The sequence below is a fragment of the Neoarius graeffei genome, chromosome 20 (genome assembly GCF_027579695.1).
Source record: "Neoarius graeffei isolate fNeoGra1 chromosome 20, fNeoGra1.pri, whole genome shotgun sequence".
In the NCBI taxonomy this organism is placed as follows: domain Eukaryota; kingdom Metazoa; phylum Chordata; class Actinopteri; order Siluriformes; family Ariidae; genus Neoarius; species Neoarius graeffei.
In genome coordinates this window covers 46766375-46910553 of record NC_083588.1, presented here as the reverse complement: position 1 = coordinate 46910553, position 144179 = coordinate 46766375, and the positions used below count along the sequence as shown (strand labels likewise).

General features: G+C 41.0%; 1 protein-coding gene across 1 annotated transcript; it reads right to left on the bottom strand.

Annotated features, from left to right (window-relative positions):
- Nucleotides 1-39397: 39397 nt before the first annotated feature.
- On the bottom strand, nucleotides 39398-141488 carry ngfra (nerve growth factor receptor a (TNFR superfamily, member 16)). The gene is made up of 6 exons (XM_060901836.1): nucleotides 141242-141488; nucleotides 125505-125664; nucleotides 105115-105483; nucleotides 83685-83898; nucleotides 79940-80148; nucleotides 39398-43822 (listed from the first exon to the last, which is right to left on the bottom strand). Exons 1-6 carry the CDS (start codon nucleotides 141275-141277, stop codon nucleotides 43770-43772), a joined length of 1041 nt encoding a protein of 346 aa, XP_060757819.1. The 5' UTR covers nucleotides 141278-141488; the 3' UTR covers nucleotides 39398-43769.
- Nucleotides 141489-144179: the final 2691 nt, after the last annotated feature.

Here is a 144179-nt window from a genome sequence, read left to right as displayed (position 1 = left end):
GGACCTTTCATTATTGCAGCTAATTAATGCTATGCTACTTCTAAATCTAAGCCAAACCTTAGGATCAGTGACAAAAAGGAAACTTTTCAGTCTTCTTTTAAAAGTTAAATAAATAAAATTGTAAAAAAAAAAAAAAAAGTACTTTTGACTGTTCTGACTTCGTGATGACATGTGGCTGGTCTCCATAAAATCAGAACTGTTATATATTCCAGTATATCCCTACTCTTTTCCCTATTCCATCTCCACCATATAAAAGCTTGCCCCACCCCTAACATAACCACACACACACACCAATTTTGTTAACCTTAACCACAAAGATTCAGCTCATTTTAAATAGAAAATTATAGTGAAATTCTGGCTCATTAAAAGTAAACGATAATAAAAGTTTGTCTTAAAGATGGTGGAATGTTCATTTAGCTTTAAAAACAGATACAATTTTAGGTCTGCAGAAAATGTCTTGAATGTTATGGTTCTATGGAACACGACGGTTTCAGTCCTTGGACAGTGAATTTGTTTTTCATTCAATTCATCGATCAAATTTTCTGGGTGTTTTAGGGGTTTTTTAACATAACATCTATAGAAATTTTTCATTACTTCGAGCAGATTGTCGGAACTGCAAAAATATTTCCATGATATTGTCCAACTTTTCAAGAGCATAAAGTGATGCAGTATTTTATAACTTGTTTTCAGAACATTGATGGACAGTTTTTGGTGTATTTGAAAGGAAGTAAGGAATTTGTATTTTCTGCACATAAAGGCAAAATGGTTAAAGAGAGTGTATGGTAGCTAATAACTCAGACTAACAATATATCGAGTGGAAAATAAATGCATATTGACATTTCTGTCAGATGTGTTGATATATTACGAAGAGAAGATCCAGTATAATTAAAATTATACTGTGATTACTCTGAGCGTCAAATGAGCCTCCATGGGTTCCTCCACATTTTGACTTCTGAATTAATAAATAATAGAAAGTTGCTCATGCAATGCATGCAATATTACCCTTTGAACACAGAAACAGTAGAAATTGTCGAGTATATTGTTGAATCGTCTCATAATCCATCTGGTTAATTATTCAGTAAACCAGTGTTGGAAACTCATCTCATCTCATCTCATTATCTCTAGTCGCTTTATCCTGTTCTACAGGGTCGCAGGCAAGCTGGAGCCTATCCCAGCTGACTACGGGCGAAAGGCGGGGTACACCCTGGACAAGTCTCCAGGTCATCACAGGGCTGACACATAGACACAGACAACCATTCACACTCATATTCACACCTACGGTCAATTTAGAGTCACCAGTTAACCTAACCTGCATGTCTTTGGACTGGGGGAAACCGCAGCACCCGGAGGAAACCCACATGGACACGGGGAGAACATGCAAACTCCGCACAGAAAGGCCCTCACCGGCCACAGGGCTCGAACCCGGACCTTCTTGCTGTGAGGTGACAGTGCTAACCACTACACCACCGTGCCACCGTGTTGGAAACTCTTCAGGAGAAAATAGCTGAAGCATGCTCAAAAAGTCGCTAGAAGTCACCAAGTGATGCTGTAGACTAATTTGCATATTCTTTGGATTGTGGTGATCATTTGCACATTAAAATGTGTTAGATGAAGAAGAATGATTTTCTGAAGACACCTGAAAATAGAATGGAACAGAATATCACAGAATGATATCAGATATTTTATATGTATAATGTGGGTTGTTTTTTTTTTATTGAATGACGAAGTTTTTGGTCTTGGCAACACAAACCAACTATATATATATATATATATATATATATATATATATATATATATATATATATATTTATTTATTTTTATTTATTTATTTTTTTTTTAAATGCTATAGTTTCTATCAAGAATGCAGACAGAAAGAAGCAATGGTAATAATTAGTAGAATAGACAAGCAGGAAATGCTTACAGCTGGACTCAATCAGTGATTGGTCATTGGGAACAGTTCTGATCAGGAATTGATCATTAGGAATGATGATGATGAAAATGCTCTCTCAAGTCATATAACCAGCAGCTGGTATGTGATCTGGAGAGTTATATCAAGGACAGGGCAATTGCTAATGTCTGCCGAAAATGTCACTAGATTTGTCACTTGGCTCTTTTTTTTTTTAAATGGTCTCGTGAAAAAATCTTTAAGTCAGCAATACGTATGTAAACACAACAGGCTAGTTTAGATAAAAGCAAAATAGTGGCGGCGGCTACAATTATTGACACCTTAATGATATTTTGGCCATTGCAAAAGTAGAAAAGACTTTTAATACATAAATTGTGCATGAACAATTACTCAAACTTCCACTGGAAAAAAAAATTAGTTGATTCTCGATGACTTAGCATATCAGATCACATGACACTGTTCCACAATTATCAACATCCAGATGATTATTTATTAAATAATAATAATAATAATAATAATAATAAATCGGTATGTGGTATTAACAAAACAGTTTTTATTTAAAATTTGTTTTACATAGACTTATATTTCATACAATATATCATTTATATAAATATATCAATGTTGGTGCTTACGTAAATGAGGAAGTATCTAATGTTTGTCAACAAATGAACTGATAATGTTTAACCTGTGTCAAATCTTTTTGTTCCACGTTCTAAGTATTTTCCTAGATCTCATTTTGTTACTCATTCATTGTTGTTTGTATTAATTTCTAGCTTTGTAGTTTACCAATAAATGTCAACAGGCAATTGACATTGTAACCACATGACAATCCAGGTCAAAGGTTGCATGTCATTCCTTGAACCAAAACTTTATATTTTTAAATTTAAAAATATTAAATGTCTACTGATATTGTTACTCGTGAAGATCAATCAGATAACTTTTATAGGGATGTTCTCTCACTCTCACTGTTTTGGATGAAGTATTCAGCAAAAATTTTTGTCTGCTAGTTTTGATGTTGGGCTTCACGGGAAACTTTGAAGTGAGTTTTCATAGCTTTACCTACTTATTTTTTTCAAATCAAACTGATTCATGTAAATAAATAACTATTTTAGAATATAACTGGAGTTGTTTTGATGAAAAATATTGAGATCTTAGTGGTCAGAATGATATTTTAAAAAAACAGAAGTCAGAAACATGAGTGTCAATTTCAATTCAATTAACTGGAATTGTTTATTGGATGTGGATCTCACAGTTTTTTCGAGGTTCGCCTTGAAAGTTGTGAATATTAATCAAAATAATCATTTACATTCATATAAAGCACTAGTTGGCCCGACTCAGAAACACAAAGGCCTACAGAGCAGACAGAGGGTATTAGAAATATTGTTTTATTATGTTTTTATTTTGATAGAGAATGGTAGATGTGAATGACATTCAATGCTTATTGATGCATATTTTATAATTACCACTGATTTCTCTTTCTTTGTGATGTATAAAGGAGAGTTAAGATCAGCTTTATATTGCACAAATAAAGCCATTTGGTGAAACTTTGAAGAAGAACGTGTACTGATTTAATGTTTTACCTAATTAGCATAATTAATACTAATTAAATACTATTTTGCATAATTTGTTTTTGCAAATTTTTTAAACTTTGTATTCTGTATACAACCATCTATGTGCCTGCCAATTTCCATGTAAATATATTGAAAAATAGAAATGTTATTAAGAAAAAAATCATTTGATCTCATTCATTACTGAAGCCCGTTTTGGACCATGTGATCCAAATACATAATATTACGGCATTTTTCTAAAAAATTAAGCTGTTTTCGCAATCTTTGATCTGTAATATCTCAAGAATGGATAAACATAATTTAATTCTGCAAAAAGTATGTTGTTCTGCATTCAATTCTGAATTCAATAAGAGCAGTTTCAAGTAATTTGGACTGAATTTGAATTTTCACATGATATGCCTAATATTAATAACATTATGAAGATCACTGGTATGCAAGTGTGTGCATTACCATGGTTAATGGCCCATATTTTGACAGTAATATTAAACTGCATTTTCAGAGAATCTGACACCTCTTGTAACAGTATGGGGTACGAAGGAATTCCACCTTTAGGCTGCCAGTCATGGCTTGTTAAGCCATTAACAGCTCTTTAGCTCCTACAACTCGTTAGTCCAGGCTCTGAGAGTGATCAGTGCTGCTGTTGGGTTAACACCTCAGAGGCTGAGATTGATGTAACATCCACCCAGAAGTCTTTGGTTTCACAGGACAGATTTGTATTTTTTTTTTCACACCGGCAGTATAGGGGCATCTGAGAGGGCCCAGAGGCTTGGCCGCTAAGATCCTGTAACACACTAGCAAAACATCAGCTGGAAATAGATGGGAAGAATAACACCCCCAGACAGCTGTGAAGACAAGCAGATGAGAGGAGAGGGAAAAGAGAGAGGGGGGAGGAAAGGGTGTGAATAATGATTCGTACGAAAGAGACATAAGATGCAAAGATATGAGAGAGGGAGAGAAAGAGAAAGAGAGAGAGAGAGCAATGACAGAAACCAGGTGAAGAAATGAAAACCAGAGAGAGGTGTGAATACTATGACAGACATGATTCTATGTCTATCACTCTTACACACACCTGAACTCAAATATGTGATATTTAAAAGGTTGACATTTATCGGGTACCTGATATCTATTACTCAAGTATTTGGGTCAAATTTGTTATCACAGTGCCAAATTCACATTTTTTTTCCATTTAAAATAGCAAAGCAGAGTCCAGGGTCAGTCATGGGTACAGGACCCCTGGAGCAAGGAGGGCAAAGGTTGGCAGCATGGTGGTGCTGGGAATTGAACTCCCAGCCTTCCAATTAGTAACCTTCAGTCCATACCACTACACAGTCACTGCCATGAGCTAGTTAATGTTGCTGATGAACTAAGCCGGAATTGTGATTGTTATATAGTAAGAGCTTTGGCTCGCATCACTAAGAATCTGACAGTGCAAATCCAGATACTGAAATCCCACTCATGCCCTTGCTACCTCTGACAAATTTAAGCAAATTTATTAATTGACCCATAGTTTATTTTCTTTTTTAAATTTCCATGTGCTTTTCATTACATCTGACAAAAGTGCAATAGACCGACAGACTCCCATCATTCCTGAGGGCATTTCAAGGGTAAACCTGATTTGTTAGGTCCTTATTTTTTATGTGTAAACAGAATTTTTTTACTTTTAGGTCAGTAAAAAGGATTGCATCTTTCACTTGAGCAAAATACCGTAGCAAGTGTTATCTCTTTTGCCCTAATGAATGTACAATTCAGGACATATCTACCTTAAGGTGCAAAAGTGTCAGAGCAAATGCACCTGCGGTGTGATTTATTAAGCCTGAAAATCACTTTGGGAATGTTGATTGTGAGCACAAATTAGTACGAGTGAAAGGCATGTATTACTTTTTTTGGAAGATAAATTATACCATTTATTTGGTCTCAGTTTTCCCAAAATTATTTATTATGGCCACAGTTGCATATTAGATATTCACTGCATATTTGCAGATCCAATGCAGACACCATTTTAACAGAAAAGGTTGATTCACAGTTAACTTTAATGCAATGCACACTAATTTCATATTTTTATTTTATGTTTATATTATATTTTTTAGCAGTTGTTTGATGCATCGCATCACTTTTAATGGCTGTTTTTGTTCAAGCTTCATTTTGACCCTTCTAGGAGTCTCTTTGAGGTCTGAACTTCCCTCGATTTTTGAGAACAAATTGAATATACAAAAACCTCATTTACATACTGTTTTTTCCCTCCAACTTTGCACATGATGCCATTCACACAATTGTCAGTTTTGTTTTGTTTTAGTTTTTTTAATTAAAAAAACACTGGTCTACAGCCAAAATGCTTCCAAAATAAATATAGTCAAACTTTACTAATTCTGGGTCGCTGAGAATAAAAATGAAACTTAAAATTGTTCATTAGCTCTAGTTTTCAAGATTGGCTCTATGAATAAATCTATGATTGGGTTTGGATAGTACTTACTTTTTTTGGCAAAACAATGAATGATGCAATCTGAAGCCTGTATTGCATTATACATGATATGTTATTCCTGGAAGTCACTGATGATGCAATCATAAGTCAACTTATATCACTCTGCTGAGCAAATTGCCCTAGATCAGCTCAAAAAAAAAAAAAAACCCACACAGTGCTCTGCACTCGAGATTACGTCTTTGCTTGACAAGCTTGACAAGAGATGCTCCATTTCATGAATACAAGAGACAAGCTGCCAAAAAAGCACTGAGTACACAGTGAATGAGGACTAAACCTATTCAGTACTTATACATCATTGTGGTTTTTTTGCCATTTAGTTCATAATACATTTTATTTATCTAAACTTTTTGCTGATTTTCTAGTGTTACATAAAGAGAACAGGTGAAATATCATGTAAACCAACCATAAATACAGGAAGAGACCCAAGTTTACAATTTATACTTAAAACGTTACTATCTACTCAATGTACATAAGTATAAAATGTAAAATCTTAAATGTCTTGGAAGCCAAAGCCAATCAGCTGTTTTAATTGTCGTGTTTGAATTCGACACACCAAATTTCATAACAAACAGCCAATTTCATCTCTGAAGCAGACAACTTATGAAAAATTGTTGACCAGTGTAATTGGCATGTACTCAATAACTACCTACAAAATGGATCAAATTGGCCGCAAATAAATAAATACATTAATTAAAACAATTGCAGCTGTTATTTGGAATCCTTCATAAATCAGCATCTGAGTGTTCACATTACAATTTTTTTTCAGATATTTCCTCCCATTTTCCATTAGGTTGTTAAAGTAATGAAGCAGGTGTGCCTACACAAAGTAATTCAAGGTTCGTCAAAATTATATTAACACTTAAATGGTAGAAGCCAATCAGATTTGTAGTGGAAGTTAATCAATGGCGTACTGCTGCACCATCTGTAAGTAAATGTCTGGCGTCACTGTTGGGGTGTCAAAAAAGTAGGGCCCAATTATGCCAGCAGTGGTGGTCATGGCGCATCACGCATTCAGGAGAAAAATAATCCATTAGTGTTAACATAATTTTGACTAATCCTGTATAGAGTGGAATTAAGTTAGCTAGCTAGCTACCAACATAGAGATGTCACTGTGGTGTTTGGTTTTACATGAAGACAATGTCCAGCCATGGTTTTGAATCGATTCATTGCAGAGAAAAATGCTAAATAAATAAATAACCCTAAGAGGCTGGTGTTGGGTTTTGTCAATGTTGATGTTCTTGTTGCAATTTTTTAGCTCAAGAAGCACCACACAGTGAGCATGTGAACACATGAAATCTGATTTAACTAGTCAAACAAAGCTGCATGTGAGTGAGATTTGACTAATCGGATTTGGAATCCTAAATGTGGCGAATCTGATTGAAAAAAAAAACCCTTTAAACTTTAGAAAATCTTTGTTGCTCGAATTGGATATGCCAACAAATCAGATTTGAGCTGCCTATATGAACAAAGTTGTCATTTTTCTTTCACACACACACACACCCTTCTAGTAAGTCTTTCTTGTAGTTGTCAGACTCCTTCCCCAAATGGCGCTGATTGATGACTTCATAGGGGAATTAACATGACACCTGTGTGGACTTTACCCAAATGCTACTTGTGTGAAGCCCTGTCCTCCCTACAAACCTCCCAGTACCAATATCCGTTTCTTGTCTTCCCTTGCTCTCATTTATTATCTTCACTCCTTTAACTCCACAGTTTTTCCATTTAACTTTTCCGTTTTCTCTTATGTCTCTACTGATCAAGAACTAGTTTCCCCATGTCTTTCTCCAGTATACTTGTTCTGTCTGTCTGAATATCTGCACTTTATCATTCTTTTTTTAGGCCACATTCCATGTATTGTCTATTTTCAGCTCCATGTGTCCCTAGTTTTCCTATCACATACACACATGGTGAACAGATTGTGTGTGCAGTGTTCTCACAATTCTCACAAGAAGGCAGAACCACAGTGCTATAGTCCAGCTTGGAGAGAAAAGTATTGGCACTCAGAGTTCTCAGCCTTTCATCTGCACAGTCTAGATTTTGACTGGTTATCGACTTGGAGCTTTTTGTTTACCTCAGAAATTTTAGAGCTCTGATCTTCTGAAGTAGACCAAATTTTCAGCCAATGCTCTCAAAGTAGTCACTGGTTCGACTGAACCCCCAGTCATACACTGTCTATTTATGCTTAGGATGCTCATAATTGGACATCAAGGCTGATTATTTCTGTGAAACATCACAGTGCTTCTTATGCAGTTCAAATGCCTTGGGGGGAATGTGATCTGCTCTGGTCTCCAAATCAGATTTGAGCATTTTTTTTTACCACCAGTTTAAATTATTCCAAAGAGCTTTGGGTCAGAGCACTGATACATACGCACAAAGCCTAAAGGTGTTTTTCAACTATCAGCTCTATTACTATTAGAGTAAATTAAAATGCTAATGATATGAGATGGATTTAGAGGCATTTCTAATTGTTGAAACAGTTCTGCCCCCCAGATTTCTGTTTGTTATCAGAGCTGTACAGTTTTGTTCCAGATTGCACATTGAGTTTCCCACATATCTCTGGTGTATTCAGATAAACAGGCCATCTCATCTGGTCACTTTGATGTTTTCCTCGCTGTGTTTGTAGTGTTTAGGTTCGCAGATGCACAATCAGCAAGAATACTGCTTGCTTGCTTGACTTTTTTGATAGCGTGGCAGTGCACATGAAGTTTGTTTAAGATCAACGTTGGAGGCCATGTTTTTAAAACATTTGCAGAAGTCAGATGCTCACAAGTACACAGAGCAGCTGAACATAAAAGAGAGTGACTTCACTTGCTTTCCATTCCTGATCAGACCGAAAGCCATGTCCTTCATTAAAGCTATATGGCCTTTTGGTTTCATAAAACTTGTGAAATTTAGTTCCCTCTGAAATTTGATCATTGTGGTATATGTTTATGTCTGCAATATCTCAAAAAAAAAAAAAACAGGTCATTCTGTGGCTGGGAAGTTATTTAATTTGAGGGGATTCCCGAGCAAATAATGTAGATGAAATCACTCACTTCATGCAGTCAAGCAGACAGAGGAAGTCTATGTGGCACAGGCTTACCACCTTCTTCTTCTTTTGGGGTTTTATGGCAGCTGGCATCCAGTGTTGCATTACTGCCATCTACAGGTTTACCTTTGACCATGCACTGATGGTTACATCATTCTGTCACTAAACGAACAGCTGATCACACCGAGGTGCTCGCTGACCGTCGATATTTATTAGTTTGGTCTTGCGTTTCCTTTCCTTCGCAACATAACGTCTTTTCTTCTCACTTTACATTACTGTAGTCAGTTTTTCATGTTTCATTCGTATCCTCCATTTTTCTCTCCTGTTTCAAATTTGTATCCTACAATGCCTTGCATGAATGGGGAAAGCCCACAACATGATGCATGATGTAGTATCTTGAATTGGGTCATGGTGAAGCAGAAAAAAATAGCAGCGAATTTAGGGCCATGTGGCCCTAATTCATTAATTTGTTCTATTACAAAAATAATAATAATTAAAGCTGCTAGCAGCCTTGACGGGCCCTTGCACGTGTGGTTCCACAACCCAGGACATTCCGCCACCCAACAAAACAGTCACATATATAACACATAACAGTCATATATTCATCAAATGTTCAAAGGTGATGTGCATGTTGCAAATGCCATGACTGCTTGACGGATAAGAGATAGACAGACAAAGACTGTGTGTGTGTGTGTTTCTGTGGTGTGAAAATGTACATTTATATATGTACAAAACTATACATGTGTCTCCTCCTTCTCTCTATCTCACACTGTAATCTTAAGTCATCTTGGCTTTCCTGTGTCTGCAGTGTGTGTGTGTGTGTGTGTGTGTGTGTGTGTGTGTGTGTACATGCAGAGTTTTCATATGTCAGCAACAAAATGCACAATGATGGCAGGTCACTAATATATAGATTTAGGCACTGCCTAAAAGTGGAGCTCCCATCTGTTTCTGGGTTGTAGAATTTTCTTATATCATAGCCAGTCTCTTTTGTTTTATTTCTTTACTGGCTAGCACTGGCCACTAGGCGGTGTATATGAGTGGTAATTACTAGCACTGGCCACTAGGCGGTGTGTATGAGTGGTAATTACTAACACTGGCCACTAGGCGGTGTGTATGACTGGTAATTACTAGCACTGGCCACAAGGCGGTGTGTATGACTGGTAATTATTAACACTGGCCACTAGACGGTGTGTATGACTGGTAATTACTAACACTGGCCACTAGGCGGTGTGTATGACTGGTGGTACACGGACAAATCACAAAAAAATCGACTCGATGGGTCTACCATTTTTTCTTAGGCAGCTGGGCCATAGAAGGTTCACGCTGCACGCTGCATGCTGCACACTACACGCTACACGTTCACGTGAAGAACCGGACCCTGGGCCATTAAACTTCAACTTTTCTCGGTAGTCATCCATTTTATCTCCCTAGACCCGTTCTGATTCGCTGGCACGGCGGTCGTGCATGCATTGACTGGAATTTCCATCTTCACGCCTAGAAAAAAGTGTGCATGTTCATTTCTCGCTTCACGCGTGAAGTGTGCAGCGTGCCGCGTGCAACGTGAACGCCGTTCTATGGCCCAGAGCAAGTCATGCTACGTTTGTCCACTTTTCTTTACACGTGTGTAGCGTGTAGCGTGCAGCATGCAGCGTGCAGCGTGAACCTTCTATGGCCCAGCTGCCTTAGGTATGGAGCTCCGCTATTATTTTGTGTGTGTGTGTGTGTGTGTGTGTTTGTCAGAGGGAGAGAAATTGTGTGTGAAAGAGTGTGCTCATAGATGTTGCGTGTGCATGTGAGTGCATACTTGAGTGTATGTGTGTATGCATAAATATGCATATGACTGTGTGTATGAGTGTGCACAGAATTGTATATGTTATATCATCAGAGTCACAATATCCAGTATTTTGTAAAGTTTCAGATCAATCCATAAATGAATTGAAAATTTTTCCCCATTTCCTGCTTGGCCAGATGGTGGCGCTGTGCTAGGCATCTGAATTACACATGTGAATATCATCACAATCATACTAAACAATATTTTGTAAAGTGTCAGATCAATCAGTTAAGGCATTGCCAATTTCTGGCACATTTCCTGCTTGGCCAGGTGGTGGCGCTATAACAGGCAGGCCCATTGGGCGTCAGGTTATCATCATAATCATAATATCTATTGAAGTAAGAAGTGTCCGATCATACAGTCAATGCACTGTGGCTTTCTGACACGTTTCCTGTTTATGCGGCAAGATATTAAAATCATAAGGCCATTTCAACATATTACAGGATATCAAAAATCCCTTCGCAATTTAATATCAGCGACATCTTGGCATCACGTATAACAAATTTCACATGAATCTCATGAACCGTCTAGGAGGAGTATGTTAAAATTCATCATGTGTCAAAACACACATATTCAAAACCCTATTCTTTCCTTGGCCAGTTGGTGGCTCTATACCAGACAGGCATATTGGGCATCTAGATGTCATAATAGTCACATTCTCTAATAACCTGAAAGGTTTCAGCCAAATCATTAAATGTATTTTGACTTCATGACACATTTCCTGTTTATGTGGCGAGTATTAAAATTCATAATATTGCCATTTCAACATATTACAACATATCAAAAAATCCCTTCATAATTCAACATCAGCAATATCTTGGCATCATATTTGCCAAGTTTGACATGAATCTGATGAACCGTCTAGGAGGAGTACGTTAAAAATGACAATGTGTCCAAACACATATAAGCCTAATTACCTCACCTCCTGTTGGGCATGGCTAATGCAATGTATACGAAAGTTGTTCGCCTTGGGACGAACTGCATACATACCGAATTTGGTATGCGTAGCTGAAGCTATATGCCAATCCAAGGACTCCATGACATTAGGGGGCGCTATGAAGTCCCTGGGCCACACTCGGGGCCAAACATCTGTGGCTGAGAAGCGGTTACAATGACTGATGTGTGTATCAAATTTCATGAGTTTTCGTGCATGGGAAATGCCTCAAAAAAAAGCCAAGCGCAACAGAAAAATAAGAATAATATGAATAATTAAAGCCGCTAGCGCCCTTGATGGGCCCTCGCACGTGTTGTTCTGCAACCCAGGACATTCCGCCACCCAACAAAACAGTCACATGTCATATATTCATCAAATGTTCAAAGGTGATGTGCAATGCCACGACTGCTTGACAGATGAGAGACATAGACTGTAAGTGTGTGTATGTGTGTGTGTGTGTGTGTGTGTGTTTCTGTGGTGTGAATGTACATTTATATATGGACAAAACTATATATGTGTCTCCTCCTTATCTCTATCTCACGCTGTAATCTTAAGTCATCTTAGCTTTCCTGTGTCTGCAGTGTGTGTGTGTGTGTGTACATGCAGAGTTTTCATATGTCTGCAACAAAATGCACAATGATGGCAGGTCACTATTATTTTGTGTGTGTGTGTGTGTGTGTGTGTGTGTGTGTGTGTGTGTGTGTGTGTGTCTGTTTGTCAGAGGGGGAGAGAAAGTGTGTGTGTGAAAGAGAGAGAGTGTGCTCATAGATGTTGTGTGTACATACTTGTGAGAGTGTGTGTGTGTATGCATAAATATGCATATGACTGTGTGTATGAGTGCACAGAATTGTATATGTTACCCATTCTCATGAGTATTCATGTATGTGTATATGATTGCAACTCTGTGTGTGTGTGTGTGTGTGTGTGTGTGTGTTGGTGGCGCTATGTCAGGCATGTCATAGATCAATCCGTCAAAGCACTGAAAATTTTTGGCACATTTCCTGCTTGGCCAGATGGTGATACTGTGCTAGGCATGTAAATTAGACGTGTCAATATCATCAGAATCACGATATCCAATATTTTGTAAAGTCTCAGATCAATCAGTTAAAGGAGTACGCCACCCCCAGGTGAAATTGAGTCAGTCCCTGCAGTCCCTAGAGTTGGATGAGTGAGCCAAAGCGTTTTGTAGCCGACCCAGCCATTGTCCTGATCTAGAAACGCCCCGGTTAGCTTTAGCTTAGCGTAGTCGCTGTAATCCGGCGTGTCCAGCTAGCATTGTCGTTGCAAAAGTGAATCAAATAACTCAAGATTTTTTATAATTATTTCTCATGACCTGTACATTCACATCGAGTACACATATCAATGCAAATTAACATGAAGGGATTTACTAGACCAATTTATATCTGGAACTATTTTCGGCCACAGCACAGGCAAAGCACCGCTGCAGGCGCAAAGACACCATGCAGCACCACAACTTCCGTCAATACACCAGTGTTACCAGCATGTAGTTGCGGTAAGAGGAGAAGAGAAGAAGTTGTAGTAAGGTTGTTACGTAAGTAGTTTGAAGTTAGTTTCACATCTACTGAGGAAAAATGGTTATTTGCTGTGTGAAGGGCTGCAATAACAAGCAGAGGACGTACACGAACATAATGTTTCACAGAATTCCAAAACCAGTGGAACGAAGAAATCTTTGGCTTGCAGCCCTCGGCATTCCTGCAACAACACCAGTGGATAAAATCAGTCAATATCGTGTTTGCGATGAGCATTTCAAACCGGAGGACTACGAAGAAAAAATGCAGTATGCTACGAGAAAGGTGTTGCTACATCTGAAGGATACGGCCGTTCCATCCATTTTCAGTACAGAGGCAGAACAGAGTTCATCATCCATGCCTGTAAGTATAATTTCTATCCCTCCTTCCTTGGGTTATACATTGCTAATGTTATAACTGAAACTTCCCGTTAGTCCGACTCACATTGTCGCTTCCAGTTTTATTGTATAACTTCATTACCGTTTCACCCTATTGACAATACGACGAGTTTACCTTTTACCGTTACCTGTGGCATGAAATAATTGTGGGGCTTGGTTACAGCATACAATCGTTCTGTTGACTCGCGTGTACTGCAAAGTTTGATAAGAAGGTTGCAAAGAAGTCACAAAATTAGCCTATGACCTTGTGGAGATATGTTGTACTTTGTAGCCACAGCAATACCAGTACTGATATGCAAGTAATGCAGGGGCAGCCGTGGCCTACTGGTTAGGGCTTCTCACTTGGAGCCAAAAGGTTGCTGATTCAATCCCCTTCCAGTGGACCACAGCTGGCACCTAATCTCTCACTGCTCCCTGGGCACTGCTGAAGCAGGCAGCCCACTGCCCTGGGTTGGTGTGTTCTTCACCCTCACTGTGTGTTTCACTAATTCATGAATGGGTCAAATGCAGAGACCAAATTCCTTGTGTGTGTGTGTGTGTGTGTGTGTGTGTGTGTGTGTGTGTGTGTGTGTGTGTGTAAATACTCTTGGCCAACAAGACCGATTCTAAATGCTAAAGTAATTGTATCTGTCCAAATTGATGTTTTACCCAGAAAAAGAAGTGCTGGATCTGTTATAAAAGGCCAATAATAATGGCTATCCACCTGATGAAATCACCAGAAATCATTCACTAATGTTCTAATTACAGGCCGCAAAAGACACAACATTGTCCATCAAAAACAATCAAAACAATGGATTGCCAAGCCTGTTTACGTGGACACCACCCAAAAGTTCAGAAATGAGCTTATGGAAGGAGTCATCCGAAGAAGGCTGGACCCCTCCATAAAATACAGAGACCCATCATCACACATTCAAGTTCCTCGCCTGGCAGCAAACATCGGTCTGCCAAAACCCAGCAAGGAGGACGTCATGAAAGGCCACACTTCACGCTTCAAAGTCTCATCCTAGTCTTCAACAATTTTTTCTTTTCCTACATGTGAAACTCACTTACATGCTTTGTTAGCATTATTGATAAGCATGTGTGTAGTCATTGGTCTAGCAGTTCTGCAGTAAAAGCAGTTTTATCACATGTTGTAGAGGCAATATTGGATTACACCAAAAGTAACCTTACATATTCAAAGAATAGAGGATGTATCAAGAAAAGATACACATATTTACAAAGACTTTCCATGAAGGCAAATGTTTATTTTGTATCTCAATGTTATATACATGTTCCCTTTTCTACATGTTTGTAGGAAAATAAATAATTGTCTGTGTTCTCTTCATGTTTTGTTTTATTGGTATGTGTAGAGACTCAGGTATAGTTTTGCAGTAAAAGCAGTTTTATCTACTTACAGATACAGATAGGGCCTACATTACTTGGTTACAACAAAACAGTATAGACAGTATAGTTATTATTTGTACAGATTTGTACAGTAAGATTTTACAAAGCCATAAAAGGCTAATAATTAGGCTATATCCATTGCCTCCTGCACCTCTTGAAATCCAACGTAAATACCAGACTCTGATGGAAAGTTCTGTCAGATTGATGCAATCACACATGATGGCAATGGCGTTCGATTCCCTTTGCCCAGTGTCTCTCCCTTTAGGGCCCACTCCAACACAACACGATAGGACACCAATCTGTATTGTCTGTGAAAACAGCAACTCTATAAGTAGCTATCGGTCTAATGCATGTTGAACTTCACCGTAAAATAATAATGCATTTTTTTTTACTTACTCTGTGGACAGTTGTCCATTGGGTCCACTCGGTGTGTTGTTTCTTTTCCAGTTCACTTTATCGCGCTGGAAAAAAAACTGAGGACTGCAGGATGGATCATTGCTGAGAAGTCGTCGGTAGCAGTGACACAAGTGCGGTCACGCTCCTCTTCGGGAGCGTTGCTCACCATCGACGGCAGTATTTTATCCCATTCTGCACAGCACAAACACTCCATTTCAGTCGGCATGGGTTGGCACACTCCACACTCACACCACCAGCTCGTGTTTGCTCTTGTTCTCTCATCCGACTCGCCTTGACTAGTCGCACCGTCCTCTTTTCCCCGATCCAAAGCACGCAACTCCTCTTCAGTGAACTCAGGTTCGAAAAGGTAGGGTCTTGGATGTTGGTAGTCGAAGTCATCATCTTCGTCTGTTGTGTAATCTTCCATATTCATCGCCATTACAACTCGAGAAAGCACACCTGTCAGTGTCAGCCTAGTAGCAGAGAACTTAGTAGTCACGCTGGTGTATTGACGGAAGTTGAGGGTTTTCAGGTGCTGCGTGGTGTCTTTGCGCCTGCAGCGGTGCTTTGCCTGTGCTGTGGCCGAAAATAGTTCCAGATATAAATTGGTCTAGTAAATTCCTTCGTGTTAATTTGCATTGATATGTGTACTCGATGTGAATGTACAGGTCATGAGAAATAATTATAAAAAAATCTTGAGTTATTTGATTCACTTTTGCAACGACATGCTAGCTGGACACGCCGGATTACAGCGACTACGCTAAGCTAAAGCTAACCGGAGCGTTTCTAGATCAGGGCAATGGCTGGGTCGGCTACAAAACGCTTTGGCTCACTCATCCAATTCTAGGGACTGCAGGGACTGACTCAATTTCACCTGGGGGTGGCGTACTCCTTTAAGGCATTGCCAATTTCTGGCACATTTCCTGCTTGGCCAGATGGTGGTGCTGTGCCAGGCATCTGAATTACACATGAATATCATCACAATCATAATACACAATATTTTGTAAAGCATTAGATCAATCAGTTAAGTCATTGCCAATTTCTGGCACATTTCCTGCTTGGCCAGGTGGTGGCGCTATAACAGGCAGGCCCATTGGGTGTCAGGTTATCATAATAACCATAATATCTATTGAAGTAAGAAGTGTCCGATCATACAGTCAATGCACTGTGGCTTTCTGACACGTTTCCTGTTGATGTGGCAAGATATTAAAATCATAAGGCCATTTCAACGTATTACAAGATATCAAAAATCAATTCGCAATTTAATATCAGTGACATCTTGGCATCATGTATAACAAATTTCACATGAATCTCATGAACCGTCTAGGAGGAGCATGTTAAAATTCATCATGTGTCAAAACACACATATTCAAAACCCTATTCTTTCCTTGGCCAGTTGGTGGCACTATAACAGACAGCCATATTGGGCGTCTATAAAAAAGGAAAGGTTTCAGCCAAATCATTAAATGTATTATGACTTCATGACACATTTCCTGTTCATGTGGCGAGTATTAAAATTCATAATATTGCAATTTCAACATATTACAACATATCAAAAATCCCTTCACAATTCAACATCAGCAATATCTTGGCATCATATTTGCCAAGTTTGACATGAACCTGATGAACCATCTATGAGGAGTACGTTAAAAATGACCATGTGTCCAAACGCATATAAGCCCAATTACCTCACTTCCTGTTGGGCGTGGCTAATGCAATGTACATATGAAAGTTGTTCGTCTTGGGACAAACTACATACGTACCGAATTTGGTATGCGTAGCTGAAACTATATGCCAATCCAAGGACTCCATGACATTAGGGGGCGCTATGAAGTCCCTGGGCCACAAGTCTGTGGCTGAGAAGCGTTTACAATGATTGATGTGTGTATCAAATTTCATGAGTTTTCGTGCATGGGAAATGCCTCAAATAAGGCCAAACGCGACAGAAAAATAATAATAAGAAGAAGAATCCTTCAGAAAACAATAGGGTCTTCGCACCGAACGGTGCTCGGGCCCTAATAATAATCCTTCGAAAAACAATAGGGTCCTCGCACTGAATGGTGCTCGGGCCCTAATAAACTGGAAGTCTGTGATTTGAATTCAGTAGCTTTCAGTCCACTAAACAAAAATAATTGGGTGGCAGGGAAAATTCTTTTTATGACCTACACTTGAAAAAGCTGAAAGGTAGTCTACCTTTATGTTGGGAACTGGCTTATATTTTCTCCACTCATAGAGTTATTCATGTCATGTCAAGAATCATTAGCTCCCTTAAAGAAAGAGCAAAAATTACCATGTAAGATTACCGTATTTTTGGGACTATAAGTTGCACTTAAAATCCTTAAAGTTTCTCAAAAATTGACAGTGCGCCTTATAATCCAGTGCGCCTTATGTATGATTACTTGTTGTGCTTACTGACCGATTTTATGTGGTACAATGCGCTCAAAAATTTGTCAAAATATGTAAGTACGACTTTGGTAAGCAACGAAGCCGCTCCGCTCAATGGATATTCGGAGCATTACGGTACACTGTGTCACTACCTGATCAGCCTCATAACAGGACCCCTGAGCAGTCCACAAGACTGCCTGACTGTAATGTCTAAACTAGAAATGCATTCATGTAAGGCAGCCCAGGCCCAGAGTACACGCTAGCAACAATAAACCAATCAGAGAACAGTATTTAGTATGCTTACCCCCACCACTTTTTATACGTAATACGTACTGTGCTTCAACATTATATTACAGTACATTTGTGTGTACGTAAAAGGACCCCCAAAATGGCACCTGTTAAGAGGCATGCTTACGAAGTGGGTTTCAAGCGGGTTGGAAGAGGAATGAATCAATAAGTGAGTGTATTTTTCTGTACCAGTATTTGTTGTTACAACTGAGTGGAATAAAGTTTGAGTTACCGGACTGTGTTGTTTTGCTTAATGCACCTTACAATCTGGTGCGCCTTGTGTGTGAACATAGACACGTTAATTCACAGTGCGCCATATAATCCGGTGCGCCTTATCGCCCGAAAAATACGGTACTACTAAGTACAATCAAATGTTAAGAATTGAAGAAACTGACCCTACTGACCCTACCGCACAGTGGTGAGGCAAAGAAAAATCATAGTTTCTAAATTGCATAGTTTAGCAAGGTCCTTTTAAACCCACTCCACTTGTTAGCTCATCCAACCACAGGCCAAGCCAGATGAGCTTATGCGATCATGCATCGTCCATCCGTCCGTCCGCCGTCATCGTCCATCCACAACTTACAAAAATTGCTACTCCTCTTACAGGATTGATTGGATTTCGATCAAACTCACATACAATGATCCCCAGGTGGGTGTGCATAAAAGTTGTCAAGATGGTGGTGCCACTTGACATATTTATGATTTTATGGGCATCTGAAATTTTTGGGTGACTCGTCACATTAAACACTACTCTTCGTAAACTGCTGGGACATTTTCACTGAAACTCACCAAGAAGACTTTCAAGACTGTCAGGGTGCAGGCACTTACAGATGCACGCGCAGGGGAGAGTGGGTGCGTCGCAAACTGTCAGCAAATCCAAATCAGGAAGCCAATGTTGTAGTCAGGGACAGGCAAGGGTCGGTCGATCAGTGAATGGGATATCAGAGGGCAGGTAAGGAAACATGTCAGGAAATAAATGTAAACGGAGTCTAAACATGAGTAGTCAGGCAGAAAGTCAGAAGGCTCGGTAAGGTCAGATACTGGGACACAGAACGATACTTCGCAATGTGTGTTTGTGATTGCTGAGCTGATATAGGAGAATGATTGCAGACTAACGAGAGACAGGTCTACTTGTTAATACTCTGGAGATGAGGGGCACTGTGGTGTTTGGGAATTGTAGTCTGGAGTGGCCATGTTTGGAGTCTGCTCCAAACTCAGATTTTCAGCGCTGTTACTGACAAAGATGTATACCAACAAGAGTTGTTCAACAGGTGGTGCCACCTACCATGGATGAGACTACAGAGGGGTCACATGCAATTTCATGAAAATCGCTCCTCCTCCTACAGGAGTGATCGGATTTTGATCAAACTCATATGGAATGTTCCCCAGGTTGGGATGTATAAAAGTTGTCAAGACGGTGACACCACCTGTCATATTTAACATTTTATGACTGTTTGAACATTTTGGGTGACTTGTCACATCAAACACTACTGTCTGTAAACTGCTTGGATGTTTTCACTGAAACTCACCCAGAAGACTCTAAAGACATATTCCAACAAGAATTGTTCACCAGGTGGCACCACCTGTCATGGATGCGGCTACACAGGGGTCATATGCAATTTCACAAAAATGGCTACTCCTCCCACAGGATTGATCGGATTTCAAACTCACACACAACAACAGTGGCTGGTATGAGCTACAGCCTCATTGAAGCTATTTTTTTTTCCATATGTGCTACTGGTGTAAGAGTGAGCATTTCTATCATGAAAACCAATGCCCATATGTATAACTGTGTTAATATAATATGGGAGATGAAGCTGGCCCACCAACAGTTACAACACAGCTATCTTAAAATTGTGCAGTGAGACAATGAAACAATAAAGAAACAGCATATGCCTATTTTTTCTCACCATCTCTGAGTATTATATCATAAAACACTACAGGTTGCATGATCATGACATCACTGTAGATTCTAATATGAAATAAAGTGCACAGAATATAAAGTAAAATGGTGCGATTTCCCTAGGCTTCACCGCTTGGACGCACAACTGAAAATAGAGAAGGCATGTAAAGCAAGCGCAGCAGAACACATGGGCTCACGTGAGCTAGTGTAAATTGAAACCCTTGTTAAATTAGAAAGGATATCTATTGCGTGTGAGAGAAAATACACTTCAAAACTGTGTCTAGTCTAAACTGACCTTTAGATCCCATCTCAAAACAGCTGCTGTTTGGGAAGAAGCCCTTTCAGGGAGAAACCCACTAAATCCAGCCTCTGTACTTCACCAAGCGTCATTGAAATTCACTGAAGTTGGGCTTTGTAGTCAGATGAGATCAAAATCGGATATTTTGGCAGTGCACACTATCAGCATGTTTAGAATAAATTGAAGACTGCACACAAGGAAAAGCCCCTAAACTCACCACAAAATATGGAAGTAGATCACTGATGCTTTGGGGCTGTTTCGTAGCAGGGCGTCCAGGTGGCATCATTAATTCTGAGTAATTCAGGGTATTTCAACCCAAAGCCTGGTTGTCTCTGTCAAGAGGTTCATACCTGACCGAGATCTTTTTGAAAAGATGCACATGAAAATCAGTGTTTTGCAGTGAACAAAATGCTCTCCAGATTTGACCGCTTCTGAAAACCCATGGTTTGAATCGAAATGGGAAGTCCACATGCACAATGTCAGAATATAAAAGAGTTTAAAATGTTCTGAATGGGGAAGTGGCCCGGTACAGGTGTCTCCTACCTTGGTTGACAATACAGAAGGAGACTCAATGCTGTCATTCTCATATCAAATCCTAAACAAATGTTATGTAAAGCTTCAGGGGCATTATTTTTGAGCAATTTATTTTTGAACCAATGAGGGGATTAAAACATAATTCCATCAAAACATCATTGGGGAGCCATGACCTATTGGTCTGAGAAGCAGCTTTGGGACCAAAAGGTCACTGGTTCAATTCCCTGGACCAGCAGGAATGACTGAAGTGCCCTTGAGCAAGGCACCTAACCCCCAACTGCTCCCCACGCTTCTCTGGGTATGTTGTACATCGCTCTGGATAAGAGTGTCTGCTAAATGCCATTAATGTAATGTAATGTTAATGTAATTACAAATCATGAAATAGTATTGGGGGTGGCACAGTGGTGTAGTGGTTAGCGCTGTCGCCTCACAGCAAGAAGGTCCTGGGTTCGAGCCCAGCGGCCGACGAGGGCCTTTCTGTGTGGAGTTTGCATGTTCTCACCGTGTCTGTGTGGGTTTCCTCCGGGTGCTCCAGTTTCCCCCACAGTCCAAAGGCATGTAGATTAGTTTAATTGGTGGCTCTAAATTGAGCGTAGGTGTGAATGTGAGTGTGAATGGTTGTTTGTCTCTGCATCAGCGATAACCTGGTGACTTGTCCAGGGTGTACGCCGCCTCTCACCCATAGTCAGCTGGGATAGGCTCCAGCTTGCCTGCGATCCTGTAGAACAGAATAAGTGGCTACAGACAATGGATGGAAGGATAGAAATAAAGCATTTACTGATATTGATGAATAAATGAATGAATGACACTGTTACCCTCATCAACAAATCCAGGATCTTCAATATGTAAAACGGAAATACGTTTGCATTTTGAAACATGATTGGCTCTTAGGGCGGCACGGTGGTGTAGTGGTTAGCGCTGTCGCCTCACAGCAAGAAGGTCCCATGTGACAGGCAAGGGTTATTGCATCATAAAATGTAAGAGCTCATCTCATCTCATTATCTCTAGCCGCTTTGTCCTTCTACAGGGTCGCAGGCAAGCTGGAGCCTATCCCAGCTGACTACGGGCGAAAGGCGGGGTACACCCTGGACAAGTCGCCAGGTCATCACAGGGCTGACACATAGACACAGACAACCATTCACACTCACATTCACACCTACGGTCAATTTAGAGTCACCAGTTAACCTAACTTGCATGTCTTTGGACTGTGGGGGAAACCGGAGCACCCGGAGGAAACCCACGCGGACACGGGGAGAACATGCAAACTCCGCACAGAAAGGCCCTCGCCGGCCACGGGGCTCGAATCTGGACCTTCTTGCTGTGAGGCGACAGCGCTAACCACTACACCACCGTGCCGCCCTCTTAATTAACATATTATTCAATTATATTTTCGGTTTTAGTAACCTTATATCATGACTCGTATTGGCAACTACAGGTAGTGGTCACTTGGAGCAACTCAGCTGTTTATATTCTCTGTTTAAAAAAGATTTTGCAGCTTGAAGTCTCATGTATGATCCAGTTTCTGTCAGTGACCCTCTGCCACAACTGAGTAAGCACATTTTGCATTTTCTCTACAGAAATGCAGTTTAGATCCAGCTTGTGCTTTCTTTTTTAGCATCATTGTGGCATTTACCGTATATGCTACACAATGAGGCACACTTATTTAAAAACTGATAAATTCGGTAAAATACTTGTAAAACTAGCAAAACTATGATGTAAACAGAGAATATAAATAGCTGAGTTGCTCCAAGCGATCGCTACCTGATGTCATCGCATACGTCACCACCGCAGGAAGCTCATCTGGCATTTTAAAGAAAATTCATTTTTCTCGAACACTATTTGGTCTCCGAAAATGAAAGTTTGATTTTTGAAATCTGCAACTACTTTTATTTCAAATAAGTTTAAGAATAAATCCACTGGAGGATCCCTTTAAGACATGAAAAGTCTTTTAATTAAGAAACAAAGAAAAACCATTGAATTAGAAGATGTGTAAACTTTCGACTGGTACTCCATGTGATATTTATGGAAAGAGTTTCACGTGTCAGTTAATTTCCTGACAGAGGCGTCTTCAGGACAGAGGAGTTTGCATTTTCCTCGTCTCCATTCTTGTTTTGTTGAAGTAACTTGTCTCACGGACACTCCATAACATTAAATGTAAACTAAAAAATGGTTAAAAAGTGTGATGTGCCATTTTTTAAATAAAAGAATATAATCCTTGGCAAATTGCTGTGTTGTAAGTGGAATAACACACTTCGGCCGATGCTCTTATTTAACAGTTATTCACCAAAGGCGAAGTGAATATTGGTAACCAAGACAAATTCAAGGTTATTATTCACTGATATTCATTGAGCCTGAGGTGGATGATTGTTTTAGTATAAATTCATGGGTGATTATTTAAAAAAATTAGTCATATTTTAAAAATTAATTTATTTCAGACTTCAAAAGCGGTATGCTTTTGAAGTAATAATGGCACGGTGCAGACTTGTATTACTTATCTTTGCGGACTCACAGCGCTAACCACTACACCACCGTGCCGCCCTAAGAGCCAATCATGTTTCAAAATGCAAACGTATTTCCGTTTTACATATTGAAGATCCTGGATTTGTTGATGAGGGTAACAGTGTCATTCATTCATTTATTCATCAATATCAGTAAATGCTTTATCCTGGATCTGAGGACTATTTCAGGAACACTGGGCACCAGGAAGGGAAATATGCAGAATGAGAGAACAGTCGATTGTAGGGCACTACACACACACACACACACACACACACACACACACACTCACTCTGAGCCAATCTATAGTACCAGTCAAAAGTTTGGACACCCCTACTCATTCATACTACTTTAGACTGAGAGTTGGCCTAGTGGTTAGCGTGTCCGCCTCTCAGTTGGGAGATCACGAGTTCTGGTTGGGGCATATCAAAGACCATCATAAAAATGGTACATACTACCATCTGGCAAGGCACGCTGCAATACAGATGCGAGTGGGGAGTCAAAACTCTCGTGGTTACCAGAGGACTAGCCCCCCACTGTAACCCTAGCTGTATAGGCGAGAGGCCCAGGGCTACGGAAACGGAAATCGGCTGTGTCCGAGGTGCGGGAAGGACTTTATACTTTTTTTTTAGACTCATTCATAGGTGTTTCTATATTTTGGAATGTTTTTTCAATTAACAGCTGTGCCTCGTTAAAAATTAATTAGTGCAATTTCTTCCCTTCTTAATGTGTTTGAGATCAAACAGTAAATAACTGTAGTAATCCTTATTATATCAAGAAGCACTCAACTAAGTAAAGGGAAACGACATCCATCATGAAGTGTCTTTTAATTAATCCAGATAAAGAAAAAAAACATTGAATTAGAAGGTGTATCCAAACTTTTGACTGGTACTGTACCTACTGGCATGTTTTTGGGATTTGGGAGGAAACCGGAGAACCTGCTGGAAACTCACGAGGAGAACATGCACCAAAACTCAGTATAGACAGTAACACAAGCTTGAACCTGGGACCCTGGAGCTGTGCAGTGGCAATGCTCACAAAAATGTTTAGGGTAAATCTTTGTCTTGTTTAAAAATGGGTTCGGGGCACAGTGTGAGACTTTTTAGTGACTCACACTCTCACACTCGATTGATATTCAGTGACTGTTCTCACAGCTAATCTACTTAGTTCTAAATGTAGCCCGTTTTGTCCCAGTACATGCTTGTGGATTTTTAATTTGTTTAATGACACTTGTAAATGTTGCCACTGCTTTTACCCTTGAGACACAGACACACACACACACACACACACACAGAGGAAGAGAAAAAGAGGTAGAGAAAGACAGACAGAGAGTGAGAGAAAGCAAATGGAGATGTTTTGTTTGAGAAGGAAGAATATTTCCCTTTTAAATATTTATACAACAATAAGCACAGAGGCCCGAGCAATTAGAAGACACTTAATAGACTTCAGAGGTACTTAGAGGGTCATGCTCTCCTCTCTCTAAGGACGCAAGCAGAGACACATCTTCCCTGTGATTATTGTTTATATTTGCTTATTAAAGCCTGAATGCTTTCAGCCTTAAATGTAATTTGCAATTTGAATGATTGTGCTTTGTAACACAGGAGGCACCATTATGGCTTTGATTTGTGGTTTATAACATTATTTTTTTCACTTATGCAATTGTGCATTAGCATGTGGTGGGATTTAACGTTCCGTTCCGGACAGGTTTCTTCTCATGTTTCTTTGAGAAGCACATGCTCAAAGTTATAAAGGGGCACATGGATCAAGATTTTCAAATAAATAACTGGCACGTGTTTCCTCTTAATCTATTTTTTTTTTTAAATTCAGCTTGTGAGCAGGTTGTAAAAGCTTGTTCTAATATGTTATTTCTTCTATAGTAGCAAATTACTCCACTTTTATGGTGGACATTCCACAAAAAAGCATCAGATATATGTGTAATTTCTGGTTTGTGTTACTGTTCGAAGCTTTGTGATGAAATATTTATTTAATGCAAAGGCCGTTTTTTTCCCCCTATTTTCCCCATCAATTTGTCCCCAATTTACCAAATCACACCCACCAGTCATCTTTCCCCCATCATACAACATCTACTAACCATGGAGGATGAAAGCTAACATGTGCTACATAAAAAAAACCTGGAGCCATCCAACTGCATGTTTTTGAACTGCCACTCATTCTGCGTCAAACTCTCTTCAGTTCCATCACTCTGGAACCCCTAAAGTTGTTTCTTTAAATTGTCTGTCACATGAAAGTCCTCAAGAAAGAAGACTATACCATAACAAGCTTAATTTCTCCATCCATCCATTATCCATAACCACTTATCCTGTGCAGGGTTGCAGGCAAGCTGGAGCCTATCCCAGCTGACTATGGGCGAGAGGCGGGGTACACCCTGGACAAGTCGCCAGGTCATCGCAGGGCTGACACATAGAGACAAACAACCATTCACACTCACATTCACACCTACGGTCAATTTAGAGCCACCATTTAGCCTAACCTGCATGTCTTTGAACTGTGGGGGAAACCGGAGCACCCAAAAGAAACCCACGCAGACACGGGGAGAACATGCAAACTCTACACAGAAAGGCCCCCATCGACTATTGGGCTTGAACCCAGAACCTTCTTGCTGTGAGGCAACAGTGCTAACCACTACACCACCCTGCCGCCCAGCTTCATTTCTTTTTGTCTTATTAAGTTCAAGAGAAAGAAAAGAGGCTGGTGAGGGAATGAGTTTATGAGGTTTGCAGCCGCTATATCGTAATTTGTAACAATAGGAAATAACTTGTTTTGTGGCTGTTCCATAAGAATAAATGTAATTATGTACAGTACAAACAGGTAAAATCTATGGCATGTAGTATAAAACTGTAAACTTTGGCAAATTCCTATCGTATAAGAGGAATAAAACACTGTGGGATGTTTCATTCCTTAAAAATTGAAAGAACTATTTAGGAATAAAGAACAAAGTATGTAATTGATATGCATTTCAAAAATCAAAGCTCTTTTCCTACACAGAGGTACTTGTGTCTCAATAAAGTAACATTAGGAAACCAAAAATAGTGCATCCGTCCATTAGCCGTAGCCGCTTATCTTGTGCAGGGTCACGGGCAAGCTGGAGTCTATCCCAGTTGACTATGCCGAGAGGCAGTGTACACCCTGGACAAGTCAACAGATCATTGCAGGGCTGACACAGAGACAAACAGCCATTCACACTCACATTCATACCTACGGTCAATTTAGAGTCACCAGTTAACCTAATCTGCATGTCTTTGGACTGTGGGGGAAACCGGAGCACCCGGAGGAAACCCGCGCAGACACGGGGAGAACATGCAAACTCCACACAGAAAGGCCCCTGTCAGCCGCTGGGCTCAAACACAGAACCTTCTTGCTGTGAGGCGACAGCGCTAACCACTACACCACCGTGCCACCCCAAAAGTGGAACATTTTATGGTTTTCTATTTTTAAATGTGAATATTATTGCCTTCAAAAACTAATTAAAGTTATGAGAACTTCAGTAGCCTTCAAAAATTCAAATTCATTCTGGTAGTTCTAGCATGCATGAAATAAGCACAGATTTATGAATGAAGTAGAGACTCCAGCTCCATCAGTTATTCCATTACTCACGCCACATCTGCCCTTCCAGCACTATTTAACATAATAGGATTGAGGAAAATGCATAAAGAGGTAAACAAACAGAGAACAAATGGATTGAAGGACTTGTTTCAAAGCCTCTCATTTTAATGGGCCTCAGCTCTGAATGCACATGCAGCGATGGGGTGAAATAATGAATGAATGGTTATTATAAATTTTCACATCTTATTATGCAGGAGCGAACATGCACAGATGAGCTGCCACAGGCCTGTTTATACACAGCGGCTCTGAGCAGTGTGCTCCATGTGGTGATATATATATACACACACACACACACACACACACACACGTAGTACATCTGCCACTAGCTACTTTTAAATGCAAATACATAATACAACTGTTCTAATGCACATTATAATATACAATATACAGTAGTCAAACAATTTTAAATTTATATGTCAACACCCAACATTCCATTTGTCCTCTAAATCTCACACACACACACACACACACACACACACACACACACACACACACACACAGGAAAGAAGTACGGTGACTCACTCTCTAGCTGATGGTGTTTGGTATTCGTGTGGCACTGAGCCACAGAGGAGCACTGCAGTAAAGCTAACTGAAAACACACACACACACACATACACACACACAATTATAAGTACTGTATAAATATAGCGTGAACAGAATTAATGAAAGAGACCCAACAGTTCAGCAGATCTGATAGAATTACAGTACATTTTAAGCCTGCAATGCGAGTCGTTAAAGCATATGGCTGTGTGTGTGTGTGTGTGTTTTGATGATGCTAGTTACAGATGAACAGATGGCCAGACAGTGTCATGGCAGTCTCTGTTTAACACAGTGCCAATGAAGTACTGTAACTGAGACAGTGACAGAGTTTAATGTAGTGTGTGTGTGTGTGTGTGTGTGTGTGTGTGTGTGTGTGTGTGTGTGTGTGTGAAAGGGAGAGGGGGGGTACACATACAGTACACATTCTAATTCAGTGTATTTTCTTTGTTTTTAGTCATGAAAGGAGACTTCATGACTTAAAGTAATGATGGACTGTCATTTCTACAGCAAAGCCAGCTGTCCCAGGAAATGGTCTGGGGCCTCTACATAGCCACCCAGGAGTTGTTGACCCTCTGGCAGCTGACATCAGCAGTTATGACTCCTCTCCCTGACCCCACTCGTGATGCCCATTGCCTCCTGAACAAGCTCACTGGGGAAGATGACATCGAGGCATTCTTGGGCACCTTCGAGCATGTGGTCCACAGGGAAGGCTGGCCAATAAGAGACTGGGCCTGCACCATCACTCCCCACCTCACCGGGATGCTCAGATAGCCTACCATGCCCTCCTGGATGATGAGGCAGCCAGTTACACCACCCTTTGTGAGGAGATCCTGGCCTGGTGTAACCTCTCCTCCAATTGAGCTATGTCCCAGTTTCAGCATTGGGTCTACCATCCTGATCAAGTGCCCTGGGGTCAAATGGATGCCCTGCTCCACATTGCCCATTGGTGGCTCCAACCAGACCTCTACACTTCCACTGAGATTCTGGAAAGAGTATCAGGCTGGTAACCAGCCTGGAGTGCACCCTGACAGCCCAGGAATTGGGGATGAACGACCTCAGCATTTCTCAGCATGAACAACCTCAGCATTTCACCACCAACACCCCAACCCAGACAGCCCCAGAGATGAGCACAACACAACCCTCACACCTCAACGAACCCATGCCCACCAAGTCCAACCATAGAGCTCCTCCCAGGCCAACAAGCTTTGTCTGAGCGGGTGCACTGCTCATTCACAGTCACCTGCAACCCCCCGTATGGTCACCATGAGGTTCAACAGTAACCCTGTGATGGCCCTGCTGGTCGCAGGTCACTGGGGTGAGTGTCCATTGCTGGTGGAGCTGTTTCCTGAGCTGCCAGTACTGCTGCTTTGCAGGAAAGACTGTCTGGGCTTTCCTGAACCATCTCCATCCAGAGAGGTGGGAGTTGGAGATCAGGTTGACGCTGATGCAGTTGACGACCACCACCATCTACCTGCCCCACCCTCCTGGCCTAAAACAAGGACAACACTTCTGTTGCTGAGGCAGAAAGTGAGCCTACCCCCCACCCCCCTCTCTGTTCTGTCTCAGCAGGCTACCAGGGAATGGACCATGTTCTGCTACAGTGGATATTCTGAGCCAAAAACACCAACAGCCAGGTAATTAGATGGTTCCTTTCCTTTCAAGACTTCTCGTTCCAAGTTGAACATGGAGCAGGGGTCCAGCATGGAAACATGGATGGCCTCTCCCAGAAGTTTGCACTCTGAGCCTGATCTCCCACCACTGTGTATGGGGATGTATGGGTGTGGGGGGAGTATTACAACTGAGAGGTTTTAAAGGCTATTCAGAGGATACAGACGGTAATAAATGCAAAAAAAATAGGTATACAATTTCATGAAGAATATTTATATCACCTTCAAAAAGTTGGTGCAAACTTCTGAACTGATATTTAGATTTTTTTTTAGTCTTAATATCTTACAAACATTAATATTAACACTATTTTGCTAGGGTGGCACAGTGGTGTAGTGGTTAGCACTGTCGCCTCACAGCAAGAAGGTCCAGGTTCGAGCCCGGTGGCCGGCGAGGGCCTTTCTGTGCGGAGTTTGCATGTTCTCCCCGTGTCCGCGTGGGTTTCCTCCGGGTGCTCCGGTTTCCCCCACAGTCCAAAGACATGCAGGTTAGGTTAACTGGTGACTCTAAATTGACTGTAGGTGTGAGTGTGAATGGTTGTCTGTGTCTATGTGTCAGCCCTGTGATGACCTGGCAACTTGTCCAGGGTGTACCCTGCCTTTCGCCCATTGTCAGCTGGGATAGGCTCCAGCTTGCCTGCGACCCTGTAGAACAGGATAAAGAGGCTACAGATAATGAGATGAGTTATATTTAAAAACTTTTGTCCCTTCACAAATTTGTGAAGTAAAATGCAATTTCAGCACTTCGTAGTGAAACAATAGCAGTGATGCTACAGTCATTAATCTGCAAACCTTAATAAAGAACATGGAACATCCTGCATTACTATACACTGGTAATAAAACTTGTCTTTTGTGAGGCTCTTAATGCGATTAATATCCATGATGATGTAATCCATGAAAAATCTACATGGCCATGGTTTTAAAGAATTTTTCCACATCATTTTGAAAGTTCCTTCCATTTTTTTTTCTTTAGTTATAGTATATTATTCAGTACTCTAATAGCATTGGCACTTCAGATCTGTCCCTGTATCCAGAACAGATGGTATGTGAACATTAACAATCAAGAGGTTATAATTTCATTCAAGAATATCAAGTATATCATGCATGTAGTAGGTATTCATTCCAGTAAAAACGTCTGCTAGGTCTTCACTTTATTCTTCATATGTGTTGTGGTCCAGTTTAATCAGCATGGTGGTAAAACCAGTGAGTCTGCTTAAAGACGTCTAAAACCTAAAAAGCTAAGTGCAATTTTGTCACACAGTGAATGTCACTTCTTTTTTTGTTGCATTGCTAGATGCCGTAGCAAACCAGACATAAGCCCAATCAACTCAGTTTGAAATTATATGCCAACTGTAAAAATGTTTGTGATGCTCCTGCATCATCATCATCATCATCATCAAAACAAAGAGCACTTACACATTCTGTACAGATGACAGCAGACAACATTTAAATGACCTAATGAATAAAAGGGAAATTTAACCAACAGAACAGAACTCACTGAATTAATAAGTGATAAATTCCCCATTATTGACATTTGAATTTTACCTCAGGTGATAAGACTAGAGAGAATGAGATGGATGATGCTGATGGTAAAGGTGATCACACAAATGTCTCAGTCACAAACTTGTAATTCTTTGATATACAGTAGCACTCATCTAAAATATTAAAATTTTTATGCCTTATTAATTGTACACTAAAGCAGGCTTGTAGTACTCAAGTCCAGGACTTGGACTCGAGTCTGACTCGTGCCCTAATTTTAAGGGCTTGTGACTTGACTTGGACTTGAGCACTGATGACTCGGACTCGGACTCGGACTTGCGCATTAACCGCATTCGGACTCATAAATTGGAGATGAGGACTTGGATTTTTTCTTTATTTTTTAACAACATAATAATTTGGCATAAGATAGTTATATCTACATTAATTTTTATGCTAATTTTGTGCAAGAAATTAGTTCATACATTCATATGTTCAGACTTCATGTTCAAGAATAAACTAATGTTCATGGCTCCAAAATGTCTGGAGAGAAGCCCCAAGGATTGTTCACTTTGCTCATACAGACTTCTTGTACATTGGGAAAAAATGCACTGCTGTGTGTTCCATATGTAGAAGAACTATCGAGGAGACGATGGGGACAACCTCGAACTTCAATCATCATTTGGTAAGACTACACCCAGAGAAGTAAGTGACATGCTATGTTCATTGCTCTGTTGATAGCAAGGCTTGCTTGCTGAGTGATGAACTAGCTAGTGTTAACCCTCTCTCATGTTATTTGCCCTGTTGATAGTGGGGCTTGTGTCTGACTCAACTCGGCTCAGTAGTGGACTCGACTCGGACTCAACTCAGATCAGTAATGGACTTGACTCTAAATTTTCTTTAATGACTTGGACTTGGGGTGGCACAGTGGTGTAGTGGTTAGCACTGTCGCCTCACAGCAAGAAGGTCTGGGTTCGAGCCCCGTGGCCGGCGAGGGCCTTTCTGTGCAGAGTTTGCATGTTCTCCCCGTGTCCACGTGGGTTTCCTCCGGGTGCTCCGGTTTCCCCCACAGTCCAAAGACATGCAGGTTAGGCTAACTGGTGACTCTAAATTGACCGTAGGTGTGAATGTGAATGGTTGTCTGTGTCTATGTGTCAGCCCTGTGATGACCTGGCGACTTGTCCAGGGTGTACCCCACCTCTCGCCCATAGTCAGCTGGGATAGGCTCCAGCTTGCCTGCGATCCTGTAGAACAGGATAAAGCGGCTAGAGATAATGAGATGAGATGAGACTTGGACTTGACTTGGACTTAAACACTGGGGACTCAAGCCTGGACTCGGACTCAAGGTTTAGTGACTCGACTACAACACTGCACTAAAGTAAATGCAAATAAATAGCTATCTGTTTTGGTGTCTTTCAGTGGAATTGAAATGGATTCTTCAAACATATTTTCAAATTTAAAGATTTAAAAATGCTTTAAATTTATTTGTGGTTGAGATATACACAAAAGAGAAGTGGGGTGTGTCACCACAAAATGAGTCCAGTGTAGCAAAAGTTTGTTCTAAGTTATAGCAATTTGAAACTAGAGTCCATCAAAACAACTACCCATTTATCTTTCCATCCATTATCTATACCACTTTCTCCATTAGGGTCACGGAGCCAATTCCAGCTGACTTAAGGAGAGACGTGGGGTACACCCTGGCAGGTCGCCAATCTATCACAGGGCTAACACAGAGACAAACAACCATTCACACCTTTAGGAAATTTAGAGTAGCCAGTTGAATTAATCTGCCTGTCTTTATACCTTGGGGGGAAACCCATGCAAGCTCAGGGAGAACATGCAAACTCCAAATAGAAAAGCCCCAGCTGGCCACAAGGTTGGAACCCAGAACCTTCTTGCTGTGAGGTGACAGTGCAAACCACTGTACCACCATGCCGTCCTACCCATAAATACATTCATAAATACATTCTTTAATCTACAGAATACATTATTCTTTAATGTATCCATCATCAAAATATTCTACTGTAAAACAACATAAATATGACTTTGTAGGCCAAATAAATGTGTCCTATGCATTCATTTCAATTCATATATCACAAAGATTACAGTTGATTCTTTCCAAACTTGGTTTTCAGTTAAAATGATGATGATGATGATGATGATGATAACTTAAACACTTCCACTAATTTCTCTGGATTGGCTGCACCAAATTTAACAAATGACCCCTTATTTTAAAGATAACTAACTGTAGATTTAGAATATCCACTAAATCAAGCTTTTATTTTTTGACCAACTGGACATATTTTGTGGTGACACATCCTAAATGTGTGTCAGCCCTGTGATGACCTGGTGACTTGTCCAGGGTGTACCCTGCCTCTCGCCCATAGTCAGCTGGGATAGGCTCCAGCTTGCCCACGACCCTGCACAGGATAAGCAGTTATGGATAATGGATGGATATCCCAAATATATTTCAGTTCAATAGTTTTCACAATACTTTCTTATTTATTCAGAGTTAGCAATGAGTTCATCACTGTAAAACCAAAAACTTTTGTATACCATTCTTAAGGGAACACTTCCGTGTTTTCAACCTAATCGCTATCCGTTGCATTTGTAGCGTAGGTGTGAATACCACAGAAAAAAAAAAAAAAACTTTTAAAGCATTTTCCCATACTGAGAAAAGGATGGAAAACCCATTTTCGACAAAATCACTTATAATGGAAGTCTAAGTGCAGTTGCTGAACTTTGTCAATTAATGTTTGAAATATAACATAGGGAATTCAAAGCTAACCGGTCCACTCTAACAATAAAGTTCGAACAGAAAGACTTACCAAAAGTGTTACTGTATATTTATTTATTTATTTATTGCATAACTAAGTTGAAACTGAGACACTTCCATACTTACTTTGAGCTATGCAGACTATGCAAGTAAACCTATGTTACAGGAGTCCCATTCCTAAAAATATGAATAATCCAGATTCATTCATTCATGTGCAGTAAGCACTTTATTCTGGTCAGGGTCAGAATACAGGGTGTTTAAAAAATTTGATATTATTTGAGATGTAAATATCCCAGAAACTACATAGTCGAGGCAAATGAAACTGAACAGGCTTAATGTTGAGCAATATAATATTTATTCCTCAAAATTTGAATGAGAAATTCAAAGGTATGTGGATTCCATGAACGATTTCACAAATTTTCAATATTCGCGAACCCGCTCGACCATCTCTTCCGATGCTGGTGGTTGTCCAGATCATTTTGCTCTGCACAGACAGCCTTCCTCTTTGAACTTTTTGTGCCATGTCCAAATCTGCATTGTAGTTGGTGCGTTTTTAAAGAATTCTCTCATAAATGCATGCTGCATAGTCTTGTTCGAATGTCTTCAAGCGTAATGTAACACACAAAACACCTTTTCTTTTCCAGTGAATGGCTTTTCTATACCTTCCATCCATCTATTATCTGTAGCTGCTTATCCTGTGTAGGGTTGCAGGCAAGCTGGCGCCTATCCCAGCTGACTATGGGAGAGAGGCAGGGTACACCCTGGACAAATCGCCAGGTCATCACAGGGCTGATGCATAGAGACAAACAACCATTCACACTCACATTCACACCTATAATCAATTTAGAGCCACCAATTAGCCTAACCTGCATGTCTTTGGACTGTGGGGGAAACCAGAGCACCCAGAGGAAACCCACGCAGACACGGGGAGAACATGCAAACTCCACACAGAAAGGCCCTCGTCAGCCACTGGGCTCGAACCCAGAACCTTCTTGCTGTGAGGTGACTGTGCTAACCACTATACCACTGTGCCACCCCCATTTCTATACCTAAAACAAAAAACATTAAACATAAATTTTTGATCTGTTTCCACACATGCTGTTAATATTTGAGGTCAATTGAACAAGAATTGGTGGCACGGTGGTGTAGTGGTTAGCGCTGTCGCCTCACAGCAAGAAGGTCCTGGTTCGAGCCCCGTGGCCGGCGAGGGCCTTACTGTGCGGAGTTTGCATGTTCTCCCCGTGTCCGCGTGGGTTTCCTCCGGGTGCTCCGGTTTCCCCCACAGTCCAAAGACATGCAGGTTAGGTTAACTGGTGACTCTAAATTGACCGTAGGTGTGAATGTGAGTGTGAATGGTTGTCTGTGTCTATGTGTCAGCCCTGTGATGACCTGGCGGCTTGTCCAGGGTGTACCCCGTCTTTCGCCCGTAGTCAGCTGGGATAGGCTCCAGCTTGCCTGCGACCCTGTAGGACAGGATAAAGCGGCTACAGATAATGAGATGAGAGATGAGATGAGATGAACAAGAATTGGCAAAGTTATTAGATTGTGAAATTATATCAAATTTTTTGAAATATCCAGAGCCAACCCCTGGAAGCCTGGGTATAAGGACCTTTGATCACAGGGCAATGTATAGACGTATTCACACATTCATTAATACATAGTAGCAATGCATCTACTCACATGTTTTTCAGAGAAGGGAGGAAGCCAGACATCCCAGAGGAAATCCACAAGAGGAAAGCATTCAGAACTTCAAACAGACAACAATCCAAGCTCAGGATTAACCCGGGAACCCTGGAGCTGTAAGGTGGCAGCACTACCCACTGACGTCAATTATCTAGATTTTAGAGCTTAATTTAAAAATACCTCTAATCATTTCTACAAAAATTCATGTTTCATATACAAGATTACTAGCAGAACTGAGCAATGCTCTCACATTTTCATTATAAGTGAGATTGGCCTAAGCAGGTTTTCCATTCTTGCATGTGGTAATTGCAGATGCATTATCAACATGGTAGATAGAGGTTAGGCTGTGAAACACACGGGTTTCCCCTCTCTGTTCTGTGCTTAAGTTTCACTCAGTGCGTTTGTGTCTTTTAGGTAATGCGCACAACTTCCACATTGGCATCATTTAGCCATTAAGATTCAGTTTTACACCAGGTATAACCATTTTAATTACTTTTTTTTATCTTCCCATCTCCCCACACCACCCACTGTTGCATTTTTTCGGCTGATTAAATTGATGAAGGGCTTATTATTTGATTAGCAGCTCCATTTTGCTGTGGTGTTTAGTTTGGCTGACTGATTTAATTGAAATCACTTACTGTAACAGCTTATCTTTTGTGCACCACCCGACTGATCCACATCTGGAGCTGAGTGAATTGTTCCTAAACTTTCAGGACAGCGCTTGCTTTAGGAATGTGTGTGTGTGTATGCTAGGTTAAAATTAAACACCTGGGAGATCGGCAGTCAATAATAGCCGCACTGGATGTGTGGAGTCTTCTTTGCCTTCTCACAGCCCTAAAATGAAGGCACTTGTGATGTTCTTTTCTTTTTCCCTGTTTTTTTTTTTTAAGCTCTTGGTGAAATAGGTAACCATTTTAAATGCATGTGTAATAAAAGTGCACTTTTATTGGGCAGATCTATGAGAAGCTAAGATTGCGCATGGATTGCAGTGGGTCAGGGGCCAAGCTTTAATGAAGCATATGGATGTGTTTTGCTATGTGGTTTGGCAAATACATTACCCAGCAGTACTCTGTGGTCTTTCTCTCTCTACCTACTCCGACGTTCTGAAAAAAAAAAATTAAAAACAGTTCTTATATCCCCTACAGACAAACTGAGGTTTGGCAATTAAGGGCTAATGACTAGTTGGCCAGTCATAGCCATAGTGATTTTCACTCATTCATGACACAGTGATTCAAGACAGACTATTCTTTTCCTGTTTTTCTTTTTCTTTAGTTGTGTCTTGGATTGACAATGGCTGAAGTAAATATTCACTTCCCACTTATCAACTGATGTCCTTTCAAGTCATTAAAACAGCTTCAAACTTGTAAAATCTATCACAGGCTCTTTCTGAACCTTTTCATGCTTGGTGGTTTTGAGAATAGCCAGGATTTTAAGGTGAGGAACTTGAAACTCAGCCCATATTGTTTTAAGAGGTAAAACTTACACCATATTTGCGTTAGTGTACAGAGGCTGAGAATTGGATTTGGAAGCTGATATTACAAGAATATTTTCACGCTAGTGCTCCTTTCTGTCAGAAAGCCCTTAGTCTCAGAGTGGGATGTTGGTCTTCATCCAGCCCCTGTTTCCCACGCTTCTCACACAATACAGCTATACCAAGTAGCAAATGAATTGCCAATAGCTTTCCTTCATGAACAATGTTTGTTTACTATAACGGTTAATGGTTTGTGGATAGTTGATGTCAGCAATACTGGTTACCACATATTGTATTGTGGATTTTATGTTGTGATGCTGTCTTGGAAAAGTGGTACTTTGTGCATGCTTAGAGAACAAAATATCTGTTTGTGTGTTCAAGCAATTTTTGTTGTAGCTTCTTTTCACTGTACTGTACAGTTCCTCAAGGGTTTGGGGGTAGTTAAGGGTTCTTAGTGTCTGCTTGGAACCAAAGGAAAATATGAATTCTTCACTCCTGCTGAGATATTTGGAAAGTTAGAGTTCTTATGTTTTACGTGGAACATCAAAGGTTCTTAGTTATTGCTTAGACTTTAGGATAGTTTCTACTTAGAACTTTGAATAGTTAAGGGTCTGTATTTTCTGTGTATAAATTGGGGTAATTGAGTTGTTATCTTCCACATGGCATTTTGGACAGATAAATGTTTTCGGTTTCTACTTGGAACGATAACTAAGGGTGCTTAGCTTTTACTTGAAAATTTATATGGCTGGGTTCTTAGTGTTTACTTGAAATATTGGCTAGTTCAGGGTTCTTAGCCTCTACATTCAACTTCGGATATTTAAGTGTTCTTAGATTCTATTTGAAATGGATAATTGAGGATTTTTAATTTCTACTTGGAACATTAGAAATTTAGGGATTCTTAGCTTCTGCTTGCAACATTGGATAGCTAAGAGTTCATAGGTTCTACCCGAAACTTTGGTGAGTTAAGTGTTCTTAGCTTCTACTTGAAACACTGGGTAGTTAAAGGTTCTTAGCTTCTAACTGAAACTTTGGTTAGTTAAGTGTCCTTAGCTTCTATTTGAAACATTGGATAGATAATGATTTTTAGTTTTGTATAGAAATGCAAGTAGAAAAGAGTTCTTAGTTTCTTTTGGTAACTTTGGATAGATAAGGGTTCTTAGTTTCTACCAGACACTTTCATTAGTTAAGGATTCTTGGCTTCTGCTTGGATCATTGGACAGCAAAAGCCTTTTAGGGTTTTTTGTTTGTTTGTTTTTTTGTTTGTTTTTAACAAATGAAGGTAAATCAGCATTCTTTGTTTATACCTGAAAATATGGACAGTTAATGGTTCTTAGTTTCTACATAAAACATTTGATAGTTATGGGATCTTAGTTTCTACTTTGGATAGTTTTGAAGTTTCGTAGCATCTACTTGAAATGTGGCATAATTGAGGGTGTTAGTTTCTTAATTCTGCATGTAATACCTCTGCTTTTAACTTTGGATAGTCAAGGGGTTTTAGCTTATACTTGTAACTTTGATATTATCAAATATATTTGATAGTTCTCTGTTGCAGGGTTCTATGTAGAACCTCTTAGGGACCTTCATAAAAATATTCATCATTCAAAGGGACAGTTCAACTGTAGGTTGTAAATGTCCTAACTGTTTCCTTCTCTCATTTCTTTGAATATTATAAGTATATATCAGCACTTTGAGAAGAAAAAAGATTTAATTGTCTTCATAATATACAGTACCATAAATGCAGTAATAATATACAGTAAATGTTTGCACACCCCTATTCATTCATAGGTTTTTCTGTTGTAGAACAATACCAAAGACATCTAAACTATGAAATAACATATGGAACATGTATGGAATTATGTTCAAAGTCCTTCCCGCACCATTCATGGCACGTTTGGTGGCACCGATCTCCGTTTCGTAGCCCTCGGCCTCTCGCCTATATTACATACGGTAGCTAGGGTTACAGTGGGGGGCTAGTCCTCTGGTAACCACAGGAGTTTGATTCCCCACTCGCATCTGTGTTGCAGTGTGCCTTGCCAGAAGGCACCATTTTTATGATGGTCTTTGGAATGACCCAACCGTAAGTACAACTCGCGATCTCCCGATTGAGAGGCGGACACACTGACCACTAGGCCACTCGCCGGTCACATGGAATTATGTGGTAAACAAAAAAGTGTTGAAAAAAAACTAAATAAGTTTCATATTTTAGATTCTTCAAAGTAGCCACTGTTTACCTTCATGACACTTTGCACACTATTGGCATTATCTTCACCAGCTTCATGAGGTAGTCACCTGGAATGCTTTTCAATTAACAAGTATGCCTCATCAAAAATTAATTAGTGCAACTTCTTGCCTTCTTAATGCATTTGAGATCAAACAGTAAATTAAAAAATACAGTAAATAGCCCTATTCCACAACTGTAGTAATCCATATTATGTCAAGAACTGAACAACTAAGTAAAAAGAAACAACATCCATCATTACTTTAAGACATGAAGTGTCTTTTAATTTACAGAAATAAATAAAAACAACTGAATTAGAAGGTGTGTCCAGACTTTTGACTGGTATGGTATTGGGCTTTCACTATATTTTCCTTTTACATAGGAAAATAATTAATGTGATGTGATATGTATTCTATATTAACAGTGAATTGTTTACCTTTATTTCCTTTCAGTAAACATGAAACATTATTGACTTATGTTGATACAGCATGTAGCAAAGCTTATCTATTCAGCCTAAATGCATGAACAAATATTTTTATAGTTTCATTACTGAGTAAAAAAAGAAGAAGAAAAATCAGATGAGACAGGAGCAATCATATTTGGTTTTATTCTATTAGATATGTAATTTGTTTCATTTGTCATTTACATAAGTGTACTGTCATACCAACTATATGAAATTTGTCACATTTACACAATGCATTGGAGAATATGGGCTAAGTACAATTAACATTCAGCCCCATGAGGGGAGCAGGGACTGATAGAATGAATTCCCGTTTGAGAATCACCCTTGACATCTTCATCTAAGCATATGGCCTCTTAAGAGTGTCTCAGTTTCCATCTAAAGCAGGGTTTTAAAGGATACGTCCATAGTTTTGGCTTGCCAAACGCAAACTCGTATCAAGTATTGTCACTTGCCACTGATTTAATACGCACTACCCATGATCAAGATTTCTTTGTTCGATCGTTGTTGTATTATCCTGTAAATGCATAGAATGGTATAATAATAAAACAGGAAAGTGACAGTAGATGATAATTTCTGCATCTTACTTCATGATACTAAGAATATATAGCATGTGTAGCTTGTGAATGTTCAAGCCCACTTCTATTCAACTTTACCCTGGATGTAGTTTATTTGGATAATGATGTAATGTCCTGTAACCTTCATGACCATCTTCTCTTGACTAAAGACCCAGTAAAATGTACAAAGCATACATACAACTTATATTTTATTCAGGTCAGACATAAAGGGAAAAAACAGAGCAAAGCGATGCAGAATTGAACTTTATGAATGTAACTCAAAGACACCTGACGTAGTCTACAGGCACTTTGTGGTGCTGGATACTCTTTGAGTGTACTAATTCAATCAGTTTAAGTGCTACAAAAGTAAACTGTTTTTTTTTTAAAATAAAATTCTGCTCTGAAAAGGTAATTCTATCAAGAAACAAAATAATGGTTTCTATAAAAGAACAGGACTGGATAAAAATAGAACTGAACACAAGATAGAACAAAGTTAGCTAGCGCAACACATTTTGCATATGAATATTAATCACTAGGCTTGTGTACATTCTATACTCATCCTTGGGTGATAAATGGAAGTAAAAGCTGGTTATTGAGTGAAGACTGTACACTGCGATGCTGAATATAGAAGTGCTTCATTGTGCCATTGGAGCAGTTCATAAAGGAAAATCCATGTTAGCTTCTGTCGCTTGTACTGTGATACGAGGGACACTTTCTTATCCACTTGCATTCCTTTTTATAAGTATGAAAATATCAGTACTCTGGAGGCTAAACTGAAGGAACAGCACGTCCTGCAAACTGAGAGTTTCTCTTTCATTTCTCTGTTCATGCAAAGATCACAGTTGTCCTCTGTTATCTTATGTGTTCACAGAGAAAGCAATCAAGATAATTAAAACAACAACAATAAAGCAACGTGTCTTTCGTCTTCACCTGTAAGTGCTTTCAGCAATACAGTGGTGTAGAGCTGCATGAGTGAGGCAATGGAGCCATAAAACGCATTAAACTCCAACACAGAGGCTAGCTGCAGAGGCCAATGATACGCTCCATAGAATGATTTAATGGAAGGCACCCAGCTGAGTGAGGAGGACGGCTCTGAACTATAATGCACAAGAACAGACTCTCTATTGCTCTGCCAGACAGGAGGTGAATACCGACTTCAGCTTATCATGCCAAGCTGAAACTCGTATTAGCCAAGTGAAGCGAAACAAAGGAGCAAAGCAATAAGGCAATGGTACACACCAGGTTCTGTCAAACTAACATCCGACCATGAGGGCATCTTTCAGCTGCTCCAAGCCCAATGCTACAGAAATAAGTAAAAGTACAGTCGTTTCAGTATGCAGTACTTTTAATGTCAGCTATTTACATTAGATAAGCCTGAGTAAAATAGAAAATGTGTCAATACTGTGCTCGTTTAAAACAAAGTTTGATCAATACTATAGTGGTTATTTATTGCAGTTTGAATCCCGCCGCCATTCCTCAGTTTGTGCCCAGTGACCTGAGAGTGATGTGCTAGATTACAAGCTCGCATTCTGGATTGTGGAGTAAACTATAAAGCCATGCATCAGACACAGTAAAACTATATATGTGTGTGTGTGGGTGTGTGTGTATGTGTGTTGGGCTGGGGTGGTGGTGGTTACTCAATACATTTCTATGCCGCTTCCGCTCATTAGGTTAATGAAGGAAGTAATCCTTGAGGAAATTGGTTGAAGAAATTGGTCGGTTTTGGTCGTTCTGTTGTGGTGTGTGGATGGTACGTGAGTGTTTGCTCACATTCACACTGCTCGTTCTCGATTTCTTTCCTGTAACTTCTTGATGAACTCCCGGGTCCCCTTGAAGTCTTGAAGTGATTTGATAGCATGTGTAGACATTCTATTCACTCACTCACTCACTCACTCACTCACTCACTCACTCACTCACTCACTCATTCACTCAGACTGCTAAGCTACTATTGAAATACACATGAAATTAAAATAGTTGTTTGGAACATCCACACCCAAGGTGACACTATACATCTAAAACATGGACCAGCAATTTATCAATACTCTTGAAGAAGAAGAAGAGTAAGCAAGGTACTCTGTTGCAATGTTACTATTTAAAAAAATATTTCTCACTTTCTTTGCTGTCATTGGCTAGTAGTTTTTACTCATACGGTAATCAGTTCACCAATTAGACAGTTAGTCTGACTGGAATTTGTCTGATAGGAAAACACTACATAGACAGGGTTCAACATAAAACCTAACGGCTTCTCCAGAGAAACTTTCTGTTGCAGGGTTCTACATGGAACATTTTAGGGAGCCCCAAAAGGGACAAACTGAAGAACGTTTAAGGGTGCTGGTTAGACCCATTTTTCTAACAGCAGCACAGTGATACAGCACTTACACTCAGTCATAACCACTCATAGTCCAAAGATGCTGAGCTGGCTATGGAGCACAACCGCATCAGAGCATCTAATGGACCTCAGTTTACCACATGTGGCTGACTCACCAACCACGGCATGAATTATCTACCCATGGTTCTGAAAGCTGGGTTAGTCAGCCTTGGGGTGGAACTGAGAGAGATAAATGGTGGACAGAAGTCTGAAGATGAATCACTGAATATTGAGTCTGGGAATTACACGTGATGTGTATGAAAGGAAAGAGTAACGTATTAAGCTGACTCCCTCTGCTGTACAGAATTGCATCCAGCTGACCTGCTATAGTTTGCTCTCAGTGAAACAAGACCCATATAACTCGGCACTGCAACATAAACCTGGGTGGAAGTGAGGTAATAGCGGAGGGAATACAATGCACTTACAGTATGTATGTGTGCAGGAAATGGAGATTGTACTGTATGTGGGTATATCAGAAAAAGAAACCTGCTTAGAGAGAGAGAGCGAGAGAGAGAGAGGACTTGCTAAGTATAGATGTGAGTCATTACAAACATAAAGGTCAGTAAATGTCACCTTTTCAAGATGTCGCCTACACACACTGGTACAGAATTAGCTTCACTTCACAAACCACCATTAGGGGTGAAAACAGCACCACTAACAGGCCTAGACTTAAAGGGCACCCTTTCAAATCTCTGTACACTACTTTGAAGGAAGGAATCTAACCAACACCTCAAAGACATGCGTTTAATCCTATTTTCTAGGCGGGGTAAGAATAAAGAATATTAAGAACAAAGACTCAAAAACCAAGCAAAGGAGATTAGTGCGATTGAGGCATTCTTGTGAAGTCCATATATGGCCTATGTGTGTTATAGGTCCCGATCTAGATCTTTTATTCATCTGAGAGGTTGGTGGGATCAGCTCATCAGGAGCAGGAGGCAATGGCTGGAGCCAGTCTGAAAAGAAAAGAAAAAAAAACAGGCCTGCTTTCTTAGCTCTAAGAGTGTCTTTAAAACATGAAGTGGCTTTGCTTGGGTTGGTGATCTTCAGTTGGTTTGAGTTGATTATGTTATGGATTAGTTTGTTAGGAAAACAAATGCATGGTTTACATACATATATTTTGGAATATACATCATTTATAATACATTGAGGAATGTGATAAGGCCATTTAGATTTGATTGGTGGTGTTAAATGAGCTGTTTTGTTAGATGTCAGTGCTATATATGAAGCCCAATTTAGATCAAAGTGTCATTACAGATGACAACTGCTGGTATGATCTGAACTGGGTTTCAGTCTGTAAGGTTTTGACGTTGGAGCATGTGGATAATATGATGCCATGTTTGTAGAAGTGAAGATTTGTGGCCCCAAACATCTGATTGCTGAAGTTCTCCAAGCCCACATAACCCAGTGCATCAGGGAAATGTCCATACTGGGTTTAATAGGAGCTGATGGTCACTGTTAGCTAATGACCACCAGAACAATATGCCACTTTTCTCCACGCTCTTCCCACCCCTTTTCTCTCACTGGTACTTCTTCTCCTTCATTTGCTTGATGGTGTCACCTCCTTCAGCTGGTCCCTTCATGCCTGTGATGGCGGAGAATCCGACTGAGCCCCTCCATCCACCCTCACCACTGGGAAAAGAGAGTGGGAAAGAAAGAATTTTCTTATTATATTTTAATGTATTATACAAGCAGCACTCTTGTACCATTATCACAATTCACAGATTATGATTTTTGAAGTCTAGCATCCACATCATACCACATCAACTTCCACATCCAGACCATTTTCATATACATGAAGTAGAAATAATATCTTCATAATGTGACATAGTTCCAGTAACACAGGATTTGTGTGGGTAATCATGTATGACTGGGGTTCTACAAAAAAAAAGCCTGAGTTCCCCAAAACATACAGTTAGACTGAAATGGTACTCTCTTAGAATAAAAAAAGGGTTGTTTAGAGGTGTTTAATGGTTTCTAGAATCCTGAAGAAGTTCTCCTCTGAACTCTCTGATTGGGGAACCCGCTGTTGTACGACCCTGATTCCAAAAAAGTTGGGACAAAGTACAAATTGTAAATAAAAATGGAATGCAATGATGTGGAAGTTTCAAAATTCCATATTTTATTCAGAATAGAACATAGATGACATATCAAATGTTTAAACAGAAAATATATCATTTAAAGAGAAAAATTAGGTGATTTTAAATTTCATGACAACAACACATCTCAAAAAAGTTGGGACAAGGCCATGTTTACCACTGTGAGACATCCCCTTTTCTCTTTACAACAGTCTGTAAACGTCTCGGGACTGAGGAGACAAGTTGCTCAAGTTTAGGGATAGGAATGTTAACCCATTCTTGTCTAATGTAGGATTCTAGTTGCTCAACTGTCTTAGGTCTTTTTTGTCGTATCTTCCGTTTTATGATGCGCCAAATGTTTTCTATGGGTGAAAGATCTGGACTGCAGGCTGGCCAGTTCAGTAACCGGACCCTTCTTCTACGCAGCCATGATGCTGTAATTGATGCAGTATGTGGTTTGGCATTGTCATGTTGGAAAATGCAAGGTCTTCCCTGAAAGAGACGTCGTCTGGATGGGAGCATATGTTGCTCTAGAACCTGGATATACCTTTTAGTATTGATGGTGTCTTTCCAGATGTGTAAGCTGCCCATGCCACACGCACTAATGCAACACCATAACATCAGAGATGCAGGCTTCTGAACTGAGCGCTGATAACAACTTGGGTCGTCCTTCTCCTCTTTAGTCCGAATGGCACGGCGTCCCTGATTTCCATAAAGAACTTCAAATTTTGATTCGTCTGACCACAGAACAGTTTTCCACTTTGCCACAGTCCATTTTAAATGAGCCTTGGCCCAGAGAAGACATCTGCGCTTCTGGATCATGTTTAGATACGGCTTCTTCTTTGAACTATAGAGTTTTAGCTGGCAACGGCGGATGGCACGGTGAATTGTGTTCACAGATAATGTTCTCTGGAAATATTCCTGAGCCCATTTTGTGATTTCCAATACAGAAGCATGCCTGTATGTGATGCAGTGCTGTCTAAGGGCCCGAAGATCACGGGCATCCAGTATGGTTTTCCGGCCTTGACCTTTATGCACAGAGATTCTTCCAGATTCTCTGAATCTTTTGATGATATTATGCACTGTAGATGAAGTTCAAACTCTTTGCAATTTTACACTGTCGAACTCCTTTCTGATATTGCTCCACTATTTGTCGGCGCAGAATTAGGGGGATTGGTGATCCTCTTCCCATCTTTACTCCTGAGAGCTGCTGCCACTCCAATATGCTCTTTTTATACCCAGTCATGTTAATGACCTATTGCCAATTGACCTAATGAGTTGCAATTTGGTCCTCCAGCTGTTCCTTTTTTGTACCTTTAACTTTTCCAGCCTCTTATTGCCCCTGTCCCAACTTTTTTGAGATGTGTTGCTGTCATGAAATTTCAAATGAGCCGATATTTGGCATGAAATTTCAAAATGTCTCACTTTCGACATTTGATATGTTGTCTATGTTCTATTGTGAATACAATATCAGTTTTTGAGATTTGTAAATTATTGCATTCCGTTTTTATTTACAATTTGTACTTTGTCCCAACTTTTTTGGAATTGGGGTTGTAGATTTCTGCATAGACGTTTTAAGGGACTGACAAAGAAACAGACCAAAGAACCCTTTAGGGTTTTAGATTTATCCATTTTCTCCTCAGAGTATACTCTAGAGCCATATGGAGGAAGGGTTGCCAGGTGTTGGTAAATTTACAACCTAGCTACTGCTAATAACTTTTTTAAAAAATTGGGCATTGGAAAGGAAGACACATTTTTATTCTTTGTCTCAGTCTTTATATGGTAATCAAGTTCACCATGGTGCACATGCAATTCTGATTTGCAGTATTTGCAATATGTTTTTTTTTAATTATCATTATTATTATTATTATTATTATTGCCTGGCCATTAGTCAATCCATAATCCGCCTTTGCTTCCCCCAAACTTTACAATACAGCTTACAGCAGAAATGCTTCTGTATATCATGGATATGCTGTCTGCACTTACACTTTCTCTTTATATATTTATTTATCTCTTTATTGTACAGCCTGTGTTTGCAGAAACTGATTAGATGTTATTTATTTATTTGTTTATTAATTTTTGCTTTAAAGCAAAATCTTGGTGATCGCAAGCTACTTAAACTAGTCCAAAAGATGCCACCCACAGGCTTGCTTTTTCCACCCACAACACATTTGCACTTTGGTGTAAAACCCACAATCCTGGCATCTGCGTGTGAAGGACTGCATTACAGCACAGGTTAAAAGTTGTTGTTTTTTTTTCTCCACACTCATAAATACATGATGCTAGTCAAAATTACAGTTGTGGTCAGAAGTTTACATACAGTGACATGAATGTCATCTTGGAGATGAATGTCATGGCAATATTTGGGCTTTCAGTAATTTCTTTGACCTGTTCTTTTTCTGTGGCAGAATGATTGCACAGCATACATCTTTAATTAAAAAAAAACACTAGAATTTGGTGTAAAAAGTTTTAATTTTCTTTGGGTTTTCTGAAATGAAACCAGCGAGTTGGACTAGTGGTTAGCATGTCCACCTCTCAATCGGGAGGTTACGAGTTCAACTCATGGTCAGGTCATACCAAAGACCATTATAAAAATGGTACCTACTGCCATCTGGCAAGGCACACTGCAATACAGATGTGAGTAGGGAGTCAAACTCTCACGGTTACCAGAGGACTAGCCCCCCACTGTAACCCTAGCTATGTAATAGGCGAGAGGCTGAGGGCCGTGGAAACGGAAATCGGCACCGCCACTTGGCATGGGAAGGACTTTGGCTTTTTTAAATCAACACAGGGTCAAAATTATACATACAGGGTCAAAATTTTACATACGCTCACTTAGATTATTAATTCAGAGATGGTGAAACTTCCAAAATGTCTCTTATCTTGCCAAGGCCAAGGTCTCTTAACTTCCTGTTAGTGATCATGATTGACTACAGCTGGTAGCTTCTCTGTGCCTTCATAAAAAGGGTTTGTTTACAGAACTCAATGGATTGACCACCACACAATATGATGGGAAAGTCCAAGGAGCTCAGTGCAGATCTGAGAAAGAGGATCACAGATGTACACAACTCCGGAATGTCTCTTGGAGCCATTTCTAAACAACTGCAAATTCCAAGATCAGTTCAAACAATTGTATGCAAGTTATTGTGAGGTGTAGTCACTTTGCCAAGCCACTTTGCTTCAACAAAACCCAAACTGTCACCCTCAGTTGAAAGGAAATTGGTCTGGATGGTCAGGAACAACCTGGGAACCACCATGGCACAGCCCTGCCATGAACTGGAAGCTGATGGATCACTGTCTACAGTTCAGTGAGTTTTACATCACCATGGACTAAGAGGCTGCTATCCAAGAAATAACCCCCTGTTCCAAAATTGACACCTTCAAGCTTAACTAAAGTTCAAAGCTGACCACACAGACAAAGAAAAAGCCTTCTGGAGGATAGCTGTATGGTCAGATGAGACAAAGATTGAGTTGTTTGGCCACAATGACCACGATGTACAGAGGGACACTGTACCAGCTGGTGGTGGTGGTAGCAGCATCATGCTCTGGGGCTGTTTTGCTGCCAGTAGAACTGGTTCATTGCACAAAGTAGATGGAATAATGAAGAAGGAGGACTACCTCAGAATTCTTCAGGATAAACCATCAGAAACTTGAACACAACTTGGGACTTGGGAGTTACAACAGGACAATGAACCCAAACACGCATCAGAGCTGGTTGTGGAGGATAAAGCAGACTAACATTAAGCTTAAAACAAGTCCTGACTTCAACCCTACTGAAAATATATGGACCGTGCTTATAAGTCAAGTCCATGCCAAGAAAAAAAAAATTTAATTGAACTCTACCAATTCTACCATTAAGAGTCATGAAATAGCCAACCACAATTCTGCCAGAAGCTTGTTCATAGTAAACAAAAATGTTTGGACAAGGTGAATCTCGAGAAGAGGCATTTTACTCAAATATTATTTTGCCCTGTATGTATAATTTTGACCCTGTGTTGATTTCAGAAAACCCAAAGAAAATTAAAACTTATGTACCAAATTCTTGAGTTTTTTTTTAATTAAAGATGTATGCTGTACATTCTGCCACAGAAAAAGAACAGTTCAAAGAAATTACTGAAAGCCCAAATATTGCCATGACCTTCATCTCCAAGATGACATTCATGCCACTGTATGTAAACTTATGACTACAACTGTAAGATGATGATTAGAGTTGGCCACTGCATTTAGATTTTTATCATCGAGACAGATGAATACAGAGTAGATAACCTAACGTAACAATGTTCATTTTTTATTTTAAATTGTGTTTAATGAGAGTGCTGTAGAAGAATATTTTGTGATTTTAACAGTCTATTCAGCTTTCACCTAATGGGGGCTCTCTCGAGCTGGATGCTCACCCTGGACCCTCCACCCTCCCCCATACTCTTTAACTGCAATCATTACTACATTCAGTATGAGACACAAATGCTCCATTTTCCCACTCAACCCTTCAATCTGCTGTCAATTGTGGGGAGCCATGGAAACGATTCCAGAATGCAGAGAGCGCTCTTTGAATTCCTTGGTTCCATTTTTGTGTCTGAATCGCGGCCATGCCATGCCATGCCATGCCAATGCAATGGTACAACAGTGTTCAGCCATACAACGCCTGTTTATTTATCCTTTTTTTTTTGGCCTGTCAATGTGTGACATCATAAGTATCTCTCCACTGCATCTTACCCCAATTTGAGAAACAAGTGCTAATTCTCAGTTTGCATGTGCAGCTCAGGCTGTGCATTAACATATCTAGTTTGTTAAATTAAAGTGCAGCATATCCTGTTTTGAAGTTTTACTTGTTTTGAGGGTTCAAATGGCTGATGCATTACAACTGGCAAGGTTGAAATATCTGGTGCATTAAGACTTGTGTAACTTGTTTGACTTTAGTTGTCTCTGTGACAACTATAATGGCATTTCCACTCCTAGGGCTCTATTTTGAACTTGCCACGAGCTTGGGTACCTGCAACAACAAGCAGACTGAGTAGGCTGTTGATGTTGGGTAGCATGGTGTGGTGGTGTAGTAGTTAGCCATTTTGCCTCACAGCAAGAAGGTTCTGGGCTCAAGCCCAGTGGCTGAGAGGGGCCTTTTTGTGTAGAGTTTGCATGTTCTCCCTGTGTCTGTGTGGGTTTCCTCCGGGTGCTCTGGTTTTCCCACAGTCCAAAGACATGCAGTTAGGTTAACATGGGGCTGCCCTTAGGGGCTTGAGCAAGGCACCTATCCCCCAACTGCTCCCTGGGCGCTGTAGTATGGCTGCCCACTGCTCTGGGTATGTGTATGTGTGTGTGTGTGTTCACTGCTTCAGATGGGTTAAATGTAGAAAGGAATTTCTCTGTGCTTATGGTAAGTGTTTACTTATTAAGAGAAATAAAGTTCTTCTTCTATAACTTTTTTACTTCACTGATCCTGGGGCGGCACGGTGGTGTAGTAGTTAGCGCTGTCGCCTCACAGCAAGAAGGTCCGGGTTCGAGCCCCGTGGCCAGCGAGGGCCTTTCTGTGTGGAGTTTGCATGTTCTCCCCGTGTTCGCGTGGGTTTCCTCCGGGTGCTCCGGTTTCCCCCACAGTCCAAAGACATGCAGGTTAGGTTAACTGGTGACTCTAAATTGACCGTAGGTGTGAATGTGAGTGTGAATGGTTGTCTGTGTCTATGTGTCAGCCCTGTGATGACCTGGCGACTTGTCCAGGGTGTACCCCGCCTTTCGCCCGTAGTCAGCTGGGATAGGCTCCAGCTTGCCTGCAACCCTGTAGAACAGGATAAAGCAGCTAGAGATAATGAGATGAGACTTCACTGATCCAGCAGCAAGAAAAGGAAAACAAACTCTACTGCCTATTGACGTTTGCATTTTTCATTTGATGCTTGTTTAAATGAAGCACACTCCAGTTGGTTCTTTTTTTTTATGTTGTGCTTTTGCTAATGCTGTGTTGTGTGCTATTCTTTTCCAAATCATGCCACCTGTTGTACTACACACAAAGAGAAAATGCACTCTGGTTGTTAGTCGAAGCTATTTTTACAATAAGATTAATTAGCTCAAATGGATGCTAATAGTTCCAGAATCAGAATACAAAGGGATGTGGAAACAGTCAGTGCGTTTACATGCACATCCAAATCGAGCTACTGTCGTTAATCAAGCTAAGGGTCCCAGCAGGGGTGCCAGAGAAATCCAATCCTACATGCACACAAGGAAATCGAGCTATTGTGTGAGGTACATTGTGCACCCGAGCCACAGGTGGCGCTACACGCCCCATCATGTTGGTACACTTCCGGTTGTCGTCATGAAGAAGAGCTATTCAAGAGTATAAACAAAGTTATCAGTTCCGTGTTCGTTCGTTCTCCTTGTTCCTCCTGACCTCTTCTGCTGCTCGCTACTACTACTGTTGTCATGCCGACCGAGGCTGTTGTGTTTCCCGCTTGTGGTCTCGTCACTCGTCACTTCCGGAAGGGGCAGTGCTGAAGTAAGTAGCTCGGCTACGTAGCTCGATAGGGTTTACATGCACTAAGTAGCTCGGCTACAATCGCATAATCTAGGTCGCGTAGCTCGATTATGAGAAATCCAGTTCGGTTCGATTTCAGCCGAGCTAAGGTGTTTCCATGGCATTTAGAACTTCGATTTCAGTCGAGCTACGGCAGAAATTTGATTTTCTCTATGTGCATGTAAACGCACTGAGTGACAGAACTTAGCAGAATGCAGTAAAGTGTATCTAACTCTACCATAAAACAGTCACCTCGCATGTCAACACTTCATAAAGTGAAAATAAAGACACTATCCAGACTCAAAAACATCTTTATGCGTGAAAAGAGAACACCAAAGCTCATAGCCAAAATCTTAACCAAAGACACATTGCCATTGAAGGTGCAAGCACCAGAGACATTACCTCCATAATGACTCTAATCAAGTAGAAACTGAGGATAATGCATGACATAGTTCATGCTCCATGCAACTTTTTTCTGGTGTCCTGCAGGATCCATCCATCCATTATCCATAACCGCTTATCCTGTGCAGGGTCACGGGCAAGCTGGAGTCTATCCCAGCTGACAAGAGGCGGGGTACACCCTGGACAAGTCACCAGGTCATCGCAGGGCTGACACATCAAGACAAACAACCATCCACACTCACATTCACACCTACGGTCAATTTAGAGCCACCATTTAGCCTAACCTGCATGTCTTTGGACTGTGGGGGAAATCGGAGCACCTGGAGGAAACCCATGTAGACACAGGGTGAACATGCAAACTCCACACAGAAAGGCCCCTGTCGGCTACTGGGCTCAAACCCAGAACCTTCTTGCTGTGAGGCGACAGTGCTAACCACTACACCACCGTGCCACCCCTTCCTGCAGGATCCAAGTTCCAATAATGCATACAGTCCCAATCTGATATCCTATCCAACTAGCCATTGGCTACCTATCCAAATTACGAACCAGACAAAACTAACACTTGATTTGCTCAGGAATTTAATTTTCGATAATGATAGATGCCTTTTAGTAGGATCAACAGATAGCAACCATCTATAATGTTCAGTTATGTCTTTTGGCACAGTTTATGCAAGACATCATTAGGAACTGAAGCAGTTTATGGGTCTCTTTATAATAGGATGGGGTCCAACATTTATCACCCATTGAGGAGAACACAGAATGCTTACATTGTAGTACAGCTAAGAGAGCATTTGTCTCATGTCTGTGTATGAACCTTAGCGCTCTACTGTACATCTTTATTGGTCCAAGGCTGATTTATCCCTGTTTACACATTAATGTCAAATGATAAAGAACAACAAAGCTTTAATTGACTGGAAAGAGAGTAGAAGAGTAATAGCCACATTAGAGAGGTAGTTGAAGAGAATGATGCTGAAAATCTTGAGATTGAGATGCTACAGTTGTCAATAGGAAGAAAGAAAGAAAGAAAGAAAGAAAGAAAGAAAGAAAGAAAGAAAGAAAGAAAGAAAGAAAGAAAGAGGTTCTTTGGGACATGGAAGAGACTAACAGCAGAGAAGCTGAGCACTAGATGGAACAGTTAAAATTTAAACAACCCATCCCCCTGTCTAATATCCATTCATCCATCACTCCATTCCCCATGGGTCAGATAGAGCTGCAGAGGATGGACAGAAGTGAGAGAGAGAGAGAGAGAGAGAGGGAGGAAGGAAGAGTGATTACTGTTGATCTTGTTGAGCAAGGCTGAAGTGGGATGGTAAAGTTTACCTGAGGGAAATCTCTCCCAGTCTGAGTCAACATCAGACAGTATGGAGTCTTTCTACGCCTTGATTTTGTCATGGTAGTGTTTTGTGTGTATGTGGACAGCCAGAGGGTGTTTAGCAAAATTCTATTTGAAACTGATATTGATTTGGAACCCAGTAGCCAGTGTTGCCTATAATCACTGCTGTCATTATCTGGGCCGCACCATAGATCAGTGGTTCTAACCTCCGACCCGTGACTCATGAAACTGCAACCCAAAACGTATAATCTTTCATTCAGTTGCTATATTTCTTCTGAAATTGATACAACATGCACTGTAACTAGGAATAGTCTAGCCCTTTAAACCATTCCTGTGTATTTGCTCGTGCTTTCAGTTGTGGTTGCCTCACCAAAAGACCACAATACTTCAGTTAAAAAGGTTTAAAACCAATGAAATTTTTTTTCAATGAATTCCACGACACTGTAAAAAAAAAAAAGTCATTGCATTCCTTAATTTCAGGTCAGGTCAGGTCATAAACCTGACCTGAAATTAAGGCGGCAGCACGGTGGTGTAGTGGTTAGCATGGTCGCCTCACAGCAAGAAGGTTCTGGGTTCAAACCCAGTGGCCGGCGAGGGCCTTTCTGTGTGGAGTTTGCATGTTTTCACCGTGTCTGCGTGGGTTTCCTCCGGGTGCTCTGATTTCCCCCACAATCCAAAGACATGCAGTTAGGTTGACGTGGGGCGGCCTTGGGCTGAGGTACCCTTGAGCAAGGTACCTGACCCCTGACTGCTCCCCGGGCACTCTGGTGTGGCTGCCCACTGCTCTGAGTGTGTGCGTGTGTTCACTGCTTCAGATGGGTTAAATGCAGAGGATGAATTTCACTGTGCTTGAAGTGTGCATGTGACGAATAAAGGTTTCTTCTTTCTTCTTCTTAAACCAGCTACTGGTAACCATGTAATCCAGTACCACCTGTATATGGTCGGGTCATCAGCGACAAAACTGGCAACCCCCCCAGGTTTTCCTGGTGAGGAGGGTGGCTAAGCACCCTGCAGGATGAAAAACAAGACCTGTCAAAGGGCAAATGCACTCAGAATCAACAGCCACTTAGGAACATAACTAAGGTTACAAAGTACAAGTCCCTGGCCAACCACTGTGGTGATGGGAACAGCAGCAGTTGTCTTGGCATGTCCTTGCCCTACTGCACCAAACCCAATCACCGAGAGAGTGACATTAGTAACTTGCAAAAGCTAGTGTCACTTAAACTCTTTGCAAGCAGCTTATCTGTAAATGTCAAATCACCATGTATTAATCTATGTCAAGTGTCAAGCCTATCGTGCTGTTGTGCTCAGCACATTGCTGTATGGCTCAGAATGCTGGACACTATATCGTAACCAAGTCAAGAAATTTTCTGCCTTTATGATGCAACACCTCCGACTGATTATGAAGATCTCTTAGAGGGACAAAATTACAAATGAGGAGGTTCTAGACAGAGCCGGCCTTCCCAGTATGGAAAAAATACTCATTCACAGAAACCTCTGGTGGCTCGGTCATGTCCACCACATGGACCAAGAGTGTCTGCCCAGACAACTCCTCTACTCCCAGCTCTTACTCGGAAGCCGAGGCAAGGGTAGACCAAGGCTATGGTATAAAGACACTATAAAACGGAACCTCAATCATCTACAAATAAATCTTGACTCCTGGCCCTCCGTAGTGGCTGACCATTCATCATGGACATGTTGGACTTCAGACTTCTTTCACACAGATTAGGCAGTCTTCATTGGTCATCAACGGACAGCAGTCAGTCAGCATTCCTTAAAGGTAGACTGCCTTTCAGATTTTTCAAGCTTAGGTCATAAAAAGAATTTTCCCTGACACCCAATTATTTTTGTTTAGTGCACCGAAAGCTACTGAATTTGAATCACAGACTTCCAATTTTATTAGGTTTTTTAAACATTGAACAATTTCATGAATTTAGGGCCATATGGCCCTAAATTCTCCGCTATTTTTTCCTGCTTCACCATGACCCAATTCAAGATACTACATCATGCATCACATTGTGGGCTTTCCCCGTTTGCACAAGGCATTGTGGGATACAAATTTGAAATAAGAAAGAAAAATGGAGGATGTGAGTGTGCGAATGAAACGTGAAAGACCGACTACAGTAATGGAAAGTGAGAAGAAAAGATGTTATGTTGTGAAGGAAAGGAAACACAGGATCAAACTAATAAATATTGGCGGTCAGCGAGCACCTCAGTGTAATCAGCTGTTCGTTTAATGACAGAACGATGTAACTGTCAGTGCATGGTCAATGTGAACCTGCACATGCGCACACGGACTTCCTCTGTCTGCTTGACTGCGCGAAGCAAGCGATTTCATGCACGTTATTTGCTCGGGAATCCACTCAAATTAAATACCTTCCCAGCCACAGAATGACCTGATATTTTGTGAGATATTACAGAAATAAACATATATCACAATGACCAAATTTCAGAGAGAACTGAATTTCACTGATTTTGTGAAATTGAAAGGCCGTCTAGCTTTAATACAAGACGTTACCATGATGATAGCATCTTTTTTTCCCACCTATAGCAATTATCATTGTAGTAACTGCAAGAAAATTACTTACTATGACATAGCACTAATTATATTATGTTGCAAAACGCAAGTCACCCCAAATTATTTTTTCATAGTAGGTATGATGTTGGTGCCTCCTACAAACATGAACCCCATTTTCTAGAATCCTCTGAAAAATAACAAAGTACAAAATCTATCACATGATCTGTCACATGACCCATTACAACCCCGATTCCAAAAAAGTTGGGACAAAGTACAAATTGTAAATAAAAACGGAATGCAATAATTTACAAATCTCAAAAACTGATATTGTATTCACAATAGAACATAGACACCATATCAAATGTCGAAAGTGAGACATTTTGAAATTTCATGCCAAATATTGGCTCATTTGAAATTTCATGACAGCAACACATCTCAAAAAAGTTGGGACGGGGCAATAAGAGGCTGGAAAAGTTAAAGGTACAAAAAAGGAACAGCTGGAGGACCAAATTGCAACTCATTAGGTCAATTGGCAATAGGTCATTAACATGACTGGGTATAAAAAGAGCATCTTGGAGTGGCAGCGGCTCTCAGAAGTAAAGATGGGAAGAGGATCACCAATCCCCCTAATTCTGCGCCAACAAATAGTGGAGCAATATCAGAAAGGAATTCGACAGTGTAAAATTGCAAAGAGTTTGAACATATCATCTACAGTGCATAATATCATCAAAAGATTCAGAGAATCTGGAAGAATCTCTGTGCGTAAGGGTCAAGGCCGGAAAACCATACTGGGTGCCCATGATCTTCGGGCCCTTAGACGGCACTGCATCACATACAGGCATGCTTCTGTATTGGAAATCACAAAATAGGCTCAGGAATATTTCCAGAGAACATTATCTGTGAACACAATTCACTGTGCCATCCGCCATTGCCAGCTAAAACTCTATAGTTCAAAGAAGAAGCCGTATCTAAGCATGATCCAGAAGCGCAGACGTCTTCTCTGGGCCAAGGCTCATTTAAAATGGACTGTGGCAAAGTGGAAAACTTCTGTGGTCAGACGAATCAAAATTTGAAGTTCTTTATGGAAATCAGGGATGCCGTGTCATTCGGACTAAAGAGGAGAAGGACGACCCAAGTTGTTATCAGCGCTCAGTTCAGAAGCCTGCATCTCTGATGGTATGGGGTTGCATTAGTGCGTGTGGCATGGGCAGCTTACACATCTGGAAAGACACCATCAATGCTGAAAGATATATCCAGATTCTAGAGCAACATATGCTCCCATCCAGACGACGTCTCTTTCAGGGAAGACCTTGCATTTTCCAACATGACAATGCCAAACCACATACTGCATCAATTACAGCATCATGGCTGCGTAGAAGAAGGGTCCGGGTACTGAACTGACCAGCCTGCAGTCCAGATCTTTCACCCATAGAAAACACTTGGCGCATCATAAAACGGAAGATACGACAAAAAAGACCTAAGACAGTTGAGCAACTAGAATCCTACATTAGACAAGAATGGGTTAACATTCCTATCCCTAAACTTGAGCAACTTGTCTCCTCAGTCCCCAGACGTTTACAGACTGTTGTAAAGAGAAAAGGGGATGTCTCACAGTGGTAAACATGGCCTTGTCCCAACTTTTTTGAGATGTGTTGTTGTCATGAAATTTAACATCACCTAATTTTTCTCTTTAAATGATACATTTTCTCAGTTTAAACATTTAATATGTCATCTATGTTCTATTCTAAATAAAATATGGAATTTTAAAACTTCCACATCATTGCATTCCGTTTTTATGTACAACTTGTACTTTGTCCCAACTTTTTTGGAATCAGGGTTGTATTTTGCTCTCAAACCCTAGACTTCTAATCACAAACGCCTGTTCCCCATCACTAGCTTACTATATATATACACCTCAAACCTGTGTTCTGTGTGAAGCATTGCTCTTCATGCATCACTAGAGATGGTGCCAAGTCTTTATGATTGTGTATGCATGCGTGTTAGTCTGGGTTTGACTCTTTTTGTTTAGCAGTCAAGTTTGCTTTGCTTGTTCTAACCTGTTTGTTGTTCTGTATTTCCCCATCTGGTTTCATTTTCATGCAAACCCGTATCTATACCTGACAGTAGGTCTTATCAGTTACGATTAACAGTGGTTGGCTGGACTTTAGTTGTTTCAGTGGACTTTTTTGCTGGCATTTTCACTGACTGATCCATTGGCAGGGAGGGAATATGTGGTCAGTCAGATTTAAGAGAACATATTGCATATAGTTTACATAAAAATATAAAGTTTTTCATGAAAATGATATGAAAAATGGCCACATTATCACCATCTTCAAAAAACATTGCCAGTTCTCCTGCTACAACTACCGCGGTATTACACTCCTCTCTGTCATAGGCAAGCTACTTGCCCAAGTTATTCTGAACCGAGCATGGCCCCATGTTGCGAAATACCTGCCTGAATTGCAGTGCAGCTTTAGGGGCGGTCATTCCACCAGCGATATGATGTTCTCTATCCATCAGCTTATAGAGAAGTGCAGAGAGCAACATCAGGAATTACATAATGTCTTTGTTGATCTGGTCAAGGTATTCGATTCAGTTAGCAGACCCCTCATGTGGTCAGTGCTTTAGAAGATCGGAATCCCGCCCAAAGTAGTCAACATCATCAAGCGTTTTCATGATGGTATGGAAGCTTAGAGTACTAATCGGTGAAGAGTTTACAGAAGACTTTAAAGTAATCAATGGCCTGTGACAAGGATGCATCTTAGCCCCAACACTGTTTATCCTCTTCTTCAGCTTCGTCCTTTGCAATGCCCATGAATCTATGCCGGTTTGGAGTGGAAATAAAACACAAGCTGGATGGAAGACTTTTCAGTCTCCAGAGGTTAAGGGCAAAATCAACGCCAACCACCAAGCTTAACAACATCTTCTACACCAATGATGCTGCCCTGGTAACTACATCTCCTGAATCCCTACAGGAAGGTGTCAGCACATTGAAGTCTGCCTGCAATGCCTGGGGGCTGACCATCAGCAAAGCCAAGACGGAGGCAATGCACGTACACTGCAATCACTCCCCCTCCATCACAATCGGCGACCATCCACTAAAGCATGCACACACGTTTACGTACCTTGATGGCAGATGATGCAACTCTCGACCCCGAGATCCACCGTCGAGTCTCTTGCACTGCAGCAGCCTTCAGTGCTTTGTGTACTAGGTGCTGGAACAGGAGAGACCTTAGTCTGTCAACTAAGTTGACCGTTTACAAGGTGATAGTCCTACCATCTCTCCTCTATGGTTCCGAAACGTGGCTGACCTTAGTCCACCACATCCATCATCTGGAAGTTTTCCACCAGAGATCGCTCCGACAGATAATGAACATCAAGTGGTGGCAGCGTAAGACCAATGCTGAGGTCCTCCACTGCGCCAATTCTACTACCATCGAGACCATGCTTCGAAACAACAGACTATGCTGGCTCAGCCATATGGCACAAATGGATGGCTCTAGAACACCAAAGCAACTGCTGTTCGGTGAACTTAAGCAGGGCAAGCGCAATAAGGGTCATCCATGTAAACGTTGGAAAGACTGTGCCAAGGAGGACCTGTGGCTCTTCAGTATAAATGCCGACTGGTACCAGATTGCACTGAACCACAGCGCCTGGTGGGCCGCTCTCTCACTGGGAAAGGAGCTCTGTGAGGTCCGCCTCCAGATGAAGGCAGCCGAAAGACGCGAGCACCAACAACTGAGGTCATCCAAGGGTCCCCCATCATCATAATATGATGGGGACTATAAGTAAGTAAGTTGTATAAAAATATAAAGTTTCTCATGAAAATGTGATTTGATTCCTCTTATTAAATTTAATTTCAACGAGTTTCACATTACTAGTTTGAATTATGTAGAGTGAGTGTTATCAATTCACATACTATTAACGTGGTCCAATTATGTTATAAAATCCCACGAGGATATTTGTACTGACGGGAATAAATAGCTATAGTATTAAACTAACATGACTAAAGTATATGTGGGAGAATAGTGCAGTACAAAACGTTGCTGCCTCGCTACTCCAGTGACCCAGGTTCAACCCTGCATTGGGGTCAGGTGATTTTATTCAGGGCAAGATCAAATCATATTGGATATACGAAAACAAATTGTGTTAATGTAATGCAATTCATTCATGTGGAAATGATGTATACAATTGAATTAAGTAAATTCAATGAACTTTTTTTTGCCAGACTGCCTAGAGAGCTGGCCTAGAAGAGGCGTTTTCTTTGACTGATTAACTGACTGAGTCTCATCGTTAAAACTTGCATATGCGAGGGCTCTAGCTATAGCTGAATTTCAATCTTGCTACCTTTAGCTAGCAAGCAATAATTGATACCAGGGGCATTTTGACACTTGTGTGACAAATGGTGGTACAAGTGTCCACTATATGAAACATCATTTTGCTTAATTCTATCAAAATAAAAATGTGTTAAAGTTATACTAGATGGATTTGGTTTCCTCCAAAAAGCATCAATTATCCCACCGATGTGAGTATTGTACTATATTATACAACATTACTACTATACATTAATAGGTGACTAATCTATACAGGTACAATACTGATTATTGAACTCGTGATGCTCACATTTGGCTGCAGGAGCATCCTTGTTTATTAAAAATGTTAGGAATCACTGCATAGTTGATGAGAGAAAGAGAAACTAGACTGGTGAAATGAGACACTAAAAAGGTCTTTAGACTGCCAGGTCTGAGAAACAAAAGCAGCTTAATAGCTTTTCACACCCAGCACAAAAACCAGAGCAATGGTCAATAAAACAAAACTAATAAACAGCCAATATTAAAAACATGCAACAATAAGAAGTAATACATTTACCAAGGTCATTAAATGGTCTTGTGTTATTAAATTGGAAGTGGCCATACATTTTAAAAAAAGCTTTAAGGAAAAAATAGGCCAATTCACAATATAATTAATTTATGAAACAATTAGCAAAGCTTGCATAGTCATTAGTGTAAGTTTTAATAGGTAGAGAAATAATTAAGAAAATGTTTGGGGTTTTTTTGAAACTGCAACAACAGTACAAGTTTATCCGTTTTTTAAGGAAATCTGTGGACATGGCAACATTGACTTCAGGGGATTGGATCCAAAGCAAGCTTTTTTTTTTTTTTTAAATTAGATACAGATCTATTTTAGTACTTCAGCTTCCTAAAGCCTCTGGTTTCTGTTAAACAAACTCATCTAGATCCCCCCTGGCACTCCAGCCTGATTCTGAAGTGAAGGAGGGTAAAAAGATCAAGACCTCAGTCAATGGTTAGAAAAGGAAATGCAAATTTTACTGATTTATTGAGTTTTTCCAGTTCCTTTAATGAGCTGCCTATACATAATATACAATCATGGAAAGTATGTAGAGACACTAGGAGTTTTAATGGCTTCCGATATAGCAGCTCAAGCTGTTTTTTTTTTTCATAATTCTAATTAGCAGTCATTAAACACTGATGGTGCAGCAAATTTTAAGCTGCCCCCAGGAGAGCGAGCAGGCTGTAGTGAGCACTGCAATCCATCACCACACACCTGCTAATGAGCCAATAAGACAAACAAACCACTGAGTAAAAATACTGACTGAGACAGCTGAGGAAATGTCAGGGCAACTTGGGTATAGTTAGTGACTTACACATGATAAGTTACGGTATGATTAGCTCAGAACATGTTTAGACCTGAGAAATAAGGAAATTTCACAGAGTGGAAGCCAAAAAATGATTACTTTTCAGATGCAATAAAATCTACCATAAATACAGACATTTAATCTCACTGCTCAAACCTTCAAAGGTGTTATAATGAAATTCACTATGACAGCTTTATTACTGGAGTGGTTATTTTACATACCACAGTGCTACTTTAGGCCAGTTTAATATTTGATTGGAGTGGAGGTGGTCCTGTGGACATCTGTGATCAGACTTCATGAACACAAACAAGTTCTTTTAGAATTTTATTATTGTCTGAATATTGAGTACAGCTCTCTTTTAATCGTCACACTTTTTCTTCGCCAAAAACAGTCTCAAGCAATCACGACACCAAACAAGACACAGCAATCAATCAGCGATAGCTCGGTTTCACCACAGATTTAATTCCGAGCTCATCTGAAAACATTAGATTATGTGTAGAATCAGGGTTCTGACTAAGTTGAGCACTGCCAGGGCGTTAGTGGAGTTTTCCCATGTGCTTATCTCCTCACTGAGTACTAATCGCACTCAACCTGTGTGATTTTCCCTGACCTGCTAGCTCTCATATTGCTTTAGCACATGGCTTTAATCCAAGTAGTTTATTATCCCCCACCCAAACGAAGTTTGGTGGGGGATATAGAAACGGGTTCCGGCTGTCCGTCCGGCTGTCCATCCAGCTGTCCGTCCGGTCACATTTTGTTTCCAGGACACATCTTTAAAACTACTGAAGATATCTTCATGAAACTTTGTATACATATCAAACAACATGTGAACTGGTGCCTTTTGCTATTTGGGGTTTTTGAAAAAAAAAGATTTTTCAAATTTTTACATAAAAAATAGATTTTGACCTAGTTTCTAAGAGCAATGTTCATTTCCAGAGCATACATCCAAAACTATTCATGATACGGATTTTAAACTTGGTATACATGTTAACAAGGTGATGTAGATGTTCCTTTTCATACTAAGAAATTTGAGAAATTTTAATTTTTCATGTTTCCATGGAAGCAATTTCAGACTTAGTCTCTCAGGTTAGTCTTAGGGGTGGGTTTTGTTTCCGGAGCAGAACTTGAAAACTATGAGTGGTATGGTCTTGAAAGTTGGTATATGTGTTGATTAAGTAATGTATATGTGTCTTTTGATACTAAGAAATGTGAGAAATTTAAATTTTTAGTTCACCTGGACCAAAGGTCTGGTGGGTTTATGCCATGGGCTGCTGAGGTCAGTGTAAAGAGGTAGGGTTGGTTTCCTGCAGCAGAACTTGAAAAATGTCAAGTCAAGTTTATTTGTATAGCGCTTTTAACAATAAACATTGTCGCAAAGCAGCTTTACAGAATTTGAATGACTTAAAACATGAGATAATTTTATCCCTAATCTATCCCCAATGAGCGAGCCTGTGGCGACGGTCGCAAGGAAAAACTCCCTCAGACAATATGAGGAAGAAACCTCAAGAGGAACCAGACTCAAAAGGGAACCCATCCTCATTTGGGCAACAACAGACAATATGACTATAACATTAACAGTTTTAACATGAAGTCAGTTTCGTTGATGTTATAACTCTTCATTGATGGAAACTTGAGTGTAAAACTGTTCATGACAACTGCAGTCCTAAAGTTAGCAAGTCAACTGTAGTCATGTGACAAATAATATCTTGAAACTTGGTATATAATTGGTATATAGGGCAGGGGATATAGATGACTCTGTCTTCTTGTCTTTACATGGCTGTATCTTATTGCATGTACGCCAAGAGCAATAATATTTGTTCATTTGTCAATTCCCACCCACCAGTTAGCTTTCTCCTATCACACAACAGCTACCAACCAGGAAAAATAAAGGCTAGCATGTGCTTCCTTCAAGACACAGGCTTGCTCACTGGGAATAGATTAGGGATAAAATTAGCTCATTTTTAAAGTCATTAAAATTCTGTAAAGCTACTTTGTGGCAATGTCTATTGTTAAAAGTGCTATAAAAATAAACTTGACTTGACACATGAATCTAATTGCTGCTCATATTTACCTAACAGGACAGCTAAACACTCGTTAAGCATTATCTGCCCTCTTCTGCATACATAAGCTAACAGAAGCCCACAATTAGTTAGTTTTGATCTGATTGACAGGAGTGAGAGAACGAGAGCATGCCATTCCAGGCCAATTTTGCTCTCTTGGACTTCCGGCCATGGATGGCTGTGGCATAGTTTGGATTCAAACTCACAACCTCCCAAAGATAGTCAATAGAGATCTTGCAGTCATGTGACCGGAAAGTACACAACCGCCATCTTGTCGGTCAAAAACACCGCTGAATACTGCTGCACTCGTGTACAGAATGGATCAATTTCAACCGACGGACTACACGGCTCATTTTTCTAATGAACAGATAACTAGATATATGTCTAAAATAAACGATCTACAGATTTGTGACCCTTATGGCTTTCCGGACGGAGTTTTCACGACCGGATTTTGAACTGCCAGCGGAATACCTGGATGTGTATATTACCTCATTAACTTTCCCTCGCTGTTCAGTGGTGAAGCACTGCGTGCTTATAAATCTCTGGACAGTTATCTTTACAGAAATTCAGGATTTGTCAGCGACTCAGATGTGGCATCTTGTAAACAAGAAAATAATCCTCATTGGATGGGTAAGTCACTTAAGTATTGAGTATAGCACTGACCAGCCGATTATGGAATAGAATAAGGTAATTCCAAATCGTCCGTCTTGTTTACCATGGATCTGGCGTTGGAGAGGTAGAGGCTTAGGCTACGTTTACATTACGTCGAATCAGCGGATCATCAGATTAACGTTCTTAAAACGATTCGCGTTTACACTAAAACCGTTAGCCGTGCACACAGCAACACCAATACGCGGATACGCTCGGCTCCGCAGGCATCCTGCGCTCCAAATCACTCCGCCCTGAACAGCGAGTGCCCTCTGGAGGGTGTGCACTCCGGCCCTGCGCAGCTCACAGAGCGCGCGAGTGAAGTGAACAAGCCACGATTCGGGACTGAGCCGCTGTGTGTGAGATCCCAGCGCATATCACTTATTACTTGCAAGTGGAAGGATGGCAAGCCTAAAGACAATCATAACTACACAATGGGCAGTATTTGCATCAGTATTTGCAGTATTTTCATACTTTTATACTCTTTAATGAAAGGTGATACAAGGCGGAAGTCTGCGCCGTTTTTCAGCAGTCGCGTCACATGACCAACGCCAGCGAATCAGGAAGGTGGATGTCACAGTGACGTTGTCCAATGAGACGCCAGCTAGAGCTCAGCACAGCGTATTCGCGTATTCTCAATGTTTACACAGCACCGGAGCTGATACGATCTAGATTGAATACGTGGACGCTGGCGGATTCCCGTTTCCCCGCTTTTTCAGGGGGGTTAATGTAAACGGACAGTGCATCCGCGAAGAAAACGAGACAGATACGGTCTAGTGTAAACGTAGCCTTAGCAGTGGAGATTTGAGTGGCTGTTTTCTGAGCTTAGTCAACAGGCCGGCTCTGCAGCCTCGCTTTTGCTCCCGGCACCGCCTCCTTCGCTTTGCCTCCGATAACAATCCACGGAGACCCCGCTGGTCTCGCCCGGAATGTTTTTTTTTTTCTCGTCCGGAATGTTGTGCATGCGATGGAAATCGCTACAAACCGTCATTTTCTGCTGGAAACCAATGTCCAGTAAGTCCATACGGTTGTAGTGGATATTGAAGTCCGGTACAGACGAACAACACGCAAAAATACACACAAAAAAACATAAAAAACGTGCACAGGTAGGGAGAGCTTGTAGCCGCAACCGTTGTAGTAGAATTGTATATAGTAGGGTTTTCCAGAAGAAAAGGTAGAAGTAAAAGCAGAAGTAGAACCAGAAGTAGAAGTAGAAGGCGGAATATGGCGTTTGACCGACACGATGGCGTCTGTCACAATCTGGATCGGCTGTGACGTCACATGCAAGTGCTCCATAGGTCTCGTTGGTTAGTAAACAAAAATAGATGAGCCAGCAATTATTAAGTAGTAATCACACCCAGCACCTTTTCTTTCATCATTTTCTTCCTGTCAAGAAAAAACTCCAACAAACCAACACAGACAGTATACACTCAGGTACTGTAGAATTCTGTTTTTACTTTCTGCTCAATAGGATTTTCTTGCTAGCAATGTTGGCACCTCTGTATAAATCATACTCATCAGGCCAGGCCAGATGAGCTTATGTGATAATACATCGTCCGTCGTCCGTCCATTGTCGTCTGCTGTCCGTCCAAAATTTACAAAAATCACTACTCTTCCTATAGAATTGATTGGATTTCAATCAAACTCACATACAATGTTTCCCAGGTGGATGTGCATAAAAGCTGTCAAGATGGTGGTGCCACCTGTCATACAGTGTCTTGCAAAAGTATTCATCCCCCTTTGTGTTTGTTCTGTTTTGTTGCATTACAAGCTGAAATTAAAATGGATTTTTGGAGGGTTAGCACCATTTGATTTACATAACATGCCTACAACTTTAAAGGTGAGAATTGTTGTTTTATTGTGACACAAACAATAATTAAGATGAAAAAACAGAAATCTGGAGTGTGCATACCGTAGGTATTCACCCCACCCCACCCCCCCAAGTCAATACTTTGTAGAGCCACCTTTTGCTGAAAATTACAGCTGCAAGTCTCTTGGGGTATGTCTCTATTAGCTTAGCACATCCAGCCACTGGGATTTTTGCCCATTCCTCAAGGTAAAACTGCTCCAACTCCTTCAGGTTAGATGGGTTACGTTGGTGTTCAGCAATCTTCAAGTTATGCCATAGATTCTCAATTGGATTGAGGTCTGGGCTTTGATTAGGCCATTCCAAGACATTTAAATGTTTCCCTTTAAATCACTCCAGTGTCACTTTAGCAATATGTTTAGGGTCATTTGTCCTGCTGGAACGTGAACCTTCGTCCCAGTCTGAAACCTCTGGCTGACTCAAACAGGTTTTCCTCCAGAATTGCCCTGTATTTAGTGCCATCAATCTTTCCTTCATTCCTGATCAGCTTTCCTGTCCCTGCAGATGAAAAATATCCCCACAGCATGATGCTGCCACCACCATGTTTCACTGTAGGAATGGTGTTCTCAGGGTGTTGGGTTTGTGCCACACATGGCATTTCCCATGATGGCAAAAAAGATCAATCTTAGTCTCATTCAGGGCTTTGAACCGGTTCAAGGAACGAAAACGAAAACCGGGAACTTTTTCTATTTCACATGGAACAGAAACGAAACCAGAAACTTTATTATTTTTTATGTTCCGGAACAGAAACGCTTATTAAAAATAATGGTAACCGGTTAATACCGGTTTTTATTTCGTTCCTCAAAGTTTCCGTAGCCTACAAATAAAAAAGTCATTCTTCTCCTGCGCAAGTTTCTATGACCCGCTGGGGTTCACTTCCTGTGTGACGTTCGCTGACTGAATGGAGAGAGCGGGAAGGTGGACTATCATCACGTCTCCACGTGATAATAAGTGAGTAAGTGCATTACTGAGTGTCTGAGCAAAGAAGAGCCTGAATGTTGCAACCTCCCTATTGGCTGTTTGTAAAAATGTATCAATTGTTGCCCTTCCCACAGGAATCATCGCGGGCTCGAGAGACGAGACCTGACGAGTTAGTTCGTTGGTAGCAGAACAAAATGTCTGGACACAAATCGGGTTTTCAGAAAAGGAAAGAAAATAAACGGAGGGTCGAAAATACAAAAAAGGAGGCAGAAAATGCAAAACGAGTTTTAAGGTAGGACAAATGGTTACTTTTTAAGGCAGCCCGCCGTGGCTGCAGGCTTTCAGTTGTGTCATTGAATGGTTACTTTTCTGAGGCAGCCCGCCGTGGCTGCCTGCAGGCTTATTTATTATAGCCCATTTAGTTAAAATAGTTGATATATAATGTTTATAGTTATGTGATGGTTGTCCTGATTTAGACTGTTTTTTTGGGGGGGGTTTGCGCGATGTTGCACCCGGGTCCAGATTAGGGCAGAACCGGCCCTGGCTACATTTCAGGTGTAGTTTGTTTTATGTATGTATGTACTTGCATAGATGTGTACTTGGTCTTCCAATATGGCGCCTAACAAAATCTCGCGGCGCGGTGACGTCATGCGGTAGCCCTCTATAGGGCCTGACTAGCCTTTGTTAACACACTAAATGAATTATCTTTCATTTTTGGCACTTTTTCTGTTTGTGTAGATGGGAAGACATACTGAGAATCCAAATCGCCAACATTTGAAATAATAATTGTTTTGAATTATTTCTTGTCTTATTTAATGAAGGTTGTAATAGAATTAGCCTATATTTGGCTTAAGCTGGATGAGGCAGAGACATAATTTTATAGCCATTTGTTAAACAGCTGACAGGGAACGTAATTAACCGTTCCGGGAACGAAATTTTTTTGTTCTAACCGGTTCGGGAACGTCTATTTAATGGTGGAACCCAAAACCAGAAATGTTAAAATTCCGTTTCTGTTCGGAACGAACCAATAGGAAAAAAATTCTGGTTCAAAGCCCTGGTCTCATTTGACCAGAGAATCTTCTTCCATGTGTTTGGGGAGTCTGCCACATGCTGTTGGGCAAACTCCAAACATGTTTTCTTAAGCAATTACTTTTTTCTGTCCACTCTTCCATAAAGCCCCGCTCTGTGGAGGGTACGGTTTAAAGTGGTCCTATGGACAGATACTCCCATCTCTGCTGTGGATCTTTGCAGCTCCTTCAGTGTTATCTTTGGTGTCTTTGTTGCATCTCTGATTAATGCCCTCCTTGCCCGGTCTGTGAGTTTTGGTGGGCAGCCTTCTCTTGTCAGGCCTGTAGTAGTGACATATTCTTTCCGTTTTGCTATAGTGGATTTAATGGTGCTCCCTGGTATATTCAAAGTTTGGGATGTTTTTTATAACCCAACCCTGATCCATACTTCTTCACAACTTTGTCTCTGACCTGTTTGGAGGCTCCTTGGTTTTCATGTTGCTTGCTTAGTAGTGTTGCAGAGTCAGGGTGCTTTCAGAACAGGTTGATTTTATACAGACTTCATGTGACCGATCATGTGGCACTTTGATTGCACATAGGTGGATCTTAATCGACTAATTATGTGACTTATGAAGTGAATTGGTTGGACCAGCTCTTATTTCGGGGTTTCATATGAAAAGGGGTGAATACCTATGCACACTCCAGATTTCTGTTTTTCATCTTAATTATTGTTTGTGTTACAATAAAACAACAATTTGCACCTTTAAAATGGTAGGCATGTTATGTAAATCAAATAATGCTAACCCCCCACAAATCCATTTTAATTCCAACTTGTAATGCAACAAAACAGGACAAAGACTAAGGGGGATGAATACTTTTGCAAGACACTGTATTTACAATTATATGGGCATTTTGGCCAGTATGAGCTACAGCCTCATTAACGCTATTTTTACATATTTGGTATACTATTTTAGCACACAGTTTAGTATAATAAAATGCAGATTGGGACAAAGCCCAAGAGTCACTGATCTGCAGATGTTGTAGAGCCTGGTCAGCTCACCCAGGCAGGTCAGAACTGAGTATCTGAGGGTTTCAATTCACTTAAATTCAACTTTATTGTCACTATACCTTACAACATAACAAAAATCCTTTCTCACTGTTCTCTCCAGTGCAATCAAACATTAGAAACACAACAGTACCATGTAAAAAAGAGTACAGTGTCGATGTAACAGTGCAAGGTAACTTAACAGTCTATGACAATAAACACTGCCTGCAATACTGAATGCAAAAATAACAAGAGTGCTCTGAGAGCACAAAATCCCCCACTGGCAATTATGTCATAACTCTGGTAAAATCTGACTGAATTGAACGAAATTGCAATATGCATATTAATGACATATAACAAAGAATCTTGTCAAATTTAATGAAATTCCTCCAAAAATTGTGAGAGGAGTTAATTTCAGAAGGTGAGTATCGGACGTCCAGGACGTACGGACAGACGGATGGACAGACGGACATCAATCACCATGGCATAATCCCCCTTTGGGCATTTCAGCAAGTGGGGGATTCAAATATTTTTGTCAAATTACATGAAATTCCTCCAAAAATTGTGAGGGAAGTTGATTTCAGAAAGCAAGCACACCTTGATGAAATCGCCAAAGTACAAGTTTGTTAATAATCAAGGGCATAATTCTGGTAAAATTTGCCAAAATTAAACAAAATTTAAATATGCATATAACTGTCATATAACAAAGCCTTTTGCCAAGTTTGGTGAAATTCCTCTACAAATTGAGAGGAGTTGATTTCAGAAGGCAAGCACACCTTCATGAAATTGTGAAAGTACAAGCTTGTTAATTAAGGACCACAACTCTGGTAAAATGTGACCGAATTGAACAAAATAACAATATGTATAGTACCAACATATAACAATGCCTCTTGCCAAGTTTCTTGAAATTCCTCCAAAAATTGTGAGTGGAGTTGATTTCAGAAGGAAAAACACTCATGAAATTGTCAAATTATAATTTTGTTCATCAAGGTCTGTTACTCTAGTAAAATGTGACCAAAGTGAACGAAATGACAATATGCATATTACCGACATGTAACAAAGAATCCTGCCAAGTTTCGTGAAATTCCTCCAAAGATTGTGAGAGGAGTTGATTTCAGAAGGTGAGCACTAGGGTTATGACTGTGAAAGTGTTTTCAAAATTTCTACTTTCCTGATGTTGCATTTGGTGAACTTTTACTCATATATTACTTTTTTGAAGTTATTTTTATTGGGTCATGCAAAAACCTCCAGCACCCAACATCACCTCACTTTTGATAAATACATGTATATTAAATAAATAAATCATGATTATAAAATAAATTCATTGAAAGATGTGTAAAGTACTTTTATATAACAATAAATTGCTTAACAATTGTTGTAATAATAATTATAATTGTTAATTAATACAAATTTAATTATTATTACAACAATTGTTAAGCAATTTATTGTTATATAAAAGTACTTTACACATCTTTCAATGAATTTATTTTATAATCATGATTTATTTATTTAATATACATGTATTTATCAAAAGTGAGGTGATGTTGGGTGCTGGAGGTTTTTGCATGACCCAATAAAAATAACTTCAAAAAAGTAATATATGAGTAAAAGTTCACCAAATGCAACATCAGGAAAGTAGAAATTTTGAAAACACTTTCACAGTCATAACCCTAGTGAACACCCTTCCCGGGACGGACGGACGGATGGATGAAAATCGCCACGACATAATCCCCCTTCGGGCCTTTTGGTAAGCGGATATAAAGGGAATGCAAAAATAAGACATTATAGCAAGCTTTTGTACAATCCTGACTGATTGGTAGCAAGATTAGAGAATTATATTATTGCCTCATTACAAGTAAACTAGCACTTGAATGTTCGCAATGTACAGCTGCAATTAGAAAGGACTTCTTAAGACCTTACAGCTGTTCGTGTACGTGTGTGTGTGTGTGTGTGTGTGTGTGTGTGTGTGTGTGTGTGTGTGTGTGTGTGTGTACACAGTATTGTGTGTTTCTAGAGAAAGCTTCCATTGCAGAGATTCTGTGTGAGATCCTTTACTGTCAAGATGACAGCAAGGAACAAATGGAGAGATAAGAAAAGAACACAATAGGATGCTGAATTCAAGGAACAGAAACAGGGTGAATGGATAGATGGACACTGTCTAGACAGCTGTGTAGATACTGTTATAAATGGCAGTTCTAGCGGTCCTGAAAACTAAAGCCCCCCCCCCCCCCCCCCCCCCCCCCCTTTATATGGACTACTTGGCTCCTACAGTCATGTCCAACAGCTCGGAATCCTCCAGCACACTCCCATCATGCAGTGCTGTGCCCTCTTAAGAATGTCGATGTGAAATCTTGATCCCAAAAACTTTCCATTTTTCCATTCACTTCCCTCCATATCAGTTGCCCGACTGAAAGAAGATATTAATATCAGGTTCTTCTCGTTATTCTAAATATTACACTGTGGAAAGTTTGAACATGATAATACAGCCACACACACTCTGTTTTACTTTATCAGAGCTTTGACGCTGCTGTCAGCACCACTCATCTCTTTCACACAACTGTCAGAGTTGGCCAAAGTAGGCCATTGTATAGATAAGGGCAAGGAATAAGGCTGAAGATGGAAAGGTTGCCGTTCAGTCCTCTTGCAGATGTTTACTGCGTATATCTATTATTTGTGCTGGCACACAGTACACTTTAATGATTTTCTGCCGTTCAAACTCCCAATGGCCGGAGTAAGCATTTACTTTAAGTAACCACATATCAGTGCTTTTTATTTATTCATTAATCAGGTGCTTTTATTCACAGTGCCTTATATAGAGCAATTGGTGCACACGAACACATACACATGCACACGCACACACGAAGACCGGAGAGCAGGAAGATCAGATTGCACTCTTTCTTTAAAGAAATACTTCAGCATTTTTGCAACTTTACCTTTATTCACCACACATTTATTTATTTATTTATTTATTTATTTATTTATTTTTTAAGTTAATTGCACTATATAGAAACTGTTTAGAACACTGTTTACACTTTTTACATATCTGCAATATTTAGACTTACACTGAAAATTCTGCTCATACTGGCTTTTTTTATAGTTAATTGCACTATATAAAAACTGTTTACAACACTGTTTACACTTTATACATCTTTAATCTCTGATAGACTTCACTGCTACACTGTTTATACAGTCATATCTGCCATATTTATACTTACACTGAAAATTCTGCTCATACTGCCATTTATTTATTTATATTTATACTGATAATTACAGTACTGTCAGACTGCTGTTCCCGTTTACATTGTTCATTCTGTTTATATTGTCATTCGTCACATTTAAATTTATACCGTTAATTCTGTTCACACTGCCACATTTGCATTTTCTGGATTGCCACTGTCTTGTCTTTTCTTAGATAGCTTTAGCTTGTGTGTGTAACCCCCCCCCCCCCATTTTCCCCCCTTTTTTCCTTTTTATACTTTATATCTTGTACCTATATTTTATATTTTATGTTTATTACTGTTTGCACTGCGGATAAGAGGGAAATGCAATTTCAATTCTCTGTATGTCCTGCACATATGGCATTATTGACAATAAAGTTGACTTGAACTTGAACTTGAATGTAGTGTACGTGTGATTACCACAGACCAAAATTTCAACATATTTCCCTGTACTAAGAAAAGAACAGAAACATTTTAGGGCAGTTGTTTTCTCAACCTCAACAGCTATTAAAGGGGAACTGAATCCATTTTTAAACTTGCTTTATTTCTTAATTAACAGCTCATCTCATCTCATTATGTCTAGCTGCTTTATCCTGTTCTACAGGGTCGCAGGCAAGCTGGAGCCTATCCCAGCTGACTACGGGCGAAAGGCGGGGTAAACCCTGGACAAGTCGCCAGGTCATCACAGGGCTGACACATAGACACAGACAACCATTCACACTCACATTCACACCTACGGTCAATTTAGAGTCACCAGTTAACCTAACCTGCATGTCTTTGGACTGTGGGGGAAACCGGAGCACCCGGAGGAAACCCACACGGACACGGGGAGAACATGCAAACTCCACACAGAAAGGCCCTCGCCGGCCATGGGGCTCGAACCTGGACCTTCTTGCTGTGAGGCGACAGCGCTAACCACTACACCACCGTGCCGCCCTCTTAATTAACATGTTATTCAATTATATTTTCGGTTTTAGTAACCTTATATCATGACTCGTATTGGCAACTACAGGTAGTGGTCACTTGGAGCAACTCAGCTGTTTATATTCTCTGTTTAAAAAAGATTTTGCAGCTTGAAGTCTCATGTATGATCCAGTTTCTGTCAGTGACCCTCTGCCACAACTGAGTAAGCACATTTTGCATTTTCTCTACAGAAATGCAGTTTAGATCCAGCTTGTGCTTTCTTTTTTAGCATCATTGTGGCATTTACCGTATATGCTACACAATGAGGCACACTTATTTAAAAACTGATAAATTCGGTAAAATACTTGTAAAACTAGCAAAACTATGATGTAAACAGAGAATATAAATAGCTGAGTTGCTCCAAGCGATCGCTACCTGATGTCATCGCATACGTCACCACCGCAGGAAGCTCATCTGGCATTTTAAAGAAAATTCATTTTTCTCGAACACTATTTGGTCTCCGAAAATGAAAGTTTGATTTTTGAAATCTGCAACTACTTTTATTTCAAATAAGTTTAAGAATAAATCCACTGGAGGATCCCTTTAAGACATGAAAAGTCTTTTAATTAAGAAACAAAGAAAAACCATTGAATTAGAAGATGTGTAAACTTTCGACTGGTACTCCATGTGATATTTATGGAAAGAGTTTCACGTGTCAGTTAATTTCCTGACAGAGGCGTCTTCAGGACAGAGGAGTTTGCATTTTCCTCGTCTCAATCCTAGTTTTGTTGAAGTAACTTGTCTCACGGACACTCCATAACATTAAATGTAAACTAAAAAATGGTTAAAAAGTGTGATGTGCCATTTTTTAAATTAAAGAATATAATCCTTGGCAAATTGCTGTGTTGTAAGTGGAATAACACACTTCGGCCGATGCTGTTATTTAACAGTTATTCACCAAAGGCGAAGTGAATATTGGTAACCAAGACAAATTCGAGGTTATTATTCACTGATATTCATTGAGCCTGAGGTGGATGATTGTTTTAGTATAAATTCATGGGTGATTATTTAAAAAAATTAGTCATATTTTAAAAATTCATTTATTTCAAACTTCAAAAGCGGTATGCAAATGTAATAATGGCACGGTGCAGACTTGTATTACTTATCTTTGCGGACTCACAAAGTACTTTGTTTTGAAATTGATAAAATAAATCACAATTCCACCTTCCCTTTGAATAGTTTTAGACCAAACTTCGTAGCATCTTTAATGCTTTTAGGAACAGCATTTTCTTTCATAATTTCTAATTCTTCCTCACTTACGGTAGCGAAGAGAGTGGCTGCCATTTTGCCGAGTCGCTCGAGGTGACTGTCGAGAAATAGGACAAATTTCTCGACCAATAAGTGTGTGCGATTTCCTATAATCACCTCCGTATTTATACCAAAGGAAAATAATCTACTTCACATCAGACTGCATTATACCACTCCAGCATGGATTATTTTTCATTTTCACATTTTTGCATCCACTGAATTAATCAGTCATAAAGCGAATATCAAAATGCATTTACATTCAGTTTAATTCAGTTTTACAACCGTATTAGTAATGCACAATCTAAATATGTTAATCTGACAATGGTATAATAAATTTGCGATTAGTTGATTCACACAAATAGGTACCTTAGGCCCCAGTCACACCGCCCGAACTTTGCTGGAGCGTTCCTGGAGCGGTGAAAAAAATTCATCACCGCTCGTAACCGTTCACCACCGTTTAACAAAAGTTGGCCCCCATTAAAGCAACGCCGTATACGCTCGGCCACCGCTGATGTTTCTCGAGGGGCCCTCCTACCGCTCCGAAAGTTTTGAGCTGCACAAAATATTGCGAGCGGTGAGGAGGGGGCAATTTTCCGCCCCGGCAAAGTTCACCCCCGCTCCACCAACGCCCAGTCAAAGTTTGGCACCGCTAGACGCAAGTTCGTGGACGCTTGGGTCCGCTAGGCCAACGCAGAAATCTTGAACGCTGGACCACCGCTGCTTCGCCAGCGTTGCCCGGGCGGCGATTAAACGTTGCACAAACTTCGGTGGAGCGGTTGTAAGCGTTTTACGAGCGGACACGGGGTTGCTGGAACGGTGTCGGGCGTTGAAGCAGCTATCCATGGCGGCGATGAACTTTGGTTTGGCGTTGGTATAGAGGTGTCGGAGCAGGACCAGAATTTGGCTATAAATACGGGGAGAAATGGACCAGGAGCTCATTTGGAATCGAGCTGCCGTTGAGTTCAGACCTCATCTATATCGAATTTGCTCAAAGTTACAGTAAAACTGTATCACCATGGATGCTGAGAGACTTGCTATGATTGGTGCTAAACCAACTTTATACCCCCGCCGAGCCAAAGCCCGCATGCGCAGAACGCCACTATACCAACGCTCGCGTCACCGCTAAACCAACGCTCGCTACCGCTAAATCAACGCTAAAGCAACGCCGGCTTCAGCGGTGCACCGCTAAGCCAACGCCCGTGTTTTCGATTTTTTTCCCATTTTGTGCGCGGTGACGAGCGTTGTCGAAATTCGCCCCCCCCCCCCCCCCCCCCCCCCCACTGTTCAAGGAACGCTCCAGCAAAGTTCGGGCGGTGTGACCGGGGCCTTATATTTTCTTCAGCAGATCCAGTGAATTACTAACAAATAGCTGAACTACGTTAGAATGTGTGACATTTGTGTCCATGTAATTAACACACTTGTGGCTGTAGGGACAGGGTTTACACATTATTGCACAGCCTGGAAGGGTGATGCTTGAAATGTTCCTCTCTACTCTGATAGATAGCATCAACATGCTCGCTCTGTTTTGCGACTCTCTGTCTGTTGCCCATGGCTGTGCGTGTGTATGTGTACTGAGTGGGTACACCTCAAGGCCACATCATGTCACTGTTGTATTTACTCGTTAAATATTATTTCGCAGATCTGACTAGATTCTTCCGTTACTCATATGAGAAGTTAGGTGGCTCGTGCCAAGACACATCAGCGCGTGCGTTTCCCAACATCTGTGGTCTCTTTGACCCCCAGTGGATTGACCACATACACATCCAGCCTCTTAGGGCCGTGTAATAAAGATGGAAAGAAATGACTTGGTGATGAAGGACAGAGAAAGCTGGACATGGTTAAATGAGGGGTTAAGAGTCAGATAAAAGATGGACTAAGAAGGCACTGAAAGATGAAGAAGCTGAATAATGCAAGACAGAGACACAAGCAAGGGTCGACTGCATGTGTTGTTGTTTACATACATTTTGAATCCAAATTACTTGGATTCTGCTTCAGTCTGTCCAAGCAATATTACTTTAGTTTAGCTTTGTGAGGATGCCTTCCATTGGACACAAAGACATGATAAAGGTGTCTTCACCAGACATTAATGAGGTATCTATATCTCATCTCATCTCATTATCTCTAGCCGCTTTATCCTGTTCTACAGGGTCGCAGGCAAGCTGGAGCCTATCCCAGCTGACTACGGGCGAAAGGCGGGGTACACCCTGGACAAGTCGCCAGGTCATCACAGGGCTGACACAGAGACACAGACAACCATTCACACTCACATTCACACCTACGGTCAATTTAGAGTCACCAGTTAACCTAACCTGCATGTCTTTGGACTGTGGGGGAAACCGGAGCACCCGGAGGAAACCCACACGGACACGGGGAGAACATGCAAACTCCACACAGAAAGGCCCTCGCCGGCCACGGGGCTCGAACCCAAACCTTCTTGCTGTGAGGCGACAGCACTAACCACTACACCACTGTGCCGCCCAGGTATCTATATATTGGCTAAAATTAAAGGGTTTTTTGTTTGTTTGTTTGTTTGTTTGTTTGTTTGTTTGTTTGTTTGTTTGTTTTAAACCCACCCATCTCAGCAACATGATGAAATCCCTTTTCTCTTTCAGTGTTGCTAAGAACTTTTTCTCACACAGATTTTTTTTCTCCTAAATTTGGTCACGTACCAATTCCTACCCATTTGTCCTTTGTCACATGACACATCACATGATATCATCCCTTCCACCCAGAAAGCATGGGAAATTTTACTCTCTTGGACTCCTGGCCACAGCTAATAAGGCAAATACTTTTTGTTGCACCACATGGGAGCCCAGTGTTGATAATTCTTTGGGAAAACTTTTGAAAGAGCATTATCATGCTAATTATAGATATTGCCCTGTGATGACCTGGCGACTTGTCCAGGGTGTACCCCGCCTTTCGCCCGTAGTCCGCTGGGATAGGCTCCAGCTTGCCTGCAACCCTGTAGAACAGGATAAAACGGCTAGAGATAATGAGATGAGATGAGATTATAGATATCAGACTAACCAGCTAATCTGAGTCTGTGAATATTTCTCAGACATTGCTTTGCAAAGACAGTGGCACGGTGGTGTAGTGGTTAGCACTGTTGCCTCACAGCAAGAAGGTACGGGTTCAAGCCTAGCGGCCAACAGGGGCCTTTCTGTGCGGAGTTTGCATGTTCTCCCCGTGTCCGTGTGGGTTTCCTCCAGGTGCTCCGGTTTCCCCCACAGTCCAAAGACATGCAGATTAGGCTAACTGGTGGCTCTAAATTGACCGTAGGTGTGAATGTGAGTGTGAATGGTTGTTGTCTCTATGGCCAAGTTTACATTAGACCGTATCAGTGGATCGTCAGATTAATGTTTTTAAAACGATTAGTGTGCACACAGCAACACCAATACACGATTCGCGTGCACACAGCAACACCAATACACGGATACACTCAGCTCCGCAGGCATCCTGCGCTCCAAATCACTCCGCCCTGAACAGCGAGTGCCCTCTGGAGGGTGCGCACTCCGGCCTTGCGCAGCTCACAGAGCGCGCGAGTGTAGTGCACAAGCAGTGATTCGGGACTGAGCCGCTGTGTGTGTGATCTCAGCGCATATCACTTACCACTTGCAAGTGGAAGGATGGCAAGCCTAAAGACAATCATAACTACACAATGGGCAGTATTTGCATCAGTATTTGCAGTATTTTCATACTTTTATACTCTTTAATGAAAGGTGATACAAGGCGGAAGTCCGCGCCGTTTTTCAGCAGTCGCGTCACATGACCAACGCCAGCGAATCAGGAAGGTGGATGTCACAGTGACGTTGTCCAATGAGACGCCAGCTAGAGCTCAGCACAAGCGTATCCGCGTATTCTCAATGTTTACACAGCACCGGACCACACACGATCTGGATTGAATACGTGGACCCTGGCGGATTCCCGTTTCCCGGCATTTCCAGGCAGTTTAATGTAAACGGACAGTGCATCCGCGAAGAAAACGAGACAGATACGGTCTAATGTAAACTTGGCCTATGTGTCAGCCCTGTGATGATCTGGAGACTTATCCAGGGTGTATCCCGCCTCTCACCCATAGTCAGCTGGGATAGGCTCCAGCTTGCCTGCGACCCTGCACAGGATAAGCGGTAACGGATAATGCATGGATGGATGTTTTGTAAAGACATCATTTTTCTTTTAAGATTGCTGCAAGTCATGGTTTATAATTTTGACATGATTTTGAATCTGTTGTTTCTGGTTGGTTGCACCATAGCCAATCAGAATGCCTTGCTCAGAAATGTGAAAGCTGTCAGCGAATTTTATTAGCTTTGGTCGTAGCATCATGATGAAGCAAAGTGGCTTCTAACAGGTTTATTCTATGATGATACAATCGACCAGCAGCTTAATTGCCTTTCTGGTGTGCTTAAACGGTGAACAATGTCAAAATGACAACTGCTATGGTATTATACAAGACATTTAAAATGAATGTGGACTAAAAAAGAATGTACATTATTATTTAACCAAAAGTGGATGCATTACACCCATATGTGGTTCTTCTCCAAACCGGTGTCACAATGTTGAAAGTCCACAATTGTGTAGAATGTCTTTATGTTCTGCAGCATTACAATTTCCCTTCCCAAGAACTAAAGGATCCAGTGTAAACATGTTCCAGCATGACAAAATCCCTGTGCTCAAAGCATGGTCCATGATGATGTGGCTTGCAGAGGTTGGTGTTGAAGAACACGAGTACAGAGCCCTGACCTCAAGCCAGCTAAATACTTCTGGTATGAACTGGAACACCAAGTACATGCCAGGCCAAGTCAAACAACATCAGGGCCTGATCTCACTAATGCTCTTGTGACTTAATGAGAACCAATCCCCACAGCTACAGTCCAAAATTTAGTGGAAAACCTTTCCAGAAGGGTAGAAGTTATTATAACAGTAAAGGGGGGACTAAATCCAAATGGGGAATGAGATGTTCAACAAGCACATACAAACCTAATGGTCAGGTGTCCACAAACTTTTGTCTATATAGTGTATATTTAAAGATGAAGGCATATTGGGATTGTCTCAAATTTGATTAATAACACTGTTGTTGCAGGCTGATTGCACTCCAGCCAACAGGGTTCAATAAAGAACGTCAGTAAATTGTACTTCTGATGATTGTAAGCTGATGACATTGGATGGCTTATGCTTATAATTATTATAAGCAGTCACTTATCTCATCCACTTTATCAATTCTTCTGGCTTCTTATCGCCAACCAATTTCCTCCCTAATTTTTCTAAATTTCTCTTCACCATGTCTTAAAGGAAAAGTCCACCGTACTTCCATAATGAAATATGCTCTTATCTGAATTGAGACGAGCTGCTCCGTACCTCTCCGAGCTTTGCGCGACCTCCCAGTCAGTCAGACGCAGTCAGACGCACTGTCACTCCTGTTAGCAATGTAGCTAGGCTCAGTATGGCCAATGGTATTTTTTGGGGCTGTAGTTAGACGCGACCAAACTCTTCCGCGTTTTTCCTGTTTACATAGGTTTATATGACCAGTGATATGAAACAAGTTCAGTTACACAAATTGAAACGTAGCGATTTTCTATGCTATGGAAAGTCCGCACTATAATGACAGGCGTACTAACACCTTCTGTGCGCTTTGGCAGCGCATTGATATCTGAGCTCCGTATCAATGCGCTGCCGAAGCGCGCAGAAGGTGTTTGGTCGCATCTAACTACAGCCCCAAAAAATACCATTGGCCATACTGAGCCTAGCTACATTGCTAACAGGAGTGACAGCGCGTCTGACTGCGTCTGACTGACTGGGAGGTCGTGCAAAGCTCTGAGAGGTATGGAGCAGCTCGTCTCAATTCAGATAAGAGCATATTTCATTATGGAAGTACAGTGGACTGTTCCTTTAAGATCAAGAAAAGTCAGATTATTCAACCAGCATCTGCAGCCAGATTCTGACTTTGCTCTGGACTCCAAACCACAATTGTTTGTCATAGCACAGCACATCCTGTGCTATGCTAATAATAAGATTTAGAGATGAAACAGCATGAAAAATTCATGGATTGATAACTATACAGCCGAATATCATTGTTTCAGTATACCATTCTCGTTTTACATTGTCAGAAGAATGACAATAAGTGACATATAACACTGCAGTGAGTATTAAATTGATCCTGGGTTATAGACAGACCCTTAATAGATACTCATACTGTAAGAACAGATGAACTTGTGAAACCTGGATACAAGCTTAGAGGAGAACATCTGTGAGCGCACTAAGGTGAAAAAGCAGCTCTGGCAGATCTTACCGATTTGTTCAGGCACGTGGAGCTGAGTTTGGGTCTGTGTGTGAGCCTCAGCTTGTGTCTGCAGCTGCTGCTGCTCCTGAAGGCTCTGGCTGTCCACAGAGATGCCACTGTCGCTGTGGAGCTTCTCTCCTTCCGGAGACGGAGATGTCTGATTGGCCGTGGCTGCTCGGTTGTTGGCTGCCTGTTTGTTCTGCTTGCAGCTGTTCCATCTGAGATACACACACAATCACGCATATAAAGGAGGGAAAGGAAGGAGAAAGAAACGGAACGAGAAAATTTTAAATAAATTGAGTGAATTAAGTTTAATCCTGGCGGCACGGTGGTGTAGTGGTTAGCGCTGTCGCCTCACAGCAAGAAGGTCCTGGGTTCGAGCCCCGGGGCTGGCGAGGGCCTTTCTGTGTGGAGTTTGCATGTTCTCCCCGTGTCCGCGTGGGTTTCCTCCGGGTGCTCCGGTTTCCCCCACAGTCCAAAGACATGCAGGTTAGGTTAACTGGTGACTCTAAATTGACCGTAGGTGTGAGTGTGAATGGTTGTCTGTGTCTATGTGTCAGCCCTGTGATGACCTGGCGACTTGTCCAGGGTGTACCCCGCCTTTCGCCCGTAGTCAGCTGGGATAGGCTCCAGCTTGCCTGCGACCCTGTAGAAGGATAAAGCGGCTAGAGATAACGAGATGAGATGAGAAGTTTAATCCTTAGTTTTAAAGCTAGACTGCTTTTCAGATTTTTCAAGTTTAGGTCATAAAAATAATTTTCCCTGACACCCAATTATTTTTGTTTCGTGGACCAAAAGCGACTGAAATCAAATCATGGCCTTCCAATTTTATTTATTTAATTTTTTTTAAATAGAAAAATTAATGAATTTAGGGTCATATGGCCCTAAATTCTCCACTATTTTTTCCTGCTTCACCATAACCCAATACAAGATACTATGTCATGCATTACGTGGTGGGCTTTCCCCATTTGCGCAAGGCATTCTGGGATACAAATTTGAAACAGAAGCAAAAAATGGAGGACATGAGTGTGCGAATGAAACATGAAAGACCGACTACAGTAACGGAAAGCGAGAAGAAAAGACGTTATGTTGCTAAGGAAAGGAAACGCAGGACCAAACTAATAAATATCTGCGGTCAGCGAGCGCCTCGGTGTGATCAGCTGTTCGTTTAGTGACAGAATGATGGAACTGTCAGTGCATGGTCAAAGATAAATCTGCACATGCGCACACGGACTTCCTCTGTCTGCTTGACTGCGCAAAGCGAGCGATTTCCTGCACATTATTTGCTCAGGAATCCCCTCAAATTAAATAACTTCCCAGCCACAGAGTGGCCTGATATTTTGTGAGATATTACAGAAATAAACATGCATCACAATTCAGAGGGAACTAAATTTCACCGATTTTATGAAATCGAAAGGCCGTCTAGTTTTAAGTGTCCGTTTAGCTTATTATTTAGTTTTCTTACCACTACTTATTTTGGATTTGTCAATATTTAATTTGTACTTTTTGTCAGTTTTTATCTTAAATCCTAATTATTGATTTTTATACATAGAGTATTTGACAAACCTTAATTTACAGTATACTTGTACTATGACTTTTTATGTTTGCTTGCTTTTTATTCATGATATGGGAACTATTTTTTTGTCCTTTCATATGTAAATATTCATGGAAAGACCCAAAGGGTATATTTCATGACAGTTTATTTCTTTGTTTGTAGCTGTATTGTATTTATTTATTAGATGTTTATTTTTATTCTTTAATATTCTTATACATGGGGCGGCATGGTGGTGTAGTGGTTAGCGCTGTCGCCTCACAGCAAGAAGGTCCGGGTTCGAGCCCCGTGGCCGGTGAGGGCCTTTCTGTGTGGAGTTTGCATGTTCTCCCCGTGTCCGCGTGGGTTTCCTCCGGGTGCTCCGGTTTCCCCCACAGTCCAAAGACATGCAGGTTAGGTTAACTGGTGACTCTAAATTGACCGTAGGTGTGATTGTGAGTGTGAATGGTTGTTTGTCTCTATGTGTCAGCCCTGTGATGACCTGGCGACTTGTCCAGGGTGTACCCTGCCTTTCGCCCGTAGTCAGCTGGGATAGGCTCCAGCTTGCTTGCGACCCTGTAGAAGGATAAAGCGGCTAGAGATAATGAGATGAGATGAGATTCTTATACATACTGTATGTCACAGAAATTAATTTCTTCTTTTATTGTGGCATTCAATGATTCATTCATTCATTTGCAGTTTTTGTAGTGCAGGAAATTTAAACCTTAAATCCCTACTTTACCTAAAGATTTTCAAATAAACACTGACATGACAACAGAGAAAAATTATGTAACATGACAAAAGACATGCCTTGTCTTTTGACACATACATAACACCTATATAATGGCTATACAAAGGTATACGTGTCTATACACTCACTAGCCATTTTATTAGGAACACCCATCCACCTGCTGTTTTATGCAGTTCTCTAATCAGCCAGTCCCTTGACAGCAGCACAATATGTCAAATCATGCAGATACAAATCACGAGCTTCGGTTAATGTTCACTTCAAACATCAGAATGGAAAAAAATTGTGATCTCTGTGACTTTCACTGTGGCATGGGTGTTGGTGCCAGATGGACTATTTCAGAAACTGCTGATCTCCTGGGGTTTTTACAAACAACAGTCTCTGGAGTTTACACAAAATGGTTCAAAAAACAAAAAACACTGCATGAGCGACAGTTCTGTGGGTGGAAATGTCTTGTTGATGAGAGGTCAGAGGAAAATGGCCAGATTGGTTTGAGCTACCAGGAAGGATATAGTAACTCATAGCAATGCTTTACAACCGTGGTGAGCAGAAAAGCATCTCAGCATGCAACAGCAGAAGACCACACTGTGTTCTACTCCTACAACCAAGAACAGGAATCTTAAGGTGATGATACACGGGTAACTTTTTGGGCAACGCTGCTGGGCAGTGTTGCCGGCAACGGGCAACCAGGTGAGACACAGGGCAACTAATTAGGGCAACAGACAATTGGCAACAACCAATCAGATAATAGCAACTCACAAAAAAAAAAATCATGAGCTACCCATCACTTTTAACTTGACGCAAGAGAGCTAACGTTCTCCCTACATAGCTAGCGATAACTTTCAGCTAAGTATGTTAGCAAAAAACACCACTAGTTAGCTAAATCCCATTCAATCTCTATGGAGCGGTGATTAGCTAATGGCAGTTTACACTTTAGCACAAAAAATAGATGTCTGTCAGTTTTCTAAGCATTTGATGAGGTAAATTTACCACTTTGGGTTTACACATAACAACTAACTGGCATAAAAAGATATACATTCTCTCTCTTTTTCTTCGCTGGTGAGACGCCGCTATCTTTGTTGAAAATTTCAGAAGCTCTCAGGTGGTCATGTGATTCACTGCTAGCATTCTGATTGGATGATCTTAAAAAGTTGCCCAAAATGATCAAAATCGTTCAGATAGAAATTATGCTGCCCAATCTCAATGGGAAAGTGTCGAAGCACAATTGCCCAGCAACATTGCCCAAAAAGTTGCCCCATGTACCATCACGTTTAGAATCAGGAACCAGTAGCCAGTAACCGTAATGTTTCGTGTAACTTGGAATTATTATTATTATTATTATTATTATTATTATTAAAGGTCAACCCATGAAGCTGTAAAAATGAAATCATAAAAGTGTCTGTAGATGTATCAGTGATATACTAATCCCTTGTTTTTCATTCTGTATCTCATTAATTTCTTCGTCCTTCCCTCACCTCTTGAAGACAATGTACGCGAGCAGGCCGATGAGCACAGCTGCCAGGGTGGAGCAGTAGATGGGGATGAGGTTCTCATTGAGACCACTGCCGATGAAGCGAGGTGAGGTCGGCTTGGCTGTGGTGCTCTCCTCATCCGGGCCAGGGCTTCTCAGACTGTTCCACAGGAAATCAGGAGAAGCGCTGGGAGATGTCACGGTGGGAGCCAGCGGATCTGTGGGAGGAGAAGAGAGATGAAATAAGGAGTAAGATTCAAATCCACTCTCAGATCTGAGTCTAGCTGCAGGTTTGAACTTTCAGAGTGTGAATTAATTGTCATGATTTGTTTTAATAAATGGTGCTGTAGGTCCAGGTTAAAGCCTTTTCTTACCACTGCCATTTTCTCACTTCCTATCTTTATTGATTTAATGCATAATTAATACAAGGGCAGACATCACACATCCTGTCCTCTCTTTTATCATACCTTATCTTACACATACACCGACACTTTTCTGTGTTGTTTTCCACGTGGAAGAACATTCTGGAATGTTTCCTTGCAAAGATTGAACAGGTTTTTCTCAGAAGACTGTTATGCCTTCATCGAGACTCTAGGACATGGTGTAATCTACAAGCAGAGATGATTTTACACAGCACAGCAGTTTGGAAAGTTTCACGATGTACAATATATTTAGTCACAGATGAGAAAATTCCTCCATATGCAGTAGCTGAAATCTATTTTAGGCCTTTGCAGCTTCACACACACACGTTTCCTTATCTCAAGAAAACCGCTCGACACACAGCCATCTTAAGTCAAAGTGTATCGACCACACGCCACCAAGAGTCACCGTTTTGTCAGCAGTGCACTGTCTGTCTCTCCTTATCGCTCTTTCTCACTCTGCTTCTTCCTGTTACCTGCCATCAGTGTCTCTTTTTTCTCCTTCTCGCCCCTCCTTCTCTGGTCCTCTCTCTTTCTTTTGCTCCTTTACTAACCTCATTAAATATTTTTGCTTCATTACATCTCTGAACTGCTCACTGTCCAATTTCTGTTCATAATATGAGGGTAAGGGGATTTTTTTTTTTTAGCAGATCAGTGATAGAATTTGAACTCAACCCAATTACTGTGTGATATTACATTATACTGCACTATAATTGCATTTGAATTACATTTGTGAGCAGGATAAATGTTCAGGAAGGAACCTTATTATAGAACAGAGGGCTTCAAAGGGTTCTTCAACTGAGCTGGATTTATAGTAAACCCTTTATATCCCTTTTATAGTAACACAAAAACCTGATTTTTAAAGTTTTTTTAAATGGCGGATTTTGGTTATACAGATTGCTATTTGGGTTGAATTTCATAACACAAAGCTACACTGCAAAAAATAAAAATCTTAGGAAGTTTATTTGTCTATTTTCAAGTCAAAACATCTAGCCACCCTTATTATAAGACATAATTGCCCAACAAGCAAAACCTCATTTAGCTAGAAAGGCTAGTTTTTAGACAGTCCATCTTGAAAATCTTGTATAGACAAAATGTCTTGAAAAAGTCTTATTTGGAGCACCTTTGAAAATAAAACAAGGTTTTTTTTTAAAACAAGTAAGTACATTTTGGACATTTGTCAAATGCAGTTCATCTTGTTTCAAGAAAAAAAAACAAAGTATGCTTGTTTTGGGAATAAATGAACTTTACTGAAATCTTTGAATTTTTCATTACAATTCAACTCCACCTTACAGATCCTAAGTTTACTGCGACTGTTTTCTCAGTCATTCAGTGTGAGCTCCTTCTAGATGCTGTACATACTCTAGACCAGACAAATGCCTTCAAAAAGGCTATGAGTGAGTGGAGGGCGTTTTAGTGAGGTCTTTTTGGAATGCTGGGAGTTAAGTTCAGTGGTTTTTTTTTGGTTTTTTTTTTTGTTTTTTTGTTTTTTTGTGCCTGATCTTGTAAACCCCTCGTACACATGAATAGTCAGTGCCCCCAAAATGCACTGTTGCTTTGGCGTTGTGTAAGCACTGTAAGTCAAAATGCGTAGACTTTTTTTTTTGGTGCCTGAGGTCCTGGGGAAGTGGAATCTTAAGAGATGTTTTAATGTTTGAATGTTGAAATGGGAAAAAAAAAATAAACTTGTTGCAATGCTACACATGTCGTCAACTTGATTCAAGATAGTCTCTGGTCTCATATCTAGAGTATTTTACTAATTACAGGTCACAAAAGGAGAATCTTTTAAGCTAGCAATGCTTAGTTGTAGAATTTAACAATCCTAATATTAGTATATTTATCTTAAATTCAGTTTTTACTACTAAGACTTTGTCATGAATATAAGTGAAATACCCTTAAAATGAAATAAATAAAAATGACTTGAATGGCTAAATGTAAGAAGTACGATCTTGTTATAAGAACTATTTTGATTATTTTGAGTTAATCAGATCTCGCATAATAAGTTCCCCAATCTTATTTTGGAATTATTTCATCTAAAAACAGGTTAGATTTTTCATCTTACTTTAAGAAATCTTACCAAGTCAAATTTGACTAGTTCCACTGGCAGATTTTTTTCACCTGATTCAAGCAAATATGCTTTGTTTCAATCTTTTATTTCTTATTTTGGAAAGGCCATTTTTTGCAGTGTAAATTCTATTTTGTTGTTGTTGTTGTTTTCCACTTAATTGTTTTTTTTCACTAATGATTTAAGGATAGTTTTCTTTTTTCAGCAGGAGGCAAGTTGACTAGCCGTTAATTATCCATCTTTCTATTTTATCCAAGGTTAGAGATAAAAACAGGCTTGGGTATTGTAGTATATGCTGCCAGAGTTGGCTCCTGTGATTCCCTGTAAGAAATGCGAGCTAGTTTACTAGCAGTTATAAAAGTTCTCAAATAGATAAAGCAATAGCAAAACATTTTGTGGATAGAAACACACAAATACAGTTTTGGTCACAAGTTTACATACAGTGGCATGAATGTCATCTTGGATATGAATGCCATGGCAATATTTGGGCTTTCAGTAATTTCTTTGAACTGTTTTTTTTTTTTTCTGTGCCAGAAGGATTGTACAGCATACATCTTTAATTAAAAAAAAGAACACTAGAATTTGGTGCGCACGTTTTAATTTTCTTTGGGTTTTCTGAAATCAACGGGTCAAAATTTTACATACATTCACTTAAATTATGAATTCACAGGTGATGAAACTCCCAAAATGTCTTTTATCTTGCCAAGGCCAAAGTCTCTTAACTTCCTGTTAGTGATCATGATTGACTACAGCTGGTATCTTCTCTGTGCCTTCATAAAAAGGGTTTGTTTACAGCACTCATTGGATTGACCAACACACAATACAGTGGGAAAGTCCAAGGAACTCAGTGAAGATTTGTATGTATAATTTTGACCCTGTGTTGATTTCAGAAAACCCAAAGAAAATTACAACTTTTCTCAAGAAACTCAAAAAAAAGAAAGTTACAGGAACGAGCAGTTTCTACTTCCATGAAGGCTTGCGGGAAAGGCGACACTGGCACAAAGGACACTTTGATTGAACATGAGAGCATACTGGACACCATGAGTTGCTTCATGATGTGTTTAGAGCATTCATTCATTTATTCCATTGTCTTGATTAAATTATTTATCTTGCTCAATGTTGTTGTAGTTTAAAATACTGGCAGAATAGGTTCATTAAGAAATATCACAGGTCAATAAAAATTGATTACGACTGCAGGAATACAGGAATACAAATACATAATACAGCTAAAGGTTTGTGGCTAATGAAAGAAATTTGTAATGCCACAGCATACAGTCACTATGTTTACATGCACAAAATATTCCAGTTTATGCACTTATTCTGAAAAATACAATATTCCTATTAAACTGTTTACATTAGACTGTTTACATGGCGGGGCAGCACGGTGTTGCAGTGGTTAGCACTGTCACCTCACAGCAAGAAGGTTCTGGGTTTGAGCCCAGTGGCCAAAAGGGCCTTTCTGTATGGAGTTTGCATGTTCTCCCCGTGTCTGTGTGGGTTTCCTCCAGGTGCTCCGGTTTCCCCCACAGTCCAAAGACATGCAGGTTAGGTTAACTGGTGGCTCTAAATTGACCGTACTGTAGGTGTGAATGTGAGTGTGAATAGTTGTTTGTCTCTGTGTGTCAGCCCTACGATGATCTGGCGACTTGTCCAGGGTGTGCCCTGCCTCTCGCCCATAGTCAGCTGGGATAGGCTCCAGCTTGCCCGTGACCCTGCACAGGATAAGCGGTAATGGATGGATGGATGGATGTTTACATGGCTAATGGAAATTAATATTCCACTAATATTCACTTTGGAAATCAATTTTACCTTTTATATTTTTACTTTTTACTCTTTTATTGTAAATTTGTATCCTTTATCATGTTCTCTATTTTATTGCTCTGTAAAGCACTTTGAGCTGCCTTAGTGTATGAAACGTGCTATACAAATAAAGCTGCCTTGCCTTGTCTAATATTCCCGTTTACATGCAGTCATGCATACTCCGATTCAGGTTCAATGTCCCCATGCTGGTTTGGTTCCAATGCACAGACCTGTCCATTAACAGACAAATGGCCGTATGTCACAAACTTTCATTAAAACCCCAACTGAGACACATATTCCAAATGCGCTGAATACATGTCTAAAGACCGCTCCTGAAACCTGAATGATATCAGCATATCCACATGTTAATCTGGATGCGAAATTCAGAATATCCAAACAGAATATGATGTTGATATGACCTGTATCAAATTCCCAAAGTTGTCATATTTGGAATAATAGTGGAATGCTAGTGTGCATGGAAATGTTTGGAATGACATCCGAGACAATTGTGTTCTTCCAACTTTGTGGTAACAGTTTGGGGAAGAACCACATATGGATGTGATGGTCATGTGACCACAAAACTTTGGGCCATATAGTCAAGTCAAGTTTATTTGTATAGCGCTTTGCCACAAAGCAGTTTTACAGAATTTGAACGACTTAAAATATGAGCTAATTTTATCCCTAATCTATCCCCAATGAGCAAGCCTGTGGCGACGGTGGCAAGGAAAAACTCCCTCAGACGACATGAGCAAGAAACCTTGAGAGGAACCAGACTCAAAAGGGAACCCATCCTCATTTGGGCAACAACAGACAACATGACTATAACATTAACAGTCCTAACATAAAGTATAGTGTATGTGAGACACATGTCAGCTAGATTACTACCAGTTTACAAGCCAGTAACCATGTCTGGGATGGACATGTGGGCTTTTATAATTGATCTATTCCTATATCTCAGGAGAAATATAGGAATTCTAGGCCATTCTTTGGCATTCCAAAAAAGTCATTAAACAATTCAACAGTCATTTTCTAACTAGTTTATTATTACATTTTCATGAGTAAATAAAAGCTTGGTCTACAAAAAAATTAAACAGCTCCTCTTTTTTTTAAAGGCCAAACCAGAATGGTTTGAGTAAAAACCCATTAAATTCTCTCTTTTTTTTTTAATTCCTCCTCTTTCATGCTCAGCTCGACATTTTCAGGATTCATTGCCAACTTTTTAAGTGCTTGTTAACCGTGTGTCCCTTTTAATGAGCAGGCTTTATATTCACCTCTTTACAGCTCTTCTTACCAGGAAGGGTCTGAGGGCCACAACCCTTATAATGCACTCTTTATCTGCCAGAAAGGGTGGTCTGTATCTACGCATCTCTCTCCCTCTCTCTCTCTCTCTCTCACACACACACACAGACTCACTGTCCCTCTCACTCTGTCTCACTCTGTGTGTGTGTGTGTGTGTGAATGCGATAAGAGTGTAATGAAGCGGATAGAGCGAGAGGACAGAGGGAGGGGGAACGGGTGAAGGAGTAAATGAACAGAGGCGCTGCTGTTAAGTGTTCTGATTAGCTGCAGTAATTACGCTGCAGCAGGCATTTAACACACACACACACACACGTAGACTCTCTCACAAAGTCTCAGTGATTCATGCATCAGCCGCACTGTCTGCTTAGGCTGAAAGAGAGACTGAAGTGAGGATAGAAAAGACAAAAAGAAAGAAGCACTCAATGGAAAGAGGGATAGACAGGAAGTGAGAGTGCTTCACCGATCACTGGAAACAATAGAGCCAAAAAAGAAATATGAAGTGTCTAGAAAAATGGAGGGGACAAAAGTAGAATGAAAATAAAACAGGCAAAGTGAACGTAGCGAGGGGTTCAGTCATGAGCGTAGCAGAGAGACGCAATGTCATGGCTAAAATAACTCGAACACCACATCACACTACAGTGACTGATGTGAATTTCACACAAACACACATTAATAATAGCATGAGCTCAAAAGTAGCATCTTTACTTTCTGTGTTCGTTCAATAAGCTCGAGTGAAAGTTTATACGTAAGACGTGTGTGTGTGCGTGTGTGTGCATACATGTGTGTATGCAGCAGTAATGGCCGCTGATAGAGGTCACAGATTGAAACCTGATGCTAAGAGAGAAACTCCAGCAGCTGTATCGACCCTGCAGAGTGAACAACTCAGCACATCTCTCTCTCTCTCTCTCTCTCTCTATCTATCTATCTATCTATCTATCTTTTTTAAGTCTCACTCCTGTTTTCCTCTTATTCACCTTTTCTATAATTGAGTCCGTGCCTTTTTTCACCAGGTTCATAAATCTCGTCTAAATTTAGATCATTTACTTTCATTTCTACAGTCATGTGTAGTTAATTAATACAGTAAATAAATCCCATAGTCATTCTGTATCAGAAATTAACCAAATTGGTTCTACTGGGAATTTCCGACTCTTACGCCGAACAAAATGGCATCTCAGCAAGTGAAAATATCTTGAATCTAGTTGTAGTCAAATGTATCTACTACAGTATGTCCTATTATAAGATTACAATAAACCAAATATAAGAGTATTAAACCTATTTCTAGTCATATTTTATTATTTTTAAACATTAGATTTTATTCTACTGGTAGATACTTTGCTTCTTTCTCAAAACGAATGGATAAAATTAGCAAAAATAACAACAATATAATAAAAATAATCTGCCAATAGAAGAAGAAATTATGAAGCTTAAAATATAGTCAAATATGTGTAGAAATATGTTTACTAATCTTACTTTCTTTAGTATAATCTTAAAATAGGAAATGCTATAAGAATATTTTTATTATATTCACTTGCCAAGATGTCATTTTTGCAGTACTGGAAAATAAATGAAAGGAAATACCGAGGTGACAGAGAATAATGTCTTATAGTACAAGCATTTGAATGTAAAAATGGTTGTTTTACTACTAGTTTAGTGTACGTGGTCAGCTGTAGGGTTAAAATAAACAGAGCAAATAGAGCTTTGGGTGTGTCAGGAGTCAATAAGTGTGCTCAGGAAAGTGGAATTAAACTTTTAAATTAAATAAAAGAATGTAGGAGGAGATAGATGAGAGACTGCCAGAGGGGACTAAAGGCAGAGAGCTAATGTATGCACACACACACACACACACACACACACACACGCAAAACTGTGTGAATCACAGCAGCTGAAGATAAGAGAGCTGCTGTGATTCACACAGTTGTAAGTGTGTGTGTGTGTGTGTGTGTGTGTGTGGAGGGGAATGATCATTCATTTTGAGGTATATCACGTGTGTGTCCATTGTCACTAACATCCTGCGAAATAAAGGGCATGCAGATCAGCATGAGAGAGAGAGAGAGAGAGAGAGAGAGAGAGAGAGCATCCAGAGTGTCCAGAAGAGAGTAATTTTAAAAGGAAAAAGAAGAGGATGAATGAAAGCAACTGTAAATGTCACTTATGAGATCATCGCTGATGTTTCATTGTATGTGGCTACCATTCAGGGTGGTCTTCTGTTCAAAAACATCAGGGACTCTCCACGTGTGTGCATGCATGTACATCTGGGTTATACAGCAGGATCACAACACTTCATTGTACTGGACTATAAAAGTGCACACAGACTGTAAATTAGTCAGACTGGACTTCAGAAAGCACACTTTTGTGTGTGCTATTTTAATTGTCCGAGTCGATTCATGCTGGTCTTATGATCTCGTCTGACTAATTACATCATACTGCCCTAATTATTTCTCTGATTCACTATTAATTCATACAAATTCTACAGGAATCGCCAATCAACTAAGTTGCCTGTTATTAGGTGAACCTATTTCTATTAAGGCCCAGTCCTACAGTACCAATAACTATAACTGTAACGATAACTATAAATAATTCGGTCCCCTGCAGTTTATGTGGTTGGTGGTCACACCAGATCGATAATGATACCTATAGCCCAGGCCTGGGTTTATCCATATCTGTGAGATTTGCTTCTGGAGCAATTTTTTTTCCAGGCCTGGACCCAATCCAATAAAACATCTGACCAATCAGGTAAGTGTTTACATGTGACGTTGTCTGAGCATGTGCTGTTTTTCCCGGGGCATCCTTGTACATCAGGCCTATTCAAATAGCGGCCCGGGGGCAAAATTGGCCCGATTGAAATTTAATCCGGCCCACGGCAGATTTTTAAAAAACAAAACAAAAAAAAACATATCTACGTATCTGCCGCGGCGCACAGTTTTCTCTACCGCTCTGGCACAGACCAGAGTACAGGTCGTCTCCATGGTGACAAACACTCATTCTCGTGATGTGACACTCCATGCAGCTACAGCAGTGGCAACATGGCGCTGTCCAAGCAACATCGCTAAGTTGACAGAGAAAACCATAAATTTCAAAGCGAATGGACTGAAAAGTACTTATTTACTTTGCCAACTACAGCAAGCGATAGACCTGTGTGTTTATTGTGCAACGAATCTGTAGCTGTGGCCAAAGAGTACAACGTGAAGAGACATTTTACAACAAAACATGCTTCATTTTCTGAGCAATACCGAGAGGGCTCCGAGGAGAGACGAAGGAGAATAGACAGACTGGTAACTTCTTTTGAACAAAGTCAGTGTGCAATTGGTGGCTTTTGCACAGAACAAGAGAGAGCTCACTGATAAATAAGGTAAACTAAATGAGGAAAAAACTATTCTTGTTAGTAGTTAGTTTCCATCAAGAGTATGTTTACAGCACATTCATCTCATCTCATTATCTCTAGCCGCTTTATCCTTCTACAGGGTCGCAGGCAAGCTGGAGCCTATCCCAGCTGACTACGGGCGAAAGGCGGGGTACACCCTGGACAAGTCGCCAGGTCATCACAGGGCTGACACATAGACACAGACAACCATTCACACTCACACCTACGGTCAATTTAGAGTCACCAGTTAACCTAACCTGCATGTCTTTGGACTGTGGGGGAAACCGGAGCACCCGGAGGAAACCCACGCGGACACGGGGAGAACATGCAAACTCCGCACAGAAAGGCCCTCGCCGGCCCCGGGGCTCGAACCCAGGACCTTCTTGCTGTGAGGCGACAGCGCTAACCACTACACCACCGTGCCGCCGTTTACAGCACATATTGTTTTAATTAGCAGATTTGTACTTACTTACTGTACACTTGAAATGTTGATCTCATTTTAAAATGTGTACTGTTTTAAAGGGATATTTCAGGGATATTTGAATGTTATCACCCCAAATAAGATTTGATACTTGAAACTGCAGTTGCAGTTTGCACTTATGGCAGCTTTATTTTGATTGTGTGAATTTGTTATATAAGCTATTACTTATGTTTACTGTTTTAAGGGTAAAAGCTGTGTATATTTCTCAATATACTTGTTATCATCACCCCAAGTCTTATGCAGTTTTTGCATTTGCAGTTTTGCACTTAGGGAAGCTTTTGTTGTAATCATTACAACATGTTGTTGAATGTGTTGAATGCTTTCATAATAAAGGAAAGGAAAAGAATAATGTACCTTATTTTATTTCATATATTATGTACCTTAGTATAGTATATTTTAATTGCCTTTAGCTGATATCAATTTTATGTCAATTGCCCCTCCGGCCCTCACAAATTTTATAATTTTCTAGTTTGGCCCCCCTGCAAATGTATTTGAATAGCCCTGTTGTACATCCTTGTTGCATCATGAAGTCACGGAATACGGATTCACTGAAAATAAAAATATATATAATACAAAGCACGGATCTTTTATTCGCAGATATGTGATATTTTCCATGAAATATCAATAGTAAATTAATAAAGTAAGCATATAAATTCAGGAAAGATATTTTAATTAGAACTTCAGCAGTCCAAACATTTCATTGTTTTAGACTTCTTAATTTTTTATCCATGATGCATCATCCGTATGAAATTGGTAACCAATCTGTAATATACTGAAACATCTGTGACCAATCTGTAAATTATTAGCATCCATGATACATCCGTATTAAAATCCGTAACCATCCTTTTTTTTATTATATTTCCATAGTCTGTGACCTATCTGTATTATATCAACCACTGGAGTATGTACATGGGTTGTTTTAAAGTCCAAGCTGTTCAGTCGTCATCGTCAGCTGTCCATCGCTAGCAATGATGACTTCTTCATTAGGATGTGCAGAAATGCAGATGGGCCACAAGGCCCGCACCTCAGCGACAGAGTCGCCCACAGCGGCAGCACGAACGGCCCGGCCAAGCTGCCATGGAATGTCTGGCCTCGTGAGCTCTCACATACTATTCTCCTCTCCTAACGCAGCACCTTGCACAGTAAAGTAAGACAAACGATGTTGTGCCCCCATCGTATTGTCTCTCTGGACCTCCAGACCTAATGCCAAGTGGTGCACAAAAGCGCCACAGACCTGACGGGTATGAAAGTTGTCCTGCAGTGACAACTGACTTGCTGAGTGATGCCAACCATTGGCCATTTGAGTGGCTCTTACGCATGCCAACTGGTGGTGCGCCATTGACCCTATTGGGTTCATCTACCACACTGCACCAAAAAGCACCCTGCTGCCAGTGCCTTATTGGTGATGTACTATTTAACCCATAGCTGGAACCCACTCTGGGTCGGAGCAGACCTGGGAGCAATGGTGATTAAGGGGTAACTCCACTTTCCCCAATACTCAAGTCCTCCCGGACCTGAGACTCGCCACTGGTTGGAGTTTAAAGTCATACCCAGGACTAGGCTGTAGAGTACAGCCTGGAATAATATGCTACTACTTGGAAAAAACTTCCATGACTAGTCCTAAATTGCATGAATATATTTACCTGCGTGACAGGACCAACCGGCATTATAGTTGGGATTATAGTTGTGGTGTGACTGCTCCAGACTGGAACTAAATTCAGGCAGAGGTACAGTCATAGTTGTAGTTATAGGTATAGTTATAGTTATTGGTGTTGTGGGACCGGGCCCTTAGGATGGGCAAAGATTAACAAAAGCCTAAAAAAGCAATTAATAAAGATGGTTATAGTAGTGTAAGGAATTCTTCTCTTCTCTATTTCTCACTAGCTGGGTTCCCATTGTGACTTTGCGTAAAATAAAAGTGATATTTAAATATTTTGATAAAACACAATTGCAAATGGTCTGTGTTTCCATTGAGTGATGTTATACAATTAATGCTGGGTTTTCTCCTCTGGTGATAGCTCTTCCATGGCACTCTGTTCAGAAAGATAGCATTTCCATTTGCTCTTCATGTCATGTCATGTGAATTAAATGTTAAAAATGTGTTTCTCTTTCAATTTTGCAATATTCAATATTGCTTTAGGCCCTGGTCACATGACAACTCATAATGGGTTTGCAAATACTTGGTGATGAAAAATTAGCAGCATCGCCACTAATCATGTGATGCACAAGCAAATGTTCTCCAAACTTTACGAGTTGTTTTTTTAGGGTGTCTCCGCCTCGTGAGTGGCCAAAATTGTCGCGAAAAATTTCAATGCATGCATTGAAATTTGGTGGCGATGTTTTCATCAGCAAACTAAGCAGCAAAAGATGTGTGTGGGAAAACTTCACGAAGCGCGGGGAAGCATCGCCAGCAAATGCCTCATTTTCATCAATAACCCATTGCGAAGCATTGTGAGCTGTAGTGTGACTGTAGTCTTATCAAATCATCTGAAAAACCACCTCATAGGAATGCAAAAACATTTTTTTCTATATTTGAGAGGTTTTTTTTTTAAATTCACGTGTTTCCATTATTCATTTTTTAGTTTGTAATTTCAAATCACGCATTAAGAGGTGAATGGAAAACCGGCTTTTGTCTCCTTTTACAATAATTGTCTCTTCTCTCTCAGGACAGAGACATATGGACTGATTGTGATCAAAGACAACCTTTTGCAAATGAACAGATGCCAGTGAAGTGTGTGTGTGTGTGTGTTTTCCTTACTGAGCCTCAATAAATTGACTTGCACTTATAGAGCCTCCCTGATTTATGCCCTCCATCTGTACACAGATAACTCTTAACATCTCCACTACAAGCAGATGGCCAAATGCTCAAATACACACACACACACACACACACACACAAGCCACGTGGCACAGCTAACAAATGCAAATCCAATTCAAGCACTTGCTGGAATGTATCGGAATAGTAGTACTAAACCCAGGAAGTTTCTTCATCCAACACTGAAGCTCACAGCCAAACTTACTATTGAAACCAAATGCTGCCTCTGCTGTCAAAAGTGCTGAAAGCTTTCACTGCAGTGTCAAAGACCACTGCATAAGCACTCTTCTTCATGGGAACATACACTGTAAGTTAAATTTAGAAGAGAATGAGCAAAATCAGCAAGTTTTTCTACAATTGTTGATCAGTTCCCAGTGAGAGAACATTTAGGCTCACTATCCCTCTCCACAGAGGCCAAATTAAAATCACTAGCTGATTGTAACCCAATCTCAGCTCTATATCATATAGCACAAAACAAGAGCTGCCTAAAGATGGAAGTTCGAAGCAACAGGCAGCTCTATTTCCCTTCCTATAAAACCCAAAGCAAAAGGCAGCTCTATGTCCTTTTCTATAAAACCAAAATTGAAAGGCAGCTCTATGTCCCTTTCTATAAAACCCAAAGCAAAAGGCAGCTATATATGCCTTTCTATAAAACTCAAAGCAACAGGCAGCTCTATGTCCCTTTCTATAAAACCCAAAGCAAAAGGCAGCTATATATGCCTTTCTATAAAACTCAAAGCAACAGGCAGCTCTATGTCCCTTTCTATAAAACCCAAAGCAAAAGGCAGCTCTATGTCTCTTCAGAAAGCCCAAAGCAAAAGGCAACTCTATGTCCTTTTCAGTAAAACCCAAAGCAAAAGGCAGCTCTATGTCTCTTTCTATAAAACCCAAAGCAAAAGGCACCTCTATGTCCCTTTATAAAACTCAAAGCAAAAGGCAGCTCTATGTCCCTTTCTATAAAGCTCAAAGCAAAAGGCAGCTCTATGTCCCTTTCTATAAAACCCAAAGCAAAAGGCAGCTCTATGTCTCTTTCTATAAAACCCAAAGCAAAAGGCAGCTCTCTGTCCCTTTATAAAACTCAAAGCAAAAGGCAGCTCTATGTCCCTTTCTATAAAACCCAAAGCAAAAGGCAGATCTATGTCTCTTCAGAAAACCCAAAACAAAAGGCAGCTCTTTTTTCCTTTCTATAAAACCCAAAGCAAAAGGCAGCTCTTTGTCTAATTTATTAACCCAAACCAAAAGACAGCTCTATACCTCTTCAGAAATCCTAAAGCAAAGCACTGCTCTCTGTCCCATTCTCTAAACCCAAAGCAAAATGTAATAAAAGGCCGCTGTATGGCTCCCTATAGAGCTTAAAACTTCAATGGCAGCTCTGTGTTTCTCCATAAAACCTAAGCCAAAGGTAGCTTGATGTCCTGTTCTATAAAACCCAAAGCAAAAAGCAGCTCTCTGTCCCATTCTACAAAATCCAAAGCTAAAGTCAGCATTCTGTTTTTTCTCTACAGAGTTTAAAAGAAAAACTCGGTCTCCCTTTAAAATAAAATCACAGTAAATCAAAAGCCATAGCTCTGTGCTCCTCTCCATATAGTCTAAAGTGAAACGAGAAGCTCTATATCCCTATATAAAAAAGCAAAGCCAAAAAAGCAACTTCTTGTCCATTATTATGGAGCCCAAAGGGAAAAGGATAACTCTTTGTTCATTGTTATGGAGCCCAAACCAAAAATGACAGCGCTTTAACCTTCATTACAGAGTTAAAGCAAAAATTGCAGCTCTTTTTCAATCATTATGGAGCTGCCAAAAAAGGCAGCTCTTTTTTGCTGTTCATGGAGCCTAATGGTGCATTCAGACCAAAAGCAATGAGAGTGTCAAAGTGATCAGAAGTCTTTCATTTTCTATGTGAGCCAGTGTCTATTAGCGGCGAGCAGCAGCATGACCATTGGCGGCGTGTCTTGGGCAGCTGGGCAACTTTATGCTAGTGAGCTATGATGCTGTTTGAGGGCAACCAATCAGAATTTAGAAGTACTCCACTCTAGTGAACATTAGAGAACATAATCATGTAAATTTTGGTTCCATTCAAGCCATTCCCAAGTACAATGGAGGAGAAATTAATAATTGTTGTAGCGGGTTTCCCCCATATCCTTGACTTGCAAGTGACGTCAAAGCAAAATAGAAACCCGAATGTCGGCCATGTTGGTGGAGATACAAATGGGGGGTCAAGCAACATTCCATACAAAACATAGTCACGTGTGCACAACTCTGTTTTTCCACTGCTTTAAGCGTTCTTTTAGTTATGCCATATCTTTGTGCTGTATATGGTTGTGGTCACAACAATACTCGTGACCATGGCACATTCCGATTTTTTAGAATTCCGTCCATGATTCTTTAAGAGGGCGAGGAAACACTGAGGCTTAGTACAGAGAGGAGACGAGCACGGCTGAACAACATCGGCAGGGCTGATCTAACAGAGGCTGAAAACAAAACAGCTCGTGTTTGCAGTAATCATTTTATCCCAGGTGAGATTCAAAAGCTTTCTCGATAATATCATGGAAGAATTTTATTTCGTGTTGCTAGAATTTTGCTATAAAATGAGCGTTCTCTCTTGTCGTGGTTCACTCAGTCGTTGTTATAATATTAACATGTATATCACCATTTCGCTTCTAGGAGCACCAGCAAAATTATACGATAGAAACAATCCAGACTGGGCACCCACTCAGAAAATGGGCTACATTTCGTCCAAGGTCGGACTTGATTCTTCGGCAGCCAAACCAGACAGAACGAGATATCTGGGTGCTCGATCGTCGGTAGAAGCGTCTTATCTTCAGAAAACTCTGACGTTTTTAAATATATGGGTCAAAACCACACATATCTATCGTCTCTTTGTATCGAATCTTCGTTCGACCATTCAAATCGTAGTAATACTGAGAAAATTCAGCATTGTTTACAGACATGCTTTCAGCAGCTGCCATCCTAGTTGCTTTGTATATTCACCATCATTGCAGACGCTCATGGCATAGCACATTTTGATCATGTGATTACAAGTCATCTATTTATTCTGTGTCCCTGTTTGCATATAAGGATACAAATGAAAAACCAAAGCATGGACCAAGGTGTCTGAAATTGTATGTGTTCCAGGCATTCTGTACACAAAGTAACAGTGATGTCGGGGGTGTCGTGGCTCAGTTGGATAAGGCGCCATACCATAAATCTGGGGACCCGGGTTTGATTCCGACCCAAGGTCATTTCCCGATCCCTCCCAGTCTCTCTCTCCCGCTCATTTCCTGTCTCTACACTGTCCTATCCAATAAAGGTGAAAAAAGCCCAAAAAAATCTTTTAAAAAAAAGTAACGGTGATGTTAATTAAAGACAGAAGGTTAGTAAACAACCAAGTGAAATTTGACTTAACGTAAAAATCACACCATACAAATGGCTTTTAATTAGTTTATGTATTTAGTTTATTTTCTTACCAAACATGTCATCATAATTGTTCATCATTTTCTTCCATTGATTGATTTCTTATCTACCCATTTAAAAGATTCCATGAGGTTAACTTATACCGTCGGCACAAAGATACCGGTTGACATGTCTGTTTGCTTTGCAACCCCTTTAAATAAAGTTTTCAAGACCAAGCATTCAGAATTAATTTCTAGCTGCCTATTTCATCTACGTCACAGAGTATCCACAAACTTGGCACGCCAGCCAGAATGGATCTTGGCGCTCTCACTGCTTTTGGACTCAATGCACCATAACGATAAATCAGCAGCTTTCTGTCCATTTCCATAAAAGCCAAAGCCAAGACGACAGCTTTTGTTTTCATCTCTTAATCGCCCTAAACAAAGACCATTATATAGGTAGTCCAATTTTGGACCAAAGTGTACCTAAAAATATCCATTATATCAGCAAATTATGGGCATCATATCCATATCAGCTCAGGTTCGTTCATTAACATGGCTGAAACTAGCAGTTTAGATGAGACATGGAAAATTTTGGCTTTTGCCCAACCAAATTAGCAGTATGTCAGTATTGCACTACAAATTACTATGCTTGCACCTGCCTGAGAATAAAGCCCCAATGCAAAAACAGCAGCTCTGGTTTACTCTTCATAGAGCTTAGAGCACAGTTAGCTGCACTGACAGCTGAAGCAGCAGCTGATCCAAACTGGATCCCTGTGATCAAAGTATAAAATTCAGTTTGGTAGTTACCAGGAATAATCATACCAACACACACACACACACACACGTTTGTCTTACTATCCTTGTGATGACCTTCCACTGATATAATTATTAATGCAGCAGTTTTGTCTCCACAAGATCAAAACTGTTGATCCTACTTTCCTTGGATAGACCTTGGATTTAATCTCCAACAAGATATAACACCCCCTCACCCCCACCCTCACTTTATTATCTTGGACAGTTTTACTATCAGTATAGATTTTCGTGTATTAGTGTCTTTATGGGATTTAGCCTCAATTTAACCATAGCAGCCAAAAAAACCCCACTCAAAATTGCCGTGTGTTCATGGGGACACTGAGAACTAAATACAAGGCCACCCAAGGGAAGCAGTTTCTGTGGGTGGACAGGGCGCGTAATAGGCCGTGTTATCGGATTAGCGCATGGTTCTTTAGGAGGTATGTCCTTATGTCTGATCATCTCAGGTCTGTCAGTGAGTGTGTGAGGTAGGCACGTGTGTGTGTGTGGAATGGATAAACCCATGTGCTTGACCATCATTTACCAGTGAAGCATGTGTGTGTGTGGGGGGGGGGGGGGGGGGGGGGGTGCGTGAGCTGGAGAAGGAGCATAAAACTCCAACCTCTGATGTCCTGTTTGCCATCTTCTGCATTATTTTATGAAAGATTAGTAACAGCGCTTGGACTTGACCCCCTTAAACCTTCTTACTTCACTGACTGTATTTACATTAACTGCAAATCTGAACTTTGCCCTTTCACCTGTCAAGCTGGAACATACACATGAGGATGCAGATGGGAACCGTCAGGGCCTTCTAGGCCTTCAGAGAAGGCCCAAACATATCACCATTTCAAATGTTATTTTTTTTTTTCATTCTTTAATTTCTTTCATGATAATTATTCTCTTCTAATTTTAATTTGGCCTCATTTTCTATCAAATTTGCTTCAGAAATGAAAGGGTTACTGTCCTGAAAACATTAAAATCGAATTATCCAATGAGATTTTTTTATTTGTTGTGTCCAGGCTGAGAAGAGTTTAGAGCTGCCTCACTCATTGGTTAGGACTTCATTGCCGGGACAGAAGGCCATGGCAATGTATGTTTATGTCGGAAGTGACAGATGAATTAACCAATCAGATTTGTATTTATAGTGGGAGGGACAAAAAATGTATCGCCCTAGGCCTTGTCGAAGGCCAACGTGAGCTTGACCATGAGTCGGTGCTGTCAGCGCAGCAGTGAAGTCACCTTCCAGCTGGTGTAGCGTTCATCATTAGTGTTAGCAAATGCTAATAATGCAGTCAAGCCAGTGCTATCGAGAGCAAGTAGCACAGACTAATGACTGAGAAACTAAGATTTCTGTCTCCAGACTCTTCCTCCATGCTGCACGCTCACTACAGTATTTTTCACTCAGACTAAAAGGGGAACTGAAGTCATTTTTAAACTCGCTTTACTTCTTAATTAACGTGTTATTCAATTACGTTTTCAGTTTTATTAACCTTATATCGTGATTTGTATTGGCATATTATATTACATTTATCAGCCTTTTCGTTTTTTAGCCATGTTGAATGTAGTTCGTATGATCCACGGCAGGCGTCACTTATCCGCGCGATCTTCACGAGATTTGTGCGAGACTTCAAATGTGAAGTGTCAGCGCCGCCATTTTGAAAACTGTTTACACAGCGGCCAGATCGCCATATCATTCCAATTTAGATTAATTTTGAGATTTGCCAGCTTCATCAGTGATGGAGTGTCAGTCCTGCGCGCTGTGGCGCGTTCACCTGAAGGCGCACCTCGGGCTGCGCGCGCGCCGAGTGGACTCCAGCACGCGCGCCATGAACAAGGTGCACCTGAGCTCAATTAAGGAACTGTGTTTGCCTATGTGTATGCATTTGCATCACAAAGTATTAGGATACGCACGTACACATTACCGAGCCTTTCTACCTGTTGTCTTGATTTCCTGTTTCTCGTTCTTGTCCTCACTTAACCTTTGATGTGCTGTTTGTACCTTGACCGACCCTTTTGCCTGCATTCTCGTTTTTGATCTAGCCTGCCGTTTTGGATTGTTTGCCTGTGTATATATCGTCTCACTGTATATATATTCTGCACTTTATTAAACTGTATACTTCTGCACATACATCCACCTCCCTCGCGTACATGACCTGGAGATTATTCCATATGACTTCAAACCAACTGAGAAGAGTTGGAAAGACGACAGGATAAGGACCACTCCGCCGCGGTGGTATTTACGGCATTACTGTCGCACAATTAAAACGTGCCAGATCAGGCGGCTGGTGGGTTTTCAAAATAATAAATACATGCATGTATTTTTGTGATAAATACATATTATACTCAGCGCATTTCCCACATAATCCTCACTAAGGTTTCGGACAGCAATACAAAATGGCGTTCACACTATATAGTGCCCTATACAGTGAGTAGGGAGCGATTTCGGACACAGGGAAAACTTCCGGCTTGGTTATGTCAGCATTCGAAAGAGGGCACGCGTGTCTTTTGACAATATTGGCAGATGTTGGTCACTTTGATTTCCGCTGTACGTTTTACTTCCATCCTACGGTGTCTCGCACAGGTCTCAACGAATCTCGTTTACGGCCATTGCTTTGACATACAGACTGATATATTACAGAGCATATTTCAAACACTCATAACTTGCTATAGCAGTGACAAAATAGCTATCAAAAATGCATTCCGATATTTAATAAAATGAGAAGTAGAATTTTGATAATAAAAAATTTGCCTTCAGTTCCCGTTTAAGTATTCATTTCCCAATGTAATTTATTTAGTTACATTTAAAATCAACATCGACAACTACACACAACAGAGCGACCTGGCAGCCTGCCGCTAATCCCTTGCAAAACCATTTGCCCTGTTGCTTTTTTGTTGTGTCTGGCTAAGTTTTGGCTGAGCTCAAGTCCCAGCTCTAATAGTAACAGTTCGCCACTGTGAGGAAGTGATCCTGTTTAACCCCCTGAACCCATGGAGTAAAGCAAACACTGTCAGGAGAATTTGTGGTCAATTTTTTTTTTTTTTGTGACTTAGAGAAGGTACAAAGTAATGTAGAGGAAGAAACCTAATTGGATTGTCCAAGGAATGCATTAGCTTAATTACATTAAGAATTAATTATGCTATTTTATTTTCCATCACTAAACACGTTGGTACTCGCACCAACCTAGGACACAGAGTGTTCTCCCGTGGTTGTTTACTGTCCATCATATCTTACGAGAGTATTTGTTTGTTAGTTTATTTGTTTACATTTTCAAAAGTTACCTTTTGAATGACCTTCATTTATATGGATAATTGGTTTCCTTCCTTCACCCTGATATTTCAGTGATCAAGTGTCGCAATAAGGTAGACAGATGCTGAGATTAATGAAGTTACAGATGAAGACAGTGACTCGGTGACTGAAAAAACTACTTGATCTATGAGGATGAGTCAAATGAGAAACGAAAGTACAGCAAAAATTTGAATAGAATCAATTTGTTTAGAGGAATCCGGGCACTCGTTACGTGCTAGAACAACAGCATTGCACAAAATGGAGATTATTGAAAATTATATAAATTTGCAAAAATAAATAAATAAGTGGCGGCACGGTGGTGTAGTGGTTAGCGCTGTCGCCTCACAGCAAGAAGGTTCTGGGTTCGAGCCCCGTGGCCGGCGAGGGCCTTTCTGTGCGGAGTTTGCATGTTCTCCCCGTGTCCGCGTGGGTTTCCTCCGGGTGCTCCGGTTTCCCCCACAGTCCAAAGACATGCAGGTTAGGTTAACTGGTGACTCTAAATTGACCGTAGGTGTGAATGTGAGTGTGAATGGTTGTCTGTGTCTATGTGTCAGCCCTGTGATGACCTGGCGACTTGTCCAGGGTGTACCCCGCCTTTTGCCTGTAGTCAGCTGGGATAGGCTCCAGCTTGCCTGCCACCCTGTAGAACAGGATAAAGCGGCTAGAGATAATGAGAATGAGATGAGAAATAAATAAGTAAACGATGTAAAATTTAAAAAAAACAAATCAAGTTCATTTGACTCACCTTTGTATATCTAAAATCTAATTTTGTGTACCATTCTACCTTCCATCAGGATTATTTTACAGAGCAGAACTTTCATTAACGTGTAGTAATTAATCCAATGGATTTAATTAGTTTGACTAATTCTTCGTCCATTATTTTACACTGAAGGGTTATGTGTAGTTATAACAAAGACTAAAACACACTAAGTTTTACTTAATGCATGACGTTTTACTTTACAACATTATATTTTGTCAAACATCTACACCAAATCTTCTCAGCGCTAGGCTTGACGACCCACTCTGGTGTACATGTTTGTATTTTCACTGCTCTAAACTCTGACTCATCAGGTAATTATCTACTCATTCTTCACCAGACAATGTGTGTGTGTGGTCTCCAGAACTGGATCTGAGAACCTCGGCTGTCCAGCAGATATGGTCACACGAGATGTTCATTGATATCATATTTAGCCTTCGGACTGCAACTGCTTTGAATAGTTTTGCAGTCAAGTCTCCATCATTGAAGCTCTGGTAAACAAAACAGACTTCAATTTAAAACTACAATGAATTTAGAAGTTACTCTTGATGCTTATATATACGTTCCTGGTTGCACTTTTTTCATCCAGTTGAAGATGGGTTCTGTTTTGAGTCTGGTTCCTCTCAAGGCTTCTTCCTCATGTCGTCTGAGGGAGTTTTTCCTTGCTACCCTCACCTCTGGCTTGCTCATTAGGGATAAATTTCTGTCAAGCTGCTTTGTGACAATGTCCATTGTCAAAAGTGGTACACAAATAAAATTTACTTCACTTCAATATTTCCAAAATGTTCTTGAAAGTGAAACACTCTGCACTGACTATCACTGAGCTGGTCTTAGAGTAAGACTGCTGTAGCTCAAACAAAGTCCACTAACTGAGTAAACACAGCAGGGTTCAATTCAAACAGACGACATACCACATTATGAAAGTAAAGGTGCTTATAGTCTGGAAAATACAGTATACATCTCTCACCATAACACACGGCGTCGGCTATGGGTGAGCACTCCCTCAGTGTTTCTAATTCGTCTGAGCCATCGTCGCAGACGGTGCAGGGCATGCAGGGATCCAGCGAGCTCTCCTGGTCTGAGTAGGTTTCATCCTCACACAGTTCACATAACGTGTCGTGCTCAGGCTCGCAGCGAATGTAGACCCCATGACCACGTGGACACACTGTGCACGGCTCACAGCCGCCCGTCACATCGCTCATGTAGTAGCCATAATCACACACGCACACCGCATCGTTTGAGTCGGTGCATGGCGTTTCCATGCGCAAGAGCCCAGTGCACTCCGTACAGGGATGACACGTGTCTTTGTGACTGTATTCGTCCGAGTATGTCTCACCTGTGTAGAGACAAAAACACAGTTTGGTAGAGTTTGATTAATATTAATAATAATAATAATAATAATAATAATAAGCTGTGGAGTTCAACATGTGCATCCAAGTGGGTTTTCTCCCACCTCCCAAGCGGTTGAAAACACCCCACATGTGAACGTGTGTGTGTGTGTGTGTGTGTGTGTGTGTGTGTGTGTGTGTGTGTGTGTGTGTGTGTGTGTACTGTATATTGACTGCGGATCCACTGCGACCTTGAAGAGGATAACTGAAGATGGATAAATGAATGAATAACTAATGAAGTGCATTTGATAGTGGAACTACAGTGCTTCTAGAAGTTAAAGGGTTTAGAAATGATATACAGGATATTGGGAATATGTGACAGGTTAAAAAGACAAGCTCCGATGAGGCATGACTTACAAATTAAGAAATTAATAAATCACTAAAAATTAAATTGAGTGAGCTTGAAGAAAGAAAGAAAGAAAGAAAGAAAGAAAGAAAGAAAGAAAGAAAGAAAGAAAGAAAGAAAGAAGTGTAGAAAAAGAAGAAGCCTTTATTTGTCACATGTACAGTCAAGCACAGTGAAATTCGTCCTCTGCATTTAACCCATCTGAAGCAGTGAACACACATGCGCACACACACAAGTAAGCAATGAGCACACACACATACCCAGAGCAGTGGGCAGCTATGCTATAGCACCCAGGGAGCAGCTGGGGGTTTGGTGCCTTGCTCAAGGGCACTTCAGCCCAAGGCCACCCCATGTTAACCTAACCTGCATGTCTTTGGACTGTGGGGGAAACCGGAGCACCCGGAGGAAACCCACGCAGACACGAGGGGAACATGCAAACTCCACACATAAAGGCCCTCGCCGGCCGTTGGGCTCGAATCCAGAATCAGTGCTAATCACTACACCACTGTCCCGCCCAGTAGAAAGAAAGAAAGAAAGAAAGAAAGAAAGAAAGAAAGAAAGAAAGAAATGTGGGAGGAAGATGGATAAATGAGTGAATAACTATAATAAAGTACAATCCATGGTGTAAATTCTGCCCTTCTAGAAGCTGATGGTTAAAAATGCTACAATCATCTGATCGTTAAAATGACTGATTTGTAAGGTATGACTTGCAAATTCAATTGAGTGAACTTGAGAGAGAGAGAGAGAGAGAGAGAGAGAGAGAGAGAGAATCATAAGTGAAAAATAACAAAATTGAGTGAATGAATAACAATTAATAGCAAGTAAGCTTTTATAGACTTCTTGAGAAGAGGTCAGGAAGGAAGGAAGGAAGGAAGGAAATGGAGAGAGAGATCGAGGATGATGGTGAGAAGAGAACATGCTGAAACTGGAGAGGAAAAACAAGAAGATGAACTGAGAGTGAGGGGAGAAACGGAGGAGAAAATGCCGGAAAAGATGGAAGAGGAGTGATGTGGATAATAGTGTTTACTGGGCGTCGTTGGAAAGGTCGCCCACATTGATCTGATTTTCTGTGTGTGTTTGTGCGGACAGTGCTTTTGTTTTTCTCATTAGAGGATCGATCTTCGTGTATAGACACAAGGACTCAGAGTGAAGTACAGTTGCACTGCATTATCTAAAAGCTCTGAGTGAAGTACAGTTGCACTGCATTAAGCACATTGCTTTCATGAATACACTGATACACTTAGATAATCAACAAGTTCCGCTGCACTTCAGTTACAAATGCTGTTATAGGAAAGTTCTCATTGATAGGGGACTAATACCAAGCTCATTATTTTCCTAGAACAGCATGCCCTGAAGTGTTTTACTCCTCTTATACCACTGCAATACTAGTCATTATTTTATTCATCAAAACATTTCAAGTTGTAAATTTTATCCAGTTAGAGTCACATTTAATGCTTTGGAACGTCCACAAAGTAAATCAGTTCCTATTATCACTTATGTTATAGCAGCTATAAACTGTACAGTCGTTCTCACACCAGCCTCTTTCTTCTATTTCTCTTTAAGTTAATTTTTTTTTTTTAAAACGCAGCTTGACATGTTCCATCAAAATTGGAAAGTGCAAAGTCACCTGTCTTAAGGAAAATTTACTGACTGTTACAAAACACTGATGCTAGAAACTTCTTTATAAACTACGCCATATCAATGTTTCAACAATTTTCTTTGTTATATAATAACACATTTTTATTTGTTTGTTATTAGGCTTAGATTATGGTGATGTGTCCACTATACAAATGAAGCAGTGCAAGCATTAACCTGTGATTCACCTTGCAGCTGGAACAACTGTAAAAGCTGCCATTATGTAAGGCGTGATTTACAGCAAGTTGGTTGTTCTTGTGAAATAAACTCCAACAGGATGATGCAGGAAGCAAATAATGACCAGCTCACTGTACATTATCTTACTTATTACATGGAAACTTAATAAAGAAATCAATAATTTGACACAAAACATTGAATTAAAATTTCTTTTACTGATTTATAAATGATTTCTTGCTTCTGCTAATGACATGGTCCATAATTGTAATGGTCTCTTATACAGAAGTAACAGACCACAGAATGCCATAATTGACCAATCAAAATCAAATATTCAACAAAGCTTTGTAATTATTTAACACCTTCTGACCGATCAGATTCAAGAATCATAAATATAATTAAATCTATTATACTCTAATCCTGTGCAAAAAAAAAAAAATATTCAACCGAAACTGAGTGTTACTGTGGACTGTGTTTTATTTATCCCCCACCCAAATGAAGTTCGGCGGGGGATATAGAAACGGGTTCTGTCTGTGCATCCATCCAGCTGTCCGTCTGGTCACGTTTTCATTTCCGGGCCATATCTTTAAAACTACTGAAGACATCTTCATGAAACATTGTATACATATCAAGCAATATGTAAACTGGTGCCTGTTGCTATTTTGGATTTTTGAAACAAAAGTATTTTTCAAATTTTTACATACAAAAATAGATTTTGACTTAGTTTCTAAGAGCAATGTTTGTTTCCAGAGCAGAGCATATATCCAAAACTATTCATGATACGGATTTGAAACTTGGTGCACATGTTGTTAAGGTGCTGTAGATGTGCCTTTTCATACTAAGAAATTTGAGAAATTTAAATTTGTCATGTTTCCATGGAAACAATTTCAGACTTAGTCTCTCAGGTTAGTCTTAGGGGTAGGTTTTGTTTCTGGAACAGAACTTGAAAAGTATGAGTGGTATGGTCTTGAAAGTTGGTATATGTGTTGATTAAGTAACGTATATGTGCCTTTTGATACTAAGAAATGTGAGAAATTTTCATTTTTAGCTCACCTGGACCAAAGGTCCAGTGGGTTTATGGCATGGGCTGCTGAGGTCAGTGTAAAGAGGTAGGGTTGGTTTCCTGCAGCAAAACTTGAAAAATATGACAAATAATATCTTGAAACTTGGTATATAGTTGGTATATAGGACGGGGGATATAGATGATTTCTGTCTTCTTGGATTTTTTTTTTTTTAAATCTTCTAGTAGGCCTACAAATGTTTATTTTAAAAAAATACAGAGAAATAATTTGTGAAGCCTGGCATTTCAACTCTAGCAGAAAGCAACTGAAACAAATCAATTCACTTTTGCAAAAAAAAATAGATGAAAAAGTTATTGAGAAATATCCTGTGAACAAATATTACACACAGCTAAACAAACTGTTGTCAAATAGCTACTGCTTTTGATTAACTAGCTCGTGGTAACTCAGTTATCTTTCTGTTCGCTTGCTAGGGATCAATAAATTAGCTAGCTTTCTAGCATGAAACACCTCACTAACTTAGCTACCATTACCTAACATCACCAAATCACCACCAAGTCTGCTAAAGGGTTTGTAAAGTAGCTATGTAAAAGAGTGTTAGCTTGTAAATTGTATTTCAAAATCAGTCTTTCTTTACGTGTTAGGTAACGAATGTTACACAAAAGCATATTTTCATTTTTAAAGAGTAATAGCAAGGATTTTGTGTTGCAGCAAGATACTACAAATAATATGCTGGTGACAGAAAAAGGACTGCTAAAGTGAGGCTAATACTTGCGTAAAGTGGCCACACGGTCAGTTTATTTTTCACCAACCGGAGATTTGGTATGGTATCCAAAAGTACAGCATTAATATTGCACATTCTTGGAGCATTATTTTCAGATATAATTAGAAAGTCAATAAATTATTCACAATGTCAGTAGCTGCGTCAGTGGGTAAAGAGGATTTTACAGGGGCATCTGTAATGGCTCTGGTAAAAAAGTTTAGGGGAAGAATAGTTTTAGGTAACACACTTTGAAGCATTCAGCAGGGTTGCCAGGTCCATGGTTTATCTGTGTGATCAGGCTTGTTTTGATATTCTCCTTTTTTTAATCCTTTACGTGCCATTAAAAATTATTTAACCGAATAAAGAATTAACTTTTGAAATGGTGAATAAGTCAATTAATATAACTAGTTTTGCCACAATGGCTTAGGACTACACTTGCCATGATAACTTTAGGACTGCAGTTGACATGAACAGTTTTGCACTCAGGTCTCCATCAGTGAACAATTTATAACTTCAATAAAATAGACTTCATGTTAAAACTATAATGAATTTCCTTTACACAATTGCGCTTTTTGACCATTTCGGACACACTTATAGAAACAAGTTATTTATAATCACGCTATCTGTTATCACCCAGATGAGGATGGGTTCCATTTTGAGTCTGGATCCTCTCAAGGTTTCTTCCTCATGTCGTCTCAGGGAGTTTTTCCTTGCGACCGTCACTTCAGGCTTGCTCATTAGGGCTAAATTTATAAATTCATATGTTTAAAATTTATATCTGGAGTTTATATACAGTACAATATGGTAGCCATGGTTTTGAGTTGAATATAGTTCATCTCAGTTTTCAATTAGGGGATAATCTCACATGGATACCTAAAGACTGATTCTCATACTGAACATTCTTCCACGAAATTAGTCCTGTTTAACTTGATCGCATACAGCTGTTTAAGTGTCATGATTTATAATCTCGTTATCCAGATGATTTTCATTCTAGTTCTTCTCAATATTTCTTCCTCAGGGAGTTTTTCCCTTCCACTGTCATCTCTGGCTCACTCATTAGCAAGCTAAATCTTCTCAGTCTAATTTCTGTAAAGCTGCTTTGGAACAATAGCTATTGTTAAAAGAGCTATACGGATCAAATCGAATTAAATTGACATTTGGGAGAGTCAGGCTGACCATGCGGCTTGTTTTGGTGTTTTAAAAACAAAAGAGTCACTCGGATCTACAACTGGGTACCTTGGAATTTAGCATGTAGCACAAACCCACCCACATGTGTTTCCAAGTCATGTCTTGATGCACTGCAAATGTTTTCCTTGCTCTAACACACTAACACCTTTGTTTAGAAGCTCGGGAGTTGAGTCAGGTCTGTTAGAAAGGGAAAAAAAATGTTCCAATGTGCAGTGCAGGTGGACTCCAGCAGCAAGACCGGTAAACACACATTCAGACCTTCACCTTTATCCTGTTTTATTTTTTTCTTATCAAAGGTTGTAAAGGAAGAAGCATTTATGATTAATGATCATAGTTAACCAGAGGGGTTGTTTGTTGCAAGACAGTAGTCAATTTGGCAATTAGCAGATGAATACTGCTGATGTGAAAATGCCTAAAGCAAAGTCCCAGAACCACCAAGCTCCTCCACCCAAACCACACAAACATACACCTTGTAAAAATAATTAATAGATGCCTATTTCTCTGTATATCTCTTTGGCATTGGTCCTCAGTTTTTGTTACTCCTGAAAAGCATTTAATTTTATGACCTGTATTGAAACTGTTTTCTTTTCCTGTACTAAAACTGGCACCTTCAGGAAATTTATATTTCAGGCAAGTAAAAACAGATTTCACAACTGACTTTGAGGACAGAAGTCATGAGATACCGACTTCCACAGAATTAAGCAATGTTGTTTTTTTTTTTGTTAAAAAGCCAGCTACTAGATTAAACAGACACTCCAGCCAAATTAAATATTTTAACTCTCAGTACATTTAGTGTGATCACGTCTACTTGCCTCTTACAGTAAGGTTTTTTTGTTTGGTTGGTTTTTTTTTTCTAGTTTGAATACGGGCGCCACAGTGGTGTAGTGGTTAGCATTGTTGCCTCACAGCAAGAAGGTTCTGGATTTCAGCCCAGTGGCCAATGCCTTTCTGTGTGGAGTTTGCATGTTCTCCCCGTGTCTACGTGGGTTTCCTCCGGGTGCTCCAGTTTCCCCCACAGTCCAAAGACGTGCAGGTTAGGCTAATTGGTGGCTCTAAATTGACCGTAGGTGTGAATGTGAGTGCGAATGGTTGTTTGTCTCTATGTGTCAGCCCTGCGATGATCTGGTGACTTGTCCAGGGTGTACCCCGCCTCTCGCCCGTAGTAAGCTGGGATGGACTCCAGCTTAAGCCCATGACCCTGCACAGGATAAGCGGTTATGGATAATGAATGGATGGATGGATGGAAAGTTTACGGAAGTAATAAATGTAGGTAATAAAATAAAATAAATTTAAATAAGTTCAGTGATGTGAAGTTATTGAACTAATTTAACTTATTTAAATGTATTTTATTTTATTGTATTTATTCTTTTTTCAGATGATTTAATCTTCTATTTTTAGACTTGTTTACTTCTTAGCTGATTCAGGAGCTTGGTAGCAAATTAGAGTTTCCCTCTGGGGATTAATAAAGTGATTCTGATTCTGATGGATGGATGGATGGATGGATGGATGGATGGATGGATAGTTTGAATACTGGGGGAAAAATCCCTCCTAGTGATAAATATGGAGGGTGAAAGTCCATTTTGTTGGACTATATTCAAATCGAGAAGTTCCGCCTGACTCATTAGTTAATGCCATTGAAGCAGAAGATGGACAGTTAGTTCATTTTTGCATCACCGTTACCTATTGCATTTTCTTTTTTTTCACAATCAAGCCTACTGCATTTCATTAGCATTTTGTAAGGCAACTGTTATACCTTCAATGCAGAAAAAAGGTACCGTATCTTCTTCCAAGAGCAATGTGATTACAATAAGCCCTACACCACTAGTCATCTGGATTGGTTGATTTCAGAAAGGATTCTCCCATGATTGTATGACACATTTTTGTAATAAATGTGGGTAGTACAAGGTGGAAGGCTGGTACAGAGGTAATCCTGAGTTTCAGTCTGTGTGGAATTTTGCTAATTTACCCCCAGGTGCCCTTCAGTGAATTGGTGTCCCATTCAGGGTGTATTCCTGCCTCATATCCAGTGTTCGTGGGACAGACTCCTGATCTAACATGAGCCTGACCAAGATAAAAAGCTTTCTCAAGATGAATGAGTGAATGAATGAATGTTGGATAGTGGTTGGGTTTTTGATACTCTAAGCATAAGCACAATTTCAGCCCCCAAACATATACTCTCCACTTCTGATTTTGATTCTGGTACATTTACCCACCCAACTCCCAATAAAACCCACTATACTGAGACCATGGTATTCATATCTTCATTCACTCTGTACTATTACTTATTATATCCCTTATCAAAAAATTCCCATGCAGGGATTGGCCAAGGATGGTTCATATGACATAATATAGTTCCACCACGGATTAAGCAATGTATCTCATGACGTCAAAAAAAAAAAAAAATGGATATGGTGTGAGTCAGTCATGGTATATCCTGGATATACCATGAACTGACATCACAATTTCAAGCTATACAGCCGATTCAAGTCACAGCTGTGGCTCCGCGAGCATTTCTGTTTGTGTATATCTACATATCATGATCATGCCTATAGCGAGGCAGGCAATACCATGGTACATTGCACATGCGCAGGTTGAAGGTTAATCCGACGTAAACAACAAACATGGCTGCCTCTGGTGAGTTTATGACGAGATTCATTCTTAACACTTTTAGTTTGGAATTTTTTGATGAGGGATATAAATCAGATATACCATGCACTGAGAGGCACTGGGAATTATGAATTCTCTTTGGTGACTGCATGGCTGCACCCCTCACAAAATAGTACTATGTCAGTCACCTCAGAGTATCCATAATTTCAACCAGAGCCTCTCAGTGCATCATTAGTATATATGTCCCTTGGCTAAGTAATGAACTGCTAGAACTACTTGTACTTTTTGGTTTGCCCTTCTTTGAAGGGTTACCCCTTGTGGGGTTGTTGACTGCATAGGTACATTGAATTATATCAGAAAACAAGAATGACTAGAAGAGTGCTCAGTAGACTGCATACCTTCGCCAAGCCACATATTCAGATTTGCATGAAGATCTAATCAGTTGTTCCTTGGCCCATGGCCAACCTTTCCTCCAAATTTCATCAAAATACATTTGCTATGTTTTGAGTTATGCTGGGAACAAACAAATAAACAGAGATGAAAACATAACCTCTTCCAACAAAGTTTATGGCGGTAATAAATATAGGCCTTGTATTAACATCGATGTGGTTTCCGCTGTTAATAAACTCGCCCTAGGTAGGCTGATTTGGCGTGCAATGCTGAAATACCTTATGTAACTAAACAAATGTTTGATTTGTGTACATATCTTATACCATTGCTTCAGTTCGTGTGTATTTTAGTACCAGGACAGTGGTGGACAACAACACAAACATGATATATATATTTTATATATGATGCTGTATAGCGGAATACTACATAACATTACCAACAACACAGTAACTGTTATATACAAAATGCTCCTTTAACTGTTAACAAAACCATTAGTCCTAGAGAAATAGCTATTTTAATATGTCTTATCAGGTTCAGGATTGGGTCTTGTATAAATTCACAGAGAAACAGAATTGAGTCAATCTTACGACACCATACAAACCAATAAACCCCTTCATTGGTGTTGTTTGATATGCTAGGATAAATTGTCTGATTGTTCTTTGAAACAGGCCTTTCCCAGTATTCATTTCACTAATGCAAAACATCTAAATGACTCCATGGCTTGTGAATGGAGGCTATTATGAAAGAACATCACACACGCAAAAAGCACAAACACATCCGGGCAATTTGTTGGCAAAACTCTATTTTTACCCTGAGGTTTCAAATGCGTCACATCGACGTGAGAGATCCGGAAGGGTCTATTTACACTGAATAATGAGGGCAACACACTGATGGTAACCATTACATCTAAACATCTGTACTTGCCATGAATGATAAGGCTACAAGCTGCTACAGAAGAGAGGGGGAGTGGAATGATACGCACAACAAATACGCCCTTTCATCATGTGCCACACATAGCTATAATATCGTAGGTCCTGCTTGTGATGTAAATACAATTCCAGCTGCCCTCGAGCTGTGCTAGTGGAAAGAGACTTTGCCCACATTCATAAACTTATTCAAAGTCAGTGCTGACCAATTAAAGCTGACACCAAACTTGTCTGTCTGCTTGTTTGGCATATGGACAAGGAAAACTAGGCTCTAGTGTGCTACAAAACAGTCTAGTCAGCTAACACACCCATCCCATCTCTTTCTCTTCATGTAGCTCTCCCGTTCATTAATTATGAATGGGTCGCTACAACATCTTACAGCTTTGGGATTCTGACAGATCAGCACTCTCAGTTCTACAAACTAACATTCACTTTATCACTCTGACCTACATATGACATATAGCATGCTTTTATAGTGCGAGTATTCTACTTGTGTTCTACTTGTGCTCACACTTGTGTTCAAAACTTCATGCTCAAAGAAATTCACATACAGTATTTGTGCTAGAATACAACAGCTTATTATTTAATCTTTGTTGATGTTTTTTCTGCTTATGCAACTAACAATAATACTGTATAATCTCTATATTCGAAGTATCAGGTTTGTTTCCCACCACACTGCCAGAACAGTGACAGTAACAGCACATAGGGACATTTATACAAGCCCGGATAATGAGTGTACATTGTAAAATGGTTTGTTAATTGCCTTTATTGCTTTGATTGCAGTAGATTGCTCTCATGAGTAGAGTTAATGGAATGACTTATGGCCTGTGACCCAGTGCAACATGAACCAGAAGGATCTAGATGACCAAAGTCATTTTAACCAAAAACTCTTTAACTGCTTGCATTTGCAAATGCAATTGTTTGCAATTACGGTATGTGCACTTGGGAAATTTTACTTTCAGTCACAAACATCTCATCTCATTATCTCTAGCCGCTTTATCCTGTTCTACAGGGTCCCAGGCAAGCTGGAGCCTATCCCAGCTGACTACGGGCGAAAGGCGGGGTACAGCCTGGACAAGTCGCCAGGTCATCACAGGGCTGACACATAGACACAGACAACCATTCACACTCACATTCACACCTACAGTCAATTTAGGCTACATCCACATGACAACGGCAACGAGATGTTATTTAAAAATATATCGCGTCCAAATGGGCAACGATCAGTAAAATATCAGGTCCATATGGCAACGCAACGCTTGCTGAAAACGATGCAATACACATGCCACACCTCTAGGGGCGCTGTAAGACGGTCCCTTCGGAGACACCAGAACAATAGAAGAAGTAAGGACGCATGTGCATAAACTATTATGCGCGAGACTTCATATTAGCCACAAAGTCAGGAAAATCTGTTCGTAAAATTACATTATAATGACCAAATACAATGCAAAGTATTTTTCCAGTTTCACCTGTGAAAGGTAATTCCATGTGATCTCGTTTGGACAGCAAACCTGTTGGTACAGTTAAACGCAGCTAATATTTATTCTCCGCTTTGACCTATCCAATATGGCGGCGAGGATGACGTATGATTCTACGCGGAAGGCGGCGTCTTTAATGGTCCGGAATAAATTGAATACTACACGTTGATGGATTAATTTGTTGTTTCTCACCTGTGAAAGGTAATCCCATGTGATCTCGTTTGGACGGTAAACCTGTTGGTACAGTTAAAGGCAGCGCATGAATCTTTATTCTCCGCTTTGACCTATCCAATATGGCGGCAAGGATGACGTATGATTCTACGTGGAAGGCGGCGTCTTTAATGGTCCAGAATAAATTGAATGCTATATGTTGATGGATTAATTTGCTCCTCTACGCCCTTTTTGAGGAATGTATTGTCGGACTTAAACCAACATCTGAAGAGGTGAGATCGCTCCTTTTTTCCCCTATTTTTGCTGGCGGGATTGACTCTGCCCTAAGGGCAGAGTCTCTCTCTCTCTCTCTCTCTCTCACTTTGCACCATTACACAATAAATATTCACAGTGAAAATATTTTGTAAGCGCGTTTCATGAACCAAGTTATAGGATTTGTTGACAACTCGCATCGCATCGCAATGAGAAGATCAGTGGCACTACTGGTGTTAAGAATCAGACCATTTCATAAATGAATATTTTGCTGTAGAGCTGCAGTGTTTGTACAATTGCATGTTTTTGCTTCACTATTACTGTCACTATTCTGCTTCTTGCATTACTACTGTGAACTAACACTGAACATAATAATAATAATAATAATAATAATAATATCCAAGCTCGTGTTTCACTCTCACTAGTGCTCTGTAAGGCTTTTTCCTGGTGATATCCTGGTGATATTCGTTACACTTCTACCCGGCGTGAAGCACTCACAGTCACGTGGTTGTGACGTCATCGTAAACAAATCCGTTCTACTCATCCAGACGACTTCACAACGGCAACGTTGCCAGATCTTTCCACTCTGGAACCCGTTCTCAAAAAGATTGCGTTTTGGGCACCCAAAACGCCGGTGCCGTGTGGACGCCAGGCCTAAACGATAAGCAATTGTATCGGAGTCACCTGAATCCGTTGCCGTGTGGACAGGGCCTTAGAGTCACCAGTTAACCTAACCTGCATGTCTTTGGACTGTGGGGGAAACCGGAGCACCCGTAGGAAACCCACGCGGACACGGGGAGAACATGCAAACTCCACACAGAAAGGCCCTCGCCAGCCACGGGGCTCAAACCCGGATCTTCTTGCTGTGAGGCGACAGCGCTAACGACTACACCACCGTGCCGTCATCACAAACATCATCTCATTCATCTCATTATCTCTAGCCGCTTTATCCTGTTCTACAGGGTCGCAGGCAAGCTGGAGCCTATCCCAGCTGACTATGGGCGAAAGGCGGGGTACACCCTGGACAAGTCGCCAGGTCATCACAGGGCTGACACATAGACACAGACAACCATTCACACTCACATTCACACCTACGGTCAATTTAGAGTCACCAGTTAACCTAACCTGCATGTCTTTGGACTGTGGGGGAAACCAGAGCACCCGGAGGAAACCCATGCGGACACGGGGAGAACATGCAAACTCCACACAGAAAGGCCCTCGCCGGCCACAGGGCTCGAACCCGGACCTTCTTGCTGTGAGGCGACAGCGCTAACCACTACACCACCGTGCCGCCCCATCACAAACATTAATTTAAAAAAAAAAAAGTGAGTGAAAGCTGAAAGTCCAATTGTGTTAAAAAAAAATCCCCAAAAATAAAATTATTGAAACAGAAACAGGAGGTAAGGTGTAAAAAAAATGGTAGAAAGAAAGTATGTATCAACAAATCATCTGCTAACCTGTTAATGTGAGTAACAATGTTAGTGTTATGCTTGTGTCACACTGTCTTGTATCTTGCCATGTAAGCGGCGTGTGGGTCAAATGCCAAGAAATGAGACGTATTTTGTCCAAAATTAAAGTCCTGTGACGTACATGGCGTATGTGTGGCTTACTGTGGTGTATCTGGGGTTTGTATGGGGTTCAAGGGATGTAAAGTTATGGCGTACTGAAGCGTATATGTGGCGTATGATGCGTTGCTGTGACGTACTATAACTGTTTCGTTGGCGTGGCGTTTCGTTCTTATGTGTGACGTTGCTGCATACCTGTGGCGTATTTGCGGCATTCACAGGTGGGTATAAAAGAATGCCCAACGCTGTGTTCATTGTCATTCGTCACAGTCATGAAAGCATCATACCAGTGACGAAGTCAGGACCCAAGGGAAGAGGTAAGACATCAGCCACATCCACCCAGCCAGGCCCAGAGCCACCTTCATCAGACACGTGTCAACTAAAGCATTCGCATGGTATAATAGGTGTTCGAGCAACGTTCCCGCTGTGTCACTGCTGCATAGCTTTTGTTTTTACGGCATACACGTCACATATGTGTGACGTATTAAAGCTGCTACGTATGTGCTACAGATTTTTAAGTGCAGACTTAAAAATATGCCTTACCCTGGCGTACAAGGAGATCGTGTTATGCATCCTACATTATTAGCTACGTATGCTGGTGATGCTGTGATGTTCCTTTCTTACTGCCACGTATCCTGATATGCCGTACATACGCAAGGCTGAAACACCAATGTGTGACACAAGCATTAGGGACAAAGTACAGTCATAGGGGTTGTCATTTTGGAAGAAGCTTTAAAGGTTTGATGTAGAACTCTATAACAAAGTGTTTCCCCATCAGAAAGGAAAATCATTTTGCTTACGAAGAACCATTAAGTATAAAATGATCATTGGATCCTGCCCACACTTATACTGATGTGAAATTACTTCTCAAGTTTTTGAGAAAACTGGGATTTTGAGAATAGTTAAAATTGTCCAGGCTAGGTATACATTTTTTTTTTTTACATCATGCTGGGAAAGTTAAAAAACCAACCAAAAAAACCCATTAAACTACACTGATATTTCGATAAGTTGGATTGCCCAGGATGTACCCTAACTCTCACCCGAAGTGAGCTGGAATTGGCTCCAGCTTCCCCCGCAACCCAGATGGATAATGATAGATAATGGATGGATGGATATTTCAATAAATGAAAGATATGGGGAGGCACAGTGTTACAGTGGTTAGCACTGTCGCCTCACAGCAAGAAGGTTCTGGGTTCAAGCCCAGTGGCCGACAGAGGCCTTTCTGTGTGGAGTTTGCATGTTCTTCCCATGTCTGCGTGGGTTTCCTCCAGGTGCTCCGGTTTCCCCCACAGTCCAAAGACATGCGGGTTAGACTAATTGGTGGCTCTAAATTGACCGTAGGTGTGAATGTGAGTGTGAATGGTTGTCTGTGTCTATGTGTCAGCCCTGCGATGATCTGGCGACTTGTCCAGGGTGTACCCCGCCTCTCACCCATAGTCAGCTGGGATAGGCTCCAGCTTGCCTGCGACCCTGCACAGGATAAGCGGTTACGGATAATGGATGGATGAAAGATAGGACCTTTTATATTAAACATTACATTTATTATTAAAATTGCTTTCATGCAATTTAAGAGTCCGTGTGTGTGCATGGCGGTCTGCATTGGTCTAACGTCCCATCCAGGGTGTATTCCTGAATCAAACCGAGTGAATAGACTGCGGATTCGCTGTGAACGTGACCAGGACCAGGATTAAGCATTTCCTGGAAATGGATAAATGAATTATGAATGAATTAAACCTCTCTTATTCCATCACATGGATAAAATATGTATCAGGTAAACATCCTGGGTCACAGTTTTATCTCTCACCTGTCTGTAAATGCTTCATTAAATAATTGCCAAATTCTCACCATTACTAATCAGCTGGAGTCCCAGACTGTAAGACCTTGATGGTGTGAAAGAGCTGCAGTACTGAACACCTTCATTTCCACTTCATTAGGTGAGTACAAAGTGTGACTGAAAACACAGACTCAAGCACAACTGGGAGGAGGTTTTGTTCAGTCTTTAGATGAGTGAAATATGCCAATAATGATATCTGCTTAGGGAACATTGAGTGTCTGCTTAAGGAACAGAGAGAGAGAGAGAGAGGGGACAGATACATTTTTCAGTGTCTGCTGATACTTGCAGGAGGACAGGGCATATGTGTATGTGTCTGTGTTCATAAAGAAAAAAAAAAGCCTGCTTTTTTTATAACTTCTGTAATATTAATGCATCACCCCAGTCTTTGAAAATACCAAGATTACCATTTATATTGGTTTCCGTATCTGTCACACACACACACATATACAAATATGTCTATATACTATATTATTCTATCCACATTCACTGGATATGAGCAACCGCACACTCTGATTGGCTACTCTACTACTAGGCTATCAGCTCATATACCGTGAGTAGAGAAAAACAAAATGGCGAAGCATGTTGCTGAACCGACCAAGGATGAAATAAAAACTCTACTCGAAAACAACCCCCCCCAAAAAAAACAAAAAAGCAACAAAATATGGAATGAAAGTATTTGATGGTAAGAACATATCTTTTTTTTATTTTTCAAGAATTATTATTATACCGTTTTTCACAAATTGCTCCTGTCATTTCACTGGTTTGTGAGTGACATTCGTCGTGGTTCAAAAGCTCAAATAAGTTTGAAAATTACAGAACTGAAATGTCCAAGGAAGAATTAAATAAATGTCTAAAGCTATTCTATACCTCGGCACGACAGCAAGACGGTACTTTCCATTAAAAAACGAAAACAACAACACTAAAGACAATTCGTGCAGCCATTGATAGGTTTTTAAGAAATCCGTCTAAGCGGAAATGATTTTGTTGGATGTTTTGTATAAAGTTTTTATTTATCGAATTTGCAAAAAATAAAACTAAAAATGCTCTGTTTCTCAAAATCCAGTGAATGTGGATAGAATAAAACAGTTATTCCACTCAATCTTGTCGTACATCGCTTATAGCCAACTCGGCGCTACGCTCATGTATCAGCTCATGTACAACTCGATTTCGCGGAATAATGGTTAATTGTATTCATAACGGTTGTGTATATATACAGCAGGGTGACACGTTAAAGGAAACTGACAGCTATTTGGAGAATAGCTATTTGCTGTCATGATTTGGGTCCACTTGTCCCCTGAAGGGAAGTCTTTAATTAAAACTAATCTATGAGTGAGCGAATTGATGAAACATTTCTATCCTGGTGTTATGGACCCAACAGTAATGAGATTTCAACCCATTGAACAGCAATGGCATATTTTGGAGTAATGTGTTAGATAGCGCTCTTCATCACCATTATCAGCACACCAACTGAAGGAATGATGAAAGAATTTCGGAAGAATCTATGCCAAAGCACATTGAAGCTGTTCTAGTAGCTCATAGTGGCCCAACATATAACTATTCAATTTGATTATATTTGTAAAGCATTTTTAGCAATAGATATTGTTACCCAGCAGCTACAGAGAAATTAGGATATCAATCTAGATCCCTAATGAGCGAGGAAGAAGTGACAGTAGCAAGGAAAAACTCCCTGAGAAGACATGTGGAAGAAACCTTGAGAGGAACCAGACTCTAATGCCGCTTTTCCACTACAAACGCAGCTGAGTCGGGCTGAGCCGTGCCGTGCTGAGTCGAGCTGAGTGGGGCTGTTGGAGTTGCATTTCAACTACAACCGCACTGAACCGTGCTGGCTGGAAGTGGGTGGACACATTGGGTGGAGTTAGCGAAAGTGGGTGGACGTCACGTGATGTCGTTAAGCAGCGCAAACAGTGACATCAGTGAGCTTTTAAGCGGTAGTCTCACGACCCGAATAGTAAACAATAAACATGGAGGACATGGAGTCGTTAGTGTTGCTGGTCTTGGTGCTGTGGCTTGTAGTCACCGACAACGCCAACAGATACCGGCAAGAGCATATAGATGAGGCGAGGCGCATAAGGCTTCAGAAATTCTCGTAATTCGTAATTCTTCTTCTTCCGGGTTTACAGTGTTTACAGATCCCAGCGTGCTCGCGGGGCGTGTGCGGGCATGTGAGGACACTCCTCCTCACCAATCAGTGCACAGGGGAGTGTCTCCTCACGCCCCCAGCCTCACTCGGCTCGGTTTGGCTCGCTTCAGCCCCACTCCAAAACGGTGCGAGTTTTAGGGGCTAAGCAGGGCTGAAGCGAGCCGAGTCGTGCTGTTCTTTGGTAGTCGAAACGCGAGCCGTGTCGGGCTGAAGTGAGCTGAAAAAGGGTAGTGGAAAAGGGCCATAAAAGGGACCCAGCCTCTTCTAAATGAAGCCTAATAGTGCAAGTATACCGTAAATCAATACTCTTATATGATCGAATTAAGCAGTATGAAATATGTTGGAAATATGTTTCATATGAGCAGCATGGTATTTATGATTACGACAGCAGATCTTACAACCTTTTTTGGGAAGGACAACCTTTAATATTATTTAAGCAGAAAGCAAGAAGATTTAAAGGAATCCTTGTTTATGACTTCCTATATTAAGTCTGCTTTGCGGATTCTAACCACCGAAACTGAGGTGCTCGTAGGTTTGGACTTGGAATCACATTGGTTCATCCATCCATCCATTATCTGTAGCCGCTTATCCTGTGCAGGGTCGCAGGCAAGCTGGAGCAATCGCCAGGTTATCGCAGGGCTGACACATAGAGACAAACAACCATTCGCACTCACATTTACACCTACGGTCAATTTAGAGCCAGCAATTAGCCTAACCTGCATGTCTTTGGACTGTGTGGGAAACTGGAGAACCCAGAGGGAGAACATGCAAACTCCACACAGAAAGGCCCTGGTCGGCCACTGGACTCAAACCCAGAACCTTCTTGCTGTGAGGTGACAATGCTAACCACTACACCACTGTGCCGCCCACATCGGTTCAGTGAACCCTAATGTTTAACTTTTAATAGAAATTCTGCTTACCATTTATTATAATTGAATAAAATCTGCTTAAAGCATATTTTAAAGAACTAGTTTTACAGCTCATATGTAATTATATTTTCCATCTTATGCACAAAAGGCACCTTTGATTATCCTACAAGCTGAATGGATAGCTTTGATTTAACTAAAAAGACTACAGCTACTAGATCTAGCCGATCTAGATTAGGGATCTAGATTGATATCCCAATTTCTGTGTAGCTGCCTGGTGAGAACGTGTATTGTTAGCGCTATGAAGTTTAACCCTTAGCCTTCTGTCTAAGTCTGCATTCACACTAGTATAGAGTGCTTTTGTATAGAGCATGTTGTTTGGATCACTTTGGTGCTGCTGCTGTAAAAAAAAAAAAAAGTGACTCATACACATTGTAACCATAACAACACTATTTTCACCGAGTTCTATGAGAGATACAGCATATTCACATCATGCCAGGATTACACTAATTACAAGTTTCCAATTTCAGCGTTCACGTGTTCATGTCATCTTGTAATTACCAGTTGGACAGCCGACATTTTCTGACAGTGTTCGGACTTGACACTGTGTGGCATCCCATTACAAACAAACATGATGGAAAAAATGGCAATGACTTCAGCACGATTAAATGCAATGAAGAGTGTAATGTCAGGAATTAACATTCATCAGCATGTTTTAATGTCTTCATGTTCACCTTATGAAAATAAATGATTGTCATAGAAAAGACTAACTTCTGAGGAGATGCCCAAGTGAACGCAAAGTTGTTGAGATTTTTTTTTAAGTCTTTGATAATGTCTAAATTGTGGCAAACTTAAAGTTTTACAATATGTCTTCTATACAAGCTGTCAAATTTAATATGAGCCATTATATGTAGCCTATACTGTATACTGCATATTTTTATAACCCAATTTAAGCCATGTTGGCGTACTGTTGGTTGTTCAGGAGCTTTTTTTCTTTCTTTTTTTTTTATCAGTGAGTACTCACTGGGTGAACAGGTTTGACTAGAATCTCCAGAAATGTTATGTGGTAATCACCAGTCTTCCAAGACAACATGCTAACACTATACTGACTAGTGAGCTGGTCTAAGAAACAGAAGGTGCTGTGTTCTGGTTATACTCATGCAGCAATAACCCTAACCCATGACTACGTCATAGCTTGTTTACCGCAATGCATTTTGGTCGATACCCAGGGTCAGCTCCGCTATATTGTTTATTTTTGCCTTTGTTAAACACTGCATTGTTGTGTCTAACTGGTTTTAACCATGCCTAACGTGAACTGCTGTGTGCCTAACTGTGTCTCCACAGCAAAGAGAGCACCTAATTTGAGCTTTTATCGGCTGCCAGCCGAGGAGAAGAGAAGAAAGAAATGGATAAGTTTAATCCACAACGAAAACCTTCGAACTGAATCGAAATGGACAAGTGTTTGTAGCTTACATTTCTCTGGTGGGAAAAAAAAACGTACTTAAACTGTGACCCAGCAATATTTCCATGGTCTGCGGAATGGCCTTTGGTTATAGAAGATTATAACAATCGACACTGTTCATCATCTGAAACTAGCGATATTCCAAAGCCTGTAAAACAAAGTATAATATTTTTGTCTCATTTGTTTAACTAGGTTCTCTTTCTCTACTTTTAGGACTTGTGTGAAAATCTGATGATGTTTTAGGTCATATTTATGCAGAAATATAGAACATTCTAAAGGGTTCACAAACTTTCAAGCACCACTGGATATATGCAGCAGCAGATAGTTTACTATGATGAGTCTCAAGAATCATTTGTGAAAAATGTTTCGATTTGTTAGGAATTTAGATCAACCCCTTGAAGCTATCTGATGCTAAAACTCACCTTATGATTTTACAATACAGTATATCCTGAGGAAAAAAAAAGTTCTTCTTATTAAAGTTTAGAATAAAACTTTAATCATAGTATGGATTAGGTGTAATGAGAAATGTCTACACCCCAAAGCTGAAAGCTCTCCCACTTGAGATGGTCGTCTTTTTTCACATGAATCACTCCACACCCATTGTGCTGGAGGGGGGAAAAAAGTGAGCTGGCCTGGGACTGCTATTCAAAGCCTTTGTGCCATTTTTATCTTTTTCATCGATCCAATTGTTTCAGGTGCACAGAGGGGCCTATTTAGTCCCTGAGTCTTCTCTTTGCATTACATCAGGAATTTATTATAGAAGAGGAAAAAGAGATGATTTTGTTTTTATGACGGTGAGTAAATATAGACGAACATACCCAAACTACTTGACATTGACTTCACAGTAAATGTGTCAGCAGTTTCTACAGAAAGCATCCCAACTCAAGTATGTATTATCTTTCCAAGCATCGTATCAACTCAACGACGCAAAGGAAATCCACCAGGACACGGTGCACTGCCCAGAAAAATGCTCCTAATGAAAGTAATCAGATATCATGTATGCTGTTAACTGCAGCCTCACACACACATCAAAGAGGCTGTATGAAGCCACATAATGACAGCCTTTCACCCTGTGTGTGTGTGTGTGTGTGTGTGTGTGTGTGTGTGTGTGTGTGTGTGTGTGTGTACTTACTGTCAAGGCAGTGGCCACACTCAGTTTGAGTATCTCCACACGGGATGATTACCCCCTCCCCTGGTGGGCACTCTATGCAGCACTCCCCACCGCTAGTGTACTGCCCAGACTTACACACCTCTTCGGGCAATTCTACTGTAGAACCACACACTACTGCCACCTACGAAGACACATACACACAAAAAGACACATTGTCATTTCATCACACTGATTCAACTGAGTTTGTCTCGTTTTGCTTAATGTAATACTCATCTCTCTCCGCTCTACATATCTGCAGCGTATATACAACCCCGATTCCAAAAAAGTTGGGACAAAGTACAAATTGTAAATAAAAATGGAATGCAATAATTTACAATTCTCAAAAACTGATATTGTATTCAGTATAGAACATAGACAACATATCAAATGTCAAAAGTGAGACATTTTGAAATTTCATGCCAAATATTGGCTCATTTGAAATTTCATGACAGCAACACATCTCAAAAAAGTTGGGACAGGGGCAATAAGAGGCTGGAAAAGTTAAAGGTACAAAAAAGGAACAGCTGGAGGACCAAATTGCAACTCATTAGGTCAATTGGCAATAGGTCATTAACATGCCTGGGTATAAAAAGAGCATCTTGGAGTGGCAGTGGCTCTCAGAAGTAAAGATGGGAAGAGGATCACCAATCCCCCTAATTCTGCACTGACAAATAGTGGAGCAATATCAGAAAGGAGTTCGACAGTGGAAAATTGCAAAGAGTTTGAACATATCATCATCTACAGAGCATAATATCATCAAAAGATTCAGAGAATCTGGAAGAATCTCTGTGCGTAAGGGTCAAGGCCGGAAAACCATACTGGGTGCCTGTGATCTTCGGGCCCTTAGACGGCACTGCATCACATACAGGCATGCTTCTGTATTGGAAATCACAAAATGGGCTCAGGAATATTTCCAGGGAACATTATCTGTGAACACAATTCACCGTGCCATCCGCCGTTGCCAGCTAAAACTCTATAGTTCAAAGAAGAAGCCGTATCTAAACATGATCCAGAAGCGCAGACGTCTTCTCTGGCCCAAGGCTCATTTAAAATGGACTGTGGCAAAGTGGAAAACTGTTCTGTGGTCAGACGAATCAAAATTTGAAGTTCTTTATGGAAATCAGGGACGCTGTGTCATTCGGACTAAAGAGGAGAAGGATGACCCAAGTTGTTATCAGCGCTCAGTTCAGAAGCCTGCATCTCTGATGGTATGGGGTTGCATTAGTGCGTGTGGCATGGGCAGCTTACACATCTGGAAAGACACCATCAATGCTGAAAGGTATATCCAGGTTCTAGAGCAACATATGCTCCCATCCAGATGACGTCTCTTTCAGGGAAGACCTTGCATTTTCCAACATGACAATGCCAAACCACATACTGCATCAATTACAGCATCATGGCTGCGTAGAAGAAGGGTCCTGGTACTGAACTGGCCAGCCTGCAGTCCAGATCTTTCATCCATAGAAAACATTTGGCGCATCATAAAATGGAAGATACGACAAAAAAGACCTAAGACAGTTGAGTAACTAGAATCCTGCATTAGACAAGAATGGGTTAACATTCCTATCCCTAAACTTGAGCAACTTGTCTCCTCAGTCCCCAGACGTTTACAGACTGTTGTAAAGAGAAAAGGGGATGTCTCACAGTGGTAAACATGGCCTTGTCCCAACTTTTTTGAGATGTGTTGTTGTCATGAAATTTAAAATCACCTAATTTTTCTCTTTAAATGATACATTTTCTCAAATTAAACATTTGATATGTCATCTATGTTCTATTCTGAATAAAATATGGAATTTTGAAACTTCCACATCACTGCATTCCGTTTTTATTTACAATTTGTACTTTGTCCCAACTTTTTTGGAATCGGGGTTGTATGATTATCACAAGCAAGAGTTTGACTTGTTTCTGCTACTCAGAAAAGAACAAAAAAATACACATCAAACGCACTTACAATGGAAATCATAGGGCAGCCGCTGAATTCCGTTAATAAACGTTTAAAATACGAAGCTATATAATGCAGATTTAAACCCGCTATTTTTACACTGTTCACACTAGCAAGCAACAAGTCAAACCTGTTGCATGTAATTTCTCGTTTGTGGTTGTGTATTGACCTCTACTGTTGTCGCTTGGGACCATACACTGTCTAGTGGGGTTTTGTTTGTTTATTTGTTTGCTCTGATGAATAATTGTAGTAACTACTATATGTACAGACTCTAAAACTACCTAGTTACAGAGAAATTACTGTAAATTATCCACTAGTCAGTGTAAAGCTTGCTTGTTTGCATTAATTTATATATTAGGCTTCGTGCTAGCTTCATTTACAGATTAGCAAAGCAAGCAAACCGTACTAGCTCCATACACTCAGAGCTACCAACGATCTCTGCTACGTCCTTCCAAGGTCTTTTTTCTCCATAATCTCTCTATATGCATTTAATAAAAGGTTATATATGACAGTAGGTGTATCAGATGCTCGCTGGCCATGCTGTGAAACTTGTGCATGCAGACGCTCATCTAAGTTTCTGAATCTGTCATTGCTTAACTCTTGCATATTTTCTATCGTGAATACTATTATTAAAAAGCTTATAATTTCTGCTTTCCAAAGAAATTTATCTGGTTAAGATCTGTTCAGTACTTTGGGAGTAACGGCAGGTTGAAGTTGGTACAACAGAGTTCACTCTCTGCTTGCGGGACGTCAGGAAACTGCCGGTGCTTTTTGAGTCACGAGAAAGCGCTCAGGCTCTCTCTCTTCTGATCAGTTTCTGACTGGATTACTCATGAATATCAGTGAGATAACTTTCATAGGGATGTTCTCTCGCTCTCACTGTTTCGGATGACGTATTCAGCAAAATTTTCCGTCAGCTAGTTTTGATGTTGTGATTCACAGGAGACTTTGAAGTGAGTTTTCATAGTTTTACCTACTTATTTTTTCAAATCAAACTCGTTCATGTAAATAAATAACTATTTTAGAATATAACTGTAGTTGTTTTTTGATGAAAAATATTGAGATCTTAGTGGTCGGAATGATATTTTTTAAAAATCAGAAGTCAGAAACCCGAGTGTCGATTTCAATTCAGTTAACTGGAATTGTTTATTGGATGTGGATTACACAGTTTTTTCGAGGTTCACCTTGAAAGATGTGAATATTAATCAAAATAATCATTTACATTCTTTCATATAAACACTAGTAGGCCCTACTTAGAAACACAAAGGCCTACAGAGAAGACAGAAGGTATTAGAAATATTCTTTTATTGTTTTTATTTTGATAGAGAATGGTAGATGTGAATGACATTCAATGCTTATTGATGCATGTTTTATAATTAACATTGATTTCTCCTTCTTTGTGATGTATAAATGAGAGTTAAGATCAGCTTTATATTGCACAAATAAAGCCATTTGGTGAAACTTTGAAGAAGAGAGTGTACCGATTTTACGGTTTTGCCTAATTAGCATAATTAATACTAATTATATGCTAATTTGCATAATTGACTTTTTACAAAATTTTCAAACTTTGTAATCGATATACAATCATCTATGTGCCTGCTAATTTCCATGTAAATATCTTGAAAAATAAAGTTATTAAGAAAAAACCTTCAATCACATTGGTTAATGAGGCCCATTTTGGACCATGTGATCCAAATACATAATATTACGGCATTTTTCTAAAATTTAAGCCGTTTTTTCAGTCTTTGATTTGTAATATCTCAAGAATGGATAAACATATTTTAATTCTGTAAAAAGTATGTTGTTTAGCATTCAATTCTGAATTCAATGAGAGCAGTTTCAAGCAATTTGGACTGAATTTGAATTTTCATCTGATATGCCTAATAATCGGATAAGTTTTTCTTCCAGTTTTGCACATCAAACAGTACATGGAAACTAACTGATGGGAGGAGCTAAAGTTATGAGTGGAGAACTGAAGAAACATTGGACCATGTGGACTGGTCAAAAGATTGGTCTAATACAATACAATACAATCCTCTTTTCCCTAATTTGGTGAAATGCCAATTTCCACCCATTAGCCAACTGGCCTATCGTATAACATACCAACCAGCGAGGGTGAAGTCTAATCTCTGCTTCTTCCAAGACATGTGGAGCCAGCCAACCACATCTTTTCAAACTGATGCTCATGCTGCATAACAGGACAGTGTAACACACTCAGAGGAAAGTGCTATCTGCCCTCTTCTACATACACAAGCTTACAGACAGCTGTGGCTGGCTTGCATGACTGTGATTAACAGAAGACAGAGCATGTGCCATCTCTCCCAACCAGAAAGCACTGCCAATTTTCTCTCCTGTCTCCTGTACATAGGAAATGACTGTTCATTTGTCACTTTTTTGTTTGATAGTGTGAAATCGGGCCAAGGTCTGAGGATGAAACATCAAAAATTTTACCAAAGCTGTTTTCTTTATGTTGGTTTATCCAGCTGTCTAACTTGAGTAATACAGTAAAAAGTACATCCAACTACACACATTTTCTCTCTCTACAATATCAATGTGTGATCAGGTGGAAACTGGGGCACACTGTTGGCTCCATTTGCTCCAATAGGAAACACAATGGGGGTTTTTTTTTCAGTCTAAAAATATAATCCCTTCTCTGAAAGAACATTTTTACATAACTATATATTTTCTTATATTCTATCCACATTCACTGGATATGAGAAATTGCATGCTCTGATTGGCGACTCTACTACTAGGTTATCATCTCATATACCATGAGTCGAGAAAAACAAAATAGTGGAGCGTGTTGCTGAACCAACCGAGAACAAAATAAAAACTCTAGTTGAAAACAAAACCCCTAAAAATATAAAAAGTAAGCAACAAAATATGGAATGAAAGTATTTGATGGTAAGAATGAATCTTTTTTATTTTCTCAGATTTCTCAAAATCCAGTGAATGTGGATAGAATAAAACAGTTATTCCACTCAATCTCGTCATACAACCCCGATTCCAAAAAAGTTGGGACAAAGTAAAAATCTCATCTCATCCTTCTACAGGGTCGCAGGCAAGCTGGAGCCTATCCCAGCTGACTACGGGCGAAAGGCGGGGTACACCCTGGACAAGTCGCCAGGTCATCACAGGGCTGACACATAGACACAGACAACCATTCACACTCACATTCACACCTACGGTCAATTTAGAGTCACCAGTTAACCTAACCTGCATGTCTTTGGACTGTGGGGGAAACCGGAGCACCCGGAGAAAACCCACGCGGACACGGGGAGAACATGCAAACTCCACACAGAAAGGCCCTCGCCAGCCCCGGGGCTCGAACCCAGGACCTTCTTGCTGTGAGGCGACAGCACTAACCACTACACCACCGTGCCGCCCCACAAAGTAAAAATTGTAAATAAAAATGGAATGCAATAATTTACAAATCTCAAAAACTGATATTGTATTCACAATAGAACATAGACAACATATCAAATGTCGAAAGTGAGACATTTTGAAATTTCATGCCAAATATTGGCTCATTTGAAATTTCATGACAGCAACACATCTCAAAAAAGTTGGAACAGGGGCAATAAGAGGCTGGAAAAGTTAAAGGTACAAAAAAGGAACAGCTGGAGGACTAAATTGCAACTCATTAGGTCAATTGGCAATAGGTCATTAACATGACTGGGTATAAAAAGAGCATCTTGGAGTGGCAGCAGCTCTCAGAAGTAAAGATGGGAAGAGGCTCACCAATCCCCCTAATTCTGTGCTGACAAATAGTGGAGCAATATCAGAAAGGAGTTCGACAGGGCAAAATTGCAAAGAGTTTGAGCATATTATCATCTACAGTGCATAATCATAGTCACGGTTTGCATCACCAAAACCCTTATGGAGAATAATCGATCAAGGACCGTGACGTCACCCAGTATGGCGCAGCCGGGGCCCCACCCTGGAGCCAGGACCAGGGTTGGGGTTCGTATGCGAGCGTTTGGTGGCCAGGCCTTTGCCCACAGGGCCCGGCCGGGCTCAGCCCGAAGCGGTGACGTGGGCCCGACCTCCTGTGGGTTCACCACCCACAGAGGTAGCCGTAGGGGGCCGGTGCAATGTGGATTGGGCGGCAGTCGAAGGCAGGGGCCTCGACGACCTGATCCCCGAACACAGCGGCTAGCTGTTGGGACATAGAATGTCACTTCGCTGGGGGGGAAAGAGCCTGAGCTTGTGCGGGAGGTTGAGAGGTACCGGCTAGAGATAGTTGGGCTCACCTCCACGCACAGCTTGGGCTCTGGAACCCAGCTCCTCGAGAGGGGCTGGACTCTCCACTTCTCTGGAGTCGCCCATGGTGAGCAGCAGCGGGCTGATGTGGGCTTGCTTATAGCTCCCCAGCTCAGCCGCCATGTGTTGGAGTTTACCCCAGTGAACAAGAGGGTCGCCTCTCTGCGCCTTCGGATTGGGGAGAGGGCTTCTTGCTGTTGTTTGTGCCTACGGGCCGAATAGCAGTATAGAGTATCCGGCCTTCTTGGAGTCCCTGGGAGAGGTACTGAGAGGTGCTCAGACTGGGGACTCCATTGTTCTACTGGGGGACTTCAATGCTCATGTGGGCGACGACAGTGACATCTGGAGGGGTGTGGTTGGGGGGAACGGCCTCCCCGATCTGAACCCGAGTGGTGTTTTGTTATTGGACTTCTGTGCTTGTCATGGTTTATCCATAACGAACACCATGTTCGAGCATAAGGGTGTCCATAAGTGCACGTGGCACCAGGACACCTTAGGTCGGAGGTTGATGATCGACTTTGTTGTCATTTCATCTGATCTCCAGCCCTATGTCTTGGACACTCGGGTGAAGAGAGGGGCTGAGCTGTCAACTGATCACCACCTGGTGGTGAGTTGGATCCGCTGGCAGAGGAGGAAGCCAGACAGACCTGGCAGGCCCAAACATATGGTGAGGGTCTGCTGGGAACGTCTGGCCGAGCACTCTGTCGGGAAGGTCTTTAACTCCCACCTCCGGGAGAGCTTCTCCCAGTTTCCGAGGGAGGCGGAGGACCATGTTCTCTACCTCCATTGTAGATGCAGCTGTTCGGAGCTGTGGCCGCAAGGTCTCCGGTGCCTGTCGTGGCAGCAATCCCCGAACCCGGTGGTGGATGCCGGAAGTAAGGGATGCCGTCAAGCTGAAGAAGGAGTCCTATCAGGCCATGTTGACCTCCAGGACTCCTGAGGCAGCTGACGGGTATCGGCAGGCCAGGCATGCCGCAGCTCGGGCAGTTGCGGAGGCAAAAACTCAGAACTGGGAGGAGTTCGAGGAGGCCATGGAGAAGGACTATCGGTCGGCCTCAAAGAAATTCTGGCAAATCGTCCGGTGCCTCAGGATGGGGAAGCAGTACTCTGCCAACACTGTTTACAGTGCGGGTGGGGAGCTGTTGACCTCGACTGGGGACATTGTCAGGCGGTGGAAGGAATACTTTGAGGATCTCCTCAATCCCACCGTCATGTCTTCCATTGAGGAGGCGGAGGCTGATGACTCAGAGGTGGACTCGTCCATTACCCAAGCCGAAGTCACTGAGGTGGTTTGTAAGCTCCTCGGTGGCAAGGCACCGGGGGTGGATGAGATCCGCCCTGAGTATCTCAAGTCTCTGGATGTTGTGAGGCTGTCTTGGCTGACACGCCTCTGCAACATCGCGTGGCGGTCAGGGACAGTGCCTCTGCAGTGGCAGACTGGGGTGGTGGTCCCTCTTTTTAAGTAAGGGGACCGGAGAGTGTGCTCCAATTATAGGGGAATCACACTTCTCAGCCTCCCAGGGAAGGTTTACTCCAGGGTACTGGAGAGGAGAATTCGGCCAATAGTCGAACCTTGGATCCAGGAGGAACAATGCGGTTTTCGTCCTGGTCGCGGAACACTGGACCAGCTCTATACCCTTCATAGGGTGCTCGAGGGTTCATGGGAGTTTGCCCAACCAGTCCACATGTGCTTTGTGGATCTGGAGAAGGCATTCGACCGTGTCCCTCATGGTATTCTGTGGGGGGTGCTTCGGGAGTATGGGGTTCGGGGCTCTTTGCTAAGAGCTGTCCGGTCCCTGTACGAACGGAGCAGGAGTCTGGTTTGCATTGCCAGCAGTAGGTCAGACATGTTCCCAGTGCATGTTGGACTCCGGCAGGGCTGCCCTTTGTCACTGGTTCTGTTCATAATTTTTATGGACAGAATTTCTAGGCGCAGCCAGGGGCCGGAAGGAATCCTGTTTGGGAACCACAGGATTTCATCTCTGCTTTTTGCGGATGATGTTGTCCTGTTGGCTTCTTCAAACCAGGACCTTCAGCATGCACTGGGGCAGTTTGCAGCCAAGTGTGAAGTGGCTGGGATGAGAATCAGCACCTCCAAGTCCGAGGCCATGGTTCTCGACCGGAAAAGGGTGGCTTGCCCTCTCCAGGTTGGTGGAGAAGTCCTGCCTCAAGTGGAGGAGTTTAAGTATCTTGGGATCTTGTTCACGAGTGAGGGAAGGATAGAGCGCGAGGTCGACAGGAGGATCAGTGCAGCCTCCACAGTGATGCGGTCGCTTTACCGGTCCGTTGTGGTGAAGAAGGAGCTGAGCCAAAAGGCGAAGCTCTCGATTTACCGGTCGATCTATGTTCTGACTCTCACCAATGGTCATGAGCTTTGAGTAATGACCGAAAGAAGAAGATCGCGGATACAAGCAGCAGAAATGAGTTTCCTTCACAGGGTGGCTGGGTGCTCCCTTAGAGATAGGGTGAGAAGCACAGTCACTCGGGAGGAGCTCGGAGTAGAGCCGCTGCTCCTCCACATCGAGAGGAATCAGCTGAGGTGGCTCAGGCATCTCTTTTGGATGCCTCCTGGACGCCTCCCTGGGGAGGTGTTCCAGGCATGTCCCCCCGGGAGGAGGCCCCGGGGAAGACCCAGGACATGCTGGAGGGACTATGTCTCTCGGCTGGCCCGGGAACGCCTCGGTGTTCTTCCCGAGGAGCTGGCCGAGGTGTCTGGGGAGAGGGAAGTTTGGGCTTCCATGCTCAGACTGCTGCCTCTGCAACCCGGCCCCGGATAAGCGGAAGAAGACGAGACGAGATAGTGCATAATATCATCAAAAGATTCAGAGAATCTGGAAGAATCTCTGTGCATAAGGGTCAAGGCCGGAAAACCATACTGGGTGCCCGTGATCTTCGGGCTCTTAGACGGCACTGCATCACATACAGGCAAGCTTCTGTATTGGAAATCACAAAATGGGCTCAGGAATATTTCCAGAGAACATTATCTTCGAACACAATTCACCGTACCATCCGCCGTTGCCAGCTAAAACTCTATAGTTCAAAGAAGAAGCCGTATCTAAACATAATCCAGAAGCGCAGACGTCTTCTCTGGCCCAAGGCTCATTTAAAATGGACTGTAGCAAAGTGGAAAACTGTTCTGTGGTCAGACGAATCAAAATTTGAAGTTCTTTATGGAAATCAGGGACGCTGTGTCATTCGGACTAAAGAGGAGAAGGACGACCCAAGTTGTTATCAGCGCTCAGTTCAGAAGCCTGCATCTCTGATGGTATGGGGTTGCATTAGTGCATGTGGCATGGGCAGCTTACACATCTGGAAAGACACCATCAATGCTGAAAGATATACCCAGGTTCTAGAGCAGCATATGCTCCCATCCAGACGACGTCTCTTTCAGGGAAGACCTTGCATTTTCCAACATGACAATGCCAAACCACATACTGCATCAATTACAGCATCATGGCTGCATAGAAGAAGGGTCCAGTTACTGAACTGGCCAGCCTGCAGTCCAGGTCTTTCACCCATAAAAAACATTTGGCGCATCATAAAACGGAAGATACGACAAAAAAGACCTAAGACAGTTGAGCAACTAGAATCCTACATTAGACAAGAATGGGTTAACATTCCTATCCCTAAACTTGAGCAACTTGTCTCCTCAGTCCCCAGACGTTTACAGACTGTTGTAAAGAGAAAAGGGGATGTCTCACAGTGTTAAACATGACCTTGTCCCAACTTTTTTGAGATGTGTTGTTGTCATGAAATTTAAAATCACCTAATTTTTTCTCTTTAAATGATACATTTTCTCAGTTTAAACATTTGATATGTCATCTATGTTCTATTCTGAATAAAATATGGAATTTTGAAACTTCCACATCATTGCATTCCGTTTTTATTTACAATTTGTACTTTGTCCCAACTTTTTTGGAATTGGGGTTGTACATGGCTTAGAGCCAGCTAGGTTATCAACTCATGTATGACTCAATTTTGTGGAATAAGTGTTAAATATTAACATTTTTTGACTTAATATCCAAATCTTTGAGGGAAGAAGAAGTCATGAAACCATTATACAAAAAAAATTGCATTTCAAGTTAATATTTGTTGGTTGTTCAAGTTAAACAATTGCCCTTAGATTTCTATTACAAACAAATTGTGCATAAACAGGTTTCCTTTCCTTACTCCTTACAGTATTGGAAAACAGAAATCACTCTCTGTAGTGACTGCACATCTGTTGCAGATGTGGTGGATGGAGCAGTAGAGTATTCCTTTAACTTGTACTTGAGTTGATTTATCTCAAAGCCTTTTTTACACATCAGCAGTAATAAGAGGACAGCATTAAACACACACACACACACACACACACACACACACACACACACACACACATACACACACACACACACACTTAAGCACCCATGTAAGCACCCATGGCCTCTCATTTTGCGGCAACACCCTAACTCCTCCACAGAATAAGTGGACTGTAAGTCCTTTCACTCCTTTGAGGGAATGGAGGCTTTTAAGAGCCGAACTGGAGCCCATGGACTCGACTTTACCGCACCACTCGGTCCATAAATCAGGGTGTGTGCAGGAGGGATGGTACAGTTTTGCCTGCAGCTGTTTCCGCTGTACTGGTCTGAGAACGTAGCCTTAATAGGCCACACACTGATACTTTCTACATGTGCAGTACGTATATGACCACAGTCCCCAAGATGATTCTTAACACTGCTGTTAGTGCATACGTGTGAAAGTGATCATCCAGTGACTTCAATACTTTTGTAAATCCAACATAATCACCCTAACACACTCTCCTCCACTGGAACAATTCCAGGCCTGAGAACCACCTCTGTGTGTGTGTGTGTGTGTGTGTGTGTGTGTGTGTAAGGCCCTGTCCACACGGCAACGGATTCAGGTGAATCCGATACAATTGTTTATCGTTTCGGCCTGGCGTCCACACGGCACCGGCGTTTTGGGTGCCCCAAAACGTAATCTTTTGAGAACGGGTTCCAGAGTGGAAAGATCTGGCAACGTTGCCATTGCGAAGTCGTCTGGATGAGTAGAACGGATTTGTTTATGATGACGTCACAACCACATGACTGTGAGTGCTTCACGCCGGGTAGAAGTGTAACAAACTCGATGCGAGTTGTCAACAAATCCTATAACTTGGTTCATGAAACGCGCTTACAAAATATTTTCACTGTGAATATTTATTGTGTAATGGTGCAAAGTGAGAGAGAGAGAATAGCCCTTAGGGCAGAGTCAATCCCGCCAGCAAAAATAAGGAAAAAAAGAAGCGATCTCACCTCTTCAGATGTTGGTTTAAGCCCTACAATACATTCCTCAAAAAGGGCGTAGAAGAACAAATTAATCCATCAACGTGTAGCATTCAATTTATTCCGGACCATTAAAGACGCCGCCTTCCGCGTAGAATCATATGTCATCCTCGCCGCCATATTGGATGGGTCAAAGCGGAGAATAAAGATGCCTCATTCATGTGCTGCGTTTAACTGTACCAACAGGTTTACCGTCCAAACAAGATCACATGGGATTACCTTTCACAGGTGAGACTGGAAAAATACTTTTCATTGTATTTGGTCATTATAATGTAATTTTACGAACAGATTTTTCTGACTTTGTGGCTAATATGAAGTCTCGCGCATAATAGTTTATGCGCATGCGTCCTTACTTCTTCTATTGTCCTGGTGTCTCCGAAGGGACCGTCTTACAGCGCCCCTAGAGGTGTGGCATGTGTATTGCATCGTTTTCAGCAAGCGTTGCGTTGCCATATGGACCTGATATTTTACTGATCGTTGCCCATGTGGACGCGATATTTTTTTAAATAACATCTTGTTGCCGTTGTCGTGTGGATGTAGCCTAAGACTCAGTTCAATTATACACAGTGTGTATTCATGATTGACAGTTAAGATTGTGTCCATCAACCAGGTGCTGGATGATTGAGGGTGCTCCACACATACACACACACACAATCAATCCTAAGATTTAAAAAGTACAAACATGCACACTATACGTTGTCTGAACTTTCCTTTTAGCTTAGCTTGATTTTTTTTTATTCATTCATTTTACTCCCTCGTCTTATTCTTTGAAGACACACACATCTATGTGTGCATTTACATACATATCGAAAACATATAAAATGATACACATACTGCAGAAACACAAACTTTGCATGAGAACCAAGGCTGATTTCATAATGACCAGAATAAGGAGGCAATTATCAAGACCATATGAGAGAGGAAAGCTTCTGTAATTTGTATTTCCCTGCCATCAAAAATGTTATGTTACTCTCTCTCTCTCTCTCTTTCCCTTCCCTTTTCTTCTTTCCCCACACTCCTCTTCCCACCCCCACTTTCTTTCAGAAGCAGATGCCCAGGCACAGGGACCAATTTAGCACCCTCGTTTACTCTCGTCTCTGCCCCCTCCTTCGTTTTCTGCTTCACGCTTCTTAATTCAATTCAGTTCAGTTCACTTCAGTTTAGTTGCTGACAAGCCCTTGTTTTGTTACATATCTTCCAAAACTTTTATCTAATTTACAGTATGACTAATCAAGCAGATATTCTTGTCTATCTCCCTCTGTCTCAAAACACACACATTGTTTTACTGTCTTGAGAATCTTTTATTGGTATGCGCGTCACTGTAGCTCAGTGCTGTTCTGCTTAGATCAAACCTTAAAGCTAGACGGCCTTTCGATTTCATAAAATCGGTGAAATTTAGTTCCCTCTGAAATTTTGTCATTGTGATATATGTTTATTTCTGTAATATCTCACAAAATATCAGGCCATTCTGTGACTGGGAAGTTATTTAATTTGAGGGGATTCCCGAGCAAATAATGTGCATGAAATCGCTCGCTTTGCGCAGTCAAGCAGACAGAGGAAGTCCGTGTGCGCATGCGCAGCTTTACCTTGACCGTGCACGGACCTGACAGTTACATCATTCTATCGCTAAACAAACAGGTGATCACACCGAGGTGCTTGCTGATCGCCAATATTTATTAGTTTGGTCCTGCGTTTCCTTTCCTTCACAACATAACGTCTTTTCTTCTCGCTTTCCGTTACTGTAGTCGGTCTTTCATGTTTCATTCACACACTCACGTCCTCCATTTTTTTCTCCTGTTTGAAATTTGTATCCCACAATACCTTGCGCGAACAGGGAAAGCCCACCACGTGATGCATGATGTAGTGTCTTGAATTGGGTCATGATGAAGCAGGAAAAAATAGCGGAGAATTTAGGGTCATGTTGCCCTAAATTCATTAATTGTTCTGTTAGAAAAAAAACTAATAAAATTGGAAGTCTGTGATTCGAATTCAGTAGCTTTCGGTCCACTAAACAAAAATAATTGGGTGCTGGGAAAATTCGTTTTATGACCTACAGTTGAAAAATCTGAAAAGCAGTCTAGCTTTAACGCCTAACGTTAACCCTGATCACTGCATGGGCCTGTTTTAGGTTTTGGAAAAAAAAGTTGTGTTTAAAGAGCTAAATGCATGCAGCAATATAATTTAGCACCTTTCTTATGGGATGCAGCGACATGCCTCCATGGATACTATGGTATATTTCCATGCATTAATGCATTCGGTCCTGACTGAGGGCAAAAAACCTGCACACACGTGGTGTGAGTATTGGACTAAACAATGAGACTGTATCAATAACCTTTGCTGATCAACTCTATCTTGGCAAGCTGTCCGTTTTGCATTAGAGCCCACCACACACACACACATTCCCACCCATAGGGAGTTCTTCAGTTACGCCATGTAAGATCAGGTTTAGCTGATCCAGAGCTGAGCACACTACAGCTTTTTAAATCGTGAATGAGTGAATAAAAACCAATGCAGCACTGCACAGGAGTTTCAGGGCAGGGTTCCCTCTGAAACTGATGCACATGATATACAAAGAGAGAGAGAGAGAGAGAGAGAGACACTTTCACACACACACACACACACACACACACACACACACACACACACACACACACACACACACAGCTGGAGCAGCGCACTTTACACTTTGTGAAAAAGAAAAAAAAAGGTGCCAGTTAATGACTTAAGATCACTTCACTAAGTGGGTTAAACTGATGAAACAGGTCTCTAAATCTATTCAGGTCTCAGCAGCTAGGATTATGTGGAGCGTGCACACCACGCACAGATTCACAGTTCAAAACCGTGCACGGGTTTGTGTTCACAAGGAAAAATCTACAAGTTTACAGCATCCTGCTAATGTTACAGATCACCATCCTGTGCACATATCCCTACTGTATACCAACGAAAAGCACTGGCACTGAGCACAAAGACTTGTAAAACCTCCTTACGCAGGAAAAAAAAGGGGGGGGGGGGGGGGGGGGATGACAAGATGTCCAAATTAGAACTGAGCAAAAAAGCATGTTGAGGCACCAGGGCCAAATTACAGAGCCCCTAAGGTCCTAAAAGATTTTTTTTTTTTTAATTAATCTTGTGCACAAAAAAAAGGAAAGAAAATCACCTTTCGAGACTTTGGGGGCTCTGGATACCAACTTAAAGTCAGTTGCAAGCATTTGTTAATTTGTTTGTTTGTTGGTTGTCTTTCTACAACTTGACTATGAGTGAGATTAAAGCACCTGTCCCCATGATCCTATATAAAGTGCTTGTTTACTTTCCCTGGATGAACATGATTTTTTGTTGTTGTTTTCTTGTGTGTGTGTGTTATCCAGATGAATATGTGTTAATAAATCAAGTGCACATGAATTATTGCGATGGGAAGGGAAAAAAATGACTTCTGTGGTCAAATAGATGTTAAGCAAAGTAGAAAAAAATAAAAAATAAAAAACATACTTGAACACCAGGTCCAACTCAATGTAAAGCAGAAAAAAAACCATGTCTTCCATTATGGGCTGTAAATTGCAAGCAGCGATTAAAATATTTTTTTTTTTCATAAAATGGGATTAAAACACCTGTCCTCCGAGCCATGGTCCCATATAACGTGCCTGTTTCCTTTCCCTGGATGAACATGAAGCATAATGGATGAGAAGAAGAAAAAAGGTTTGAAAAGAAACAGGACCTGTTCTTGGGATTACGCAATGATGTGTCAGCATAATAAAAGGAGTGAAGAAATCGTGTGAATATATGGTATGGAAAAACAAGTTCTTCAACAGCAGGAGAGAGGGAGAGAGAGAGAGAGAGAGAGAGAGAGAGAGAGAGAGAGAGAGAGTTTATTAACGCAGCAGATCTGCAAAAGCTGAACTGTGCAGCTGCCCCGGGACTGAACTCAGTCTGTGTTCCTCTGCACTGAGCCTGCTGTATGAACCCTGCTGCTGCATCACTGTAAATAAAACCACATCTGAATTGTAAAAGTTAAAGCAACTCTCAGAAAACATTTCTTCCCTTTATAGTATTGTTTCCATGAGTTATTGGATAAGCAGGCTGAGGGTGTGGAGACCAGCCTACAGACGCAAACTCACGGATGCTGTTGCTGTCATGTGCTGCAAAGCTGGAAAACACTTCTCTTTGCATCCCATCGTGCCAAGTGTCCCGGTACTTACCGCCAAGCAAAGCACCATCCAGGTTAGAGTGTCCATGACTGAAAGGCTTTTCCTGCCTCGATCCTCTCTGATTGCGCAGCAGCTAACGGTCACCGAGGCGTGAGCAGCTCATAGTGAGTCCCGTGTGGAAGACGCAGCGAGCTCAGTGCTGTGCGTGGGACTTCAGCACCGGAGTGCTCTCCTCCTCCTGCGCGCGCACGTGCGCGCCCCCGTCCCGTGTGTGTGTGTGTGTGTGTGTGTGTGCTGTCCCGCGCTGTGCTGGCCGCCAGTGCACTGCAGAGCTGAGAGACGGGCACGAAGAGCAGATAGAAGAGGAGGAGGAGGAGGAGGAGGGGGAGGCACATCACCTTCCTCCTCACCTCTGTGTGTGTGTGCGTAAACCCTATCCTTCTTCTACTTCGGTGGTGTAGTGGTTAGCGCTGTCGCCCCACAGCAAGAAGGTCCTGGGTTTGAGCCCTGTGGCCGGCGAGGGCCTTTTTGTGCAGAGTTTGCATGTTCTCTCCGTGTTTGCGTGGGTTTCCTCCGGGTGCTCCGGTTTCCCCCACAGTCCAAAGACATGCAGGTTAGGTTAACTGGTGGCTCTAGGTGTGAATGTGAGTGTGAATGGTTGTCTGTGTCTATGTGTCAGCCCTGTGATGACCTGACGACTTGTCCAGGGTGTACCCCGCCTTTCGCCCGTAGTCAGCTGGGATAGGCTCCAGCTTGCCTGCGACCCTGTAGAACAGGATAAAGCGACTACAGATATCAGTCTGTGGTCGCCAGTGTCCTGTTTTACACCGTGGTGTGCTGGGGGAGTAGCACATCCAAGAAGGACACATCCAGGCTGGACAAACTGATCAGGCGGGCCGGCTCTGTGGTTGACATGAACCAGAGGAGCCTGTTCAGTGACAGAATGCTCCTTCCCAAGTGCAGGACTAACAGACTTAAAAACTCCTTTGTCCCTCACACCATCAGACTGTACAACTCCTATCTGGGGGAGGAGGGGTAACAGGAGGACAAAGGACGGGAAGGAGCAGTAGCCTAGCCTGACAAAAAGCAATACTGGACAATGTGCAATATAATGTGCAATACACTCTAAAAAATAATGGGGCCAGTACCGGCTCTTCAGGGCGATGCCATAGAAGAACCTTTTTCAGGGCTTCAAAGAACCGTTCATGCAACAGTTCTTTAAAGAACCATTTAAACCATTTGTTTGAGCAGTGAAGACAGATTTGTGTAAACATAGCCTATGTGCATTGACCAGCAAATGGTAAGAGAATGCCAGGATCTGAAGAACCATTTCCAATGTGAAGAACCTTTCGTATAATGTAATGGTTCATCACAGAGTTTTGACTCTCCATGGAACCATCCAGAGATTTGAAGAACCACTGAAGCACCTTTATTTTTTAGAGTGTACCTCTCCTGCTGGACTTTTTTTTTCCATATCTTATTTTTTATATTTGTATATTTAATACTTAATTTATCTAGAAGTTTTCTCTATTTTCTATTCTCTGTTTATCCTGTAATGATGCTGCTGGAATTTTAATTTCCCTGAGGGAACCCTCCCAAAGGGATCAATAAAATTCTATCTAATCTAATCTAATCTAATCTAATCTAATCTAATCTAATCTAATCTAATATTGCCATAGGTGTTGTAGTGGTTAGCACTGTCGCCTCACAGCAAGAAGGTTCTGGGTTTGAGCCCCGTGGCCGACAAGGGCCTTTCTGTGTGGAGTTTGCATGTTGTCCCCGTGTCTGCATGGGTTTCCTCTGGGTGCTCCGGTTTCCCCCACAGTCCAAAGACATGCAGGTTAGGTTAACTGGTAGCTCTAAATTGACCGTAGGTGTGAATGTGAGTGTGAATGGTTGTCTGTGTCAGCCCTGTGATGATCTGGCGACTTGTCCAGGGTGTACCCCCCCCCTCTCGCCCATAGTCAGCTGGGATAGGCTTCAGCTTGCCTGCAACCAAGCGGCTATAGATAATGGATGGATATTATTATTATTATTATTATTATTATTATTGCCATAGGGCAGCACGGTGGTGTAGTGGTTAGCACCGTCTCCTCACAGCAAGAAGGTTCTGGGTTCGAGCCCAGCGGCCTTTCTGTGTGGAGTTTGCATGTTCTCCCCATGTCTGCATGGGTTTCCTCCGGGTGCTCCAGTTTCCCTCACAGTCCAAAGACATGCAGGTTAGGTTAACACAGGGCAGCTATGGCCTGAAGGTTGGACTGAGGTGCCCTTGAGCAAGGCATCTAACATACAGCTACTCCCCGGGTGCTGTAGCATAGCTACCCACTGCTCTGGGTATGTGTGTGCTCATTGCTCATTCGTGTGTGCATGTGTGTGTTCACTGCTTCAGATGGGTTAAATGCAGAGGAAACATTCCATTGTGCTTAAGTCTGTGCTTGAGTGTAGGTGTGATAAATAAAGGTTTCTTGTCTTTTCTTGTATTATTATTATTATTATTATTATTATTATCATCATCATATTCTCATATTTTTCATATGTGTAGTAGCCTGTAGTTTTAGTGTCAAATGATTTATATCTGATAGCATGATCTGATATCAGGTTTATCCAACTTAATGCTATCTTTATCTGAACCTCTCTGCACCTCCATAAGGGTACTTCAAAAAGTTCTTGGCCTCACCCAGAAAACCTCACAGGAGAAAGATTGTTCTTGCATTACTTTTCACCATAGTCTCCTTTAACTTCTATGCACTTGGTCCACTGATGTCCAAGCTTCACTATCCCGTCGCAGAAGAAAGTCACATCTTGAGCCTCCAGATCCTCCTCAACAGCATGGATGACTTCATCATCATTCTGAAAATGGTGACCACACGAGTGGGATCTCAGTTTGGAGAACAGATAGAAGTCAGACGGTGCAACAGTTCAAAGCCACATTTGGCTGCTTCTGCCCTGCCACCTGTGCTGTGTAGATGGGCGTGTTGTCCTGGATCAA

What these genes read in the sequence shown, in the direction of transcription:
- ngfra (XM_060901836.1), bottom strand. Translation starts at nt 141,277, where the DNA reads ATGGACACTCTAACCTGGATGGTGCTTTGCTTGGCG. An exon ending in GGATGGTGCTTTGCTTGGCG is followed by an intron (nt 125,665 to 141,241) that starts GTAAGTACCGGG and finishes GTGTCTTCGTAG; the next exon opens with GTGGCAGTAGTGTGTGGTTC. An exon ending in CCACGTGCCTGAACAAATCG is followed by an intron (nt 43,823 to 79,939) that starts GTAAGATCTGCC and finishes CTCTTTTCCCAG; the next exon opens with TGGTGAGGGTGGATGGAGGG.